At 42.9% G+C, this 144,179-nt stretch overlaps 2 protein-coding genes across 3 annotated transcripts in view; both read left to right on the plus strand.

Annotated features, from left to right (window-relative positions):
- Positions 1–19,945: 19,945 nt before the first annotated feature.
- LOC117514074 (soluble guanylate cyclase 88E-like) lies at positions 19,946–89,243 on the plus strand. Of its 2 annotated transcripts, XM_034174363.1 has the most exons (17): positions 19,946–20,124; positions 20,579–20,742; positions 27,323–27,455; positions 30,756–30,930; positions 34,586–34,677; positions 39,644–39,901; positions 40,020–40,164; positions 42,415–42,540; positions 49,989–50,109; positions 50,539–50,668; positions 54,004–54,150; positions 55,171–55,317; positions 57,802–57,958; positions 69,359–69,468; positions 70,934–71,023; positions 80,214–80,332; positions 88,598–89,243. In XM_034174363.1, the coding sequence occupies exons 2-17, from the start codon at positions 20,615–20,617 to the stop codon at positions 88,959–88,961; spliced, it is 2,442 nt and encodes an 813-aa protein (XP_034030254.1). In that variant the 5' UTR covers positions 19,946–20,124; positions 20,579–20,614; the 3' UTR covers positions 88,962–89,243. The 2 variants fall into 2 exon arrangements, with proteins under 2 accessions (XP_034030254.1, XP_034030255.1); XM_034174364.1 differs by lacking the exon at positions 19,946–20,124 and having other exon boundaries at positions 20,548–20,742.
- A 28,001-nt stretch (positions 89,244–117,244) lies between these two features.
- tnfaip8l2b (tumor necrosis factor, alpha-induced protein 8-like 2b) overlaps positions 117,245–144,179 on the plus strand; it is a 39,818-nt gene continuing 12,883 nt past the window's right edge. The window contains exon 1 of the mRNA XM_034174365.1: positions 117,245–117,547. The gene's annotated coding sequence lies outside the window, so the exon portion shown is untranslated. The remainder of the gene's footprint in view (positions 117,548–144,179) is intronic.

Below are 144,179 nucleotides of genomic sequence, written 5' to 3' on the forward strand. Positions count from 1 at the left end.
ACCAAAAATGTTGTTGCACGACATGAACTGTCTTTTTGATTCCAGGGTGACACGAAAACCGGCTGTTGTGAGCCCACTTGATAACCCCCCCCCCCCCCCCCCCCCAAGGGTGTCAGGTACAAATAACTTGTCCGGAGGACAATTAGAAGGCACGCAAACGTTGCGGAGAGCTTCCTTTACCCGTGATTCCACCTCCCACGTAATGGCCGAGATAAAACATGATGCTGGGAGAATATTGCCGGGATCAGAAGGTGTATCGGCTTTATCGTATTGCCTGGACAAGGCATCAGGCTTCCCGTTTTTTGAACCGGGTCGGTACGAGATAACAAAGTTGAATCGACTGAAAAAGATTGCCCACCGGGCCTGACAAGCATTTAAGCGCTTTGCAGTGCGAAGATAAGCGAGGTTTTTATGATCCGTGTACACTAGAAATGGCAATTGTGTCCCTTCAAGCCAGTGACGCCACTCCTCCAAGGCCACTTTTACCGCCAGCAGTTCGCGGTCGCCGATAGAGTAATTTCGTTCTGCTGCTGACAACTTACGGGACAGATAGGCACATGGATGCAACTTCCAGGGGAACCCTAGAATCACACGGGAGGTGGCAGGAGTCACAAGAAAAACTCGATCTCCTCCCGGTGATTCCCTGACACCACCAGAGTTACTGGTGGTGTCTTATGTGTGATTAGAGGGAGTAGGGAGCCATCTAGTGCCCGCACCTGCACAGGCGAGGTAAGCGCCACCAGAGGGAGCCCTATCTCCCTGGCCCATCTGCTGTCTAACAGATTCCCTTCAGAGCCCGTGTCCACCAGTGCTGGGGCCTTCAGGGTTAAATCCTCATAAAGGATTGTCACTGGGAGTCGTGTGGCAATATGGGTATGTCCCACGTGAATGTTTTGGCCCACCCCTAACCCAGTGTCTAGGGGCGGGCATTGGTGTTTAACCGCTCGGGGCAGTCCCTCACTTGATGCTCTATTGAGCCACAAACAAAGCACGCTCCGCGGGCCAGCCTCCTCTGTCTATCTGGTGCACTAAATGTGGCCCTGCTCATGTCCATAGCTTCGTCAGCAGGGGGAGCTGTCACCACATGGAGCGTAGAGGCCGTGGAGCGTGGGGAGGGCGGAACTCGGTCGAAACCGGAAGGGAGAGGGACGGCGCGTGCCCGGCCACGCCCTTCGTCTCGTTCCCGACGGCGTTCTTCTAACCGATTGTCTAATCGTATAACGAGATCAATAAGCCCGTCTAAATCCCGCGGTTCGTCCTTGGCCACCAGGTGCTCCTTCAGGACCAACGATAGTCCATTTACGAAGGCGGCGCGGAGGGCAGTGCTATTCCAGCCGGACCTCGCAGCCGCGATGCGGAAGTCGACTGCATAAGCAGCTGCGCTCCGGCGCCCCTGTCTCATCGACAGCAGCACGGCTGAAGCGGTCTCTCCTCTATTTGGGTGATCGAACACTGTTCTGAACTCCCTCACAAACCCATCATATGTCAGAAGGAGCCGTGAATTTTGCTCCCAGAGCGCTGTAGCCCAAGCGCGTGCCTCGCCGCGAAGCAGATTAATCACATAAGCTATCTTACTAGCATCAGTCGTGTACATGACGGGACGTTGTGCGAAGACGAGCGAACACTGCATAAGAAAGTCCGCGCATGTCTCCACACAACCCCCGTACGGTTCTGGAGGGCTTATGTATGCTTCAGGGGAAGGTGGGAGGGGTCGTTGAACGACCTGTGGAACGTCACTATTGCGCACAGGATCGACAGGAAGGGGAGCCGCAGCAGCGCCCTGAGGGCGCGCTTCCACCTGCGCGGCGAGAGCCTCCACCCTGCGGTTAAGGAGGACGTTCTGCTCGGTCATCAGATCCAGCCGAGCCGTAAAAGCGGTGAGGATTCGCTGCAACTCACCGATCATTCCTCCTGCAGACGCCTGTGCGCCCTGCTCTTCCACTGGCCGTTCAACGGCCGGTTGACGCCCCTCGGGGTCCATGACGTTGGCTGAGATATCCTGTTGGGAAAGTGTAGGTACACTGACCCACAACAGGGGGCGCAAATGAACGGACAATGGAGGAAGTCAAATAACAACACTTTACTGTTGTGAATGGGCACAACATACACAACAGATTACAACAATAGACAAAAAGCCAAATCACAAAAGGTGTCGTGTGGGCAGGCTCGAAGATAGAAGACGTCTGTCCAAAGCAGAACCGGAACCACGCGATTTCCTCCGCCACCAGACCCCGGGAATACTGGAGCCGCCAAGTCCCGAACTCCCAGGTGGCCACTGCCTCCGCGTGTCGGACCTGGTACTGCTGGCGAGGAACAAAAAACAATTTAAATGTGGGCGCGCTTGCACCCAGCAATCCACACGGCAGGAAAACTACCTCCACCTCTCGTTGGACAAAGAGTCTGCTATACAATGCACAAAAGTCACAAAAGGTTACTGTCGAAAGATCACACAGTCAGCTGAGAACGTTACCTTCCAGGTAGAGCGATATCTCGGCAAAGAGGTGGAGACGTCGTCCTGCTGATGTACCCCTGCTGATCAGGTGATTGGTAACAGCTGTTGCAGGTGATGCGTGACAGCTGTCACCCTGGCTGCTCCTGTGAGGCGGCTGCGCCCTCTGGTGCCTGGAGCCCGCACTCCAGACAGGGCGCCCTCTGGTGGTGGGCCAGCAGTACCTCCTCTTCTGGTGGCCCACACAACAGAATTCGCACTTTTCCGCCTTGACGAAGAGGTTGCTCTGTAATAGGGTCTGCAGGACCGAACGGACATGCTGAGTATGCGTGTGGAGATCGGGAGAAAATATCAGGATGTCATCCAGGTAAACAAAAACAAATTTTGTTTAAGTATTCTTGTAAAACGTCATTTACCAAATTTTGGAAGACCGCTGGGGCATTTGTGAGCCCAAAGGGCATCACCAGGTACTCATAGTGCCCAGTTGGGGTGTTAAAAGCAGTCTTCCATTCATCTCTCTGTTTAATCCTGACCAAATGGTAGGCATTACGAAGATCTAATTTTGTGAACACTTTAGCGCTCTCTAACAGCTCAAAAGCAGATGAAATCAGTGGCAGAGGATAGCGATTTTTAACGGTGATATCATTTAACCCCTGATAGTCAATGCAAGGACGAAGTGACTTATCCTTCTTTTCAATGAAGAAGAACCCGGCTCCAGCAGGGGATGATGATGGACGAATCAATCCAGCATCCAGTGACTCCTGGATGTATGAATTCATCACTGCTCGTTCGGGACTTGAAAGAGAAAACAATTTTCCCCGGGGAGGAGTCGCCCCAGGGAGAAGATCGATGGCACAGTCGTACTCCCGATGCGGAGGTAGAGACTTAGCCTTAGCTTTGCTAAAGACGAGCGCTAAATCATGGTAGCAAACTGGTACGCCCTCTAAATCAGAGTTACAAATATTGGTTGGAACCTCGGGTGCAGACAGGCAAGACTTTTCGCAAGAAGATCCCCATGCTTCAATTTTACCCTGAGTCCAGTCTAGACTAGGTTTATGGCGTTGCATCCAAGGGTGCCCCAGAATCACAGAGTGAGTCATGTTATCAAATACATGAAAACTAATTTGTTCAGAATGATTGCCAGAAATTATCATGCAAACAGGTTGGGTGCGGTACTCAATTTGACCTAATTCATGGCCATCCACCGCATGGACCACCAATGGGCGTGAAAGCTGATAAAATTTCAGTTGGAGGGACCTGGCAACAGAGGATGACATGAGATTAGAGTCAGCCCCAGAATCAATGAATACAGGATATTCTATGGTGGTATGGTCGGATGAGAAAGTGGCAATTAAATCATTCTGAGAGGACGTATGAATTGAACTCTGACTCACCTGCACAACCCTTCTCGGCCGCACGGGGGCACCCTTTACTGGACAGACAGTTGCAACATGACCTGACTGACCACAATAAAAAAATAAAGTCCAAAATAAACAATAAAGTCCTTCCGCTCGACACCGCTCATGCTCCGCCAGGGAGAGGCGTGTCCGTCCTACTCGCATGGGCTTCTCTGCAGAGCTGGGCGGAGCGTTGCTGCCAGAGCGGCCGGCAGAGGATGATCGATCTGACGACGAGAAGACTTGCTGGGCGTAATGAAGGCTGTCTCGGCGGGGAAGGTCAGCCAGACGGCGATCTGTCCGGATAGCCAGTGCTATCAGAGCATCAAGGTCGTTCGGCGGGTTTATCACCACCAGCTGGTCTTGAATGACGTCACTCAAACCCCGGAAGAAGACATCTTGGAGCGCCGCCTGGTTCCATTCCATTCGCTCTTCGAGGCGAGGATGCGAAAATCAATGGCGTAATCTGCCACCCGGCTGTGTGCTGGAAGACCTGCTCTAGAGCATGAGTGAAGGCCGCCAGGGAGGAGCAAGATGACGAACCGCGGCTCCACTCCGACGTGGCCCAAGCTGTAGCCCGGCCGGTCAGGTGAGTAATGACGAATGCTATCTTCGCCCTATCGGACGGAAACATTGACGCCATTAATTCAAAATGAAATTCACATTGTGTAATAAAAGGCTCGACATCCCCGGACTCTCCAGAAAAATGCTCAGGCCGGGAGAGTTGATTACAAACCATGGGTACAGGAGCTGGCGGGGCTAACAACAGTCCCGGAAGTGGTGCATCGGCGAGAGCCGTACTAGTCATAGCCTGACGCTTAATGGTAGAGAGTAGTTGCTCCATCTGAGAGCTCACTGAGGCCATGAAAGAAGCCTGCTGCTTAGCTAACTCACAAATCCCAGAGTTCAGAACGGCTAGCTGGTCCTCTTGCAGAGCGAGCTGCCGACTGTGGTGGCGTACCACCAGCTGGAAGACGTCTGCGTCTGCTGTGTCCATTGTTGGCCAGATTGTACTATCAGGATTGACGGGCTGGACACAAATGCAGGATGCAGGTACACAGCTCAGTGGAGATAAGATGTTTACTCTGTAAACAGGCTGGGGTCGGTACACAGATAGGCAGTCCAAAAAGAGCAACAGTAACAAATACGAGGTCTATTAGAAAAGTATCCGACCTTATTATTTTTTCAAAAACCATATGGATTTGAATCACGTGTGATTACATCAGACATGCTTGAACCCTCGTGGGCATGCAAGAGTTTTTTCACGTCTGTCGGTTACGTCATTCGCCTGTGGGCAGTCTTTGAGTGAGGAGTCGTCCACCCGCTCGTCGATTTTTTTCATTGTTTAGGAATGGCTCAGAGACTGTTGCTTTGTTTGATAAAAATTTTTTTCAAAACTGTAAGGCACAACTGAGTGGACACCATTCAATAAATTCAGCTGGTTTTCGGTAAAAATTTTAACGGCAGATGAGAGATTTTGGTCTGGTAGTGTCGCTTTAAGGACGGTCCACGGCGCCTGACGGCGATCTGCGCTTCAAGGCGGCAGCGTCTCGCCGTTTCAAGTTGAAAACTTCCACATTTCAGGCTCTGTTGACGCAGTAAGTCGTCAGAGAACAGAGAACTTTCAGAAGAAGTCGGCATGAGGAGTTTATTCGAATGGTCATTTTGTAATGAAAGAACGTGCGGGCAGAGTCGCATGTCGGGCTGGACCCCACCGCGGGGGGTCGCGGCAGGAAAAACACCTCCGTTGGAAATCTTAACGGGCAAGTTGGAACATGCCCAAGCTGTTAAACAATTTCTCAGTTACTCACTTGTTGAAAGCCATTAAAAGCCGCCTGAATTCTACAAATGGTTTTCAACACGGAGGTGTTTTTCCTGTCGCGGCGCACACAGATTTGCCGAGTCGTCACGGAAACGACTCGGCGAATTTGCGCGTACGTCTTTCATTAAAAAAATGTCCTTAAACAGTGGAATGTCCGCATAAATTCCTCATGCCGGCCTCTTCTGAATCTTCTCTGTTCTCTCACGATGTCCTGGGTGAATTAAGCCTTAAATTAGGATGTTTTAAGCTCGAAACAGGCCGACGACAGCGCCTGGAAGCGCTGCAGGACGTCCCGCTCCGTGGGAAGTCCTTACACCGACAGAAACACCCCATAATCTCTCATCAGCCGTTAAACTTTTCACAGAAAACCATCTTAATTTCTCGAATAGTGTCCACTCGGATATTCCTCACAGGTCCAGAAAAAATTTTGATAAAGCAACGCGCGCTGTCTCGAGCAGCGTGTGAAACAAAGGAATTCAGCCGAGAGGGCGGGACCACATCTCACTCAAGGCCTGCCCACAGGGAAATGACATCACCGACACGCGTGAAAAAACTCACACATGCGCACGAGGGTTCAAGCATGATTGGTGTAATCGCATGTCATTCAAATCCATATAGTTAAAAAATAAAATAAAAGGGTCGGTTTATTATCTAAGAGACCTCGTACATCAGGCTAGGCGTGGTCGAGGTACACAGGCAGGTAGTCAAAAAACACGATGAGGCAAAATGAAGCAAGGCAAGGAAATACACGAACAGAGCTGGAAAGAGGCACAAGGCGCTACAATCTGGCGAGGGAGTAAGGCACAATGGAGAGCTTAAATACACCCAGGTGATGAGGTGCAGATAGAGAACAGATGTGCGTGGAACACACCAGAAGGAGGGCGTGGCCAGACAGAGGGAAACACCCACCACCAAGAGCCAGCAGAGACAGACAGGAAAGACAGACCCAAACAGAACAAAAACCTCACAACAGAATAAACAAAAGTAACTGAACAACACAGAGCCAAGAATTAAACGCTGGCAAGACCCAAATCCTGACACACAGTAAAAAAACTAACTTTTTTTCTGATTCAAATTTTATGTTTTGGGGTGAATATTGGGTCGCTGTTTTAATACAGTATATCAGAATGAAAGAAAAACTGTAAAGTCATACAGGTGAGGTTGTGCTGAAAAAAATGACAACAAACAAGGCCAGGTAGACAGTTTTTTTTAAGGTAAATTATGAAGGTAAAACCAAAAGTAGTCAAAAACGCCCAAAAATAGCCAAGACTTCAGAGGGTTAATAAGACAAAATACAAGTATACACACGTATGTTAGTCATATGAAAGGGAAAACAGATGAGTCTTTAATCTGGACTTGAATGACTTCACAGAATCTGACTATTTTATCTCAGCAGGCAAATCGTTTCATAAAGCAGACACATGATAAGAGAATGCTCTGTGGCCTACTGACCTCTTTTTAACGTTAGGGACACAAAGTAATCCTGCATCCTGAGAACGCAAAGCTCAGGCTGGTACATAAGGTTTAATTAGGTTGGCTATGTAGGGAGGCGCTAGTCTGTGAATGATTTTATAAGTTAGTAATAAAATCATTCACAGACTGCACAGACACAGGGAGCCAGTGAAGTGAGGCCAAACTCGGGGTAATGTGGTCAAATTTTATACTTCTAGTCAAAATTCTAACAGCGGCATTTTGAACCCATTGGAAACCTCTAATGTCGGACTGCAGTAAGCCAGAGAATAGGACGCTGCAATTGCCAAATCTAGAAGAGACAAAGGCATGAATATATTACAAAGATGGAAGAAAGCAGTGCTAGTGGTTTCTCTAATTTGTAGGTCAAAGGACAGCATGGGATCGAAAATCACTCCAAGGTTCCTCACTGTATCACTGTGATGTATAACACATGAATCAAGTGAAATGTTCCTTTTCATGTGGACTTCTGAAAAATGTTGAAAATGCAGGGGTTTTTTTTTTTTTTTTTTTTACAGGATTTCAAGCAAACTCTGAATATAGATTGCCGTGGCAGGAAACTGGCAGTCCCATTCTCTTGTATATGTCTTCTTGAATTTGCCCACGCACTGGACATCACGTTTCTGATAGCGGTTTGTAGCTTAACTCATAAACAGATGGTCACATGAGGGGTGCAGCAGTCACATCTATGAAATATTACACAGGCAAAACAGAGTTGTTTTTTGGAATATGTCAGGATTTGAGTTTGATTTGCTTTAATTTCTTTTGTTTGTTCTTTTGCTGGGGTTTCCGTTTGGGTCTGTCTGTCCTTTTCTCTCTTGTCTGTCTGCTGGCTCTTGGTGGTGGGTGTTTCCCTCTCTCTCTGGTCATGCCCTCTTTCTGGTGCATTCCACACACACCTGTTCCCAATCAGGACCTCATCACCTGGGTGTATTTAAACTCCTACTTTTTCCTTGTTCTTTTGCCAGATTGATGCGCCTAGTGCATCTCTCCAGCTCTGTTTTGTATTCTCAACCTGCTTGCCTCTTGTGTGTTCCGATTACCTGCCTGTATCCTCGACCACGTCTTTGCCTGATGTTTTTGGTATTGTTACTCTTGTTGGACTGCCTCACAGTGTACCGGACCCCGTTTACTGCTACAGTAAACTGCTTATACCTACAAAGAGTCCTGCATTTGCATCCAGCCTAACCAGTTACCTAGACCTGATAGAATAAAGTAGTGCAGTAAAGTTTACCACAAACTAATTTACTTCATCCTTGTTATGTGCTTTTTAACTTGGTAAATGCCAAGGTGGGAGCATTTATTATGTCCGCCAAGGACGTAATAAAATCATCTGTTTATTTATATGTCTGTCTGTCGGTCTGTTAGCAGGATTACATCAAAACTACTGCACAAATTTTGATGAAATTTTCAACACCAATACATATTAGGCCATGGAAGAATCCATAAAATTTTGGAGGTGATCTGGATCCAGATCTGGATTCTGGATCAAGATTTCACTTTATAGTATACATTTTGAAGGATTACGTCATAACTACTTCACAGACTCTCACCAAATCTTCACTACGGATACATATGAGGCCAGAGAAGACTCCATTACATTTTTGAGGTGATCTGGATCCAAATCCGGATTCTGGATCAAGATTTTACTTTATATATGCTTTGAAGGATTAAAACTACTTCACCTATCCTCACCAAATTTGCACCATAGATAGATATTAGGGCATGGAAGACTCCACTGAATTTTAGAGCTGATCTGTATCTGGATTGGTGGACGTCAGAAATCTCTGATTGCTGGAGGTGATGGTCTAGTGGTTAAAGCATTGGGCTTGAGAACAGAGGATTGACATTTTATTTTGTTGTTTTTGAGTTCTTATCTCCACAAAGTGGCTGGGATGGACTAACTCAACCTTCTCAGCTACATTTATACTGTCTCAGCCCAAAGCTGTTACCAGAGCAGTGGGGGGAAAAAAAAACAAAACATATGCAGTTTTTCTGTGAACATGTCTGACAGCTAAGTTTAAGAAGTCATTGAAAGCCTGGGTCTTATTCTTGAACACTAAGTCCAGCACAGTTTTAAACCCAGACACTCTGACTCCTCACTCAGCTTCTCAAGTGCTGTAATGAGGGCGTATTGATTCCACAAAGATCATCTGCAAAGTCAGTGTCAGTGAACCTTTTCTTACTGACAAAGGCATGCAAGATGTTGGAGGAGAAGCCAGAACACATCCCTAATGTACCAGAACTCACTGGGAGGAAGTCAATGACACTCTGCACAGCACTTGCACCTCTGTGCAGCCCAGAAATGATATCCAGTTGTTTATTAGGGAATCAGGATCCTGTAAATGTTTAGGATGTCCCACAGAACAGCTCACATCAAACACTTTGCAAAACTCAACAAATGCTGCACAGAAGCATTCACAGTACTTACAGAACTAGGATGTGGTAAATCGCTGACTTCTTGAGCATAAAATCAGACTGTCCTGCTCAGTGCAGTAGGGTGGAGTGATTCCTGTTGAATGAATGAATGACCCTTGGAATTACCGTATAGTTAAAGACTGCTTCATTGCTGACAGAATGAATCAAAGATATTTCATGGTTTGTGTGGTTAGCTTCATTTCACTTTTAATATAGATTCATTTCTGCATTTGAGGTCTGCAACACATTCCCCAAAAAATAAATAAGTAAAAATAAAAACAAAAATCCTGGGACACTAAAGCATTCCCCACTTTGTAATGTTGCCATTCCTTTGAATGGTATGGGGTCCCCATTGTTGCAGTTTTCGTTTCAGAATTCTTCTTATATCTCTATGGGGGCAAGTCAAGCACCAGAGGCAGGCCAGTGCAGTCCCCATAACCTCTTCTTCTACAGCCATGTGTTTGTATCTTTTGCAGCATGTGGGCTTTTATTGTTCTGTTGAAAAAAATGGATGGAAAACCAAAAGTCATGTATACAACATATTTTGTGGCAAAATCTCAGTGGACTTTTCTGCATGCTGGTATCACTGCCTCATAAATGAGCTTTGTGAAGGACACTGACGCAACCCCTTACCATGACAGACCCTGGCTTTTGGACTTGTTGAGAACAGTCTGGATGTTACTTTTTGTCTCTGTTCTGGAGCACACTGTGTCCATTTATTCATAAAGAAAAAAAAAATTCCACAATATACATTTCCACTGTGGGATGGTCCAGTAGTGGTGCAGCTTAGCTAAAATGCCCATAACAATTGTGCATTTTGTGATAAAATCATAGAATGTGGTACACATATATCCAAAGATAGTCTAAATAAAACTGGATATTGAGCCATCATGAACTGTCAATATGTTATCCATGGCAGCCATTTGTCGAAATGAAAATTGAAAAATACCACATTGTTTATCTGATCATAAAGATTCTGAAAAGGTATAGTTTGGACTATCAATGACTGAATGTTATGGATTTATGGGGTAAAAACAGCCCGAAGAATGACATAGGTCAATTTCAGTTTGTATAGGGGCCAAACATTAAAGTTTTCTAATTTTGGTTAAAAAGTGATGAAAAATTTTGTTCAAAAGTGTTAAAAATTTTTACCTTTGTGTAATTCTTCATTGACTACATTCAGCTACAGGATGGGTCGACATCTGAAAATGAACATTAAATAAACAATAAACTAACTAACTAATAAACTTTAGTTAATTTAGAATATGTGTGCCAAATTTCAAGATGTTATCACAAAATGCACAATTATTTTACTATGCCGCCCCACTACAACCCAGAGTAATCCACACGCAAAGAAGTCAACACCGTTTCTGGACAAGATTAACATAAAGATTATTTTAGGCGCAATACATTTTTTAAGTAGCATTTGTGAATATGACTCATTATTGTATTGCTTGACAAAGGTTTCTCAACTTAATTCCTTGCCCATGTGGTTACATCAGTTATTGATGAATGACAGTTCTTCATGCAGTACCCAACTGAGGGATTGGAGATCACGGGTGTTCAGCACTGGAATTCCTCCAGATTCCTTGAATCCTTTCATATTCTGAATTGTAGAGGGAGAAGTATGCAAATCCCTTTAAACATTTCAATAATTGTCTCATACATTTGTTGACAAACGAGATGGCTAGACGATGGTTAGAAAGGGAGTCCTTTCCTGGATACTGCTTTTGTATCAAATCATGATTGTGATCAATCGTTGACAACATCTGCTTGAAATATCTTTAATTGTTCTGACCTCATTACTAGCCCTACCCTGTTCCGACTTTTTTGGAATGTGTTGCAGGCCTTCTATGCAGGACTGGATGTACATTAACAAATTAAATGTTGACCAAACAGAAAATTTAATTTATTGGATTCATATTGCCTGCAATGTAAAAATCACTGCATTTTTTTCCCATCTTCTATTTTTCACATCTTTTTCTGATAGGAGGTTTTACTTTTGTCTAATGTACAAGGGGATTGTCAGTCATACCTGTCCCCTTGGAATTGTGTATAGCTTAAAGTTCAGCCTCAGAAGGGAGAACCTCAGCGATTTTGCAGATGTCCTTTTGTGGAAACATTTTCCAGATGTCTGTGTTTGACTTTGCCCGTGGATTGGCAGCTGATACAAAGAAGAGAGTTCCTGAAAACTCTCCACTCTAGCCCCCTGATGGAAGGCTTGCTGAGCCAACAAAGGAAAATGTTGACACGACTGTCTGTCAAAAATTCAAAGTGCATCTTCTGTTGGCTTGTTGAGAGGTGCAAAAGTATGTTGTTTTGTGTGTGTGGTCTGTACTTTTGCTCCATTCAGTTTTTGATGCAGTTCAGTAGTTGTTGGTGCTACGAACCTCCCACTAGTCCTAGGGTCCACTAGTCCTATAAGGATAGCATGTTGAAATTGTTTTTAAATTTCTGGTAGGCTGCATGTTGCACTAAAGTAGGTTAAGTAATATTACAAATGTGACAATTAAAAAAACATTTAATTATGGTGAATTACCATTATTTGTTGATTTTCAATTCAACAGATTTATAGTCAACAGTACAATTAAAGGTGATTAATGGTGTTTGTCAACAGAATCATATGTTTTATTTTTGTAAATTGAACAAAACTGGAACTGGTTTGTTAGTTATTTGAAAGCATTACATTTATTTGTGAACTTTAAAGTCAGTTTGGGGTTGTAATATACACCATCAAATAATATAAAAAGGTTAGGACCCATGGACCCAAAGATTAGTGAACCCTCGCTGTTGGTGCTAGGACAAAAGTTGAGGAACAAAGAAATGCCAGTGCAACACAGATGCCTGTGCAAAAAAAAAAAAAAAAAAAAGTACTAAAGGTGAAAAACAAAGCAGGGACTGATGTTTCGATGTAAAGTTACAGCTTCATCACAGCCCTTGTAAACATGGGTGGTACAGCCCCAAATACTAATCATGAGCAGGTGTGATCCTGCGTAGCCACTTAGAGATCCACCCATTAATCAAGGTGCTGCATTCATTCCTACAAGTACCTCGGGCTGTGGCTGGACAGCAAACTGGATTGACAACCCACACCAACCACCTGTACAGGAAGGGACAGAGCAGGCTGTACTTTCTGAGGAGGTTGTGGTTGTTTAACATCTGCAGGAAACTCCTGTGGTCAGGTCATTGAACACATTCTCACTAACCCAATTACATGAATTACCACATGAATGCATGTATGATCTGATGATATTTTCTTTTGATTCTCCTTCCCTTATATGTACAGTCAATTCAATACATGTATTGGTATCAGTTGCTATGGCAACAATCTTGTGAACATGCCCTGTTCAATAGAACATAGGAATTTTCCTGAACTTATTTTTCCCATACCTAAATCCTCAAGTCTGCCAAGGGAAAAGGCAATTTGAGGCATATCCAAGTAAGTCATGCATGAACTCTTGTACTGTAAATGACGCAGGTCGAGTGACCAATGTCTGACCAATGACCTGATTTTAAAGGGGTATCAAATCATTATAAGAGGAGTCCCCAAAATTCTGCCAACTGTTATATAAAGTAGAGATGTTGGTTTATCCACTCCTGCAAATTTCTTAAAAAAAGGCTGATGGCATGGGCCACCAGGTACTTTACCGCCCCCTAGTAGCCAGTGCCATCAAGACTCTAATGTTTTTTCAGTTGCATTTGATAGAGCAGGGCCTATATTTGTTGATACCATTGAAATCTGGTTGGGGTCTTGATGGTGCAGAGGGTTATGGGCCTTTAAATACAGCCAATTTCACAAAATGACCAGACTTTGAGCGCCCCCACCATTCAGCGCCATCAATCCCCCAACCAAATATGTATATAAGATGAAAGAGTTTGCCTCCCTATGCCATTTGATAGTTAAACTAGCTTGGGGACTTGATGGTGCTGAATGTTACACCACTTGAAAGATGGGAATTTAATGAAATATCAGGATTTTTTGCCTTAAACTTTGATCACCCCTGGCAAGGTCACCATTTGTTTTTCAGTCAAGAAATTTCAGGAAAGTTTGTTTCTTGGTAGGTTCCATCTCTGAGCCAAGTTTCGTTGAAATCCAAGTCAGCTTGAATCACGTCCTAATGTAAACCTGCCTAAACTTTAAAAATATTGGCTTTTAATACGTAGTGTGACCACGATTTTGTTCACCGACAATATGATTCTTCATTCACAAAGTTGCCCCACAGCAACATAACCACAGCTCCTACTGCTTCACTTTTAATTTCTAATTAAAGTGGAACTATGTGACTCACCAGTTTTGTTTGTTTTTTTATGGTTGCATTCTTCTCTACTGAGCTCCCCCTACAGCTTGGGAGCACATACGAGGTCTGTCCAAAAAGTATCGGACCTTTTTATTTTTTGCTAAAACCATATGGATTTGAATCACGTGTGATTGCATCAGCCAAGCTTGGACCTTCGTGCGCATGTGTGAGTTTTTCCACGCCTGTTGGTTGCATCATTCGCCTGTGAGCAGGCTTTGAGTGAGCAGTGGTCCACCCCTCTCGTCGAATTTTTATTGCGAATAAATGTCTGAACAATTTGGAGCTTTGCTGCATCAAATTTTTCCAGAAACTGTGAGAGACCTCCAGCTGGACACCATTCGGAAAATTTAGATGGCTTTCAACGACGATTTTATGGGGATTACACAGATTAAGGAGTGCTCCAGCCGGTTTAAAGACCGCCCACAGCGTCTGAGAGCGCGGCGCGCTCCGAGCGCCGATCGACAGGCTCAAACCCCACTCCCCCACCCCAAACAACCAGATCATTTCCAACGTGAAGGCTTTGTTGATCCGGGACGTCGTCTACCTTTCACAAAAAAGGCAGAAGGCGTGGACATCAGCACTTTTTCGGCACATTCTACTGTTACAGGTGTTTTTTTCATGGAAAAAGAAGTGGAGGATTGCGCCGCCATGCCGCTCATGGCGTGGGACAAAACCACCTCCGTGTTGGTCTCACAGGATGGCTTTCAGATGGCTCAGACAGCTTCCGATTGCTTTTCAGTCATGTGACTATCCGAGAAATTGTGCATGAGCTGGACATGCCCCAACATGTCCTGTGAGGCTTCATCACGGCGTTGCTTTGCATGGAGTTCCTCCACTCCTCTTTCCATGACAAAAACTCCTGTAACAGTGGAATGTGCCATTCATTTCTAAACTGGATGCTGTCTTGATCCGGTATGTCGTCTGACCAGCACAGGAATTGCGGAAGACATCAGCACTTTTTCGGCACGAACAATCAAACTGAATGCGGTGCAGCAGGGTTTAATTGTTGGCTAAAAGTCTAATTTCAGTGCTCTTCAGCGCGCTCCTGCAGGTGTTCCACTTGCTGCATGTGCATGATGTTTGGGAAAATACACGAGACGACAGCCACATGACGCCACACATCTGGCTCTGCCCGTCTCTTCCTCCTCCTCTCTGCGCCACTCCATGGCACAGAGCCCAACTACACATGCAGTCACAAAGTTCTTCTGAAAAACTGGAGCGATCTGAATTCAGTTGGATGAATATGGGTGTGTGTGTGGAGACAATTCACCTCATTCACAACGTGACAGAACTTAACGATGCGCTGTTACGCACAATAGTGCGCAAACTAGCGCAGCAACGCAGAACACTATTCTTGACTGTGCGTAATGGTTCCTGATAATTCTCCAGCAACATGTGCCATTAATCGTAACATGTGGTAACAGGTTGCAGCAGTTCCTGAGGACACCTGACGCCTCTGCCCTGTATCACATTCATGATCAGCGGCCAAGAATGTGTACTTCGTGGCATTCGTGACTTGTCGTCGTTATGTGTAAACGCAGCATTAGACTGCATACTGCACGACAACAGCATGTTATTTGCTTTATTATCACTTTTTACTGAGATACACAACACGTAACGCGTACATAAAAAGTTGGCTCACTTAACTTTTGTCGTGTCGGCTGGCGCGCGCTGCTCTCCAAATTCGGCAGTGCATCCTCATCAAGCTGGCTGCTTTAGCTGCTGGTTATTGTTGTACTATCCATGAGAAAATCATCCAGAATATCCATATTGGGACCAAAACACACTTCTCGCCTTTTCATCTTGTCCTCTGCGGACAGTCCCCCCCCCCCGCGGACATGTTCTTGGGCTGCGCACTATGACGTCATTTGTTTACGCACAGCGAGTGGGTATAGCCAGGTAGCGTCGCCATAAATCTACGATACCAGCCTAGCAACGCCCCGGTAAAGTGATAATAATGTTGTTTAATTCCTCTTTGATTTCATGGCTGCTACCGCCATTTTGTTGTTGGGGGAGGGGGATAATTACCTCCTCCTAGGAGGTTTTCAGTGGGGTTTGTTTGTTTGTTTGTCTGTCTGATTGTCAGCAGGATAACTCAAAACGTTTTGAACGGATTTTGATGAAATTTTGTGGAGTGGTTCAAAATGACAAGAGGAACAAGTGATTAAATTTTAGTGGTGATCCGGCTCATGATCTGGATCCTGATGCTAACGCGTTAGCATGTCTATGGCAACTTCAATGTTAAAAGTTAGCATTAAGCAGTTGCAGCTGTCATCACGTTCGGGTGCATTTGTTTTCAAATTGTAATATTTCTTAAATTTATTTTTGTTTATATATTAATAATCTAATGATTACCTCCGCCAAGGAGGTTATGTTTTCGGTTGCGTTTGTTTGTTTGTCTGTCTCTTTGTCAGCAGGATAACTCGAAAAGTTTTGAACGGATTTTGATGAAATTTTGTGGAGTGGTTGGAAATGACAAGAGGAAAAAGTTATTAAATCTTAGTGGTGATCCGGATCACGATCTCTTTAGGGTCAGTGACCCTATGGCCTTGTGTTTCATAAATGTTAAAAAATTCATATATTTGCAGTTTAGTTGAATAATAAATTGAATTTTGTCTCTTATTTGTTTTTGTCTATAAGCACATGCAATATCAATATCAGTGCTCAGATGACAGTAGCTTCTGGGAAAGGTGCAAGTTGCAATAAACTGTGATGCCAAGCGCTAAGGATACATGCTATCCAGTCACAGCAGATGAAACTTTTTTTTACTACTGAGCAAACATCATTGTTAGACTTTTTTAGGTTCAATGATTCCACGGCGTGTAGATGTTATGGCGTCAGTGACCCCATGGCCTTGGTGGAGGTTTGCACTCTCTGAGTGCTTCTAGTCTTCTATGTAATCATTTCAATATTAATCTAATATAGAGTTCTGCTTTAGAAAATGATGAAAGTGGCAGGTGGCTACATAGGGTTGCCAACCGTCCCTTGAAAAACGGAATCATCCCTTATTTGGAAATAAAAGTGTGCGTTCCGTATTGACCTGAAACGGGACGCAGTTTGTCCCGTATTTCTGTGAGAATCAAAAGTCTGTAAAATGTCAATGGAATTGACTGGCGCTTTATATGGAAACGTACGGTAAATTTGATCCCAGCCTCTCTCCTGCTTTTCACCAATGAGCTGACAGACACGAGTTGACAATACAGAATCTCTATTATCTCATTGGTCGAGGGACATCTGCTCGCAAGAAGATACCGACGTCATGAGCCGACGACGGTCGCTGGACGACAATAACAAATCAGCATGGCTGATATCGATACAGACACCGACACTGGCACTGCAGATATGCCTACGGACAGCAATGTCTGTAACGTCGTTACTCCTCCTCCTAAAAAAAACAAACAAAAAAGAATGCAAAAATACAGGGGAGAATGAGAAAAGGAAAATGGCTGGGTGGAAAAGGTGCGCGACAACAGTATTGTTTACTTTTCAGACTTTATTTTTTGCACTTTTTATTACACTAAATGTGTAAATGTGCACTGTTACATTGTTTTGGATGATGCAAATTTTCTATTGTTTTTTTTGTTAATTTATACAATTTTAAGTTAAGCAATAGCACTACAGAGATTTATTTTTAAAGAAGACAGAATGCTCATATTGAAATTGTGAGTGAAAATATATTTTGCACTAAAAATAAATTGCTAAATAATAATTTGTTTTCCACGTGTTCATATCAGAACAAATGCATGTATGCATCTACCTAAATTCAGGGTCAAGTCAACAGTCAAATGGTTAAAAATCATTTCACACAGACGCTGGGAAGGGTGAAGGCAATGGTCAGTCGGCCAGTCGGCCCTGGCGGTGAGGTGTCCCTTATTTATTTTTCAGAGAGTTGGCAACCCTATGGCTACATAAAGTGGAAAAAAGGATATAGTTTCTGACAGGTGAAAGTGAAACAATACAGAAAGGAGGAAGCAAAAAGAGAGGGCACTGATTTCAAAGAGGAACTACAAATACAGCTACACTGGGGCCTGTGGTTGCTACACGAAGCAGTAAGGTGCCCTGATGTCGTTAGCATTCAGCTAGCATTCCAGTCTAGCCCAGCTCCTGCTGTGTCTCCAGTAAAACCAATAAGCATGAGGTATCACGGGAGCATGCTGAGAAATATGGCACTTTCCAGCAGCCCGTGCAGTGTGGGTGCTTTGTGGGAGAAGACTGGGAGAGATAGTATGGATACATACAGACTTCCATTAAGTATTCAAGCAGAGGGTCACAGCAGTTACAGCGCCTCACAGAGGCAGCATTTCCATTTTGCTCCCTCCCATGATTCATCACAATAGCTTTGGTGCCATCAGGGTTCTGCTACACTGAAGAGATTTACAATTTTATCCGGCGGAGCTGGTGTTATGAAGACTGTGTGACTTTGGTGTCCTGAAACACAGTAATATGGTTCAAACGTGTTAGCATAACCCCACTGTGCGCTACGCTGACATGTTAATAAAAATATATATCACCTGTTTGAATGACAGACTTTTTTTGTGCTGTTTTAAAATAAAACTAGCATAGCATGAAGAAGCACTCACTTTGTACTGCAGCCAAACAGTCTTGAAGATGTACGGTTTAGTTGCGATAGTCCCCAGAGATTGGATCAGGCTGGCTGAGCGTGATAACAAGCCAGGCACAGAAAGGAAACATATATGGAAAAACGACGCCTATAGATGAAAAACAGTACGAAGGGGAAAACACTGATGTGAGTATCTCTATTGTTCACATCTAACAATAGACAGGATGCGCTCTCCCCGGAAGCCTGTTAGCGTTTGAAAAAAAAAATCCTGTGAATGGACACCTTTTGAAACAGTGCGTCTCTTTCTTGCTGAAAAGGAGAGGAGACGGGGTGTAATATTGGTGTCGCGAAAGAAGATGAGTCACGTCGTTTTTAATGAAAGTGCCAGAGTGCGGCGTTGTTGCCGGCGTCATCAGCACCTCGTTATCTGTCTCTCTGTTCACCAGCTAAGAGGTAGCTGGAGACCTCCCGGGGTCGAGGCCATTAAAGAACACAACAGCACCTGGTAAAGACAGGAACAAGGGGGAGAGTGAGGAAATTAAGGGGTGGGGTGGCTGGGGGAGAGCAGTAAAAACCCACACAAGAAACAGAAGAGAGCGCGGCTCGTTATCGCTCTGAGACTGTGTTACAGGCTCGCTTTGATTTGGCAGTGAAGGCGCGAGGAAGGTAGTGACGCTTTGGATGGCAAAAAAAAATCTGCGGTTGCTGAATTAAATCTGTACATGACAGGCTTTCTAATCTCCCGGATTAAAATTCAAAGGTGGAAATGAAGTAAAATATTGGAAAGGTTTAAAAACACCCCCCATCCCCTATATTTTGCCATCTAATGGCTGTAAAAGGCCGCAAATGTTCTGTAATAATAGAATGCCTGCCTGCAAAGTGAGAGTCATGTAGGCTTTAAAAAAATCACTTCCTCAGTGGAAGCTGTTAAACCGGCACTGAATGGGGGTGTTGTAACAGTGCCCCCTACTGTATATTTTGGGTGAGCACGTATGTTGGATTACAGGTGCTGTGTCTGTGACTCAGCCTTTGCTTTATTTCATAAAGCTTCTCGAGACGTCTCTGAGACAAAACATGAATTTTTGTCACTTTTCAGTGATGTGGAGGTTTTTCATTGGTTACATGAGGACAGACGCCACAATAAGAGAGGCCTGAATGGTTACAAATGATTCATTCATCTTTGTTCTCAAAAGAAACCGACAACACAAAACCTTCCAAATGCCAGTCTCAATACAAAACCTGTCATCTTAATGTGCACCTGAGCGTAATTATGCAAATTTACAGTAATTAGCAAAGAACCGTGGTAGTCGTAATGAGTTATTCCTAAAGAGCATGGGCTAATTTCAGATAATGAGTCTCACATCGTGCACTCGGATTTACATGAAGCGTGCAAAAAAAAAAAAAAAATGTTGATTTTTAACGACACACCTACATACGGTTTTATCTCCTGTACAAATAAATAAAACAAGTGATGTCTGTGTGGTTGGATTTTTTTTTTTTTTTTTTTTTTTGGAAGGTGGGGGTATTTCTTTCAGTACCTGCCACAAACATGCCTCAGTGTTGCTATTTTGACTCGGGTCACCTGTTGACCTGACAAGCTCGTGTCAGCGGAGAGCAAACGTGTCAGCTGCAGGTGGAAGCTCTCAGCAGGAGACGATGCCGAGGCGCCGGCAGACGCAGTAGGAACCCGGGATAACACAGCACTGAGGGTAAGCACGCATTTCACCTTCACATCATCTTTTAGCATTATGATGTTTTATTTTGGCTGTTTCACTTATGTTACGGGGGGGGGGGGTGGGGGGGGGATTGGGAACACGAGGGGCTGAGTGATTTCACTTTCATAATTTTAAAAATATATGTCTTATTTGCCAAATGTTGGAAAATCTCAGAAAGATGGTTCAATGCATGTTAGCACTATGAGGTCATGCAAAGATGCATTGTATTCATGGATGTCACTGTTTTCAATTTATCCACAAGAGAAAAGGTTTATTTTTATTATTATTTTTTTTTTATTATTGTAAAGAGTGGCAAAAGTCTCCCTTCTTCAAAATAAATAAATAAATAAATAACCTGATACATACACATATATACACCTGAATCCCTAAAAATGGACACTTGTATCTCAGGTGTGTCATGTCTAACACTTGTGTCTCCTTTTTTTAGCATCTGAGTTTGTGTGAAGATTTTCCGTCTCTAAAGATGTACGGCTTGTACTTGGAAGCGGTGAATGATTACATTAACGAATCCTACGGAGAGGATGTGTGGAGACTGATCGAGAACCGAGCAGAGATACCACACCTCAAATTTGTCAGACATCAGATGTACAAGTATGTCATTACTTGGTTTCACATTCTTTTCACAGTATGTTGGGGTAAACACATTGATTTTTACCCGAGGCCATCAAATATGGCCATCGGGTATTGCAACAGCTTTGCATCCATCCATCTGACTGCTCAGCATACGACTCCAGTGTTATTACTGCCAGGACCTTCAAATTCACAAGGAACATTCTCGGGACACAGAACTTGGACAAGTTCAAAAATGGTTAACTTTGACCAATCGTAACAGGTATTTTAAGAGGTTAAAAGTCACATCCTATTTCATATTTTTATACTATGAATCATGCAAATCTGTTTTTTTTTTTTTGGTTGGGGGGTGACAGCCAATCAGAGTACAGCGGCACCGTGACGGCACTGGCTGGTCTCTCTCTGGCGCTCCAAAGCCACTTTGTTTATGTGTAAATATAACATGTTTCTCATATATTATGTCAAAGCTCGAGGTGGGCGATACCTGGAATTTTGGTATTGATCCGATACCAAGTAAATACAGGCCCAGTATCACTGATATCGATACCAATACCAATACTTTTTCATATTTAAGCTTCATAGATCCAAAAGACCTAGGATAGAATTTCGCCAAACATTGTACGTGACAACAAAATACTTTATCATAGTCAACATTTTTGTTTAAAAGGATATCACTCAACACCACTTAAAACAAAATCTCCTCAGGTAGAGGGCTGACAGACCACAATACATCGGTGCGCTGCTCTGTGTTGTGTGACACAGCACAGCACTGCTCTTACAGACAGAGTAGACTTTGATGAATCTGCATGCGCAGCAGTCAGTGCGTTCGGGACAGAAAAAATGCTTGAGTATTGATCTTTTTACACGAGGATCGTTCAATATCAATATCAATATTTTCATTCTAGGTACATGACTACAAAACACAAAATTAAAAATGGCCACAACTGGCAACCTAATTATAGCTAATGGAGAATAATCAGACACAGCCAGTGACCTTGGTTGTGTCTGGGAATCACAGGGAGGAGATCGTGTTTTTTGTGACACCTTCTACCTCCCGAGTGATTCTGGGATTTCCATGGATGGTGAAGCACAATCCCCGGATTGATTGGCCGTCTGGGGTGGTGACGCAGTGGAGCGAAACCTGCCACCGGGAGTGTCTTGGATCCTCGGTTCCACCCGGAATCACAGCTAAAGAGGAGGTCAAAGTCCCCCCCAATCTGACGGCGGTGCCCAAGGTGTACCACGATCTTGCTGACGTCTTCAGCAAAGATCTGGCACTCACTCTTCCCCCGCACCGACCGTACGATTGTGCCATCGATTTGATTCTGGGCACTGAGTACCCGTCCAGTAGATTGTACAACCTCTCACGTCCAGAACGCGAATCGATGGAGACCTACATCCGGGACTCCTTAGCCGCCGGGTTGATTCGGAACTCCACCTCCCCGATGGGTGCGGGTTTCTTTTTTGTGGGTAAAAAAGACGGCGGACTCCGTCCATGCATTGACTAAAGAGGGCTGAACGAGATTACGGTTCGCAATCGATACCCGTTGCCCCTGTTAGATTCGGTGTTCACGCCCCTGCATGGAGCCAAAATGTTCACCAAACTAGATCTTAGGAATGCGTACCACCTGGTTCGGATCCGGAAGGGAGACGAATGGAAGACGGCATTTAACACCCCGTTAGGTCATTTTGAGTACCTGGTCATGCCGTTCGGCCTCACTAATGCCCCCGCGACGTTCCAAGCATTGGTAAACGACGTCTTGCGGGACTTCCTGCACCGGTTTGTCTTCGTATATCTGGATGATATACTCATCTTTTCTCCGGACCCTGAGACTCATGTCCAGCATGTACGTCAGGTCCTGCAGCGGTTACTAGAAAACCGGTTGTTTGTGAAGGGCGAGAAGTGTGAGTTCCACCGCACTTCTTTGTCCTTCCTGGGGTTCATCATCTCCTCCAACTCCGTCGCCCCGGATCCGGCCAAGGTTGCGGCGGTGAGAGATTGGCCCCAACCAACAAGCCGTAGGAAGCTGCAACAGTTCCTCGGCTTTGCAAATTTCTACCGGAGGTTCATTAAAGGTTACAGTCAGGTTGTTAGCCCCCTGACTGCCCTGACCTCCACTAAAGTCCCCTTCACCTGGTCGGATCGGTGCGAAGCTGCGTTTAGGGAGTTGAAACGCCGGTTTTCGTCTGCACCAGTTCTGGTGCAGCCTGATCCTACTCGCCAGTTCATAGTGGAGGTGGACGCCTCTGACTCAGGGATAGGAGCCGTTCTGTCCCAGAGCGGGGAGTCCAACAAGGTTCTCCATCCATGTGCCTACTTTTCCCGCAGGTTGACCCCCGCTGAACGTAACTATGACGTGGGCAATCGGGAACTCCTCGCGGTGAAGGAGGCTCTTGAAGAGTGGAGACACCTGTTGGAGGGAGCTACGGTGCCTTTCACGGTTTTCACGGACCATCGGAACCTGGAGTACATCCGGACCGCCAAGCGGCTGAACCCCAGGCAAGCCCGCTGGTCCCTGTTCTTCGGACGCTTTGACTTCCGGATCACCTACCGTCCCGGGACTAGGAACCAACGATCCGACGCACTGTCCCGGGTGCACGAAGAGGAAGCCAAGGCCGAGTTGTCAGACCCCATCGAGACCATCGTTCCCTCACATGGGACGTGGAGAAGACCGTCCGGGAGGCCCTGGCAAGGAACCCGGACCCGGGGAACGGTCCTAAGAACAGACTTTACGTCCCACCAGAAGCCAGGGCTGCCGTCTTGGACTTCTGCCACGGATCCAAGCTCTCCTGTCATCCCGGAGTGCGTAGGACCGTGGCAGTGGTCCAGCAGCGCTTCTGGTGGGCGTCACTGGAAGCCGACATCCGGGACTATGTCCAGGCCTGCACCACCTGTGCTAGGGGCAAGGCGGATCACCACAAGATCAGGGGCCTCCTCCAGCCCCTGCCTGTGCCTCATCGCCCCTGGTCTCACATCGGCCTGGACTTCGTCACGGGCCTCCCGCCTTCCCAGGGCAATACAGTCAACCTCACGATAGTGGACCGGTTCTCCAAGGCGGCCCACTTCGTGGCCCTCCCGAAGCTCCCGACGGCCCAGGAGACAGCAGACCTCCTGGTCCACCACATCGTGCGTCTGCATGGGATACCATCGCACATCGTTTCGGATCGTGGTCCCCAGTTCTCCTCGCAGGTCTGGAGGAGTTTCTGTAAGGAACTGGGGGCCACCGTGAGTCTCTCGTCCGGGTATCACCCACAGACGAACGGCCAGGCAGAGCGGGCGAACCAGGAGTTGGAACAGGCCCTCCGCTGCGTAACCTCCGCGCATCCGGCGGCTTGGAGTGACCATCTGGCCTGGATCGAGTACGCCCACAATAGCCAAGTCTCATCTGCTACCGGCCTCTCCCCTTTCGAGGCGTGTTTGGGGTATCAGCCCCCATTGTTTCCACTTGTGGAGGGAGAGGTCGGGGTCCCCTCGGTCCAGGCCCACCTGCGGAGGTGCCGCCCGGTGTGGCGGACCGCCCGTTCTGCCCTGTTGCAGGCCCGGACGAGGGCTAAGGCCCATGCAGATCGCCGGCGTTCCCCGGCCCCTGCATACCAGCCTGGGCAGGAGGTGTGGTTATCAACTAAGGACATCCCACTGCAGGTTGAATCACAAAAACTCAAAGACCGGTTCATCGGACCTTTCCCAATAATCAAGATCCTCAGCCCGGCCGCAGTGAAGCTGAAACTCCCAGCTTCACTGCGGATTCACCCAGTGTTTCATGTCTCCAGGCTAAAACCATACCACGCCTCACCACTCTGCACTCCTGGACCCGTACCACCTCCTGCCCGTATCATCGACAGGGAGCCGGCATGGACTGTTCGTCGGCTCCTGGACGTCCGTCGGAAGGGCCGGGGTTTTCAATATCTGGTGGACTGGGAGGGGTATGGACCCGAAGAACGCTCCTGGGTGAAGAGGAGCTTCATCCTGGACCCGGCCCTCCTGGCCGATTTCTACCGCCGTCACCCGGACAAGCCTGGTCGGGCGCCAGGAGGCGCCCGTTGAGGGGGGGTCCTGTTGTGTGGGCCGCTGAAGAGGAGGTACTGCTGGCCCACCACCACCAGTCGGCGCCCTGCTTGGAGTGCGGGCTTCAAGCATGAGAGGGCGCCGAGACAGAGAGTGACAGCTGTCACTCATTTACACCAGCTGTCACCAATCACCTGCATCTCTATAAAAGCCGGATCATTACTCCACCTCCTCGCCGAGAAATCAACTACCGTGAAGGTAACCTTCTCTGCTGAATTATCGTTGTATCTAACATTGTTCTGTGTGCAGCCGTATTCCTGTGGATTGAGTCTGAAGCTGGATTGGCGGATAGTGGGAGTGCGACGTTCTTCGCCTCTTACTCCATCCAGGAAAGAGACTAACAGGAGCTGCACGGGTGAAATTGTGTCTGGAGGTGGAGGTTTTCCCTCCTTGAAGATCTGTAGAAAAAGGATTACTGGGTGTGTGGATACACACACCATTAACTGTTTTTTCATCTTCTGCCAGCAGTACCAGGGTCTGCAACAGAAGACGGTGACCACCTGGGGACTCAGGACTTGGCGGCTCCGGTGTTCTTCAGGCCGTTGGTGGTGGAAGCTGTGTGGGTCCCGGCTCTCCGATCGCCAGAGGTCTCCTATCTTCGAGCCTGCCCGCACGTCACCTTGTGTTCAATTGGCATTATCTTTGTCTGTATTCAGTTGTGCGTTTCACAACATTAAATTGTTACTCTTTGTCTTATCCATTGTCCGTTCATTTGCGCCCCCTGTTGCGGGTCCGTGTTACGACACCTCCCCAACAATAATTGTGCATTAAGCCTATATTTAAAAAAAAAAATTAACATTATAAGTGGTAATCTTAAACACACAATAAAACCTTTATTTTTCATCTTTAAAACTGATTTTGGATGAATGATCATTTTAATCTATTCAATATTTGTCACAATCCTGTTTCTTGTTCTGAGCTATCTTTGAAATATCACTTATACCGTATACTAAGCACCTGTAACAATGCCTACATGTATTTGTTTCCTGATGCAAGATAAAGTTTTAGAAATTTCAAATTTACATTTTTAATAACATTACAACAAAAACTGAAGTGTTACAACAGGACTGCCAATTTGGGGTCTGTGGGTTATATTTGACCCATGTTTTCTGTGTAATTGACAAGGTTTTGGAAAGTTGAATAAATTATTGTTAAAAAGATTAAAGCATAGTGTCATTTTTAAAGTTTATTTTAATTTTTTATGTTAATTTACATTTAATTGTAACATAATTGTGTCTATGCCCTCAGCGGAAAGAATTTGGGCAGTGTAACTTTCTATATGCCATAGAAATGTCATCTTAATTCTATGAGCTGAGTGATATGAAGAAAAGGGAGTTCTTGGAACACACACTGTTTTAAATGGGTGGACTATGCTTTTATGTCCATGCACATTTCATTTTTATAATAATAAAATTATGTGTAGGATTTGCTACTTTACCCTCTGGGGTCAAGAGTATAATTGGCAAGTTTCGACTACTTTTGGTTTTACCTTCATAATTTACCTTTAAAAACTGTTTACTTTGCCTTGTTTGGTGTCACTTTTTTTCAGCACAATCTCACCTGTGTGAGGTTTACAGTTTTTCTTTCATTCTGACATACTGCATTAACACAATGGACCTAAATTCACACAAAAACATAAAGTCAGAATAGAACTTTTTTATTATTATTATTATTATTATATATATATATATATATATATATATATATATATATATATATATATATATATATATATATATATATATAATTTTACAATTATTGGTTGAGCTAATAGGATTAATAAATGGAATAGTTTTTATTGTGTTGAATGTTTGGTCTCCAATGTAAAGGTCAAACAAGGTCAGTGTCCATTGAATTCTATGACATGTGACATATGTTACCCTGTAACATGATAACTAAGTATGATACATGGTCCAAACTATTCCTTTTTAAAACCCTGTTAACTCAACTAATAATTTGCATCATTTTTTAACAAAATAGGAGCCACTTTAACTTTTGACCCCTGTACAAACTGAAACTGACCTGTCACCATTTTTGCTGTTTTTACCCCATAACTCCTGATCATTCAGTCATAGATACCCCAAACTATACCTTTTTGGAATCTTTGCAATCAGACAAATAATGTGGTGTAGTTTTCAAAATGATTTGAGCATTTTTAATTTTGACCCCTGTGTAATTCTTCAATTGACCCCTATTGAAAATTCAAGTGAACCAGTCGTTTTTTTCAAAAGAGTACGGTAATGTCTAAGGAGTATTTGTGCCAACTTTGGTGCTTGTATTACCATTTGCACAATTTTTCTGTAAATATTCTCTTAGCTGCTGCACTAGTCTTGAACCAGGAAATTCTGCTTTGGAACCAATAAATTTCCTGGATGTTCCTGAAGTTAAAAGGATTCTTTCTTGGCATGTGTAACACTCCTCGACCATGTTTCTTGAAAAGTAGTCCACAGGTTTTTCATTAATCCTAGTGAGACATAAACCAACATAAATGTCGATACAGCGGTAATAAATTATATTACCCCTCCTTTTCTGCAGTGATAACCTGATCCTCCGGTTGGCAAAAGCAGCAGGTGAGGTTCTAGGAAAGACCCACGATGAATTGATGTACGCATTTGGTGTCTACATGGTCAAGAGGATTGGAAACTATGGATATGAGAGAATACTTAAGGTAATCCCATTATCTTTTTTTTTCTTCAGTTATCAATAAAAAAAAAAATGCTTTCCTATTTCAAAATTTTATTCAGCAGATACCAGTTCTGGAGTTTGTGAGAAATTTTGAGGAAAAAAGGTATCTGGCTCTGAGAATGTGACACATCTCAAGAATAAATATACGTTTGTGCAAGCATGAGTATTACCACTGCTTTCCAAAACTCATATGATCATCAAAAAAATAGAAGTGCATCAGTAGTTTGGTTGACAGAAAGTCCGTAGGAGTTTCAGTGTTCCACACAACAAAACAATGAGTAAGTAGGACTAGTGATGACAACATAATAGGTATGTGTTACAACAAGCAGCTTCAGAAGATCTCTTTTTCTTGGCAGAACTATAGGGTGGTATTATTATTTAGTGAAGGGATGACAATTTCATGAATGTAAAAATACAGACATCATAATGTAAATTATAAATGCCTGCAACATATAGTTTTTGGCACAACATTACATAAACTGCATCTGGAAAGTATTCACAGTACTTCACTTTTCCCACATTTTGTTATGTTATAGCCTTATTCCAAAAAAGAGTAAATTAATTTTTTCTCCTCACAATTCTACTTGCAACACCCCAAAATGATAACATGAAAATGTTTCTTTTTTTTTTCAAACTTTTTGCTAACTTATTAAAAATTAATTAAGAGATCACATGTACGTAAGTATTCACATGTTTTGCTCAATACTTTTTGATGCACCTTTGGCAGCAATTACAGCCTCAAGTCTTCTTGAATATGATGCCACAATCTTGGCGCACTTATCTTTGGGCAGTTTTGCCCATTCCTCTTTGCAGCAAATCTGAAGCTGTATCAGGTTGGATGTGGAGTGTCGGTGCACAGCCATTTTCAGAACTCTCCAGAGATGTTCATTCAGAATCAGGTCTGAGCTCTGGCTAAGCCACTCAAGGACATTCAGAGTTGTCCTGAAGCCACTCCTTTGATATCTTGGCTGTGTGCTTAGGGTCATTGTCTCACTGAAAGATGAACCGTCACCCCAGTCTGAGGTCAAGAGCACTCTGGAGCAGGTTTTCATCCTGGATGTCTCTGTACATTGCTGCATTCATCTTTCCCTCAATCCTAACTGGTTTCCCAGTTCCTGCTGCTGAAAAACATCCCCACAGCATGATGCTGCCACCACCATGCTTTACTGTTGGGATGGTGCCTGGTTTCCTCCAAACATGACGCCTGGCATTCACACCAAAGAGTTCAACCTTTGTCTCAGACCAGAGAGTTGTGTTTCTCCTGGTCTGAGAGTCCTTCAGATGCCTTTTGGCAAACTCCAGGTGGGCTGTCATGTGCCTTTTATTCAGGGGTGGCTTCCGTCTGGCCACTCTACCATACAGGCCTGATTGGTGGATTCTTGAAGCAGTGGTTGTCGTTCTGGAAGGTTCTCGTCTCTCCACAGAGGAATGCTGGAGCTCTGACAGAGTGACCTTCAGGTTCTTGGTCACCTCCCTGACTAAGGTCCTTCTCTACCTGATCACTCAGTTTCGACGGGCAGCCAGATCTAGGAAGAATCCTATTGGAATTCTCTTGAAATATCCAGTTCTGTGGAAGTTTCATCCATCTAGTTGTTGGTAAGAGGTTTTACTAAGGAAGTCTGAAAATGTTCTCATTCATTTTTCCAGCTACTTTGCACAAATGCAACAATTTAATAGGCAGTAAAACCACCTCCAGCGCATAATGTTATCACTGCCATATGTCACAGATGGGAACAGTGTTCTTGGGGTCAAATGCCTCAGCATTTCCCCTCCAAACATACTTCTGGTCATTGTGGCCAAACAAATCAAACTTTGGGTCATCTCACCATAAAACATTCCTCTAGACATTTGTTGTTGTTCCTTCTGTTTTTTGTTTTTGTCTTCCTTCATACTTTAGCCAAAACTGATGGTGGTAATTTTGGATGAGGAGCTTTTTTCTTGGGCAGCAGTCTTAGTCCATGGCAATGTAAAACTGTCTTGGCTATAGACAATGATACTGTACTAGCAGCTTCCACTTCATGATAGGCCTGCGCCTTGGTAGTTCTTTGGCTGAACCATCTGAACCATTTTCCTCTTAGTTGAGGGTGACAGTCGGGATGTTCTTCAAAACCTTTACAAAAAGGGCTACACCACCCAATACGACTGTTTAACTGATGATGTTGGAATCTGGACCTGGGTGCCACAGTGCAGTGGATGACCCCTCGGCGCCCAGGTCCAGATGATCGTCTTTGGTACAGATTGGATTCATGTGCTGCAAGCATATGCCTTCACAGTACGTTAAAAAAGTAAACAACCTACATACTATTAGACTAGTAGACAGACAACACGGCATAACTAACACTTAATAGACTGACATCTCAACAGTCTAGTCCATGATAAGTATTTGGCATTAACCCATACTGTACGCACCCGATAAATAAGTAGGCACAAATTATTTTTTTTTTTTTTTAAGTTTACAGTGGGAGACTTTATAACGTCTACCAGAGGGCAAGACTCATATTCTGTGTATAGGACATGTGATGACTCGGTCATTAGCTTCTGAGCCAGCCTCAGGACAGACTGGTTATACATAGATTGAAGGGACTGGTGATCTTTCTCTCCAATCACTTTCATAATGGTGTGAATCAGACGACTGAGCTTAATTTTAAGTTGTGCAGTGAGGTTTCCAAACCAGGCTGACATCCCATGCTTGACATATAAACAGATTGGTTTAATACTAGCAGTTGTTAAAACTCACAACAGTTTGGAAAATGGGTGAAAATTTCAAGCAGAATAATATAAAAAGTACACAGATGATGCACTCAGGGTAGCTGCTGCTCTCCTTTAGGTGGGGCTTTTCCCTCACAGTTTCGGAATGTTGGACTGTCATCCCTTTTCTCATTTTCACTAAGTTCTGTTTCATGCATGGAGTTTGGCAAGGAACTGTATAAAGATTCAGATCAGCGGTGATTTTGTGCATGAAATCTCAATTTTTACTCATGATTTCATTCTTCCACAAAAAGGTATGGGTTACAATTATTTATTTTATATGTAAAAAGGAGTGTAGCCACAAAGTTCAGAAGAAATTAAAGCTCAAAAGGTGATTGATGATAAATCAAGGATCTTTATATATGATCTTGAAATAACAGCAAAGCTAGTTCTAATTAACTACAACAAATGACAACTTTTAAGATCAAATCATAAATGAACACATCACAATGAACTGGAAAGAAACTGAAGATAACGTTGTGTTGTTTTTGTTGACAGCATAACTGTGTTGGTGTCCGTAATGTGTTTTTCCCAGGTGTTGGGCCGCAATGTCCGTGACTTCATCAATGAGCTGGACAACCTGCACGAATACTTCCGTTTCTCCTTCCCAAAGGTGCAGCCGCCTAGTTTCTGTGTGGAGGAGGAGTGTGAGACAAGCCTCACTCTGCATTACCGCAGCACCCGCAAGGGCTTCACCCAGTTTGTCAAAGGTACCGCGAAATAAAAGGGTTTCATAAATTAAATAATTGTCTTTATTAATGCAGTGACCAACTGTATTACACAGTGCATCCAGAAAGTATTCACAGCGCTTCACTTTTTCCATATTTTGTTATGTTTTCATCTTCGTCATTTATTGTTAATTAAAATCTTCAACTATACCAATTCAGTTAGTTAATTTTTACACTGCAGAATGTGAGAATATTCATATTGTAATGTAACAGTTTTGGTTTTTCTTAAAATATTTACAGGCCTATAATTGATTGGTCACTCCCAACATTTTGGAGTGTCACAGAATTGTACATCTATAGTTGATTTTAAGAGCATTGTGGGGTATATAAATGACCCTCATTTACATCCAAGCAAGGCTATCTAATTTACCTTTGCATCACTGATGTTTTTATTTAAATATTTTGTTCTGATTATCCAGTAAAATGCCAGAAATAATAGTCAGTGTTTTCACCTGCTTTGCTGCACAGAATAAAATGTGCCAAATGCAAACCAGACCTGAAATTGATCTAAATAATTGTACTTGGTTTAGAACATTTATCTTATGAAAACAGGTTAAAGGAACTCGGAGTTACTACACTAGAAAAGAGAAGAACCAGTGGGGACCTCATTGAAGCTTATAAAATATTAAACTGCCATGAAAATGTTGATTCCAACCATTTTTTTCAATTTAGAGATTATACTGGTCTGAGAGGCCACTCCACTATGTTAAAGGTTATTAGGTCAAGACCGAACATCAAAGAATTTTTTTAGCAACAGAATTGTCACCTTGTGGAACAGTTTTCCTAACCACGTCATTAACTCGCCCAGTGTCAATGTTTTTAAAGAGAGGTATGATCGGTATTATTATGGATTTTAGGTATTGTTACGGTTTTTAGGCATTTAACCTAGGTGGTTTGTTTTTATGTGCTATTATATCAATTGCATTTTTTAAACTATTTTAAAGTTGGATGTATTTTATGTACTAATTGTGCAGTTAGTATTATTATGGTTTTAATTATTACTCTTGATTTTAACTTTTGATGTTTGCTTTTCCATACTACAACCCCAATTCCAATGAAGTTGGGACGTTGTGTGAAATGTAAATAAAAACAGAATACAATGATTTGAAAAATCCTCTTCAACCTATATTCAATTGAATACACCACCAAGACAAGATATTTAATGTTCAAACTGAAACTTTATTGTTTTTGTGCAAATATTTGCTCATTTTGAAATGGATGCCTGCAATACGTTTCAAAAAAGCTGGGACAGTGGTATGTTTACCACTGTGTTACATCACCTTTCCTTCTAATAACACTCAGTAAGCTTCTGGGAAGTGAGAACACTAATTGTTGAAGCTTTGTAGGTGGAATTCTTTCCCATTCTTGCTTGATGTACGACTTCAGTTGTTCAACAGTCCGGGGTCTCTGTTGTCGTATTTTGCGCTTCATAATGCACCACATTTTCAATGGGTGACAGTTCTGGACTGCAGGCAGGCCAGTCTAGTACCCGCACTCTTTTACTACGGAGCCACGCTGAGCCACGTGCAGAATGTGGCTTGACATTGTCTTGCTGAAATAAGCAGGGACGTCCCTGAAAAAGACATTGCTTAGATGGTACCATCACAGATGTGTAGGTTGCCCATGCCATGGATACTAACACACCCCCACACCATCACAGATGCTGCCTTTTGAACTTTGCGCTGGTAACAATCTGGATGGTCTTTTTCCTCTTTTGCCGGAGGACACAACATCCATGATTTCCAAAAACAATTTGAAATGTGGACTCATCAGACCACAGCACACTTTTCCACTTTGTGTCTGTCCATTTCAAATGAGCTCGGGCCCAGAGAAGGCAATGGCGTTTCTGGATGTTGTTGATGTATGGCTTTCGCTTTGCATGGTTTAGTTTTAACTTGCATTTGTAGATGTAGTGACAAGCTGTGTTAACTGACAATAGTTTTCTGAAGTGTTCCTGAGCCCACGCTGTAAGATCCTTTACACAGTGATATCGGTTTTTAATGCAGTGTTGCCTGAGGGATCGAAGGTCACGGGCATTCATTGTTGGTTTTTGGCCTTGCCACTTACGTGTAGAAAGTTCTCCAGGTTCTCTGAATCTTCTGATTATATTATGGACTGTAGATGATGGAATCCCTAAATTCTGTTGTGAAAGTGTAGTGACACGGACCCACAACAGGGGGCACAAATGAACGGACAATAGGAGAAGTTAAATTTGAACGCTTTACTGTTGTGAATGCCACAACTACACACAGCAGATTATAGAATGAATACAAGGTCAATTAATAAAGGTGTCGTGTGGGCAGGCTCGACGATAGGAGACGTCCGTCTGGAGAAGAACCGGAACCACACGATTTCCTCCGCCACCGAACCAGGAGGATACTGGAGCCGGCAGGTCCCGAGTTCCCCAGGTGGCCACCGTCTCCGCATGTTGGATCTGGTACTGCTGGCGAAGAGCAAACATAGTCAGGTGTGGGTGTGTGTGCACCCCGTAACAAGGATGGTGGTTATTCCACCTCCACCTCTAATCACATGCTCGTGTAGCTCCTGTCTAATTACTTATCTGGCGGAATGCAGAGCGAAGCAGTCGCAGCATACACCGGTCCTTCAGGAAGACAGCTGCAAACAATGTATCCACAAACAACGTTTAGGAATTCTCAGGCTGAGAGTGTTACCTCCTTGGAAGAACGATATCTCGGCGACGTGGTGGAGGTGTCGTCCTGCTTTTATGCGGGGTGAGGCGCAGATGATTGGTGACAGCTGTCATAGCCGATGAGTGACAGCTGTCAACCCGGCCGCTCTTGGAAGGTGGCAGCGCCCTCCAGTGCCTGAAGCCCGCACTTCAGACAGGGCGCCCTCTGGTGGTGGGCCAGCAGTACCTCCTCTTCTGGCGGCACACACAACAAATTCCTTGCAATTGAACGTTGAGAAACAAACTGTTGGACTATTTTTTTCATGCAGTTGTTCACAAAGTGGTGATTCTCACCCCATCTTTGCTTGAGAATGGCTGAGCCTTTTGGGATGCTCCTTTTATACCAATATCATCAATCATGACACTCACCTGTTTCCAATTAGGTGTTTTTTGAGCATTCAACTCACCTGTTTCCAATTAGGTGTTTTTTGAGCATTCATCAACTTTCCCAGTCTTTTGTTGCCCCATCCCAACTTTTTGAAACGTGTTGCAGGCATCCATTTCAAAATGAGCAATTATTTGCACAAAAACAATAAAGTTTATCAGTATGAACATTAAATATCTTGTCCTGTGTTGTCTTTTCAAATCATTGTATTGTGTTTTTATTTACATTTTACACAATATCCCAACTTCATTGGACTTGGGGTTGTATTTGTGCTTTTTTTTATCACACAATAAAATGTTGAGTCTTAATGTTAAATACAAATTGCCCAGTTCAATGAAAAATACAAAAAAAACTAAAGCATATCACATATATATTAAAATCATGCAAATTGAATACGGGAGCAACATTACTGATCCCAAATAAAACCATCTTTCTGGTATTTTTCTGAAAATTGCTTTTATATATTGAGAATCTGAAGTGTGTGTATATCGTACGGGACATCATCACTCACCTTTGTGCATAAACTAAACTCTGTGACCTCTGTGTGTTATTGACCGCTGCAGGACAGCTCTCTCAAGTGGGACGTCAGTTCTACAACACAGACATTGAGGTGGAGATCCTGTCTAAAGAGGAAACTGAGAAAATGACGTATGTGGTATGTACTGTGGATTAGGTGGAGTGTTCGTGAAATGATAAGAGTGTCTGACCTTGACCCTGTCTAGTCAGTATGGGAATGATTTCATTACCCTCAGTGAGACACCAGGAGGAGCGTTTGTTTATTCTCAGACATCAAGTGTTTATTGGATGAAGATAAGTGTTTATTGAAATTGGACTCTGGGTAACCTGTTGTGTGGGCCGCTGAAGAGGAGGTACTGCTGGCCCACCACCACCAGAGGGCGCCCTGCCTGGAGTGCGGGCTCCAGGCACCAGAGGGCGCTGCCGCCTTATGGGAGTAGCCTGGGTGACAGCTGTCACCCATCACCAGACACAGCTGTTCCACTCAGCACAGAGGTATATCAGGAGGACGGCGTCTCCACCTCAGTGCCGAGATATCGCCTTACGTTAGAGGTAACGATTCTCTGCTACATTATATTGTCTCTCTGAGTTTTGCAGAACAGCTGACTACTAAAAGATAAGTACTCACCTTTCTGCAGTATTGACGTGAGGTGGAGTCAGCTTCTTCCCTCTCTGTGTACTGGGTGCAGCCGCATCCACACCTGTGTGTTTGTTCTCTTGCCAGCAGTACCGGATCCGACGAGCGGAGGCAGTGGCCACCTGGGAATTTGGGACTTGGCGGTTCCAGTATTTCCAGGGTTCGGTGGCAGGGGAAATCTGGGTGGTTCCGGCTCGACTTGGACGGACGTCTCCTACCTTCGAGCCTGCCCACACGACACCAGTGGAATTCGGTGTAAACCCAAATTGTCAATTGTTGTATTGGTTGTGCACTTTCACGACAGTAAAACTTGTTATTTACTTTCTCCATTGTCCGTTCATTGCGCCCCCTGTTGTGGGTCCGTGTTCCAACACTTTCACAACATAAACTCTGAATTTACAGCAGGGTGATTAGACATGCAGCGTAACAATAATTACGAATCTTGTCAAATATTTCTGAAGACCAGCATCAACTAAATTTGTTAACTGTGTTAAATGTGTCTCTTTTATATTTTGTGTGCCCGTGTACTTTACAGTTCCAGTTCAGCAGGAGCTACTGATCCTTGAGGACAGATCGCTTGTTTTGCTTGCTGATATTCTTGGGAGTTGTTTTTCCAGATGTTAATCTAAGAGCTAAATTATTCAAGCAAATGCAACTTTAGTTATATTTTTAGTGCAGCGGATAACTGAAAAAAATGGTGACAAAGGTCAGTTACAGTTTGTACAGTGGTCAACAGTTAAAGTTCCTTCAATATTGGTAAAAAGTGATGCAAATTATTGGTTGAGCTAATAGGATTAATAATGAAATAGTTTTGACTGTGTTGAATGCTTGGTCTCCAAAGTAAAGGTCAAACAAGGTCAACGTCTTGTCAACTTGGACATGTGACATATGTGACCCCGTAATGTGATAACTAAGCATGATACATGGTCCAAACTATTCCTTTTTAAAACCCTGTTAACTCACCTAATAATTTGTATAATTTTTACCAAAATAGGAGCAACTTTAACTTTTGACCCCTGTACAAACTGAAACTGGCCTTTGCTGTTTTTACCCCATAACTGTTGGGAAAGTGCAACGACACGGACTCACAACAGGGGGCGTAAATGAACGGACAATAGATGAGCCAAAATACAACACTTTACTGTTGTGAAATGTGCACAACGAGAATACAGACAAACACAGAATTTGGGTTACAATCAAAATGTACAAGGTGACGTGTGGGCAGGCTCGAGGGTAGGACACGTCTGTCCCAAGAAGAACTGGATCCCACACGATTTCCACTGCCACCGAACCCGAAGGATACTGGAGCCGCCAAGTCCTGAGTCCCCAGGTGGTCACCGTCTCCGACTGTCGGATCTGGTACGCTGGCAGGATGCAGAGAAACAGATATGATGAGTGTGTGGAAACACACCCAGTAAACAGTCAGCTGGAACAATAGTTTCTGTTACGGTGGGAAAGACACCTCCACCTCAAGTACACAGTTTATGCAGAGTCTGTATTCCTACTTATTGAAGTTCGGAGTGAGGAGTGAAGTGCGTCACTCCTCCACCATCCGCGAACCCAGCCTCCAGCTGAAAGTAGCGAGCAAGACACCTGCAAACAGTTCAACAAACACGAAAACAAGTAATGTGCGTCAGCACAACAACGGCTGAGAATTTACCTCGTAGGTAGACAATATCTCGGCGATGAGGTGGAGATGTCGTCCGGCTTGTATAGTGTGGTTGATGACCTGGTGATTGGTGACAACTGTCACAGTGATGAGTGACAGCTGTCACCTCCGGCTGTTCTTGAGCGGCGGCAGTGCCCTCTCGTGCCTGAAGCCCGCACTTCAGGCAGGGCACCCTTTGGTAGTGGGCCAGCAGTACCTCCTCTTCAGCGGCCCACACAACAATAACTCCTGAACATTTAGTCATAGATAGTCCAAACTATACCTTTTTGGAATCTTTATGATCAGACAAATAATGTGGTGTAGTTTTCAATTTCATTGGAGCATTTTTAAATTTTGACCACTGTCTAATTCTTCAATTGACCCCTACCTGGCTGCCTACTGAAAACTCAAGTAGCCAGTCATTTTTTCAAAAGAGTAATGTCTAAGACGTACGAGGTCTGTCCAAAAAGTATCGGACCTTTTTATTTTTTGCAAAAACCATATGGATATGAATCACGTGTGATTGCATCAGCCAAGCTTGAACCTTCATGCGCATGCATGCGTTTTTTCACGCCTGTTGGTTGCGTCATTCACCTGTGAGCAGGCTTTGTGTGAGCACTTGTCCACCCCTCTCGTCAGATTTTTATTGCGAATAAATGTCTGAGCGATTTGGAGCTTTGCTGCATCAAATTTTTCCAGAAACTGTGAGAGACCTCCAGCTGGACACCATTCGGAAAATTTTGATGGCTTTCAGTGACGATTTTATGGGGATTACACAGATTAAGGAGTGCTCCAGCCAGTTTAAAGACCGCCCACAGCGTCTGAGAGCGTGGCGCGCTCCGAGCGCCGATCGACAGACTCAAACCCGACACAAACAACCAGATAATTTCCAACGTGAAGGCTTTGTTGATCCGGGACGTCGTCTAACTTTCACAAAAAAGGCAGAAGGCATGGACATCAGCACTTTTTCAGCACATTCTACTGTTACAGGAGTTTTTTTCATGGAAAGAGAAGTGGAGGATTGCGCCACCATGCCGCTCATGGCGCGGGACAAAACCACCTCCAAGTTGGTCTCACAGGACGGCTTTCAGGTGGCTTTCAGACGGCTTCTGGTTGCTTTTCAGTCGTGTGAGTATCCGAGAAATTGTGCATGAGCTGGACATGCCCCAACATGTCCTGTGAGGCTTCATCACGTCTGTCTCAATGTGCCGAAAAAGTGCTGATGTCCACGTCTTCCGCAATTCCTGTGCTAGTCAGACGACATACCGGATCAAGACAGCATCCAGTTTAGAAATGAACGGCACATTCCACTGTTACAGGAGTTTTTGTCATGGAAAGAGGAGTGTTACTAGTTGGCCCGTTTGAATAGCCCCCTGGGTGCTCCAATGAGTACATACTATTCGGCGCCCTGCGCCATAACACACGGCGATCAGTGAAAGCAGACGGAGCAGACAGAGAGCCTCTGATGACAATCTCACATGCTCAAACAAAGAGTGTGTAACTATCAGGATTGCTCCACTAGTTTGCATGTGAATGTTACTAGATAACTCTGTTGCTTTGTTGGCGTAAAGCACTGTTTATCATATCAATGGAGCGAGGGGGAGGGCCGCTCCTCAGACTGAAAGTGGGCCAAAGTTTGTTGAAAGCTGCTTGAGGAGCAGCACAGAACAGTCCAAATCACAATAGTAGAAGATTGTGTTGTGATACTTTGAGATGAAGACAAAAAAAAAAACAAAAAAAAAACGCATAGACCATTTTGTATATATTGTTCAAAATGTGCATTTGTTTATTGTTTGAACATTTTTGTTGCACAGTCTTTCACACAAGACCTCAAATTACCTTTATAAAGTGTCAGAACAGTTGTTTATTATAGTTTGCTGTGTTTTTTGAATAAATGTGTGTGGAAAATTATTTCCCGCTTTACTTTTTTCTTTCTTATTTTTGATTGTAAATAAAACACAACAAAAGCATATATATTATGAAAGCACAGGTTGTCCTGAAAAAAAAAGAGACATAAACCTTGATTGTTGGCTGCAGGGTTAGCTGTTAACAGCAATAATAAAAACATTTATGCCAGGCGAGTGAACTGTCCAAAAAATGCCCTTGGACCCCAGAAGGTTAAAACTGCACTCCAGTCATCATCTACCTCAGCGACAGATATCTGAAGCTTTTGTACAACAATCATTTCCATGTAAATTCAGCATTATTTCATCATAAAAGATGGAGGAAGTGATCAGAGCGCCACGGCTACATAAGCTGCTAGTTGATGCATTCACCGCGCGTCGACCATTTCAAAGCGTCACAGAGTATTGCCTTGTTTCTGCTTAAAACGGCCTAATTTCTGCTTAAAACTGACTTTAGAATGATTTAAGAGGTTTTACCTTGTCATCTGATGGCTAATAATCCCATTAATCCATTTGATCACTTTGGGTGAAGAGATGGGCAGCTGAGCTCTGAAATGATGCATGCACAGTGGAGGCAGGGCGGACCATTCGGTCTGCGACACCAGTTCAAGGCCACTCCAGCCCCTTCTTCATGTAATGTGGAGTTGCTTCAGGAAGGGCACCTGGCATCAACATTGTGCCAGGTCCACCTTGGATCTGCTGTGGCAACCCCAAGTGAAAAAACAAGGCAGAAGCTGAAGGGACTTACTTACCAGTGAAATCACACTAGTGATGTAATCAACAGTACAAAGAAACACACACAACTGGGGGACCTATGGGTGTCCTATGCGGGATGCAGGACACGGAGGTAGATGCCGGACGGTTGGCAGCTCTCCAAGTTTCAAATGTATCAAGGTTACATTTCCTCCATGTCCAGGTGTACAAGATGAACTTTGACAATGCCGCCTTTAAGCACCGCATGCCGCAGCAGAAGACGGCACCAAGCTACGAGAAGCTGCCAATGAAGCGTGGTATCTTCTTTGACATGTTCCCCTTCAGCGTTATTTTCCGCCGTGACATGACCATGTATCGCATCGGTGACGGCCTTAAGGAGGTGTTCTCTGACCTTCAGGGAAAGAAAGTCAACGAGGAATTCTCTCTGGTCAGACCCATGCTAGAGTTCAGCTGGGACAATGTGAGTTTGGAAGCAGAAAATGAACTCGGGTCGACTTAATTGTGAATTTGTTCAATCTCAGACTTATTTCTCTCGATGCGGTCACTGCCACAAACATCACTTTTCTTGCTCCCATCAGATCTACACACATTTAAACAATGTGTTTGAGCTGGTGTCTAAAGCCGTGGTGGAAAGCAAACAGAAGGTCAGCATCCCGAAACAGAACAAAGAAGAGACAAATGAGAAAGAGGAGAGCGAGAAAGTAAAGAAGCAAGATGACAAAGGTAAAAAAGGTACAAAGACTTTTTAATTTCATGGGTTTGAATTTTGTCTGAATGATTTTGGTGATGATGTGTTTACAATGGCAAAGTTTTCCTTGTCTGAAGTGAAGAAAATGATGTTGAAGTTGCGTCAGGAAGGGCATCCAGCATAAAACTTGTGCCAATTCAATGTGCAGAGCCACCTTGGATCTGCTGTGGCGCCCCCGAGTGAAAACAATGGAGAGGCCAAAGGGACTTAACTTTTTAAGAATGGTAATGATGAGCTGACTTTGCTGGGATAGTCTTCTGCTGTCTGTGTTTCAGTCATAAGTCATGAGGCGGGGTAAACCCTGTGTCAGGTTCTGCCCCGGCCCGAGGTTTATGTCTGGGTTTACTTCTTGATTTCCACTGAGGATTTTCGGTTTTATTTTTCATATGTTTATACTTTGTCATTGAAGTCTCAGTTTGGTTCTGTTTATTTATTTTCTTTGTGTAATGCTTTTGGTCACAGGTTTCATTCTTTGGTTTTCATCTATTCTTGTAGTCATTCATTGCATTGTCTGTATTCAGTAGTCTCTAGTTTTCTTTTCTATTCATCATTTATTTTCTGTTTAGCCAATAGTTCGTTTTGCCACTTTTATTATCGTTCATTGTATTCACTTTTATTCTTTAGCCAGTATCAGTTCCATTCTAGCTTTGGTTATAGTTATTAGTTTTCTTGTTTTCCACTTTTTAGACTAGTCACGTTATTTCCTAGTTTTGCCCCTTTTGTTTTGTTCACATTAATTATTGTTTGTCTTGAGCACGTCACATTTTTTCACCATTGGTTTTTCTGTCACTTATTTATCTTACTCCAGTCTGCTTTGCTTTTTGTCTCACGGCACCCTCTTGCACCTGCCCTTGTCTTTCTTGGTCACACCCCTTACAGAACCTTCCTCACACCTACTCCTCATTTAAACCCTCACAGTCTCACAGTCCCTCGCCCGATTGTTGACTTTGTTCACTTTCCAGCCTCACGTTCATGTCCTGTTTGCCTAGTAGGTTTTTGACCTTGCTTGTTTGTGTCATTGTCCACCTAGCCGTCACCCCGAACTCTGCTTGTTTTTGACTCTGCCTCTGTTTCTGCCTTTTGTACACCTTGACGCTGTGTGTTTGACCTCAACTCGTTTTTTGGACCACGTCCCTGCTTGTACCCTGCTTGATACCTCTGCCTTATTGTCTGAATTCCTGTGTACCGAGTCTCCTGCCTGTTTGCCAGATAAAGCCTTTTATTCCTTCCAAACCATTATGTCTGCAAGTCTGCATTTGCCTCCTACTGCTTACTGCGCCAAGCCACCATGAGCCCTGACACCCTGGACAGGATGCCAGTCTATCACAAAGCCACATATAGACAGAAAAACACATGAACACTCACACACCTACTGTTAATTTAGAATCCACAAACCACCTAACCTGCATGTCTTTGGAAGTGGGAGGAAGCCGGAGCAGCCGGAGGGAACCCACGCTGGAAGAACATGCAAATTCCACAGAGAAAGGACCAGGTGGGAAAGGATCCCAGGACCTTCTGGCAGGGGTGGTGACAAAGCAAGCAGGGGTGGTGGTCAAGCAGTTAAGTGTGCTTATTTCCAGTATGGAAGGTTCCTGGCTCAAAGCCAATATGGAGTTATGTCAGGAAGGGCATTCTTTGTACAACTTGTTCCAAATCAACATGCAAATCCACCTCATATCTGCTGTTGCGCCCCTGAGTGAAAACAAGGGAGGTGCCGAAAGGACTTACATATATATTATGTGTTGAAATCATTTTTTGGAAAATGAAAAGGTGATGGAGTCTGCAAATACACACATACACACACAAGCTTCCTATATTGTAAAATGTAGATAGGGGAAAAGTGAAGTTGTTTATCATCAGGAAGTCTTTTGTGTTCCCCCTCAAGTAGGTTAATGCTTGGAATATTAATTTTTAATATGAGCACATTAAAATGTGAAAATTAATGTGTCAGGTTTTCCCAGATGGCCATTAATTTCCAAACATTCATGCATTAATTACTGCAAGAACATGTGAATTAATTAAGGCCAGGAAAATTACAGGGCTTCACACACACACACACACACACACACACACACACACACACACACACACACACACACACACACACACACACATTGGGGTTGGTGTACTGTATAAGGTTGGAATAATTAAAGCGTTAACATTTCTGTTCTTTTATAAATTGAACAATATACCTCACAATAATTTACACCCTGGTTCATTCTCAGAGCAAAATCCAGCAGAGGAGGTGAAGGGGAATGACCAGGAGTACAGCAACACTGTCAACCAGTATAACAGCTCTACCAACGCTGCAGGAGAAGACATTGAATTGTTGGCATTCCAGACTGTCACGGGTCAGAACAGTTTACACTTTAACCTTTGTATCCAAATAAGGCTTTCATTTTTCAACTCAATCCTTTATTTTGTATTATGACATGTTTTTATCACTAATAGCAAATGGTGGGCACAGCTAACCGAAATGTTAGCTTCGATAACCATGAATCCTCTAACTGAAAAGTTAGCTTTTATAATGCTAAACCGATAAACCGCAAAAAAATTAGCGGATGTTACCTCTAACTGCTAACTTTTAGTATTGACCCAGTCGCGGCCGCATCGGATTACACTGTTGAGAAACCAGTTTCAAGTTTAAGCCCCGCAGGGGCTGCTGGGTAAAGTCAGGATCACAAACACAAAATTAACGCACGAAAAATAAATAAAAATAAATAAAGCCCCAAACACTGTCATCATCTTTATCAAAAGCAGGAAACTGCAGTATTAGATGTCACAGTTTATCTCTGTATTATATATATAAAATATTCAGGAATGGCTCACCCGTGTTGTGTTGAATGCGACCTGTAAAATCTACATTTCAATCATCGCATTTAGCTACCCCACTGAAGAAATCCCACATAAGTTTTATCTTACATAAAAATACAGCAATAAGTGTCTTTTCACTTTAAAAAAGTAAAAAATTTGCATGTACATGCTGTCTTTAAAGGAGGCACATAACTGTCGATTTACGTTACAGGAGCTCTTCTAGGCAGAACATCAGCCTGACTTAGGGTTGCCAACTCTCTGAAAAATAAATAAGGGACACCTCACTGGCAGGGCTGACCGGCCCATGGAAATATAGACTGGAATGGACATGCGCGCCTCTATCTATTAGCGTCACTCAGGACAGGAAGGCGCCATTACTAAGGGTGGAAATGTGCAGCTCATCAATAATAAACTGACCGCTTTTTTTGCACTAGCGTCACTATTTCTTAATGGATTTTAATAAATGTAGGCTTGTTTCAAAGCCCTTTGAAAGCTCTTTCCAATGCATGTGTGGGTTAAAAAAAAACTTTTATGTAAAATGCAGAAATTTGGGGAAATTACGACAAACTGTGCTGCTTTTCTCGCTCTATTGTCGCTATTTGTTAACAGATTTTAATAAAAGTAGGCTTGTTTTAAAGCCCTTTCATTGCTCTTTCTAATGAACCCATACATGTCTAGGTAGAAAATGTTTTATGTAAAGTGTAGAAATTTGTAGAAAATATTCCATTCTGTTCATTTACTGTGATTTTTTTCCCTGTCATAATTCTCGATGGATTTTTATAAATGAAGCCTTGTAAGTTGTATTCATGCTAATTAAAAGGTCTAACAAACCCATACATATCTAGATAAAAAAATCCTTATGTATTAAAATATTAATCTGAAGTATGCCTTGCCATTGTGCTCATTTACCTTGCTGCTTTTTCCACTGTAATATTACTGCTAGTCTTTTAATGACAACAACATATATATGATTTTTACTAACATTTTATTACAAGTAGATATAAAGCCATTCAGAATTTATGACTTTTGACCCTCAGTCAGGGTAAAAAGTACCTCCTCCATCCCCTCCAACCACACTGTTAAAATTTAAATGCCTCCTGTGACCACCATGTACATATCATATTAAACAACAGCTGCAAGTATATATATATATATATAGACATAAATATATTTAAACATTTTTGTTTCAGCATGTGAACGCAGCTTAATGAAAAGAACTTATGGCGTTGAGTTATAGTCTCAGTATATTGACATTAAATTGCGGCATAACGACTTTAAAATATACATTTGTTTTACATAATTAATCAATCAATTTTAAATATATAGCGCCAAATCACAACAAACAGTTGCCCCAGAGCAAAAAGAGAAAGAAACACTCAGTGCATCATGGGAATCCCCCAGCAGTCTAAGTCTATAGCAGCATAACTAAGGGATGGTTCAGGGTCACCTGATCCAGCCCTAACTATAAGCTTTAGCAAAAAGGAAAGTTTTAAGCCTAATCTTAAAAGTAGAGAGGGTGTCTGTCTCCCTGATCCGAATTGGGAGCTGGTTCCACAGGAGAGCAGCCTGAAAGCTGAAGGCTCTGCCTCCCATTCTACTCTTACAAACCCTAGGAACTACAAGTAAGCCTGCAGTCTGAGAGCGAAGCGCTCTATTGGGGTGATATGGTACTATGAGGTCCCTAAGATAAGATGGGACCTGATTATTCAAAACCTTATAAGTAAGAAGAAGAATTTTAAATTCTATTCTAGAATTAACAGGAAGCCAATGAAGAGAGGCCAATATGGGTGAGATATGCTCTCTCCTTCTAGTCCCCGCTAGTACTCTAGCTGCAGCATTTTGAATTAACTGAAGGCTTTTCAGGGAACTTTTAGGACAACCTGATAATAATGAATTACAATAGTCCAGCCTAGAGGAAATAAATGCATGAATTAGTTTTTCAGCATCACTCTGAGACAAGACCTTTCTAATTTTAGAGATATTGCGTAAATGCAAAAAAGCAGTCCTACATATTTGTTTAATATGCGCATTGAATGACATATCCTGATCAAAAATGACTCCAAGATTTCTCACAGTATTACTAGAGGTCAGGGTAATGCCATCCAGAGTAAGGATCTGGTTAGACACCATGTTTCTAAGATTTGTGGGGCCAAGTACAATAACTTCAGTTTTATCTGAGTTTAAAAGCAGGAAATTAGAGGTCATCCATGTCTTTATGTCTGTAAGACAATCCTGCAGTTTAGCTAATTGGTGTGTGTCCTCTGGCTTCATGGATAGATAAAGCTGGGTATCATCTGCGTAACAATGAAAATTTAAGCAATGCCTTCTAATAATACTGCCTAAGGGAAGCATGTATAAAGTGAATAAAATTGGTCCTAGCACAGAACCTTGTGGAACTCCATAATTAACCTTAGTCTGTGAAGAAGATTCCCCATTTACATGAACAAATTGTAATCTATTAGATAAATATGATTCAAACCACCGCAGCGCAGTGCCTTTAATACCTATGGCATGCTCTAATCTCTGTAATAAAATTTTATGGTCAACAGTATCAAAAGCAGCACTGAGGTCTAACAGAACAAGCACAGAGATGAGTCCACTGTCTGAGGCCATAAGAAGATCATTTGTAACCTTCACTAATGCTGTTTCTGTACTATGATGAATTCTAAACCCTGACTGAAACTCTTCAAATAGACCATTCCTCTGCAGATGATCAGTTAGCTGTTTTACAACTACCCTTTCAAGAATTTTTTGAGAGAAAAGGAAGGTTGGAGATTGGCCTATAATTAGCTAAGATAGCTGGGTCAAGTGATGGCTTTTTAAGTAATGGTTTAATTACTGCCACCTTAAAAGCCTGTGGTACATAGCCAACTAACAAAGATAGATTGATCATATTTAAGATCAAAGCATTAAATAATGGTAGGGCTTCCTTGAGCAGCCTGGTAGGAATGGGGTCTAATAGACATTTTGATGGTTTGGATGAAGTAACTAATGAAAATAACTCAGACAGAACAATCTGAGAGAAAGAGTCTAACCAAATACCGGCATCACTGAAAGCAGCCAAAGATAACGATACGTCTTTGGGATGGTTATGAGTAATTTTTTCCTGTAATAGTTAAAATTTTATTAGCAAAGAAAGTCATGAAGTTAAAGGAATACTCGGCTCAATAGAGCTCTGACTCTTTGTCAGCCTGGCTACAGTGCTGAAAAGAAACCTGGGGTTGTTCTTATTTTCTTCAATTAGTGATGAGTAGTAAGATGTCCTAGCTTTACGGAGGGCTTTTTTTTATAGAGCAACAGACTCTTTTTCCAGGCTAAGTGAAGATCTTCTAAATTAATGAGACGCCATTTCCTCTCCAACTTACGGGTTATCTGCTTTAAGCTGCGAGTTTGTGAGTTATACCACGGAGTCAGGCACTTCTGATTTAAAGCTCTCTTTTTCAGAGGAGCTACAGCATCCAAAGTTGTCTTCAATGAGGATGTAAAACTATTGACGAGATACTCTATCTCACTTACAGAGTTTAGGTAGCTACTCTGCACTGTGTTGGTATATGGCATTAGAGAACCTAAAGAAGGAATCATATCCTTAAACCTAGTTACAGCGCTTTCTGAAAGACTTCTAGTGTAATGAAACTTATTCCCCACTGCTGGGTAGTCCATCAGAGTAAATGTAAATTTTATTAAGAAATGATTAGACAGAAGGGAGTTTTCAGGGAATACTGTTAAGTCTTCAATTTCCATACCATAAGTCAGAACAAGATCTAAGATATGATTAAAGTGGAGGGTGGACTCATTTACATTTTGAGCAAAGCCAATTGAGTCTAATAATAGATTAAATGCAGTGTTGAGGCTGTCATTCTCAGCATCTGTGTGGATGTTAAAATCGCCCACTATAATTATCTTATCTGAGCTAAGCACTAAGTCAGACAAAAGGTCTGAAAATTCACAGAGAAACTCACAGTAATGACCAGGTGGACGATAGATAATAACAAATAAAACTGGTTTTTGGGACTTCCAATTTGGATGGACAAGACTAAGAGTCAAGCTTTCAAATGAATTAAAGCTCTGTCTGGGTTTTTGATTAATTAATAAGCTGGAATGGAAGATTGCTGCTAATCCTCCGCCTCGGCCCGTGCTACGAGCATTCTGGCAGTTAGTGTGACTCGGGGGAGTTGACTCATTTAAACTAACATATTCATCCTGCTGTAACCAGGTTTCTGTAAGGCAGAATAAATCAATATGTTGATCAATTATTATATCATTTACTAACAGGGACTTAGAAGAGAGAGACCTAATGTTTAATAGACCACATTTAACTGTTTTAGTCTGTGGTGCAGTTGAAGGTGCTATATTATTTTTTCTTTTTGAATTTTTATGCTTAAATAGATTTTTACTGGTTATTGGTGGTCTGGGAGCAGGCACCGTCTCTACGGGGATGGGGTAATGAGGGGATGGCAGGGGGAGAGAAGCTGCAGAGAGGTGTGTAAGACTACAACTCTGCTTCCTGGTCCCAACCCTGGATAGTCACGGTTTGGAGGATTTAAGAAAATTGGCCAGATTTCTAGAAATGAGAGCTGCTCCATCCAAAGTGGGATGGATGCCGTCTCTCCTAACAAGACCAGGTTTTCCCCAGAAGCTTTGCCAATTATCTATGAAGCCCACCTCATTTTTTGGACACCACTCAGACAGCCAGCAATTCAAGGAGAACATGCGGCTAAACATGTCACTCCCGGTCCGATTGGGGAGGGGCCCAGAGAAAACTACAGAGTCCGACATTGTTTTTGCAAAGTTACACACCGATTCAATGTTAATTTTAGTGACCTCAGATTGGCGTAACCGGGTGTCATTACTGCCGACGTGAATTACAATCTTACCAAATTTACGCTTAGCCTTAGCCAGCAGTTTCAAATTTCCTTCAATGTCACCTGCTCTGGCCCCCGGAAGACAATTGACTATGGTTGCTGGTGTCGCTAACTTCACATTTCTCAAAACAGAGTCCCCAATAACCAGAGTTTGATCCTCAGCGGGTGTGTCATCGAGTGGGGAAAAACGGTTAGAAATGTGAACGGGTTGGCGGTGTACACGGGGCTTCTGTTTATAACTACGCTTCCTCCTCACAGTCACCCAGTCAGCCTGCTTTCCCGGCTGCTCGGGATCTGCCAGAGGGAAACTAACGGCGGCTAAGCTACCTTGGTCCGCACCGACTACAGGGGCCTGGCTAGCTGTAGAATTTTCCACGGCACGGAGCCGAGTCCCCAATTTGCCCAGCCTGGCCTCCAAAGCTACGACTAAGCTACACTTATTACAAGTACCATTACTGCTAAAGGAGGCCAAGGAATAACTAAACATTTCACACCCAGAGCAGAAAAGTGCGGGAGAGACAGGAGAAGCTGCCATGCTAAACCGGCTAAGAGCTAGTAGCTGCGCTAAGCTAGCGGATTCCTAAAAACACACAAAGTGAATAATGTGTAAATAATTTAGAGGTGATTCAGCAGAGGGAGTGCTTTAGTTAAGGCACGTGAAGATTACACTGTGAAACAAATCGTTATCTAGTTAACTAGATCAATCTAACTGCGCAGATTAAACAGCTAACAGATGCAGCAAAACACCGCTGTGCTCCGGAACAGGAAGTGATACAATACCGCAGTGAGACCCAACCACCAGTAGAGGCAGGCAAGAGCTGCACAATAGCCTAACTGTACAATAGCCTTAATGTAATTAAGGCTATTGTACAGTTAATTTTAGTATTGGAGAATTTGTTTTTGTGGTTCATGCAGTTGATAATGAAGCACTGGCTGCCTTTTTTCTCCTCATATCGCTTCTGTTTAACAGGATCAAGGTCTCTCTCCACCCTCAGTAATGGCCGCCGTGCAGCACGCCGCTAGTCACGTGACGTCCATTCCAGGTCTCTAGGCCAACTGACCATTGCTTTCACCCTTCCCAGTGTGTGTGTGTGAAATGATTTTTAACCATTTGACTATTGACTTGACCCTGAATTTAAGTAGATGCACACATGCATTTGTTATATGAACATGCGGAAAACAAATTATTATTTAGCAATTTATTTTTAGTGCAAAATAAATTTTCATTTACAATTTCAATATGAGCATCCTGTCCTGCTTCAAAGTATAAAAAAATGTCTTTAAAAATAAATCTTTCTCTGTTGTGTTATTATTATAAAAGTGTATAAATTAGCAAAAAAAATATAATCCAAAACAATGTAACAGTGAAAGTCTGAAAAAGTAAACAATACTTACAATACTTACAGCTGTTGTCGCGCACCTTTTCCCATTTGCCCATGTATTTTTGCTTTCTTTTTTGTTTTGTTTTATGAGATAAGAGTGATTCTGTATCGTCAACTCGTGTCTGTCAGCTCATTGGTGAAGAGCAGGAGAGAGGCTGGGATCAAATTTACCGTAAGTTTCCATATAAAGCGCCAGTCAATTCCATTGACATTTTACAGACTTTTTCTCACAGAAATACGGGACAAACTGCGTCCCGTTTCAGGTCAATACGGAACGCACACTTTTATTTCCAAATAAGGGACGATTCCGTTTTTCAAGGGACGGTTGGCAACCCTAGTCTGACTGTTGCAGACACACAACAGACAGGAACTAACATGTATGATTTTAGGGTTTACAAACATTTTTGACAGTTAAATTTTATCAGCAAAAAAAAAAAAAAAAATGTTCACGGATGGAAAGTTAGCGGAACTAAATTTAGCAGAAACTAACTGGTCCGCTGATGTTTTTCAAAGTTAGCTGAAAAGCTAATCCACTAACAAAAAAGATAGCTTTGCTAATTAGCAGTTAGCGGATTAGCAGAATTGTGCCCGCCACTGCTAATAGCTCCGCACGTGTTGAACTATGCCTCATAGCCACAAATGAAATTTTATAATTTGCTTCTGGAACTCAATTTTCCTTGTGTGTTTTCAGTGTGCATTTAGTGCCGCTATGATGGTACGTAACATCATGGTTGTTTTCAGGGAAGTGCAGTGAGACCATATTTGAGGACATGCGGGAGCCTCCAAAAAAGCCTCTGCACCTGAAGGGCCAGATGAAGTATGTCCCCCAGTGGGACTCACTCATCTTTCTGGGAACACCCATGTAAGACTGCAGCTTATACCATAACTATGCTTATTAGTATTGAAACGTTTATTTCTCACGCATGCAACAACGGCACCGTAGGGTTCACGTGTGTCACTGTGGTGACCTGTCAGTAGGACATAAAAAACCCAACCAGTGATTTAATTTATTTTAAACCAGCTGTTTTAAAGCTGTTTTTGAATTTCGTTGAGCCCCTGAGGAACAATGACAAATAAAGAATTCTGATTCTGATTCTGACTGTGCAAAAAATGATTTTTGGTCATTTCTGCTATGGTTAGCAGCCATTCCATGCTTATTTAACACCACAATGTCTGAATAAATGAATTTTCTCTCAAATTGTAGCTTATTTTGATGAAAGAATTGGTTTAATGAACTAATTCTCTCTTTTACAGATTTGTAAAACTTCATTTCCCAACCTTTTTCTTGCAGCATAGAGACGGTGGAGGACATGATAAAGATGGGCGTCTACGTGAATGATCTGAACCTTCACGACTCCAGCAGAGAGCTGATTTTGGCTGGGACGCAGCAGTCAGCTGAGCTGCAGCTGGCCCTGGATCAGGTCCTCTGCATCTTTACATGTCATCCATCATCATAAATCTTAGTCTTAAACTTTGCGCTCATCATAGAGGAGCTTTTGCTCAACAGCATGTTCTGTTACACTTCTGTGTCATTTTTGGTCCAGTGTGTCTGTCTGTGTGTGAGACGAACAAAATAATAACTTCTGCCCAACTCTATTGGTGGAAGTTACAGTATTATTGTTTGTCTCTGTTTGTGAACAGCCTGTAACCCACAATTTTTCATATATCATCATGACTTTTTTACAGAGGATTCATATCCTGATAGGCAAGAACTGATTCAATTTTCAAGGTCATGGGTCAAAGGTCAAAGTCAGGAGAAATATTGGAAAACTTGAAAAATCCCTATCCTTTAACACTGAGCAAATTTTCAAAAATTCATAACTCATTCATTCAATTCATAACTTTCTTTAATACGTGAGAGCGTTATGTAGGATGTATCCTGACTGACAAAGATCCGGATTGTGGAGTTTGTGCACATTTAAATTTAATATTGAAAAACCCATTGGTGTATATTTTGCATTATGTCTCAATCAAAAGTGTCTCAATCACTCTCATTTGTGACAATGACGTGCAAACTGGCACTCTCAATGTTTTATTCATAACTCTGCCAATAAAGATCAAATTTATTTCATATTTGAAAGCGTTATGTAGGATGTATCCTTTATCGACTGACGGTTAATCCGGATCTGATCTGGAGATTTTGTTACCATTTAAATTTAACATTGAAAACCTCATTTAATGTGTATTTAACATTATATTTTTATCAAACATGCTCCAATCATTCATATTTGAAAGAGAGGTGCAGACTGGCACTCACTATCACCTGACAAAGTTAGGATGTGATTCGGATTGTGGATTTTGTGAACATTGGAATTTAATATTGAAAAGCCCATTTGTTGTACATTTTGCATTATATTTTATTCAAAAGTGCCTCAGTCACTCTCATTTATGACAGTGAGGTGCAAACTGGCACTCTCAATGAATAGATAAGTTTGATCCGCATCTGATCCGTATTGTGGATTTAGCAGATATTTGATATTAACATTGAAAAGCCCTTTTAATCTATATTTTGTGTTATATTTTTGCTTATGAAAAGCCACTTCTAACAGGACTTTGACCTTGAAAATGTTTTTCAAGGTAAAAATTTGTGGAATTGGAAACTAGTGTTGGCGGAGCTTTGCACTCTATGACAGCGATGCTCTAGTTTGCAATGTTTTTATCTGCTTTGAACCAAACATTGTAGAATTCTTGGTGGTCAGCTATTGACAAAGTAATTTAATTTTGCGAAAAATCAAATAAAAGACAAGTCAAGGCAAGTTTGGGAGCATGCACTGGTGCTGCACTTTGCCGCATCCACAACACCACAGATCCGCCTTGAGTTTTGGATGGCAACCAACTAGGCAGACAACCATTCTGACATCTATAACCATCTATCTGCTGCAGCCAGGTGAAACGTAGGTGTCTCCTCAGACTTAACACTCAGGGACCTGGTTGCTGGATTCCGCACACAGAAATGGGCTACAATGCAAGTGATACTCCTTATCTTAGTCTCTCTCAGTAGCCGTTTGTTTGACACAAAGTCATTCCAGAGGTACCCAAGGATCCTGACACCTAGTACCAAAGACATCCAGTTGTCACCTTATGTCACTAGTTAGTGTCCAAGTCTCACAACCATACAGCAAGACAGGCAGCACCAGGACACATAAGACTTGGACCTTTGTTCACCTGCCAAGATATCGGCACACACCTCTGTCTAGTGACCTCATGACTCCATTAGCTCTTCCCAGGCACCTTTCGATCTCAAAGGCCAAAGACCCAGAGACATGTATGTCATTGCCAAAATAAAAGAATGTCTCTGCAATCTCAAAACCAGACGCTCTGATTCACTACTCAGCTTCTCAAATGCTGCCATCAGAGTATCCATTGAGGGATTGATGGATGAAAGACAGACCAAGGTCAAAATATGGGCCCAATGCTTATATATAAGGGATATTGAGAATGTCTGTTCCTCAGAATTGGTTAAAGTTGTGCCTATTGCAACTATGAAACATTAATATGAAGTTATATATCACCTTTCTATTGGACACATGACATTTGGACTTGGGTGATCTTAAAAGGTCAGAGTCCAGGTCTGACACTTATCCAGGTCCAGGTTGTGGTAGCAGCAGACCAAGCAGCTCAGGTCACAATTCCTTATCCTTGGCCAAGTTCTCAAACTCTTCTTGGGGGATCCTGAGGTGTTCCTAAACCAGCTGGGAAAATAATCCATCTAGCATGTTCTGGGTCCTCACCAGGTTCTCCTTCTAGTTGGACATGCCTGAAAGACCTCCCCAGGGAGGCAACCAAAGACATGCTCACCAGATGTACAACCCACCTCAGCTGGCTCCTTCAGACACCCAACAGGTGAACCTCATTTCCACCACTTGTATCTGCGAGCTTCTCTTTCGCTCATTACCCAAATCTCATGACCATAGGTGAGGGTAGAAGCATAAATCAATGGATAAATCAAGAGCCTTGCCTTCTGGCTCAGCTTTTTCTTTGCCATGACTCAGATCCCATCCCACTCACTTCACACACTACCTCAAACCTGTCCAGTGCACATCAGAGGCCAAAGTCTGATGACGCCAACAGACCCACATCCTCCATAAAAAGCAGAGATGCAATTCTACAATCACCAAACTGGACACCTCCCATCTGTGACTACACCTTGAAATGCTGTCCTTGAAAATCACAAACAGGACTGGTGACTAAAAGGCAGTCCTGGTGGATTCCAGCATACACAAGGAACAGGTCTGATGCAATGCAGACACACACCCTAATTTGGTTATATAGAGAGTGCATCACGTATTGCAGAGGTCCCAGTACACCATACACCGGCACTCAAGCAGTTTGAAGCCAATATGGATTAAACATGATGGAAGGTGAGGGTGTTACATTTTTCTGTTTTTACTGTGTACAGTATATTATGGTATCAATTAATCACAAATTTGAGTGACCCCGTGTCAGTCATTAAGATGCAGCCCACAAGCATGACCCAAAACCTTTTCAAAAATACTGAAAGAATTGTGTTTGTTGATCTGCTCCTAAGTAAGTAAGTAAGTAAGTAAGTACATTTTATTTGTATAGCACCTTTCACAGACAAGAGCCACAAGGTGCTTCACAACATAAAAAGCACAAACTCCTGGTTAGGAATTCCATCCCTTAAAAAAAGCTGTGCCTCAATAGCTCCTGAGTAAACTATTAACAAGCTAACAACCAAGCAGAAACAGGTGAGGTTCTAACTGCAGGCTCTTGCATTTCACTTGTGATCTTGTAGGAGCAACAAAAATATGCACAACTGCAGGAAATCATCAAGAAACTGGATGAAGAAAAGAAAAGAGGAGACTCTTTGCTGTATGCCATGATCCCTAAAGCTGTAGCTGACCGCCTCAGAAAGGGCATCACTGCACTGGAGACATGCCAGGTACAACAGTAGGTTTTATTAATAAGCACAGCATGACTCTGAAAACTTTAAATAGCATGAAATTTGAACAGCTGGGTGCAATAAAAGTTAAAGTGTAGGACAACCTGTATCATTTTATTATGGTGTCAAAAGAGTGAGTGTATGCATGTGATAATCAGGTTTCACTAGATATTAGATAGACCAGAACATCTCATTTGAACCCCAGGTCCATTTCTTGTATCACAGCCGTAGTCGACGTTTTCATCATGTGGTTGAAAGTTAAGCTAGAAATGTAATTTATAAAAAGAAATGTCACATTGTGTCACAGTCAAAATCACATTTTATGGCTCACAGAAGATCCATAATTGGCTGTAATTGGAGTCACTTTCTGACACACACACATACACACACACACACAATCTTTTGGACCACATGTTGTTCTTGTTGCACTAATAAAATAAAAGATCTGTGCCAAATTTTATTGTAATTGGACATTGTTTAGGGGCCCCCTACAAAGCAACAATTTTCCCAAACGTAATGTAGTAATCCAGTAATTCCAGTAATGTTGTCCTCTGGGTGAACAATCAACCACCGCTTTTTGTGATTAGAAGCCATCACATGTACCTGTAAAAGAAAAATAATGGCATCAGACTCTTCTCCCGTTAGGGTGACGTTGCCTTGCCAGCGGAGGGAGAGGAAAATGTGTCACTTTGGGGGACCTCTAAATCTTGTCTGATTGAGTTCAAATTTGGTCTGCACCTATAAAACCCCAAGTGGAACAAAAACAACAAGTGGCCTGAAGTCTATCACAACTAAAAATGGTTTTGTTTTATGTTATACCTTCTGAAAATCCTATAATTCTATATCACTGCATGCAGAATTGACCTTGCTATAGTTTGCTGTAAGTAAAATTGATCCCTGAAATGGTTTGTTTTTGACTGACATAGAAGTCCACAGGTGATTTCCTGTTCACTTTGTGAGATGTGGCCATTCAGCCAGTTTGGCCTCTCTTTCATGATTTTGCATGGCTTTGTGTCACAGGTTTTCCCAGATGTCACTATCCTGTTCAGCGATGTGGTCAAGTTTAATGAGATCTGCATCCACATCACACCCATGCAGGTGGTCGACATGCTGAACGAGATTTATATCGTCTTTGATACACTCAGTGAGAAGCATAATGTCTATAAGGTTAGTCTGAGATTGTAACATATTTTGTCCTCTTTATATCTTGTTCAAATATATTATACATTGAAGTGTTTTATTTTAAGTGACTTCTCAAAATTTTGTACACTTGTCCATAGGCTCAAAAATATCCCACTTTCAATACAGGCAGGGGATTCAGAGATTATTCCCCCCATTCTAGAGAATTTTCCCCAGTAAACACTAACATTCCAACCTGGTCTCACGGCAAGTTGTGATTCAGAAGCACAAAATATACATTAATCTATTGGTTTGTGATATTGTGACGAAAAGTGCCTCTTTTCATCACGGCAGCACAAATTCATTCTAATTCATTCCATGATGGCTGCACGAAAATAAAAGTGAAGCGGGGGGTCAGGTGGTTATGATTAGGGTGGGGGGAAAGAGTAAGATTAGCTTATGGTTAAGGTTAGGGTTGGGGATAGGAGTAGGGTTAGTAATAGTGAGTTTAAAAACCTGTCACAAAAATTTGGCTGATACTGTGACAGTCACATGAAAAAAAAAAAAGTGAGACTGGGCTTGACATTCATTATACCCCCGTCACACTAGAGGCTGAATGAGCCTGAATGCCGTACGAATGAAAATTCAACCTCCATTCGGGCAAAGTCAGGAGACAATCGAAAACTCTGGCCACACAACTGTGCAGTTGGGCACAGTTGTGTGGCTAGCCCGAATGTAGAACACATGCTCCCTACTTTCGGGGTGCATTTGAGGTGGAACCATATCGAACAGCAGTTGAGGTGGACTCTAACTGCTTTCTGACTGTGTTCTAATTATTTTCACGGCGTCAAAGCAGCATTTGAACAGTCTGATCTCCCAAGAGAGTGAGAGACATTTGCCATGGTCAAGCTCATCAAACCCACTGGCATGTCCCGAACAGCACCACCAATGCATCCCACTCGGGGTGTGCAAAGGACATATTGTAATTAGCAGGGTCTGTGGCACACATTCATTTACTTAATTAGACGTGAACATTACACAATCAAACCAACAACACCGGGTGTCACTGTGAGTCAATGCGCCTCAGAGCCGCGGAGCAGTGCACACATCTGAATGGGGATCACATCCATAATAACTATAACATTACAGATACATTGTCATTCCCTCTTATGGGTTAGACAAAGTATCGGTGATATATGTAAATATGTTCATCATAGCTGTAACACCACGTGCAGCTGTGCGACGAGTCAATGCATTGTGGTGACTTGGCGCGGCGCATCACAGCGCATCTGACCCTGATGTCACAGCTGTAATAAACATATTATGAAAGGTACACCATCTAACCCATTCGAAGGACTGATGATGCAACTGTTTTACCAGGGCATTATAATGTAAATAAAAAGGCATTATAATGTAAATAAAGTGAATAATCACATTTGGAACTGCTCCAGATGTGCCTCCCACTGCATGGTGCTCAGCAGCCACACTGCAGCCTATGATGTAATTCGTATGAACCTGGGAGCAACGTCAGACGGTGACATCTGCCATGATCCAAGGGCAAATGTGCCATCCACGATGAAATAATTATTCCATATGATACCGTGTCCAGAGGCGCAATTCACAGCATCTTGTTAGCCAGCTTGATGCCCCAGACTTTGGGTGGCATTCAAACCACAGTCATACAGCATTCGATGTGCATTTGTAATATTCTTACTGCAGTCTAAGGGCATTCTAGGTATTCATACTGTGTTCCAACTACATTTGGACTGCATTCAAAAGCTGATGCACACAGAATGTGCATGAATCGGTCGAGGCGGGATCCCCCCACATTATAAAGGTGCACTGACACAAGCATGCCTGAGACTCACGCAATAGCACGAACATCATTGTAATGATCCCACCCGCTGTGTTCACAGCTGGATGCCATTCTTTGTTCTACGGGCTGCTATGCACTCTGTGCTGGATGCTGCGTTTATAAAATAATTATTTTGTGGTGGATTAATCATTTTTTATGCAAATTGGCCATTGAAAATGGCTCTAATCACTTCCTGAATCACAGAGGAGGCTGCAGCCGGAGCCGTTCGCGTGCCTAACAACCTGCAGAAAGCATTTTGAGCTGTCAAAAACGTAATTATATGTCTTGTTTACATTGTCATGGCTTCATAAAACAGTTGCGTATTCTTTCCTTCTTGTGTGCAGCTGATAAAGTATGTTTATAACAGATTTAACTTCTTGTTATAATCCTTCATACGAGCTGTGCTCTGATGCGATCCACTGACGTCACCACTCACTCTGTTCACTTTTCTTTACTCCCCTTGACAAGCTGCACGTAGTAAATAAAAAAAGTGAGACTGGTTCACAGTTGGCTAGAGAGGGTCCAACTGGACACCTATGTTTCTTGAAAATACAAGAATGGTGAGCTTGGTCATTGATTTTTACCAGGATGAATTGGTAGTCAGCTTAATTAAAACAAATTAACAAAGTCTTCTCAGACTGTTATCACAGTACAGTAATTATCACCCTCCTATACAGGTGGAGACAATTCGCGATGCCTACATGGTGGTGGCAGGTGTGCCCAATAAGACCACCTTTCATGCACATCATATCTGTGATATGGCCCTGGACATGCTGAGCTCAATCGACCACCTTAAAGACCCCTCCACTGGGGACAACATCCAGATCAGAGTTGGTGAGCATCACCAAGGGGGAGTTTGAAACAGGAACTCACAATATCTTATTCATAAAGAAATTATCCACTGCTTTAATGTCCCAGCTGTGAAATATATATATATATATATATATATATATATATATATATATATATATATATATATATATATATAATACAAATAATGGATGGTAAGGAGTCCAACATAGAGAAATATTGGATGAAGAAAAGTTATATTGGAGGAGGCGTAGCCGAGTCCAATATAACTTTTCCATCAATTGTTATGTTCTCCACCCCCTCCCAAATTAAGCAAACAACAAAGAGTCAAGTAAATTTGATCAATTTATTTTGTTGTGAACAGCATATGATTGATTCTGATGCGATGAATGCTTCTAAAACATCAGTAGCGTGCTTGTCGACCTTCTTAGTGTTTTTGGCATCCTTGGATGCAATATTTCCTTCAATATTTCCACCAGTTCTTCCTCTGTAAACTCAGCAAACCTCGCTGGCAGATGATTTTCTGTTGTTATTGACATGTTTGTTGCCATTTTTTCAACCAGCGTCTGTCAGCTAGTTCCTGACCTTCGTATGCCGCGCTCTGATTGGCTAGCTTTTGGCAGTAAGCTCTAACGCTATTGGTCAGTGGGAACCGATCCAATATAACTTTTGGTCCTAGCCTTTTTGGATCCTTTTGGATCCAACATAACTTTCTGGCACCAGGCATGCCAAAATACAGGTAAATAATGGACAGAAAGGCTAATCTCTGATTGGCTATTGCAATTTGAGTGGAGAACATATACAACCCCTGGCAATAATTATGGAATCACCGGCCTCGGAGGATGTTCATTCAGTTGTTTAATTTTGTAGAAAAAAAGCAGATCACAGACATAACACAAAACTAAAGTCATTTCAAATGGCAACTTTCTGGCTTTAAGAAACACTATAAGAAATCAGGAAAAATAAGTGTGGCAGTCAGTAACGGTTACTTTTTAGACCAAGCAGAGGGAAAAAAATATGGACTCACTCAATTCTGAGGAATAAATTATGGAATCACCCTATAAATTTTCATCCCCAAAACTAACACCTGCATCAAATCACATCTGCTCCTTAGTCTGCATCTAAAAACGAGTGATCACACCTTGGAGAGCTGTTGCACCAAGTGGACTGACATGAATCATGGCTCCAACACGAGACATGTCAATTGAAACAAAGGAGAGGATTATCAAACTCTTGAAAGAGGGTAAATCATCACGCAGTGTTGCAAAAGATGTTGGTTGTTCACAGTCAGCTGTGTCTAAACTCTGGACTAAATACAAACAACATGGGAAGGTTGTTAAAGGCAAACATACTGGTAGACCAAGGAAGACATCAAAGCGTCAAGACAGAAAACTTAAAGCAATATGTCTCAAAAATCGAAAATGCACAACAAAACAAATGAGGAACGAATGGGAGGAAACTGGAGTCAACGTCTGTGACCGAACTGTAAGAAACCGCCTAAAGGAAATGGGATTTACATACAGAAAAGCTAAACGAAAGCCATCATTAACACCTAAACAGAAAAAAAACAAGGTTACAATGGGCTAAGGAAAAGCAATCGTGGACTGTGGATGACTGGATGAAAGCCATGTTCAGTGATGAATCTCGATTCTGCATTGGGCAAGGTGATGATGCTGGAACTTTTGTTTGGTGCCGTTCCAATGAGATTTATAAAGATGACTGCCTGAAGAGAACATGTAAATTTCCACAGTCATTGATGATATGGGGCTGCATGTCAGGTAAAGGCACTGGGGAGATGGCTGTCATTACATCATCAATAAATGCACAAGTTTACGTTGATATTTTGGACACTTTTCTTATCCCATCAATTGAAAGGATGTTTGGGGATGATGAAATCATTTATCAAGATGATAATGCATCTTGCCATAGAGCAAAAACTGTGAAAACATTCCTTGCAAAAAGACACATAGGGTCAATGTCATGGCCTGCAAATAGTCCAGATCTTAATCCAATTGAAAATCTTGGAAGTTGAAGAAAATGGTCCATGACAAGGCTCCAACCTGCAAAGCTGATCTGGCAACAGCAATCAGAGAAAGTTGGAGCCATATTGATGAAGAGTACTGTTTGTCACTCATTAAGTCCATGCCTCAGAGACTGCAAGCTGTTATAAAAGCCAGAGGTGGTGCAACAAAATACTAGTGATGTGTTGGAGCGTTCTTTTGGTTTTCATGATTCCATAATTTTTTCCTCAGAATTAAGTGATTCCATATTTTTTTCCCTCTGCTTGGTCTAAAAAAGTAACCGTTACTGACTGTCCAAACTAGAAGTCACATCTTTTTCAGTTTTATCAGCTCATCAATTTGTGCATTGTTGTACTGTAATTCTTATTATTGGCATTTATTCTTTTACTGTTGGAGTTTATTTTATTTGGTGCTTTCATTCCTGTGAAAGTCCTATATAAATAGTAACTATAATAATTGTTATTATGAGTAACAAACTCACAATTTCTTCAGTATATACACTAAGTCACACCTGATTATAAGTTGCAGGGCCTCCCAAACTAAAAAAAAAAAAAATAAAAAACTGGGAGATATACTCCAAAAAAATATGGTACTATCTTTAAACCATGTTCTGTTTACATACACATCTGGATCCTGCCCAGCACAATGACAGTCTGATTTGTGCAGAAGAGCCATTCTGAATTCAGGAAATACAATCGCTTTATCAAAGTTGATTTAATTAATTGATTTTAAGAGCTAAATTCATACTATCCTACACTCAACAGTGTTATTTTCAAGGCTTTAGGAAATACTTTAACACTATTTGGATTTAAAATGGGATTTCTTTTTTTTTTTTTAGCACAGATATTAACACAACATACAAAGGGAGTGGGTTTGAACCCATAGCATTCGAGTGATGAGGCAATAGCAGTGGCATTCCACCACTGTCAAAAAGTCTCAAGAATGAGCAAGAAGTGATTAGAATAATTTCTTGCTCAGCTCATGCACAGAGTTAAAATTAGATTTAACTTTATAAGATTCAATTTATTTTCAATTTCAATTTATATTATTTGTATAGCACCAAATCAACACCAATAAAAGATCAACTGTTCTAAGTTCTTGTCTTAAATAAATCTTGAATTCAACAAGAATTTTTAAATAATATGATTATTTTTGTGATCTTCAAACATAAATGCTGATTTACTCCTGAACAAGGCACTGACATCACATTTGCTTGTACGATGGGGTACTTCAGGATAGCTTGACATACTTTAAGGGAACAGAATTGAAAAAAGTGGGAAAACAACTGTATTGTACATACAGTTGTACTTCTACAATGTAACTGAATAGGTAGAAAGCATGAATTCACAGTTCTGACTACCAACTATCTACAAACAAACAACTACAAATCTATCTAAAATTGTTAAAAAAAAAAAAACTGTGAATGGATGTTGATTTGTAACAGAGTTTCATATCCTGGAAAGCTTGTGTATATGAGTTGTATTTGTGTTATACAGTATACAGTGTATATATATATATATATATATATATATATATATATATATATATATATATATATATATATATATATACAGTGAGAAAAATAAGTATTTGAACACCCTGCGATTTTGCAAGTTCTCCCATTTAGAAATCATGGGTCTGAAATTTTCATCTTAGGTGCATGTCCACCGTGAGATACATAATCTAAAAAAAAAATCCGGAAATCACAATGTATGATTTTTAAAATAATTTATTTGTATGTTACTGCTGCATATAAGTATTTGAACACCTGTGAAAATCAATGTTAATATTTGGTACAGTAGCTGTTGGGAAAGTGTAGTGACACGGACCCACAACAGGGGGCGTAAATGAACGGACAATGAAAGAGTCGAATATGAACACTTTACTGTTGTGAATGAGCACAACCACAATACAGAGGAATACAGAATTTTGCAAACAGTCAATCCACAATGGTGACGTGTGGGCAGGCTCGAGGATAGAAGACATCTGTCCTGAGAAGAACCGGAACCACACAATTTCCTCCGCCACCGAACATGGAGAATACTGGAGCCGCCAAGTCCCGAGTCCCCAGGTGGCCACCGTCTCCGAATGTCGGATCTGGTACTGCTGGCGAGGAGCAGAAACAATAAGAAGTGGGTGTGTGTACACCCAGTAACAACAATGGTGGAGATTCCACCTCCACCTCTCACACACACTCGTGCAGCTCCTGTCTCAACACTTATCTGGCTGGGGTGTGAAGCGAAGCTGTCGCTGATTACACCAACCTCACTGATAAGGCATTCCACAGGAAAGCAGCTGCAAAATGAATTCAGACTAAGACACAGTTAGCTTCTGGCTGAGAATATTACCTTCACAGGTCGATGATATCTCGGCAACGAGGTGGAGATGACGTCCGGGTTTTATGGAGTAGTATGATGAAGTGTAGATGGGTGACAGCTGTCATGAGATAATGAGTGACAGCTGTCACCCCCGGCTGTGTCCGTGGCGGCAGCGCCCTCTCGTGCCTGAAGCCCACACTTCAGGCAGGGCGCCCTCTGGTGGTGGGCCAGCAGTACCTCCTCTTCTGGCGGCCCACACAACAGGACCCCCCCCCTCAACGGGCGCCTCCTGGCGCTGACCAGGTTTATCCGGGTGTCGGCGGTAGAAATCGGCCAGGAGGGCCGGGTTCAGGATAAAGCTCCTCTTCACCCAGGAGCGTTCTTCGGGTCCATACCCCTCCCAGTCCACCAAATACTGGAACCCCCGGCCCATTCGATGGACGTCCAGGAGCCGGCGCACTGTCCAAGCCGGCTCCCCGTCAATGATCCGGGCAGGAGGCGGCGCCGGACCGGGAGCACAGAGGGGTGAGGTGTAGTGTGGTTTCAGTCTGGACACATGGAAAACAGGATGGATCCACAGTGAAGCTGGGAGTTGGAGCTTCACTGCGGCAGGGCTGAGGATTTTGAGGATTCTGAATGGTCCGATGAACCTGTCTTCAACTTAGGGGAGTCCACTTGGAGGGGGATGTCCTTCGTTGATAACCACAACTCCTGCCCGGGCTGGTATGCAGGGGCCGGGGACCGCCGGCGGTCTGCATGGGCCTTAGCCCTCGTCCGGGCCTTAACAAGGCAGAACGGGCGGTACGCCACACCCAACGGCACCTCCGCAGGTGGGCCTGGACCGAGGGCACACCGACCTCTCCCTCCACCACGGGAAACAATGGGGGCTGGTACCCTAGACACACCTCAAATGGGGAGAGGCCGGTGGCAGAAGACACCTGCTGGTATGTGCATACTCGATCCAGGCCAGATGGTTACTCCAGGCCGTCGGGTGCGCGGATGTCACACAGCGGAGGGTCTGTTCCAACTCTTGGTTGGCCCGTTCTGCCTGTCCGTTCGTCTGTGGGTGGTACCCAGACGAGAGGCTCACAGTGGCCCCCAGTTCTCTGCAGAAACTCCTCCAGACTTGAGAGGAAAACTGGGGACCATGATCCGAGACTACATCAGTTGGTATCCCATGCAGATGGACGACGTGGTGGACCAGGAGGTCTGCTGTCTCCTGGGCCGTTGGGAGCCTCGGGAGGGCCACGAAGTGGGCCGCCTTGGAGAATCGGTCCACTATCGTGAGGATGGTGATGTTGCCCTGGGACGGCGGGAGGCCCGTGACAAAATCCAGGCCGATATGGGACCGGGGCGATGAGGCACAGGAAGAGGCTGGAGAAGTCCTTGGGACCTTTTGTGGTCTGCCTTGCCCCTGGCACAGGTGGTGCAGGCCTGGATATACTCCCGGACGTCGGCCTCCATAGACGCCCACCAGAAGCGCTGCCGGACAACTGCCACGGTCCTTCGCACCCCTGGATGACAGGAGAGCTTGGAACCGTGACAGAAATCCAAGACTGCAGCTCTGGCCTCTGGTGGGACATAAAGTCGGTTCTTCGGCCCAGTTCCGGGATCCGGGCTCCGTGCCAGGGCCTCCCGGACGGTCTTCTCCACGTCCCAGGTGAGGGTGGCCACGATAGTGGACTCCGGAATGATGGGCTCCGGTGGATCCGACAGCACAGTTTTGACTTCGTCTTCGTGTACCCGGGACAAGGCATCCGATCTCTGGTTCTTGGTCCCGGGGCGATAGGTGATCCGGAAGTCAAAACGTCAGAAGAACAGTGACCAGCGGGCTTGCCTGGGGTTCAGCCGCTTGGCGGTCCTGATATACTCCAGGTTCCGATGGTCAGTGAAAACCGTGAACGGCACAGACACTCCCTCCAACAGGTGTCTCCACTCCTCAAGAGCCTCTTTCACCGCAAGGAGTTCTCGGTTGCCGACGTCATAGTTCCGTTCAGCTGGGGTCAACCTGCGAGAAAAGTAGGCACACGGGTGAAGAACCTTATCGGTCTCTCCGCTCTGGGGTAGCATGGCTCCTATCCCTGAGTCAGAGGCGTCCACTTCAACCACAAACTGGCGGCTAGGGTCGGGCTGCACCAGAACTGGTGCAGTCGAGAACCGTCGTTTCAACTCCTTGAACGCGGCTTTGCATCGATCCGACCAGGTGAAGGGGACTTTTGGAGAGGTCAGGGCTGTCAGGGGGCTAACTACCTGACTGTAGCCCTTAATGAACCTCCTGTAGAAATTAGCAAAGCCGAGGAACTGTTGCAGCTTCCTACGGCGTGTTGGTTGGGGCCAATCTCTCACCGCCGCAACCTTGGCTGGATCAGGGGCGACGGAGTTGGACGAGATGATAAACCCCAGGAAGGACAAAGAAGTGCGGTGGAACTCGCACTTCTCGCCCTTCACAAACAGCCGGTTCTCCAACAACCATTGCAGGACCTGACGTACATGCTGGACATGAGTCTCAGGGTCTGGAGAAAAGATGAGTATATCGTCCAGATATACGAAGAGGAATCGGTGCAGGAAGTCCCGTAAGATGTCATTAACCAAAGCTTGGAACGTCGCGGGGGCGTTAGTGAGGCCGAACGGCATGACCAGGTACTCAAAATGACCTAATGGGGTGTTAAATGCCGTCTTCCACTCGTCTCCCTTCCGGACCCGAACCAGGTGATACGCATTCCTAATATCCAACTTTGTAAAGATTTTGGCTCCATGCAGGGGGGTGAACATGGAATCTAACAAGGGCAACGGGTATCGATTGCGAACCGTAATCTCATTCAGCCCCCTGTAATCAATGCATGGACGGAGTCCGCCATCTTTCTTGCCCACAAAAAAGAAACCTGCACCCATCGGGGAGGTGGAATTCCGGATCAGCCCGGCAGCTAATGAGTCCCGGATGTAGGTCTCCATTGATTCGCGCTCAGGTAGTGAGAGGTTGTACAGCCTGCTGGACGGGAACTCCACGCGTGGAATCAAATCAATGGCACAATCGTACGGACAGTGCGGGGGAAGGGTGAGTGCCAGATCCTTGCTGAAGATATCAGCAAGATTGTGGTACTCAACTGGCACCGCCGTCAGATTGGGAGGGACTTTGACCTCCTCTTTAGCCTGTAAAACAGGAGGAAACGAGGAACCTAAACACATCTGATGGCAGGTTTCGCTCCACTGAACCACCAGCCCAGACGGCCAATCAATCCAGGGATTGTGTTTCAACATCCACGGGAAGCCCAAAATCACTCGGGAGGTAGAAGGAGTCACAAAAAACTCGATCTCCTCCCGATGATTTCCAGACACCACCAGAGTTACAGGTTGTGTCTTGTGCGTGATTAAAGGGAGAAGGGTGCCATCTAGTGCCCGCACTTGCAATGGCGAAGGGAGCGCCACCAGAGGGAGCCCTACCTCCCTAGCCCATCTGCTGTCTAGCAGATTCCCTTCTGACCCCGTGTCCACCAGTGCTGGGGCTTGAAGGGTTAAATCCCCGCTCAGGATTGTAACTGGGAGTCGTGTGGAAATATGTGTGTGTCCCACATGAATGTCTTGGCCCACCCTAAGCCCAGTTTCTAGGGGCGGGCGTTGTTGTTTAAACCGCTTGGGGCAGTCTCTCTGCTGGTGCTCACTCGAGCCGCAGACAAAGCACTCCCCACGGGCCAGCCTCCTCTTAAATGTGGCCCTGCTCGTGTCCATAGCTTCGTCAGCAGGGGAAGCTGTTGCCACACGGAGCGCTGAGGCTGTGGAGCGTGGGGAGGGCGGAACCTTTTCGGACCCGGAAGGGAGAGGGACGGCGCATGCCCGGCCACGTCCTTCGTCTCGCTCCCGACGGCGTTCCTCCAACCGATTGTCTAACCGTATAACGAGATCAATAAGCCCATCTAAATCCCGCGGTTCTTCCTTCGCTACCAGGTGCTCCTTCAGGACTGACGACAGTCCGTTTATGAAGGCGGCGCGGAGCGCAACGTTATTCCAGCCGGACCTCGCAGCCACGATGCGGAAGTTGACTGCATATTCGGCTGCGCTCCGGCACCCCTGTCTCATTGACAGCAGCACTGTTGAAGCAGTCTCTCCTCTGTTAGGGTGATCAAAAACCGTTCTGAACTCCCTCACAAACCCAGTATAAGTGGTAAGGAGCCGTGAATTTTGCTCCCAAAGCGCCGTAGCTCAAGCGCGTGCCTCACCATGAAGCAAGTTAATTACATAAGCCACCTTACTGGCGTCAGACGCGTACATTACGGGACGTTGTGCAAAGACGAGCGAGCACTGCATAAGAAAGTCCGCGCACGTCTCCACACAACCTCCGTACGGCTCTGGGGGACTTATGTATGCTTCAGGGGATGGTGGGGGGGGGTCGTTGAACGACCAGTGGAACGTCTATATTCTGCACTGGGTCGGCAGGAGGAGGAGCTGCAGCAGCGCCCTGAGCGCACGCTTCCACCTGTGCGGTGAGAGCCTCCATCCTGCGATTAAGGATGACGTTTTGCTCGGTCATCAGATCCAACCGAGCGGTAAAGGCGGTGAGGATTTGCTGCAACTCACCAATCACGCCTCCTGCAGACGCCTGTGCACCCTGCTCTTCCATTGGCTGTTCAACAGATGGGTGATGCCCCTCGGGATCCATGACGCTGGCCGAGATATCCTGTTGGGAAAGTGTAGTGACACGGACCCACAACAGGGGGCGTAAATGAACGGACAATGAAAGAGTCAAATATGAACACTTTACTGTTGTGAATGAGCACAACCACAGTACAGAGGAATACAGAATTTTGCAAACAGTCAATCCACAATGGTGCCGTGTGGGCAGGCTCGAGGATAGAAGACGTCTGTCCTGAGAAGAACCAGAACCACACAATTTCCTCTGCCACCGAACCTGGAGAATATTGGAGCTGCCAAGTCCCGAGTCCCCAGGTGGCCACCGTCTCCGAATGTCGGATCTGGTACTGCTGGCGAGGAGCAGAAACAATAAGAAGTGGGTGTGTGTGTACACCCAGTAACAACATTGGTGGAGATTCCACCTCCACCTCTCACACACACTCGTGCAGCTCCTGTCTCAACACTTATCTGGCTGGGGTGTGAAGCGAAGCCGTCGCTGATTACACCAACCTCACTGATAAGGCACTCCACAGGAAAGCAGCTGCAAAATCGATTCAGACTAAGACACAATTAGCTTCTGGCTGAGGATATTACCTTCACAGGTCGATGATATCTCGGCAACGAGGTGGAGATGACGTCCGCGTTTTATGGAATAGTATGATGAAGTGTAGATGGGTGACAGCTGTCATGAGATAATGAGTGACAGCTGTCACCCCCGGCTGTGTCCGTGGCGGCAGCGCCCTCTCGTGCCTGAAGCCTGCACTTCAGGCAGGGCGCCCTCTGGTGGTGGGCCAGTAGTACCTCCTCTTCTGGTGGCACACACAACAGTAGCCTTTGTTTGCCACTCCTCCATACAGATCTTCTCCAAATCTTTCAGGTTTGGAGTTTCAGCTCCCTCCAAAGATTTTCTATTGAGTTCAGGTCTGGAGACTGGCCAGGCCACTCCAGGACCTTGAAATGCTTCTTACGGAGCCCCTCCTTAGTTGCCCTGCCTGTGTTTGGGGTCATTGCCATGCTGGAAGACCCAGCCATGACCCATCTTCAATGCTCTTTCTGAGGGAAGGAGGTTGTTTGCCAAAATCTTGCAATACATGACCCCATTCATCCTCCCTTCAATACGGTGCAGTTGTCCTGTCCCCTTTGCGGAAGAGCACCCCCACAGTATGGTGTTTCCACCCCCATGCTTCACGGTTTGGATGGTTTTCATGGTGTTGTTCTCATCCTCGAAACATGGTAAGTGGAATTGATTCCAAAAAGCTCTGTTCTGGTCTCATCTGACCACATGACCTTCTCCCATGCCTCCTCTGAATCATCCAGATGGTCACTGGTGAACTTCAAACAGGCCTGGACATGTGCTTGCTTGAGCAGGGGGACCTTGCTGCCCTGCAGGATTTTAAACCATGACAACATCATGTGTTACTAATGTAATCTTTGTGACTGTGGTCCCAGCTCTCTTCAGGTCATTGATCAGGTCCTCCTGTGTAGTTCTGAGCTTTCTCAGAATCATCCTTACCCCACAAAGTGAGATCTTGCATGGAATCCCAGACCGAGGGAGATTGACAGTCATCTTGTGTTTCTTCCACTTTCTAATAAATAATCGTAACAGTTGTTGTCTTTTACCAAGCTGGTTGCCTGTTGTCCTGTAGTCCATCCCAGCCTTGTGCAGGTCTACAGTTTTGTCCCTGGTGTCCTTAGACAGCTCTTTGGTCTTGGCTATGGTGGACAGGTTGGAGTGTGATTGATTGAGTGTGTGAACAGGTGTCTTTTATACAGGTAACAAGTTCAAACAGGTGCAATTAATACAGGTAAAGAGTGCAGAATAAGAGGGCTTCTTAAAGAAAAATTAACAGGTCTGTGTGAGCCAGAATTCTTGCTGGTTGGTAGGTGTTCAAATACTTATTTGCAGCAGTAACATACAAATAAATTATATATATATATATATATATATATATATATATATATATATATATATACACACATACATATACAACATATTTTTTAGGACATAAAAGAAATCAGTCATTTTTATTTTAAAGTTTCAAAAAATATTCCCTTTAAACTCATGTAACGATGGTGTGAATAAGTAAGTGCCCCCTTTCCTTTAGTATAGCATATATAAATCATTACTTTTACATTGTCTTCTTCAGACAAGTCAAGGGATGGATAGTTCCAAGACACTGATTATGTCTTGGACTTTATTTACATCAGTTATGACAAAATACAAACAGTATGTTACTCTACGGTAAACCTGGAGCAGATAGTCCTCCAAAACTAAGGGATCACAGAAGAAGGAATCGAGTGAGGAAAGCCACCAAGACACCCAGACAACCTTAAAAATGTTACAGGCTTCTGTGGCTGTGACTGGAGAAATTGTGTATTTTTAGTTAACTTTCCAACATTTCAGACTGTAACTGACTTAGGCCATGTTTAATTGTTTTTTATGGCCTTTTGTCTCTCAGGTATCCACTCTGGAATGGTTGTGGCAGGTGTTGTGGGTCTAAAGATGCCGCGCTACTGTTTGTTTGGTGATACAGTGAACACTGCCTCCAGGATGGAGAGCAATGGAGTGGTAACTACACTAAGGGCCCCTTCACACATAGTGTGAAATTTGGTTGAAGTGCGCACAAAGCAGGAATTGTACGCAAAACGTATAGAATTGTACCTGCCTTGTATGGAATCGTATGCAATATGTGTAAAATCATTGCTGCTCCAAACGCCTCGTACACCTGTTGCTACAACTATTTGGGCACACCAGCGGCTGAAAGACAGACAGAGTGTGCGCTGTGTGAACCCATCGCACCATCTCGTGGCAGGTGTCGGCCAAATTCCAGGTGACATACACGAACAGCTAACACCGCTCACATGGCACTTAGAAAATGTGTGGCCAGTCGCACTCTTGGCACAACAACAGACTGCAGACAATCACTGTCGTACTCGCAGTGAAATTTGTCTAAGTTCCCTATGAGTGTGACTTTGCAAACACATACTGACACGTGGGTGTGTGCGCTCCACTGACAGGAGGCGTGGCTTCCGACAGAAGCAGCTGTGGAGATCTGTCATTCTGGACATCCCAACTGGACAACACCTACTGTGTTTAGACAGACCTGGACTAACAGCTGTCCACTGTGAGACGCGTGTGTCTGATTGCTGTATTTATTTGGACATAAATAAAAACATATATCACCGTGGCGACAAACTACAGTGAGCGAGCATGTGCAGGGAGCGGACATTGACAGCCCACCCGGTTGAACTGGATCATCAGATCAGAACACGCAGCGGGCAATTTCACTGTCACGTTACCCACATGAGCTCTGTTCCACATGACGTGGTGTCTGTGCTGCGGCACACTGTCCACAAGACACAGTAGATATGGACATGATCAGAGCACACTGCTTCTCATTCATGTCATTTCATGACTGTATGTCAGTGACCATGGGTCATCACCAGAGGATTTGTATTGCTTGCTTGATAAATGCAGTGTTTTTATATGGTGTGTGATTTTAATTTTTTTTGTAATACTTCCATGTCCTTCCTGATATGAGGCAGATTCCCACAGCTTTCAAAGCATAGCTCCATAGCTCAGTGATAAAGTTTCTGACTGGCAGTCAGAGCTTTTGGAAGGTGCAGGTTCAAGTCCCGTGCTTGGTATGTTTTTTTTTCTCTTTTTCTAAATTATTTATTCCACATAAGTGCCACGATGTGGTCCCACAGGTACCAGCAGGTCCCACAGGTACTGCAATGTGGTGCACCTCGCACTGTTCCTGCACTGGGATCGTGCACGCCTGCCCATCGGTGCAATGTTTCGTGATGCTCTAATTCGAACAATTTTGTGCTGTTTCGCCGTATTTGACCAAACTTCACATGATGTGGGAAGGGGTCCTGACATACTGCAATAATCACTTCATTTCTTAACCACAACTTTCAGGAAAAACAGCGAATGTCATACTTTGTGTAGGAATGATGCAGAGAAAGCAAAGAAGTGCTTATTGGTGATTTTAAAAGTTTCGGTCATACATGTGTATCTGTGTGAGCAGGGCATGCAGATACACATTAGTCAAACCACCAAAGACCATCTGGAACATGAACCATATATCATTGAAGAGAGGGGAAAAATCTTTGTAAAGGTGAGTGGTACACCTTTAAAAAATAATGCCAGCAAAGGTCTGGAAATGTTTACTTTTCAGTGGAATAGTGTGATTAAAGAAGGGTTTGAAAGTTTTAAAAGTTATCTGTTTTACAGTTAAATATGGTTAGGATTTTGTGCTTCCAGGAATACTCAGAAAAAAATATAAGAAAGTACCTCAGATGTCAAACACACACATAATAAATGTGTTTTTTTGGACAGTACCCAGTGCTAAATGGTAAACACCTCTCTGGCCCTGTTGGACAATTTTGTCATTTCATGAATTATTTGTGACATTATCATTATGCCACTCATACCATTTGATTACAAATGATTTACTGATTGATACAAGCTTAAGATCATTTTTCTATCCGTATTGTTTCAATTTCAATTTATTTTCATTTATATAGCCTCAAAGCGCTTCACACAGGTAAGGTCTAATCTTACCAACCCCCAGAGCAACAGTGGTAAGGAAAAACTCCCTCTAAGGAAGAAACCTCAAGCAGACCAGACTCAAAGGAGTGACCCTCTGCTTGGGCCATGCTACAAACATAAATTACAGAACAATTCACAGAACAATTCACGGACAAATATACAAGAAATGCTATTGGCGCACAGGACAGGAGGATCACCAACACGAATACAACTCCCATCTCTGGATGGAGCTGCACCTTAAACAGAGAGAAAAAACAGAATCAGGCATCAGAAAGACAAAAATTACTTTATAATTTGCCAGCATTAAACAACAAGAAAAACAGAGAAATACTAAGGTGATCGCTGGCCACTAGCCCTAAACTTCACTAAAAGACCCAGAATTTAGGTAAAGTTGAGGCAGCGGCCCGCTCCAATTACTAATAAATGAATTAAAAGAGAAAAAAGCGTAAAACAAAACTGTACCAGTATGCTAGCCATATAAAAGGAAAAATAAGTGCGTCTTAAGTCTGGACTTGAAAGTCTCCACAGAATTGACGCAGGGAGATCATTCCACAGAACAGGGGCATGATAAGAGAAAGCTCTGTGACCCGCAGACTTCTTATTCACCTTAGGGACACAAAGTAGTCCTGCACCCTGAGAACGTAAAGCCCGGGCCGGTATGTAAGGTTTAATTAGGTCAGCTAGGTAGGGAGGTGCCAGTCCATGAATAATTTTATAGGTTAGTAGCAGAACCTTAAAATCTGATCTCACTGGGACAAGAAGCCAGTGAAGGGATGCTAAAATGGGTGTAATGTTAGAACATTGCAGTAGTCCAATCTAGAAGAGATAAATGCATGGATCAGGGTCTCAGCATCAGCCATAGACAGGATGGGACAAATCTTCGCTATATTTCGCAGGTGGAAGAAAGCAGTCCTAGTAATATTTCTAATGTGGAGGCCAAAGGACAATGAAGGATCAAAAATTGCCCCAAGGTTCCTCACTTTGTCAGTGTGATGTATGACACATGAGCCGAGGCTGAGCATTAACTGGTCAAATTGATGCCGATGCCTCACTGGACCAAGAACCATCATTTCAGTCTTATCAGAGTTTAAAAGTAGGAAGTTTCTAGACATCCAACTTCTCACTGCTGCAAGGCAGTCTTCTAAGGATTTTATGTGAACGAGATTACCAGCAGTTATCGGCATATATAACTGAGTATCAACTGCATAGCAGTGAAAGGTAATCCCAAAACGCCGCAATATGTGCCCAAGGGGTGCTATATAAAGGGAGAAAAGCAGGGGGCCTAAGACAGACCCCTGTGGAACCCCAAATTGCATGTCACTCAGGTTACAGGTAGTGTTACTGTACAAAACACAGTGAGAACGACTGGTCAAGTATGACGTCAGCCATGCAAGGGCACTCCCAGTAATCCCAAAGTGATTTTCCAGCCTATCAAGTAGAATATGATGATCCACTCTATCAAATGCAGCACTGAGATCTAACAGCAACAGAACTGTAGTGGTGTCCGAATCCATTGTAAGCAGAAGATCATTCACCAATTTAGTGAGAGCCGTCTCTGTGGAATGATATTTTCTAAAAGCAGACTGTAGTGGCTCAAAGAGATTATTCTCAGTAAGATAGTCTACGAGCTGCCGTGACACCACTTTTTCCAGAATTTTAGAGAAAAATGATAGATTTGATATTGGCCGATAGTTTTTCAATACACTAGGGTCAAGATTAGGTTTCTTAAGTAATGGTTTAATCACTGCAGATTTGAAACATTTAGGAACAGATCCAGAAGTTAAAGAAAGATTAATAATTTCCGGCACAGTCGGCCCAAGAGTGGGCCACAGGTCCTTAAACAATTTTGTTGGTATAGGATCAAATAAACAGGTTGTGCTTTTTGTTGACATTACGAGTTTTGTCAGCATGCCTAGTGAGATACTGTCAAATTCTGTAAATCTAGGTAATACCTCAGTAGTGGCGCCCACATCAATAGCAGGGTGTAGTGGCTGGATTAAGGCATGCCGGGATATGTTTAACCTGATGTCTTCTATTTTCTTCCCAAAGTAATCCAGGAAATCTTGTGCTGTAAAAGGAGAGCGAACTACAGGTGGTTGTCCATGCAAAAGTGTTGCTACAGTGTCAAACAAGAACTTTGAGATATGCTTGTTTGTTTTTGTTGATCAAATCAGAGTAGTAAGTCTGCTTTGTAGCCAATAATGCATGCTTATAGTCTAAGATAGTGTCACGCCACGCAAGGTGAAATACTTCTAATTTTGAACGACGCCATTTCCGTTCTAGACCTCTTGCTTTATGCTTGAGGTCATGCAGATAATCATTGAACCAAGGTGACTGTGATTTGGGGGAGCGCGGTTTTAACACAGGTGGTGCAATCATGTCGAGTGTAGTTTTGAGCACTGAGTTTAAACTATCCACAAGTCTGTCTACTGACTGGGTATTTGTCAAATGTGAAGCTAAGACATTAGGCAGTCTAGCTTCGAGTTCAGTCTTAGTTGAAGAGTTGATGCATCGCCGTAATGATATATAAGGTTGTTGTTCCACTAAACACGGCAGCGAAACTGTAAACTTAGTAAGTGAGTGATCAGACACCACTGATGTAAGAAGCATCATGTCAGTATTCGTGACAGCAATAACACGTGCGAGAACCAGATCCAGGGTATTTCTACTAATGTGCGTCGAATCCCGAATGCATTGCCGAAATCTTAATGCATCCACAATTTCCATAAATGATTTGCAGAGGGGATCAGAAGGCTTATTTATATGAATGTTAAAGTCACCAATGATCAGAATGTTATCTACACTAGTTGACAAGTTAGACATGAATGCACCAAATTCATCTAAGAATTCAGAATATGGGCCAGGAGGCCTATATACAGTGACAAAGTAATACGACTGATTTTTCTGACCTTGGCAATGTGTAATATCCTGAGCAGAGTGGAGAATCAGATGCTCAAACGAGTGATATTTGTAACCCCCAACAGCTAATAAGCTAAACCTCAATTTATAAATAAGAGCAACACCCCGCCTTGTTTCGCATCACGAGAGACGTGACGAAATGTATATGCTGGTGGGTAGGCCTCATTTAAGGGGAGGACAGCTGTAGGTTTAAGCCAGGTTTCACATAGCCCAATCATATCTAAGTGATGATCAATAATTAGATCATTGATCAACAATGATTTTGAGGACAGTGATCTTATGTTAATGAGACCCAGTCTAAGGACCTCAGTGGAGTTGACAGTTGAACTGTTTGGGTTTAGGGGTGGTTCCAGAGTAGCATATATAAGATGCCTAGAAGTAGGTTTAGGTTTAAGACATTCCACGCACTTTGTAGGTAGCAGACACGAAATCTTTGCTATTGCTGGAACAACCACTGGGCCATCCTCAATTTCAGCATCATCCAATATAGTAATGGGTATTAAGTTTAGAAAGCATATCCCTCTATGATTTTTATGGACACGACTACAGAAGCAGGCCACAGTCTCAACTTGTTGAAATTCCCTCCCTGGCAAATAAACTGCACTAACACCATAGTGGATTTTCTGCACTAAATTCCCCACTAAGCTAATGGATTCCACATCCACATTTGTCATAAGCCTTGCAGGGTCTCTAATCATCTGCTCCATGGCCTGCTGTAGATTCCTAATGTTACCCTCCCTGTAGAGCTCTATCTATGTTCGCAGACAAGATGGCGGCGCCTTCCCCATTAGGGTGGAGGCTGTCCGGCATCAGCAAGCCATGGCGGCCCCAGAACGAAGGCCAGTTATCAATAAAGCTAAAGCCTTGCTGTCTACAAAACTGCGCCAGCCACCTATTTAACGATGTCAGCCTGCTAAACGCCTCATCAGTACCCCGGGAGGGGAGGGGACCAGAGACTATTAATCGATGCCAACACATCTTTCTGGCAAGGTCACAAGTCCGCTCTATGTCCATTTTTATGACCTCTGAGTGCTTCATCCTGATATCATTGGTGCCAACGTGAATAACTATGTGACTATATCTCATGTCATGTTCCTTCGTCTGTCTTCCCTTCTGCAGCGTCAGCACCCTAAGATGAGATGCACTGTCGGGAGCTCTGGCACCAGGAATACATTTAACGTCTGTAACCTGACTTTGCGGGTGATAGAATCCCCTATCACTAAAGTCCGGTGTTTCGGCCTGGAGACAGGAGTGGATGTCACTTGTGGAAAGAGTCACTTGTTTGCAGAGACATCCTGGAAAACATAGTTTTTCTGACTATATTTTTAAGAATCTTGACCTTGACCTTTGACTAATATGCACCAAAAGTTATTTATATGGAGACACTAACCTAAGGATTACACTATGTAACACAATTTTCGTTCCTGGCTTCCAAGTGTTATATTTCAACTGATTATGTCTAAAGTCTATGGAAAAATGACTACATTCAGCACAAACTTTGATTTTATTTTTTTAACGTCCTAGAAAGTTCTAAAAGTTTCTTGAAATTTCTAGATAATTCTGGAAACTTCTAGAAAATTCTGGAGAGTTCTAGCAGTTAAAGAATATTCTAGAAGACTACTCAGTAGTAGTGAAGGCGAATCGAGAATATTCTTGAAAACAGACAAATTTCAAAATATCATTGACCTGATCACAGAAGCAAAGTTTCTGTGGAATAACAGCTATTTTCTACTTATTTAGGGCATAACAGGTTAGGAAAACACACTGTGTACCCAGGAACAAAACAAAAATAAAAATTTGTTACATAGTGTTATTCAAATTCAGTTTGATGAAAATCTGCTCACCCATTTTTGAGATATTTTGTCAGTCAGACTAATGGATGATGGACTTGCTATAACTGCTGTGCAGGCCACTTGGACTTGATCACTCCAACCACATATTATGAAACAAAAGAGTTAATAAGGAAACCTTCATTCAGTCTAACAAGGTTTATTATCAGAAGATTATCAATCCAGAATTGTTCTAATTGGAAGAGGTAGTTCTCAATGTCCTTTTTGCATCTAGCTGGAAGAATATATTCAGTTCCAATGCTGGTTTCACATATTGGCAGCAGAAAAACATCACATCACAATACATCCTTATAGCAGAATTTCTGTCGCCTGCAGCAGCAGACTGCAGGTGATAATTTGAGGTGCGCACGTTTTTTCAGTGCTGACCACAATTTATTTAATTACCTCTGCCAACAAAGTTGGACAGAGGGTATGTTTCACCCCTGTTTGCTTGTAAACAGCCTGTAACCCACAATTTTTGATATACCGTTATGAATTTTTTACAGAGGATTCATATCCTGATAGGCAAGAACTGATTCAATTTTCAAGGTCATAGTTCAAAGTCAGGAAAAATCTTGGAAAATTGGAAAAATCCCTATCCTTTAACACTGAACAAATTGAATAACTCTGTCAAAAAAGATCAAGTTTCTTTCATATTTGACAGTGACATGTAGGATGAGAAAGTTTGATCCGGATCTGATTTTGTGGTCATTTAAATTTAACATTGAAAACCCCATTTAATGTATATTTTACATTATATCTTAATCAAATATGCCCCAGTCACTCTCATATTTGAAAGTGAGGTGCAGACTGGCATTCACTATCACATGAGAAAGTTTGATCTCGATCTGATCTGGATTAGAGATTTTGTGGCCATTTAAATGTAGCATTGAAAACCCCATTTAAAGTATATTTTAATTATATATCTTTATCAAATGTGCCCCAGTCACTCTCATATTTAAAAGTGAGGTGCAGACTGGCACTCACTATCACCTGAGAAAGTTTGATCCGGATCTGATTCAGATTGTGGATTTTGTGGACATTTGAATTTAACATTGAATAGCCTATTTGTTGTACAATTTGCATTATATCTCGATCAAAAGTGCCTCAATCACTCTCATTTGTGACAATGAAGTGTAAACTAGCAGTCTCAATGAATAGACTAAGTTTGATCTGCATCTGATCGTATTGTGGTTTTAGCGGATATTTCATTTTAACCTTGAAAAGCCCTTTTGATCTATATTTTGTATTATATTTTAGCCAGTGGTGGCCACAGTTCAGCTAATCCGATAACCGATAATTATAGAAGCTAATGTTTTTGCTAATGTTGCTAATGTTTAGCTTTTCAGATAAGTTTTAAAACCACCATCGGACCAATTATCATCTGATAAATTTAGTTCTGATAACTTTCAGTCCGACAACATTTTTTTGCTGGTAAAGTGAGCAAAGTTTAACAGTCAAAAACGTTTGTATACCCTAAAATCAAACATTTTAGTCCGTCTGTTGTGTGTTTGTGGCAGACTGGCTGCCTGTCGCTTGCTGATGATGTCATCATTTAGCGCAAAACGCGATTGACCGGTCGACGCAGGGAGCATTGTGAGTAGTGTAGTTCAGGTTCACTTTGGACGTTACAGTGAGTGTTATCATCTGCTCGACACAAAAACAAAATGGACTAATTTTAACATTATTTTATTTCTTTGTGGCTGACGGTATAATTTAATCGCTAAGACTCGGTGGGGGAGAGACGCTCTCACGGCACAGATATGTACAGAGGGAGGGACTTTTCTTCACTGTTTAGACACTGTTTTGGATTTTTTTTTTAAAAAGGATGCTTTATGTGGATTATTTATTCAGATGGATCCCACAGAAGCTAACAGGTAAGAATTTCTATTTACTACGTGTCTTTTACTCTGCCAATGAATGCATTAATGGATGTATTTCAGTTGCTTAAGCTGCAGGGTTCAAAGTGTGTGAAAAAAGCAGCAGCTTTTTAGTTCATAAATGATGGTATATAATACAGAGATAAAATGTGACTTCTAACACTGTGTGTTACTGCTTTTGAAAGATGATGACAGTGGTGGGGTTTTATTTTTTTATTCATTCATTTTTTGTATGATCTTATGTGTTTGTGATCCTTGAATTTACCCAACAGCCCCTGCGGCACTTAAAGTGAAGCTGGTTTATCAGAAGCCGACAGCGTAATCTGATGTAGCTGCGTCCGAATCAATACTAAAAGTTATCGGTTATCTGTAATACAGATACATTTTTTAGCAGTTTATTGGTTTAGTGTCATAAAAGATCATTTTTCGGTTATCCGATTAATGGTTATCAAAGCTAATTTTTTGGTTAGTTGCACCACTGATTTTAGCTTCTAACAGGACTTTCACCTTGAAATTTTTTTCCAAGGTAAAAATTTGTGGAATTGGAAACTAGCATTGGTGGAGGTTTGCGCTCTGTGAGCGCGGTATCTCTTGCTGAAAGATACAATGGAGCATTAGCATTTTGCACAGAGCCATACCAAAACAGGAACCCCTGGCTCTGATGGCAGTTTAAAAAGCTAAGTTTTTGTGAAGTTATAGATTAATTCCTTTCTGTAATATCACACAAATTATTCACATTTATCTAATTAAAACCAGGTGACTCTCTGTGCTTAAATAATCCATCGCTTGCTGTCCATTTTTCTTCCCCGTAAAGAACAACATCCACTTTGTTGCTGCAGTAAGTGTCAAAACTTGAACATTTTTAACGTTTAATGGTAAGTGCCATCGTGGTGCACGACTGCCACGCTCCCAGCCAGAGGGGGCAGAATTTTCCATCAACCTCTCATTGAAAACAATTCCTCCTGCCACTTACAGCTGAGGTGAACGCAGCATAAGATACCTCAAGGAGACTTACTAAATGTTGTGCCTCAATACATTTTCTCACTATGGGGCTTCTCACATCACCTTTGTTGATTGTAGACTTTTTAAAGCTCCTGTTAGTGTTCATCATACAAACAATCCACAAGGGCACTTTTAACAAATGTCATTAGTGGTTTCTGGGACCCTTGCTCACATGGAAATGGAACTTTCCCTATATGTTCTTTTTCTTTTTAATTTTCAAAAAGTGTTCTGCAAACACGGCACCATTCCAAGAAATATCTCCATCCATGTGAAACTGCTGAAACGCTGTAGTAAATGTGCCAGGCCTGTATGTGGAGCTGTAATGTAAGAAGACATGGCACATGTGCAGAATCAGTGTAAGGAGGTAATCAATGTAGCAGCAGAAGTTAAACTTTATAAAGCAGAACATAGTGTAATTATAAAGTCTTTTAATCTGACCTGTTCCATCCTTTTAGCTGGATTCATCACAGCTGAAAACCATTATTCAAATAAGGCGCCCTTGTTTTGTAAGACATCTGGAAATACTTTAATTCCTTATTGTGGAAATTGCTTGTGAATAAGTAAAGACGTCCCTCGGTGTTTGTCTGCTCCTGGTGTGTTGCTCAGACAGAGGAAGCTGACGTTTTGTTCCTCCACAGCAAAAAATTAATTAATTAATTAATTAAAAGCTGAAAGTCTTTTCTGCAATTATTTTATTAGTGTCACAATTGTCTCAACATCACCACAGCCATCCTTCATCTCTTCAGCACTACTAATGACAAAAATAAATCACATTCAGGATCCACACGAATATGCAAATCTGGCATTTTCAGATTTATCCACTCTGGGACCTGTTTCGAAAAAAAAAAACTGAAGCTTCAGACTCTGAAAACATCAGTTTCATGTGGATGAAACATCTATGCAATAGAAAACTTTTTTTTTTTTTTTTTTTGGATACACCTAAACCCATCTCCACATGAATGGGGCCTGGTTTGTTTTGTCTACATGCTACAAAGGTAAATAATATGACACCTTTAAATAATGACATTCAAACACCTCAAATAAATGTAAATACTTTCACTCCAAAAGTATTTTCTTTGATTTTCTCTTCAACTGTGTTCTCAGTGTTTTCACAAATGCTTTTCAGGGTAAAGGCTACATGAAGACCTACTGGCTCAAAGGAAAGAAAGACTTATCATTCAAGACTCCAGCAGAAATGCACTACAGCAATGAGCATAAAGACTCAGAGGACAAGCGCTCGAATGGGTGAGTAGATAGAAGTGGATAGAGAAAACGTAGAGGAGGCATTCTCTGTACATGCTGCACAGAGAATGCCTCCTACTCAGTATGTCCAAGCTGTGTTCCTCGACTCCTACACCAGGAACACATCAAGTAAACTGAGAGGAAGCGCAACACGTCAAAATCAAACACAGGACACTGCAATGTAATTAAAATAAAAGCAATTGATTTTCTCACTTAATGATTTTAATTACTAAAGAAATGAACAATTTGATTAATAGCACTTCTGCTGAGACACTTCATTGATTCAGAATGCTTTTGTTCGAAAAGTAGTGTGTTCCTAGGCTCATTTATTCACCTCAGGACAGGACAGGGAAGGCACAGTGCACATGTTGTGGCAGTTTGGCCACCCCTTGGTAGGGAGGAGGAGGAGACACTGTGGCAATTCGCTGGCACTCTGCAAAGGCATGATGGGACCAAACACTTCCTGCAGCTGGAGGCATTGTTGTTTTAAAGGTGGAAAGCCCCGGGTGGCTACCCTGTGTGAGAGCGCGCCAGACAGGTATAATGATGTTCATTCCCAGAATTCCCTTCTCTGTGCCAAGGCAGTCATTATTAACAATAATAATACCTTTACCATTAACCTGTATGCTTCCTACCACACAGTCCACCAGGGCATAGCCAATATAGGGGATTTCAAGATTATTTGCAGCATGCAGGTCCAGCTTGCCAAGGAGGTTCCTAGAAGGCACTTTCTATACAGGCTTTCACTCAGCAATGTGACCTGTGATCCAGTGTCAAGCCCAAAAGGTATCTCACAACCATTCATCTTTACAAGTACATCATGACACTCACCCACAAGGGCAGACCTCTGCTGTGACATGGGCTCCTTCTCCAAGTGGCGCACCCCCACTGCTTGGCCCTCAGCTGCAGGGGAGATAAAAAATCCTCAGGTCTGGATAGACCCTGGGGGCAATGGCGTTGATGTCCAGCTGTGCCAGACCAGCCGGCCTTGTGCATCCCACTGGTAGATAGGTGTTACTGGGCATGCTCTACGGCTCCTTTCAGGGGTCCATGATGTGGCTGTGTGACTGCTGGAAGAGAAAGTGGTAGGAAGTAGAGGAGTTTCTTTAGATGATAAATGTGCTTTCACCTCTCCTATCAGGTCAGCAGAGAGAGCCTTCATCTGCTCCACTATTTCCTTCCTCATTTCCCCCCAACAATTCCTGCTGTAGCTCAACTTGTATCTGTCCTTTGACCGTTCATTGTTGCATTCCTTGGGGCTGGGACAGCAACTCTTTGAGACAGAGTAGCATCTTCTCCCTCTTGACGCTTCTGTTTGAGGGCCCAAGCATCTTTACAAATGTTGTTAAAGGTCATATGTGGGTCCCACCTCATCTGTCTGTTTAGCTCTTGCTTTACTGGTCCTGGATGGAGACCAACCATCAGTTGGTCAAGCAGCAGATCATCACTTTCTTCTGTTCCTCCTTCATCTCGTTCTTGCCATCTGCAGAAAGACACTCTCAATCGCAGTATGAAAGCATTCACATTTTCACTAGATTGCTGTCTACAGTTGAAAAAACTAGCCCACAGCTGAGCTTTAGATGTAGGTTTGACAGAGTCTTTCTAACACATCCAGCACTTTCAGGCCAGTGTTTTTGTCTCTAGGGCTAATAGGCTGGAGTTCACGTTTGGCCTCTCCCTCTAAGGCACCAAGAATGAAGTCAGCCTGCTGTTGTTGATTCAGTTCCTGTGCCCTCAGCATGGCTTCCACCAGAAAATCTAGGTATCCAAACAGCCCCCATGAACCATGGCATAACAAACTGTGCAACAGTAGGAGAGCGAACATCACCCTGCTGAACTGTGTCCATTTTTTTTAACAGTGGAGCTGCTATTCTGTTGACAGTGTCAAAAAAAATTGTTAAGAGGTTTAATTTCCACCAGCATAGAAATCTTTCTTCCACTGTTAAAAAAAACTAAAAGGCTACGTGGTCAGCTAAAAAGGTTTATTTACAGAAAATTTTGGACAATAAAAATGAGCTTTGGCTAAATACTAAAAGCAAGGTCCAGTGTAAGAAGAAAAGTTTCACAGAAGTAGGAGCAAAAGTCGTTGTGGGCGCCACGCCGTCACCCTCTGGGCCACCTTCGTCCCCGTGGCTGCCTCTCTGCCGCTCCTCCGACACCCAGCTGCGCTGTAGAGGAGGGAAATTGTCTCAGCACCATACAGAGCACAAAAAACCCACACACACTTAAAGATGGGGTGGCTTGATTTCTTTCCCTCACGTAGCTGTTGTTGGGCGTTGTATCCAGTCTTCACTGTGTCTCGGCGCACCCCACAGTCCTCAGCACAGTCGCAGCCCGGCTCCAGTATGTCTCTTGTCCTCACCACGCACGACGGTAGTTAGCTCAAGTAGCACGTTGTCACCGTCTTTGCCCTGCAGCGACACGTCCACGTCCGGGTCCTTTCCTCCTCCGTGTTGGCCCCAGTCCGTCTGCTCTCCTGTGCTCCTTCTGCTCCTCTGTGCTCTCTGCCCCTCTGTGTTCTCCCCCCAATCCTGCCTGCCTCCAGACTCTCCTGTGTCCTCTCTTTTATCTGTCACACCTGTTCTTCTTCTCCAATCAGCACAGTGTCCTGATGTCCAAGCAGTGGAGGGTGCACAGTCCAGTCAGTCCCAGCTGGATTAATGACCTGTGTCTTATTAAGAGTCCATACTAAGCCCAATAAGCTAAAAACACACTAATAAAATCACTCAAATAAAACCACACAAAATCATGTAAATAAAACTAGACACATTAAACAATGCTTGACAAAAAAAGACAAATGGCTCTGTGACACACACTGTCCATCCTCAGCTTGTGATATTTCACAGTGATTCTTTCTTTGTGTGGACCCTCGTTTGCATTGGGGCTGTACAAGGCTGCCTCAAGCAAAGTGTAAAGCAGCAGATGGTGTCTGGTTTTAATATCCTTTACTCATGTGAACGCACAACTGCTTTCATTTCATTGCATCTTTGCATCGGGATTTAAGCATTTATTACTTTGAAGAGTCAGCCTGACAATAAATCTGTATTACGCATTGCTATTTAACCTTTACAATTAATTTTCACCTCATATGTGTGCTGAACCATATGGTGGAATGTCTGTACAGATCAGGCATCAACTATGATCTGTTAATGGGCTGTATGTTGACACTGAAATTTATTGTGATGTCCAGATATCACACACAGCGCAGATTACAAAATATGAGGATTCATAGAGTGTTCAAGGGACAATTTAAAGCGAAGTTCAGAAAATGAGGAGCAAACAGTTGGATTCAGATGCAGTGGGGCAGAGTAAAATGGTAAATGAGCTCATTTAAACGTGTAAACTGGAATCAGGGATGAGGCACGGAGGCAAGCACTGGGAGCCAGCAAGGGTGTGGATTGATAGCTGCAAAGTCCAGGTGGGTGTCAGCGGAGTGAGGATAGGAACAAACAGAATTAATCCACAAAACACAGTTCAAAAGGTGCAAAAGTAATCCACAAGGAACATAGGTGAAGGTAGCCAACAGGAGTCTGAATGCTCCAGCAAGGATGGGTTGAAACACCAGGACGGATCAACTAGCAGGATGATTGGTTGCAGGTGTTGAGCCACCACAGGTGTTACCAATTACAGTGCCACCAGGGCTCAAAATAGTACGTACATGTGCTAGTTTGTGCACGTATTATTCGAGCGGTGCACGTAATTTTGTACTCCACTAGCACTGGTGCAAGTAACTTTATCCAAGTTTTATCAACTATAAGCAACAGTAGAATGAACCAATAAAGGAATAAATAAGGAAAAACAATTTCCAGTGTGTTGTCTTTGTCTTCCCTGCGTTTACACGGAGCGAGTTGCTGTGCTCTATTTGTTGTGTTCGCATGCGCAGATGTAAACAAAGAAAAGAAAAAAAAACTGGCTGCGGTTCCTCTCTCTCTCTGCCCTCAAACTCTGTCATCATTGTGTTATAAACCAGTCACCATTTGTTTTATTATACATCTGTGTAGTTAATAAAATTGTCTTCACGGACGATTATTTCGCGCGCACGTGAAAAAAAAAAGCAGAAAACTGGTTGTTGCTGCGGTTTCTTTATGGAACCCAGGAGAGGTCACTTAAAGTGATATTTTTTTTCTGGCCATGATAATTTGTGCGTATATTTTCCTTTAATTGAGCCCACAAACTAATAAAACGTGCTCTCAAATTAATAAAACGTGCGCACGTTTTCCTGGCCGTGATAATTCATCTGCACGTTTTCCTTTAATTGAGCCCTCAAATTACTAAAACATGCACACGTTTTCCTTTCATTCAAAATGAACTCCATAATATGACCAAAATTGTCTTCCTCACGACGGGGAGACGCTTTGCCCTCAGCATCCTTTCTAATGTGCTTAAACTCCAGATGATGTCATGCTGGGCTGCTGGAGTTCTCTGTATGTCCTTGTGTGCCCAATCCATGAGGATACACTCTGACCAGATCCATTTCTAATGGGGAAATGTATTACACCAGGGGTGGGCAATCATGTACCATGAAGGGCCAAAGCACTGCAGGTTTTCCTTGCTACCAGTCACTTCAGTAGGTGATTTCATTAATGATCAGGTGTTTCAGCAGGTAATTTCAAGACGACCAGGTGTTTATGTTCAAGGTAGAAGCTCATCAGCAACCCAGCTGCTGAGGTGATTGGTTGCAAGGAAAACCTGCAGTGTCTCTGCCCTCATTGCCCACCCCTGTATTACACTGTCTGCTGGTTTGTTGACTAATAGCCAACATTTATGTGTCAAGACAATGTTGAGTGCACGTTTCACAAATTGTGGCCATGTTTAAGTAGATCGTGTCCTTGTTTCACTCAAATGATGCTTAAAATGTGCGCACAATATAATAAAACGAGCGCACAATATAATAAAACGTACGCACAATATCATAAAACGTGCACACATTCTCTCCACATGCAAAACATTTTGCGATGACACTTCCAGGGCTCCGTAGTTCCTCGCTGTCTCTCCCCCTCAAAATCTGTCATAATTGTGTTATAAACCAGTCACCATTTGTTTTATTATACATCTGTGTAGTTAATAAATAAAATGATCTTCACGGACGATTTGTTCGCGTGCGCATGTGATAAAAAAAAACTGTCTGTCGCTACTGCTGATCCTGCCGCTGCTGCTGCTCTCCCCTCAAATTCTCCAGAGAGAGGAAGAGTCTGACACATCAGAGGAGGAGTTTTAAGGTTGATATAAAACTGACTTTTGGTTGTGCAAGTAACTTTTATTTTTTGGTGCAAGTAATTTTTTTGTTACTAGCACCAGTGCAAGTAGGTTAAAAAATGCATTTCAATCCCTGGCCACTGATTAGAGGGAGTGCAAAACAGTCAGCAAACATGCAGGAATCACAAGAGTTTTCCTGAATCTGCAGCATAGTGTCACGTTAAAGGAAAAATGAGACTAAGCCAATAATTGATAATAAGCCTATGAGAATACTGATCATCACTTCTGGTGATCATGCTCTATATGTTTCAGTTTTAACCTATACCCCAGAACACTCACTCACACTCATCATCAACCGCTTAGTCCAATTAAGGGTTGCAGGGGGCTGGGAGCCTATCCCAGCAGTCATAGAGCGTGAGGCAGGGTACACCCAGGACAGGACGCCAGTCTGTCACAGGGCCACATACAGACAAACAAACACAGTCACACCCACTCGCACACCTATGGACAATTTGAAGATTCCAATCCACTTAACCCGCATGTCTTTGGATGTGGGAGGAAACCGGAGCACCCGGAGGAAACCCATGCAAACACGGGGAGAACATGCAAACTCCATGCAGAAAGACCACAGGTGGGAAGTGAACCCATGACCTTCTTGCTGTGAGGCAACAGTGCTAACCACAAGCCACCGTGCTGCCCACCCCAGAATATAATATACAAATAATCAATGTTTATGAGTTCAATGGTACAAATATTTCATGAGGTGAAAGATGGAACTTACCCTCTTTCACCGAATTAAATATTAGTTCCATTGAAAGAATGCAAAATCATTCATTATTTATTTTATATAATGGCTAAAATAGATGCTTGTCATTTGATATTATATTAATTTATAAACAACAGCAAAGGGACATACATTTTGGTGTGTTGCTTTGACATCAACAGTCCAACACATACTTTAAATAGGAGTGCAAAATTGTTCTCAGAAACCTTTAAAAAACAGATAGTCCATGATACTTCCAAAAAAAAAAAGAATGTGTACTTCCTCAGTCCAGCGAAAAATGGCATCAGAAATTAGTCCAGCTTTTCATCCCAACAGTTCTTCTGTGTGTGTGTGTGTGTGTGTGTGTGCATGTGTGTATGTGTGTGTGTGTGTGTGTTAGAAGAATTAGCACCGTCAATTAGTTCATTCAAATTGTCATCCATCACCAAAACAAACTCTGCTATGTTTAGCTAAACACTGCCCCATAGTATTTGCATGGGTGAGATTTGCAGCCTGCATTGATACGGGTCCCTTCGCACATACTGCGAATTTGGTCGATTGCACATGAAGTGCGCATGAAGCAGGAATCGTATGCAAACGTGTAAAATCATAGCTGCTTCAAACACCTTGTACACCTGTTGCTACAACTATTTGCGCACACCAATGGCTGAAAGACAGACTGGGTGCTGTGAGAGTCCATCGAACCCTCTCACGGCAGATGTCGGCCAAATTCCAGCTGACACACACGAACATCTAACACCTCTCATTTGGCACTTAGAAAATGTGTGGCCATTTGCACTATTATCACAATAACATTCAGCAGACGATCATTGTCAAGCTGGATGTAAAATTTGTCCCCACAAGTGTGGCTTTGCAAACAGACACATGTTGGTGTGTGCGCTGAAGTGACAGGGGGTGTATCCACCAACACGAGCGGCTGTGGATATCTGTGGTTCTGGACATCACGGCTGGAAAACACGTACTGTATTTAGACGGACATAAACAAACAACTGCTCACTGTGACATGCGTGTAGGGTTGGGTATCGAGAACTGGTTCTTTTCGAGTATCATTAAGAAATGATTCAATCCACCGATATCAATAGTGTTTTTGCTTAACGATTCCCTTATCGGTCCTTCAGAGCAGCCGTTGTTTTTGAGGGTGTTTGTCGGGAAAATGATCATTCCTCTACGTTGATTACAGACCCTGCAGCGGGTCTGTAATCAACTACAGATTTTGTTTATTTCTATTTATGTCCAGAGATCAAGTATCCACCATGTAGGGTTTATTATGTCCAAAGTTTAAGGATCCAGTGACCAATTTCATATTTATTTACTTTAAGACTCAATAAAATGTTGTTCAATTTCAATTCAATTTCAATTTAATCAGCTTATAAAGCACCAAATCACAACAAAAGCTGTCTCAAGGCACCTCACATAGAACAGTTCAACATAAAAAATTAAAATAAATAAATAAAAATTTAAAAAATTCAAATACATAATTAAAAACAGAAGTAAAATAATAAAACAGATTAAAAAAAACTATTCATAAGAAAGAGAATAAAAATAGGCTTTAAGTCTTGACTTAAAAATGTCCACGGACTCCGACTGCCTCACGGTCGCAGGAAGACCATTCCACAGAGCGGGTGCACGATAAGATAAAGCTCTTTGACCCACTGACATAGAAAACCTGTAAAGCCTACTTTTAGTATACAAAAAATTCACAAGAGGTATCGATAAAGGAATCGGATTGATAAGCAGAATCGACAGTGGTATCGATATCGATACAATCTTATCGATACCCATCTCTACACACGTGTGTCTGCTTGCTGTCATCACGTGAACATACATAAAAACATTTATCGCTGTTGCAATGGGCTGCAGCAAGCGTGCACGGTGGGCACATTGACAGGCTACCCCCCAGATGAAACGGACCGACAGATCATAACACGCTGCGGCGATCTGAATGTCATGTCACCTACGTGAGCTCTGCTCCGCATGACACGGTGCCTGTCCTGCGGCACGCTGTCCACAAGACACATGTGTCGGGTAGAACACGAGTGCGGGACCAGCTGGACACGCCGCCAGCAGATGTGGACATGAGCTTAGTCATGTACGTAACCACTGTATCATGAGTTCTGTTGGGGAATTTTGTGTCATTTAGGAGGACTCAGTGTTGACTTAAAAATGTTTTGGAGAATATGCTCCCCAATTCTTTACTGCCATACCAAATGAAAAAATGGTTAAGTCAGGGTGCTTTCTGAAATATTTGTCATGTCTTAAAAACTCTATTAACTGTGTACTTGTGCCAGTTCCACAAGCCCTCCCGCCAAGCATATGGCCTCCAACCTCCACGCCACCAGTAGTGAGGAGCAAACAGAGGGGAAGCCCAGCCCCAGTGACCTCCCCCCGGATACCATACCACCACCAGAGGCTGCTAATGAGACCTCCACTATTTCAACTGATCCTCAGCAGAAGCACAAAACCAGAAAGACTAAACACAACAAGGGGGACAAATTAGATCTATCGCTGGGAAATGCAACAGCAGAGACAGCACCGCTGGAAGATAAGCAGGAGAACCCTTCCCTGAACAACAAGAGGAACAGCTTCAGGCTGCAGTACATCAAGCTTCCCTCTAACCTGCCGCTACGCAGCACCACCTGCTCTATTCTGTGACATTAGATCGTTCCAATGTAAGGTGAAGCCGATAGTCACAATCAGTGTGACACTATTTGGAAAAACCTTTTAAATAATATACCGTGTGAAGGATTGTGAACATTATGGGCATAAGTTTATAGATAGCTTGGCTAACAGCGTTCAAGCTCAATTTGCCCAGAGTGGCATGTCACATCCCTCCAACGCCGTCATCAGACCCTCAGCCGTAATTCTACTTCATGAGTGTTAATTTGGCCCATTTCCTCAATGATTTAAAGTCTGTACGGTCCCAAGTATATATTTGTATATGTATACTGTACAGTAGGGATGTCCCGATCTGATCACGTGATCAGAAATCGGGCCCGATCACGTGGTTTCAGACTTGATCGAGATCGGACGTTGCATCCCGATCAGGAATCTGATATAGGTTTTATCCTCATTATTTGATCAGCACTATTTCAAGCTCATTATTGCAGATTAATGGGGCCTTTCACGCGTCGGAAGCGTCAGAGGCATCAAGAATCGGTCTAAAAAGCATTATTTTCAATGAGATGGGTTGCTTTTTAGATGCGTCAGAAGCTCCGCTTTAGCTCAGCTTTTGACGCGACGCTTCTGACGCGAGAGCACGCGTTGCCGCTTGTCAGCAGGATGATGCGGTCAAAGTTCAATCCAGTCTTTTTTTTTATTATTGAACAAAAGAAAAAACAAAACAAGTTCAACCCAATCCAACTTTCGATGCTCTGAGCTGTGATGTAGCTTCACGCTGTCCAATAGGAACGACGCGTCGGGTCAAAACACGAAAGACTAGTGGCAGAAACCACTGTGTACTCTGTACAAAATGGATCGGTGCAGAAACCACTGATTTGTACAAAACAGATCAGTGCAGAAACCACTGATCTGTACAAACAGAACCGTGTCATCAGACTGCTCATTTATAGAGCAGTTTTCTGAAGAAAAATCCTTGGAAATGTTTTTTGTTGTTTTTTGTTACCTCAAAATTTCTGATTACTGTTTAAAAAAAGTACAGTAAAAAAAAATAGCTAAATCAATAAATGGTTCTTTAGAAACCTTTCATCTGTAAATTAAAGGCACCTGTTATTTCAGATTAGATAATTTCTTGTTTAACAAAAGGAACCTTGGACATTTATTTTTAGACAAATAAAATAACATAGAAATATGTATATTTTTTAAGTCTGGTAGATTATTACTTGATTGTTCAAGCTACCTCAAGGAGAAGTGCACTGTTTAATTGATAAATAATAAAATAAGGTGATTCAAATTAAAATAATATATATTTAGCATTTGTTCATTGTTTATTCAGTTTTTTAAAGTATCGGCTCAGGACTCGGTATTGGCAGATACTCAAAATCAGATGACTCGGAATCGGATCGGGGCCAAAAAAAACCTGATCGGGACATCCCTACTGTACAGTGGGATGGGGATTTGTAGCTGGGCTCTTCCCTCTTCATTCACCACTACCGAGGGAACTTTAGTTTTTCTTTTCCTCCACTTAGTAATAACCTTATGTTCAGCGGGTCATCTCATGTGATCTGAGGTTGCAGTCGAAAGGCTGCTGTGTCCCCACCAGTGGAGACCACCCCTCACCTGCCATGACCCTGACGTGGGTGGGCAACACACAGAGGAAGGACAGATGCATGGAGAGACTAGAGGTCCACTGGCAGCCATTTGTGTACCCGAGGGATGCTCCCTCTCTGTGCAGGGAAAAGATGAAAGATCACAAGATCACAGAGGGCCAGCCCTCCATACAACCAGTTTGCATTCATGATTAAACTGAACCAGTGGACTTTTTGTCCTGTCGACCTGTCAATTAACACAGCCACAGTCATTTTGAACATGTAAAAACTGTCAAAATGTTTTGATTGTTTTTCACACAGATTTTATCTTTGAAGGACCAGGTCCAGGTTCAACTTTTACTTTAAAAAAGCTTATTATTAAAGGGGTCATATATGATAGATTACCATAACAATCCAAAACGTGAAAAACACAGTGACAATAATGTTAGTTAATTTGCCCACCCTGGGCTTGTGGTATCATAAATCTGTTTAAGATGGTCTCTGAGGACAAACCTAACTTGTGAAGATCCAAAAATGTGTTCTGGTAGCCTTGGCTTAATACCCCCGTCACACATAGCCAGAATCATGCAGAATGGCATCAGAACGATGAATCGGCACACATCCGAAAAGTGTCGGATTTCAGTTCCAAAATGTTCTGACAGCCATCTGCGGAAGTCCACACAGTTGGTCAAAATCGGCCAGCGGCCCCAAGTGTGATGCACATGTTCAAAACCCAGGGCCCCGTCGAGATGGGACACCTATCTGACAGCAGTCCATGTGCAATCTCAGGACCATCTGACCGCACTTTACATATTCCGATGGCGGAAAACCAGGAGCTGAAACGATTTGAGCACATATGAGGGAACGTCGGGGTGGATCTGACACAGCAAAGCCTGCTGGTATGACCTGCACGTGCCACGTATAAATAATGCCCCCCCTCTGAGCACAAAGGAACTGCTGACATGTACGTGGCATGCTTCATCATGATAATAATTATGAATTATTATCATGTGCAGTGAATGCGAACAGCGGCTATCAAACTGAAAGCACAGTGCGCTACTGTGCGCGTGCTGCCACAAATCTGAACAGGCTGTTATATCCACAATAGACCTTACAGTACAGATATTTGTCAATTCCTTCCCATGGGCGACGTAAATAATGTGAACTATTGTCTCCATCATAACTGTATACAACACGGGCAGCTGCGCCTCTCCATGGTGCACAGTAATGCATCATTGCACGCATCAGGCTTGGAGCTGAACACATCGCACTGCTGAGATATATGATCAACTTCTAACTCTGTAGGAGATATGACATGGAACTGTTGTGCCAGGCCGTGACAGCATTAATAAACATGAATCTCACCTCCAACAGCGGTCCAGGAGTGTTTCACAGTGCGGACGTGGAGCCAGACCGCAGCCTGTGGTTAAAATCCTCTCTCCCAAAATAAAAAATAAATCCTATGTGATAATCCAACCAAACTCCACACAGAAAGGCCACGGGAATTGAACCCATGACCTTCTTGCTGTGAGGCAACAGTGCTAACCACTAATCCACCGTGCTGCCCCAATCTTGTAACTATTATTTTGAAATAACCTGGCATAAATTTGACATAATGACTGAGTTAACACAGAGATCATTTGATAAAATGAACTGAATATTTTTAGCCAAGGTGTATGTAAACGTGTGTCCACAATGGCATATATTTACTTTAAAATACAGAATAAAGAACTCCTTAAGGTGACTTAAATACGTATGTTTTTATTTTATTAATTTCACACACACACACACACACAAAACTGAAGATCTGCCATTCAGGCACTCAGGCATAAATTCCATAATGCAAAATGGGTACTGCTTTCACTGAGTCACTTTTAAGTGTGATCAAATGTGTTATGATATTGCTGACCCATTTATTATTATTATTATTATTATTATTATTATTATTATTTATTTGTACTCTGTCAGACCCCACCTCATAAGATTTTCCCAACAATGAATGTGATTCAAACAGACATAAGGGAAAACATGGCCTCACTGGCCAAGATAATTAAGACTCCTCTCTGTGTTATTACTGTCCAGCTTTTCAGGTTATTCACTGGATGAAATTATTGTTATTACTACAAAAGGATTTATGCTCAAACACACTACAGGATGTTTTGTAAAAGTAAAGTGAGTCCTTCTGCAGCTTACATGGCTTTCAATTCAAGCAGGAGCTGATGCACACACACACACACACACACACACACACACACACACACACACACACACACACACACACACACACACACTTATCGACAGATGTTTTGTTTGATGTAAGTCAATCAGAATGGGTTACTTTTTAAAACTCTGTGTAAACAATGCTTTTGGGCAAGAATTCACAACATTGTCTTGAGCTGTGATTCTCCTATCTGTGTGACTATATTTGTTTCTGTGTATTATAACACTTTTTTTTATAAAACTGTGTGTACGCCCTGTGCCCTGGTATCAACAGCACATTAATCTAAAACATGTCTGCAGAGAATTTATGAGCAAAAAAATCAGCACCTAGGCTGTGACTGCTTGTGAAACAGAGCGAGATGCGCACTGTTTAAGGAGATGACACTGGGTTTAATTAATCAGATACAAATTAATAATCATTTTTAAAAAGCCTTGATCTGGTATTTCTACTAAAGGTTTGTTTCTGCTGCCACAGACTGCTGCATGGCTTCCTGTTGTCCAAATAAATAAATAGGTAAAATAAAAACTAGTGGCATTAAGAGAAATTTGCATTATTTGTGTCGACTATTATTAACTTTGACAGCACTCATATATATATATATATATATATATATATAGGAAAAACACCTCCGTGTTGATAACCATTTGTAAAATCCAGGCGGCTTTTGATGGCTTTCAGTGGAGTGAGTATATGAGAAATTGTTTAACAGCTGGACATGTTCCAACTTGTCCTTAAGGCTTCCAACGGAGGTGTTTTTCCTGTGGCGGAGTGTCGCGGCGGCTGCGAGCCGATGCTGCAATCCGCCCGCACGTCTTTCATTAAAAAAATCTCCTTTAACAGTGGAATATCCGGATAAAATGCTGAAACCGACTTCTTCTGAAACTTCTCTGTTCTCTCACGACGTCCTGGATCAATAGAGCCTGAAATGTGGAGGTTTTCAGCTTGAAACAGGCTGACGACGGTGCCTGAGAGCGCTGCACGACGTCTCGCTCCGTGGGAAGTCCTTAAAGCGACAGTATCGCCTCAAAATCTCTCATCAGCCGTTAAAATTTTCACCGAAAACCAGCTTAATTTTTCGAACCGTGTCCACTTCGATGTGTCTCACAGGTTTAGAAAAAATTTTGATCAAACAAAGCGCCAGTCTCTCAGCAACTTCTCAGACAAAGGAATTCCGACGAGGGGCTGGACGACTCCTCCCACAAGGAGTGCTCACAGGCGAATGACGTCGCCGACAGGCGTGGAAAAACTCACGCATGCGCACGAGGGTTCAAGCATGTCTGACGTAAAAACATATGAATGAAATCCATATAATTTTTGAAAAAAATAAAAAGGACCTATACTTTATGGACAGACCTCGTACATATACAATTCTCATGTGTCAGTCAAGGCTGTAATTAAAGGATGAATGAGCCAGAGAAGTTTGTTCAGGTTTCAAAGTGATTTCAAAATTTGGGAATGGCTGCCATAAATCATAAAGTAAAACTAGGGTGGGGAAGGGGGTGGGGGTGGGCGGTAGCTTCAGGAGCAGTTTGGTATATTCAACTTTGACAGCAGAGGTGCAAATTAGTGAAAGTAATTTTCATGTGACAGCATAAGTAAGTGTCCCGGAAAAAATGGAGTAAAAAGTGATTATGCAAACTGCTGAGGGGCCTGTGTGAGGTAATAAGCTGGTGTAGAGCTTTATGCAGCACATACGTAACAGGTCTCAATGAACTGATTAAAATATTGATCAAAATACTGCATTGGAGTTATGAATGAGAATTTGAAGGGAATAAATCAAAATTCATTTTGCGTCAAGAAGCACACATACGATAGTTAACATGACTTTATTTTTACTTTAACAGGGCCGTATCCAGGGGGGTTACAAGGTGTCTGTAGCCCCCCCCCCCCGACCTATGACAAAAAATATATTCAGAATGTTTAAAACACTTTTACTCCTGACATTCACCGCTCTGGTCAGATTAAACCAAAAGCCACAGTGTGTGAGATCCAGTGGCACTCGTGACATTGCCCAGTTGTCTCTCTTCACTGCAGCAAAGTGCAAAGACTGCAATGCTGGCGTCACTTAGCTCTGTGAGGTCATCATACTCAGTCACTGCTGGTGCCATCATCCAAGATGGTGAAAGTCAGCCGCCAGTGTGGTGTCCAGCAAAGGCTGCGATGATGATGTTGATATCTCAGTGAATCAGCATCACCTCAGGACTTACACAGGATCCACCCCGTCTCTGCAGCCACCAGCTTAGTCACTATTGCTTGCTCAGTCACAATGATCCCAGTGTGAGCGAAGCTCAGACATGAACTAGATGTGTGTACTAAAATGCAGAAACAAAGCACCATTTCAAGTCTTGGTTTTCCAAATTTTCCAGATGATGGACCCCAAGTGCAACACCTTCCTCCTCCCTTCTCCCCAGTTGACAACTCTGGATGCAGCCCTGCTGTAATCAGGAAAAATATGTCAGTTGTTTGGGCTGACATGATTTTTTAAAGACGGATATAGTACAAATTAAAGGTGCAGTGTGGAGTTTTGAGTGACACATAAAGGAGCCTTGACACTTGTCGACACTTCAAAGAAGTACTTGAGTTATCCTACTTTGTTTTTGTCTGCACATAAAGAAGTACCTGAGTTATCCTACTTTGTTTTTGTCTGCACATAAAGAAGTACCTGAGTTATTCTGCTCTGACCAGTTTTCACTGATACCGAAAGAGTAGATCAGCGTTTTCTGTTTGCGGTTTAAGTCTGCACCAACACTGAGGCGATATCTGAGTTTGTCTGCACAGATGCCAAGGGAGAAGCCTGCGGTGTGATCTGCACTTTCACAACTGAGTTTGGACTGCACTATTAGTAAAGAAGCCCTAAGTCCCTCTGCACCCATGACCAAGAAGAGGAGCCTTGGTGTTGTCTGTTCTGTCTTCTTACCATGGTGTCAAACTGTTCTTTTCTCCATCCTGTGTTCCTGGCTGCTCTGTATTGTAGGGTTATTTGACTCTGTTCCTGGCTCCACCACCGAACCGTGACAACGTCAAAACTACTTCACGGATTGTCACCAGATCTGCACTACATGTAGATATTAGGGCATGGAAAACTCCATGGAATTTTCGAGGTAATCTGGACCTGGATTGGTAGGCGTCAGAAATCTGTATTTTCATTTATATTGCACCAAATCACAACAAAGTTACCTCAAGGTGCTTTACACAAGTAAGGTGCAACCTTACCGACTTATTTTATTTATATTGGAATGGATTGGTAAAATAGTTGCATTTTCATTCCGTATGAATATGTGTAAGGCTCTCGATTTACCGATCGATCTATGTTCCGATCCTCACCTATGGTCATGAGATTTGGCTCATGACCGAAAGAAGGAGATCGCGAGTACAAGCGGCCGAGATGAGTTTCCTCCGCAGGGTGGCTGGGCGCTCCCTTAGAGATAGGGTGAGGAGCTCGGTCACTCGGGAGGAGCTCAGAGTCGAGCAGCTGCTCCTCCACGTCGAAAGGAGTCAGTTGAGGTGGCTCTGGCATCTTTGCCGGATGCCCCCTGGACGCCTCGCTGGAGAGGTGTTCCGGGCACGTCCCACTAGGAGGAGGCCCCGGGGAAGACCCAGGACACGCTGGAGGGACTACATCTCTCGGCTGGCTTGGGAACGCCTTGGGGTTCCCCCAGAGGAGCTGGGGGAGGTGTGTGTAGATCGGGAGGTCTGGGCGGCTTTGCTTGAGCTGCTGCCCCCACGACCCGACTCCGGATAAAGCGGAAGAAAATGGATGGATGGATGGATGAATATGTGTAAAATTATGTTTATAATCAATCAGACGAGCTGCACTGTGATGCGTTGCGCTGATGCAGTGAATCATACTGACACTTTGTTTTTGAAATTCTCACATAATGCGTGCCGCAGATTTTGAACATTTCAAAATTTTCTTTGCACACTTGCACGAAGTCACGTACAGTTTACAACAAGCTAACTCTCTGGCACAGCAGATTGCGTACCAGTGCATGGCTCAAATTTGTGCAAATGTCAAGGCACCTCAACAGTGATGTTTCAAATTACAACTATTCAAGCATTCTTGCATCTCTGAAACAGGTGCAACATAATGAAGATAGCTGAGCTGTATGAAATATCATAGAAAAACTATCACAATAGAAAGAGAAAAGCTCAAATGTTGCGGGTGGTTTTATCACTGTACAAAGTGTTAGCTTGTTTTAAATTCTAATTTTATGAAAAGATTTAAAAAAAAAATCCCAGCACCATGCCAGTGTTTTCCTGCTATCAGGTGCCATCAAGTGAAAATCTGATGGCAGATTCGGGTTCAGCATGATAGTTCTAAATATTCTCTTTTGTTATACAGTGGGGGAAATAAGTATTTGATCCACTGCCAATTTTTCAGGTTTTCCCACCTACAAAGAATGGAGAGGTCTGTCACTTTTATCATAGGTACACTTCAAAAATCCAGAAAATTACATTGTATGATTTTGAAATAATTAATTTGCATTTTATTGCATGAAATAAGTATCTGATCACCTTCCAACCACAAAGAATTCTGGCTCTCACAGAAGCCCTCCTATTCTGCACTCTTTACCTGTATTAACTGCACCTGTTTGAACTCATTACCTGTATAAAAGACACCTGTCCTCACACTCCAACCTGTTCACCATGGCCAAGAACAAAGAGCTGTCTAAGGACAACAGGGACAAAACTGTAGACCTGCACAAGGCTGGGATGGACTACAGGACAACAGGCAAGCAGCTTGGTAGAAGACAACAATTGTTATGATTATTTATTAGAAAGTGGAAGAAACACAAGATGACTGTCAAATCTCCCTCAGTCTGGGATTCCATGCAAGATCTCACTTTGTGGGGTAAGGATGTTTCTGAGAAAGCTCAGAACTACACAGGAGGACCTGGTCAATGACCTGAAGAAAGCTGGGACCACAGTCACAAAGATTATATTCGTAACACATGATGCTGTCATGGTTTAAAATCCTGCAGGGCAGCAAGGTCCCCCTGCTCACGCCAGCACATGTCCAGGCCCATTTGAAGTTTACCAGTGACCATCTGGATGATCCAGAGGAGGCACGGGAGAAGGTCATGTGGTCAGATGAGACCAAAATAGAGCTTTTTGGAATCAACTACACTCGCTGTATTTGGAGGATGAGAACAACCCCAAGAACACTGTCCCAACCATGAAGCATGGGGGTAGAAACATCATACTCTGGGGGTGCTCTTCTGCAAAGGGGACAGGACGACTGCACCGTATTGAAGGGAGGATGGATGGGGTCATGTATTGAGAGATTTTGGCAAACAACCTCCTTCCCTCAGTAAGAGCATTGATGATGGGCAGTGGTGGGCACAGTTCCGATAATCCGATAACAGATAATTATCAAAGATAATGTTTTCATTTATTGGATTATCTTTTTAGATAACTTAAACCATTATCGGACTAATTATCTACCGATACATTTTTGTCCGATAACCTTTAGACCGATAACATAGTAAACAAAGGTGAACAGTAACAAACACTTTTAAAATTTAAGATACGTTGAGCACCTACCTGTTAAAAAGTTTCCTAACAGATGCATAGTTCTACTCTCTACCGACAGAAGAGAGCTGTTTTCAGAAGAAACCACTCTATCGTATGCAAAGCAAAAGAGAACTGGTCTCATATAAAAACAAAAAAAATCATTTCATTTAACACCATACTAATACGCTGGCAATATCACCCAAGTCAGCCAGAGGCATACATTTTTAACTTATGGTTCAAATTTTAACCAAACTAATTTTGGACAAGTTATTTCAAATTACTGTCATGTCTGACATTTTATAAAGTGAAAATATCAGATATATGTTTTAGTTTTAAAGTATTGTGCTAATTTTAAGGTTTTAGTGAGCACATGCTGTGCCCAGCAGTGCATTATGGGTAGGATAGTCTAATCTCAGTACGTTCACGACAGGACAAATGAGACTCTGAGACAAGACCTTTCTAATTTTAGAGTTATTGCGTAAATGCAAAAAAGCAGTCCTACATATTTGTTTAATATGCGCTTTGAATGACATATCCTGATCAAAAATGACTCCAAGATTTCTCACAGTATTACTAGAGGTCAGGGTAATGCCATCCAGAGTAAGGATCTGGTTAGACACCATGTTTCTAAGATTTGTGGGGCTAAGTACAATAACTTCAGTTTTATCTGAGTTTAAAAGCAGGAAATTAGAGGTCATCCATGTCTTTATGTCTGTAAGACAATCCTGCAGTTTAGCTAATTGGTGTGTGTCCTCTGGCTTCATGGATAGATAAAGCTGGGTATCATCTGCGTAACAATGAAAATTTAAGCAATACCGTCTAATAATACTGCCTAAGGGAAGCATGTATAAAGTGAATAAAATTGGTCCTAGCACAGAACCTTGTGAAACTCCATAATTAACCTTAGTCTGTGAAGAAGATTCCCCATTTACATGAACAAATTGTAATCTATTAGATAAATATGATTCAAACCACCGCAGCGCAGTGCCTTTAATACCTATGGCATGCTCTAATCTCTGTAATAAAATTTTATGGTCAACAGTATCAAAAGCAGCACTGAGGTCTAACAGAACAAGCACAGAGATGAGTCCACTGTCCGAGGCCATAAGAAGATCATTTGTAACCTTCACTAATGCTGTTTCTGTACTATGATGAATTCTAAAACCTGACTGAAACTCTTCAAATAGACCATTCCTCTGCAGATGATCAGTTAGCTGTTTTACAACTACCCTTTCAAGAATTTTTGAGAGAAAAGGAAGGTTGGAGATTGGCCTATAATTAGCTAAGATAGCTGGGTCAAGTGATGGCTTTTTAAGTAATGGTTTAATTACTGCCACCTTAAAAGCCTGTGGTACATAGCCAACTAACAAAGATAGATTGATCATATATTACCATGAAACAGTTTTAATTGCAATGTCTGGTTATAAGTTTATGTATTTTTATTGTATTTTATTGCTTTTGTGATGTTTTTATTATTTATTTAATGGTGATCAGTTAATAAAAAGGTGAGTTTTTTAACCTTTTAAAATGACATTACAGAAACTTACCAATCGTAGTTACCAGTAGAGGGCAACAGGGCACCATGCACCCTGATAAGTCTTTTGAATAGTATTTTAGTGTGTTAAAACATTCAGTACCATGAAAAACACAGGCAGACATACTGAGCTCCAGAAACATACAAACAATACACATTTTTGGAAATGAGGAAAATTAAATACACTATGCTGGTACGAAATACCAAATAAAATGTCAGATACTATTCTTCCCCTTTATTTTATTGCATATAATTCAACTTTAAGTGACACATGAGGCAGAACTATATTTGCACAATGGGCCTTATGTAAGAACCACTCATAAAAGATTTGTTTGTAAATGGCGTGTGTGTGATTTAAGAGAACTTCCCGTATTCATTAATTTTCTAATATTTTGAGCTTTTTGTGTGTATGAACAAAATTTGCAGTCCAGACTTGTAGTATGAGTCATGTATTTAGTCTGCTTTCATCCAAACCAATATTGTAGCAATTTATTATATAGTTTAATACATTAAAGCAGTTATGTTTGAAAATTCCACATAAATTATAAATCATAATTCATATGACTGCATCCTGTTTAATTAAACAATTGCAACTGCAACATAGTAAGTGGTTCTGTTTTACTGGCTTCATCAAGCGGTGACCTCCAATGTGCACAGAGTAGGTTTGATGCCAAGCGTGAAGCGACTGGGATGAAAATCAGGACCTCCAAATCTAAGACCATGGTCGTCTGTCGGAAAACGGTGGATTGTCCACTCTGGTTCAGGGGAGAGTTACTGCCCAAATGGAGGAATTTAAGTACCTCTGGGTCTTGCTCATGAGTGGGGGTAAGTTGGAGCGTGAGATCGATAGACAGATTGGGGCGCCGTCTGAAATGTTACCGATGCTGTACCAGACCATCGTGGTGAAGAAGGAGCTGAGTCAGAATGCGAGACTCTCGATTTACGCGCCTGTCCTCACCTATGGTCATGAGCTTTCAGTAAAACCCTGGTCCCACCGAATAATGAAGGATGAATAATGAGCCACGTAGCATGTTTTTTTTTTTGGTACGAGTTCAGTTATTCAACAATCATGGGAGAATGGTGGCTCTTAGAGACAAAAATATCAAGAAGTTCAAAATTTTGCAAAAACAGCGTGGGGCAGTATGTGTACGGGGTACTACAAGGACAAATGAGGATGTTAGAGGCACGTTTGTGGTGAGAACGACGCTGTTAGAAGCCCATTTTCTGAGTACCTGGCAGATGAGGACAGGACGGGCTATTTTGGACAGGCTATTATGGCTCTGCCCTCTTGGGCACTTCGTCGTGACAATCCCACCTGCTTTGTGCACTGAATGCTGTATGTAAAATAATTCTTTCGTAGCGGATTAATCATTTTCTCTCCAAGTTTGGCTGTTGAAAACACCTCAAATCGCTTCTGGAATCGCAGAGGACCTGTTCAGCTGCTGCTTTTTTTCTCTCCCTTTCCTGCGCTGCATGAGGTGGAGAACATATTTAGAGCAGTCTAAAAGTTAATTATTTGTAATGTTTATATTGTAATCGCTTGGTAAAACAGTTGCATGTTCATTCCATCTTCTGAGCAGCTTTAAAAGTATGTTTACAATAGATTTAACATCTCGTTATAATTGATCAACTGAGCTGCACTGTGCGCTGTGTGTGCTGATGCAATCACTCGCAGTGTTTTTAATTGTTTGCGCAATGTTCATATATGTAGCTCTTTATTTGAATTATCATTGAAATTTCTGACAAATCCATAAGTGGTTCATTATTCATCGTTTTATTATTCGGTGGAACCAAGGCTTAATGACTGAAAGAATAAGATCGTGGACAGAATTGGCAGAAATGAGATTCCTCTATTGGGTATCTGGGCTTACACTCCTGAACAGGGTAAGAAACTCGACTATCTAGAAGGGACTTGGAGTAGAGCCACTGATCTTTCGCATCAGAAGGAGCCAGCTGAGGTGGTTTGGGCACATGTTGAAGATGCCCCCGGTCGTCTCCCTAGGGAGGTCTTCCAGGCATGTCCAACTGGGAGGAGGCCCTGGGGAAGACCTAGGACAGGCTGAAGAGATTATATTTCCCAGCTGGCTTGGAACCCCTTGGGATCTTTTGGGAAGAGTTAAAGGACTTGGCCGAGGATAGGGAAGTGTGCGCAGAGCTGCTTGTTCTGTTGCCACCGCGACCCAGACCCGGATACGCAGCTAAAATTGAATTAATGAATGGATGAACATAGAAAGTAAGTCCTGTAAGGGTTCTGAGGCCCATTGGTGCCTCACGCCTGGATACCATAGTGTGAAGCAAATGAGAATGTACGACTCCCCATGGACGAGATGCTAGTCCATCACGTTCCTTCCCCAGCTAAGGCTGGTACCCATATACAGCTGGGTGGACTGTGACAATCATTACAAATGAAATGTCTTGTCTAAGGACACAGACAGATAGTGTGACTGGGAATTGAACCCAACTCCTTATCCCACTGAAATACCTGCTCTGCGTAATTGTAATATACGAGGTCTGTCCATAAAGTATCGTACCTTTTTATTTTTTTCAAAAACTATATGGATTTCATTCATATGTTTTTACGTCAGACATGCTTGAACCCTCGTGCGCATGCGTGAGTTTTTCCACGCCTGTCGGTGACGTCATTCGCCTGTGAGCACGCCTTGTGGAAGGAGTGGTCCCGCCCCCTCGTTGGATTTTCATTGTCTGGAAATGGCGGAATGAAAAGGACTTTTTTTCCATCAGAATTTTTTCAGAAGCTGTTAGAGACTGGCACCTGGAAACCATTCGAAAAATTTATCTGGCTTTCAGTGAAAATTTTACGGGCTTCACAGAGAATAAGGACTTTAACTACAGGTTTAAGGACCCCTTTAAAGGACGGTCGGTGCGCCGCGCTGCGAGCTGCGATGATGCGGCACAAACCACTGGATCATTTCTAAGCTGATGGCTCTGTGGATACGAGACTGTCGTGTGCTCTTTCTCTGGTTATCACAAGACCTGGACATCAGCCATTTTCCGGCAGATTTCACTTTTAACAAGAGATTTTGTCATGGAAAGCCGCGCGGAGGCTTCGCGCGTCACGACCGATTCCCTGATGAAGCGAGACAAAGGAACACCTCCGTTTCGGAGTGTTAGAGGACAAGTTGGGACATGTCTATCTCGGCTTTCAGTGCTTACCAGTCGAGTGAGTATAAAAGAACTTGTGGAGAGCTGGACATGTCCCAACTTGTCCTCTAACACTCCGAAACGGAGGTGTTCCTTTGTCTCGCTTCATCAGCGACGCGCGAAGCCTCCGCGCGGCTTTCCATGACAAAATCTCTTGTTAAAAGTGAAATCTGCCGGAAAATGGCTGATGTCCAGGTCTTGTGATAACCAGAGAAAGAGCACACGACAGTCTCGTATCCACAGAGCCATCAGCTTAGAAATGATCCAGTGGTTTGTGCCGCATCGTCACAGCTCGCAGCGCGGCGCACCGACCGTCCTTTAAAGGGGTCCTTAAACCTGTAGTTAAAGTCCTTATTCTCTGTGAAGCCTGTAAAATTTTCACTGAAAGCCAGATACATTTTTCGAATGGTTTCCAGGTGCCAGTCTCTAACAGCTTCTGAAAAAATTCTGATGGAAAAAAAGTCCTTTTCATTCCGCCATTTCCAGACAATGAAAATCCGACGGGGGGGCGGGACCACTCCTTCCACAAGGCGTGCTCACAGGCGAATGACGTCACTGACAGGCGTGGAAAAACTCACGCATGCGCACGAGGGTTCAAGCATGTCTGACGTAAAAACATATGAATGAAATCCATATAGTTTTTGAAAAAAATAAAAAGGTACGATACTTTATGGACAGACCTCGTAATTCTAAAGTAATCCATATAGCCTAATATCATTAATTCAGGATATCATCAACAGCTTTGCAAATAGCTTGTTTGCTCGGTCACACATGTGCTACTACCTATTAGACTTTGGAACCATTTTTAAACAGTTTGAGAAACACAAAGTTACAATATGATATTAATTTGAAATATGATATTTTACCAACATACTCACGGACTACGAGGGGTTGTTCATGGACCAACATTTTTTAAGAAAGACTGCTCTAAACAGTTAAACTATTATGACCTTGAGTTTGACCTTTCAAGGTCAAAAACTCATGACCAATATAAAAGTGATACACACTGGACAAATCTGTTGGTATCCTGATATTTTATGTACACGTCTTAATATATGATCACAAATAAATGCAAACAAAGCAATTTTGATTAGTCAAACTCTTTTTAAAAATGTCCAAAGTTAATTGGCAACAACAACAAAATGCTTTCATGAAGTGAAACAAGAAATCCTAACTTAGGACATTTTAAAAAAAAATATTTTGATTAAACAAAATCACTTTGTTTGCATTTATTTCTGATCATATATTTAAATGTGTTCATAAAATATAGGGAAACCACCAATTTTGTCCATGTGTGTATGTGACTTCATATTGGTGTTTAATAGTAACCGTAGGTGTATCTTTAATCAGTTCCTCAACATATCCATTCTGAATATGCCCTACAGTACATAAGCATTGGGGAAATATTTTGACTTTTGACTGAAACCTTTAGTTTTGATCAATCCCCTCAAAATCACGTCACTTTCAGGGTTTTCCCCAGAGATTTTTAGTATAGCAGTGTTGTTGGCAATTATCACCTGAAGCAGCGTGCAACGCATCCACTCGGGGTCCCATCCGACCTTGCGTCCTGAAGTTCTAAGACAAAAATGAAAAGCTTTTCGGACTGTTTCTGGTCTGACTCTGTGCTGAATTGTTGATTAGTGAATCATCGGGCTTTGTGTAACACTTTTTTTGTCATGGTTTGTGTTGTCTGGATGTCCATCTATCCATCCATCCATTTTCTTCCGTTTATCCGAGGTCGGGTCGCGGGGGCAGCAGCTCAAGCAAAGCTGCCCAGACCTCCCGATCCACACACACCTCCCCCAGCTCCTCGGGGGAACCCCGAGGCGTTCCCAAGCCAGCTGAGAGACGTAGTCCCTCCAGCGTGTCCTGGGTCTTCCCCGGGGCCTCCTCCTGATGGGACGTGCCCGGAACACCTCTCCAGCGAGGCGTCCACGGGGCATCCGGAAAAGATGCCTGAGCCACCTCTGCTGGCAACTTTCGATGTGGAGGAGCAGCAGCTCGACTCCGAGCTCCTCACCCTATCTCTTAGGCAGCACCCAGCCACCCTGTCTGGATGTAAACTCCATAAAATAAAGAGTTGAATTTGTTTATGTGAAATTTCCCCACGAAAATGGGTTTGCATGCAGCCAGATTCTCACCATGTCTCACGCTTAAACGTTGTGAGAGGACGCCACTCAGTATAGCGGCGCGGTGCCTTTATTCCATTTTGTGGGGAGCAGCCTGACTTTGTTCTTGGCTGACTTTCAAGCATTCCACTAACTTTGGTCCAAATTGGATGAAAAGTCTTAATGTTATTTTGTTCATACATGGACAGACAGACCGCTGGCTGGACACAGGACTGAAAGCAGTATGTGCTACCACTGCACCTCCTGTGCGGCCCAAACCAGCACTTCTTGCTCCTCTAGATATGTGTTCACCATCTATTTCATCACTGTGCAAACAGGAAGGCCACACATGCGCAGAAAGTCCCAAACCATCTCTGTGCAATTCAGGTCCCAAATCCTCAGGTGCCGTCCTCTGACCTCAGTGGTTTTGACTTTGGTTATTCCTGTCTGACTCACCGCATGGTGACACAGCGCCGTTATTTTGCCACGTGTCCGTGTCAAGTCACTCATGATCTTTTAATGAGACATAAGTGGCATAATTGATGCTCCTCTTATCTCATAACCAATATCGGTTTGTGCATCAGTTGTGTACGATGAAGAGGTGAACGTGTACGGGCTGATTTCAGGGTGAGCGCACTCCTTGCAAGGCCTCCTGCGTTCACACACACCTCAACATGCACACACTGTGTATTTGCTTTAGGACTTCCTGCTGATGCTTCCTTATGAGATATCATTGCACGATAAAGAGGAAGCCATCAGGAAACCGCTTAAGCACTACTTCCTGTCTGTTGCCATGGCAACCGACCTCACTGCAATTGCAAAGTTTGTATCTTACTTGAGTTAATTTCTTGCATAAAGCGCAAGTGGGAGGTAAAACAAAGAAGCAGGTGAATTCCCAGTCTGGTCCTCATTCATGAAATAACCTTTAATCCCAACATCTGATAATAATTAACGTCCCAGAGTATTCACTGGGTGGTGACTTTTGAATGACTCAAACTGCAGTCCAACGCCCTCAACACAGCTGGTTTCCGTTCAGATAAAGCTACAACTAAACACTGTGCTTTTCTGTCAATGAGACACTTCCTGATACATACATACTTATGGTTTCCAACTGGAGGATCGAGGGCTAAAAGAGGCCACAGCGTGGCTGATCAGGTATTATTAAACATGTATAAACGTGTGTGTGTGTGTGTGTCTGGACATTACAGCCAGTCACTATGTATTCAGTCAAATCACAAAGAAAACATGACATTAAGTTAAAGATTTACGATTAAAGATTTAATTTAAGAACATTGTCCTTCATGCAGCCAATCAAACAGCAGAGAGAGTTGTTGATTCAAAGAAAGAAAGATTACTGAACAATACAAATGAAAAAGTGAAAATACATGAATAAAACCAACTAGCATGTTGCCCGTGGGGATCCATGGGCTCTAGATTGGGTAGTGTTTATAACATAGGTAGCTGACATTTTCAAGGTAATAAGTTATGCAAAGTTTCTATAATGATTTTAAATGAAAGTGCAGGAAATTAAAACGAGAAGGTTTTGTGAAAAACTGTGTTTATTATTTGGCACATTTACTTGTCATGTTTTACAACTGGCAGGGCTGAGGTATCTCCTTTGTTTGGAGCTTGTCTGGTTACCAGGGACTGATTAATGGTGATATCAACATCCGTTTTTCCACTGTTGTTCCCTAATATCCCTAATTTCTCCAAAAATATTAGTCCTGTCAGCTTTCTGTTTTCACTGTGTTCATCCTTGATCCAAAATACGTAAGCATACCAAACAGAAAATGTCAGCTCTCCCCGGTTTATCTGTAATCAAAGTTACACACACATACACAGAGGTCACTTCGCATTTAATATAAAGATGTAACAAAAAACAACAAAAAAATACTTTCTAACTTTAAAAGTCTTATCCAGACCATTTCAAAATGCCTTAGAAGTATTCGGTATGAAAAGCAGAAGACGATTAAGCTGTAGTGATGATCCAAAACTTGATTTTTACTTTTAATGAAGGACAATCCATGGAATTCAAAAATATAGTGAATTGTTGAACTAAATCTAAAAATCATATGTTCAAATGCCATGTTCACACCATCACAACCCTGCTGAAAGGATTTCATATGACTTTAGCTGCAAAGAATGGAGGGTGAGGGAGGCGGTCGAGAGACGTAAGTGAACGGGATCAGTGACAGAGACTATTTCCGCAAAGAAATATACTAAGTCAGAGAAATAAACATGTCTAACAGCATGTCTGTTTTAAAAATCAAATAACACAAAGTGTAATTCCACACAACCTAGCAGAAAGAATCTCAAACTAATCGGTGCAAAGAAAACAAGAGCATGGGAGGTGGTGGAATGAGGTAAACACCATTTACATTCTAAAACTCAAACGACATGGAAAGTCCAAAGGACACTGCAGGAAGTGTTTTGTATAAATCATTTTACTGTTCTCCATACTGCACATAGGAAAATTCAATGCTTAGTCAACATCATAGACTGTATAGACACTGGACACAGCTTGCATGACGTCACCCATTGGTTCTCTATAGAGACCCTGAATAGCCAAAATGATGCCCATGTCTGGGCGTCGCCATGTTGAGGGCACCTCCCTTACTGATTCACGATGGCCTCATTAACACATAAAGGGGTGGAGTGGGTGTGGGTGACTCGGTGTGTGAGACAAAAGAAGCCTGAACATGGCGCTCTGTTTGAGTCTGAACAACTAGCTAACCGACTAGCGTGAAGGAAATGTTGAAATGTATGTGGCACGTGTCATCACAATAATAATTATGAATTATTATCATGTACAGTCAATGTGAACAGCGGTTATCAAACCGAAAGCTCCGTGCGATACTGTGCGCACGCCGCCGCAAATCTGAACAGGTTGTTATATCCACAATAGACCTTACAGTACAGATATTTCTCAATTCCTTCCCATGTGTGACGTAAATAATGTGAACTATTGTCTCCATCATAACACGGGCAGCTGCATCTCTCTGTGGTGTGCAGTAACGCATCATTGCACACGTCAGGATCGGAGCTGAACAGATCTCACTGCTGAAATATATGATCAACTTCTAACTCTGTAGGAGACATGACATGGAACTTGTGCCAGGCCGTGACAGCATTAATAAATATGAATCTCACCTCAAACAGCGGTCCAGGAGTGTTTCACAGCGTGGACGTGGGCATGAATCTGGGACAGCAGCATGTGGTTAGAATTCTCTCACCCAAAAATAATAATAATAATAATAATAATAATAATAATAATAATTCCATGTGATAATCCAACCATTGTGGTGTCCAGACTTGTGGTGTGCTCCTGAAGTGGGCAAACAAGAAAAAAGAAACTTCCCTGGAAAGGCGCTCCATCTATGGGACTGCATGGCCCAATGCCAGCAAACTCTGAGCGAAGCTGTCCAGTGGCAGGCGCGCTTACTGGCCCATGCAGCGTTATCCATACACACACATGGCTGAGTGACAATTGCAGCTCCATGCATGTGCGCGGAGCGCATGCACACACACGCGCGCTACGCACTCATGCGCATGTGCGCGTAAGGAACACAGCACTTTGTTTGCCATCCAGACATTTGGAGATCGGGCAGTCTGCAGTGCCTTTTATGGCCGTCTGACAGCAGTCTGTGTCATCTACATACGCTCTGGATGCGATCTGACAGGTGTGGACGACGCAGTCTGTCTGCGCTCCGACACTGCTGACCACGCCTCCTTTCCTCCCGACTGCATCACATTATGGCAATATTTGCCATGTCAGACATGCTTCCGGCAAATTATTGGTATGTGTGACGGGGGCATTAGGATGTTTCATCACACTGTATTATTCACCACACCATACTATTACAGGTTTTTGAAATAAAATACTTCAGAAGGACTGCAATGAGCAGACTGGGATACGGCTGGACGACGACAGGAGGAGTGGCTGTCATTCAAAGTGACCACGCCCACAGTTATACAGAATTTTATGGCTTAAAACATCTTAAACTAAGTTAGAAAAAAAATCATCCCCTGTACAGCTGTCATGTAGGCAGAAACTGTGGAGCCCAAAACTTTTTTTTTTTTTGTACTAGGCTGTAAGCATGTTTATGTCTGATCTAAAGCTGGACATTTTAACAAGGGGCTCTATGGGAATGTGCCAGCCTCAACTGGCCAGTCAAGGAACTGCAATATTTTTGACTTTCAGGAAGGTGTCAAAATACCCCATCAAAATTGACCGTTTCTCCTACTTTGCATCCATTGCTAACATTAGAAATTTTATTTCCTCAAACAACAGTAGGCCCTCTTGTTTCAGTTTTCAGACTATTTATATTAAAATTTTGACAGAGCCATTTGAAAGTGGACTTTTTACCATGCAGATTTGTGTTTAACAGGAAACTAATTTGCTGTTGTGCAACTCTGGAAATTCCAACATTATCATGTTATCTGCTTTATTGTGATGAAAATTACCACACTAGTCCACACTCACTCAGTTTTTGTTTGATTTCCCCCCAAGAAATTAGTGTCATAGATAAATGCATTTCGAGAGACTTTGAATATAAGATGTAATTTAAGGCTTCCCCAAGCACCCCTTAAAAAACTAAATGGCTAGTCCACCCATGCACTGGGATTCATCTCTAAACTTGGCAAGTACTCTTAATGCTGGAACATCAATGTGCACTGTGATAGAGTTCACATCTGTGTGTCATAAATCAAAGACAGAAAGTAAACAGAAATAAAGGATACTGTGAGAAATCAAATGCTAAATGTACTGGTCAAACCCTACGTGATGCCACACATAGGTTTTCTATAGCGATCCAAAAGAGTTGATATGAAGCCCATAACTGGATTCACCGTGATGGCAGCATTAGCAACTCTTTTTCTGCCTACGTCATAACAAACCCAGAAATGGATAAATAGGTGGAGCGTGGGTGACCCAGTTGTGTGACAAAAGAAGCCTGAACACTCTTCTATCTTTGAGTCTGCATCAGTATAGCAAACAGGCTATCCTCAGTTCGGGTGTTTATTAAATCATATTTTAGGGACCGCATGATGCTCATAAATTGTTTTGGTGTGAGCATTAAACGTTATGAGCTCTTTATTTTTTCAGTACTCATGCATTAAATAGACCTAACAGACCAAGCCACCAAGTTGCCAAAAGTGCTAAAGCTGTTAGCATACAACATCAAATAAAATGAGTTTCAGTCATTGTGAATGTTGCAGTAGGGACAGCTTAGATAATCCATAAAGACGTTTCACCGCACAATAAGCCATATTATTCCGGGTATCTGTAATAAAATGCTCAAAACAACAGACACAGACCTCCACAACAGCTCGCTGACACATCAAGCATCCTCTGAGCTACAGATGCTTGGAGTCAAGAGTCGCAGCTTTGCTAAGTGAGCTGTCAAAGTGATCAATCCTCTAATTATGCATAACTTCATAGCTTAAAATAACAAACATGTTTCTTTCTGCTCTAAAGTTGGACATTTTAACATGGACTTGAAAGGCTGGCTCTTGGAACCAGCCTCAAGTGGCCAGCCAAGGAACTGCAACCTTGTCTTCTTCCGAGTGGGCTTCATCTGAGGCCATTGAAGCTTAATGCAAAGTAATTTCTTTCAAAGAAAGATGAGCACAACTAAAACAGTTTTAGAACGGTTTTAACAGATATTGGCAGAACATTTAAGGCAGTCTTGTAGAAATCTAGCTTAGATCATAGTAGCATTATGCAGCATGAATGTCTCACAAACATAAATAAACAATAAGCATCATAGCTCCATCATATGAAACACCCTCACTTTGAGAAACAGCAACCCTATATGCAACTGTGAACTTATGATTCTATTTATCACATTTATAGATAGGATTTGCGCTTAAAGAAAATCCAGTTTTGAAAATAAAGGTGTGGTGATTAAACGCACCAAAATTCTATATATTTTCCACAATATATTGCCTGGCAAGTATTGGAAATTTGTAAAGTTGAGTCTGTCTTTTATTATTAAGTATTTTAAATATTTTCTCAATGTAGGATTTAGATTTTGTTTTTTTACTATGTCTTTTCCCTTGAAAATAATGAATTTTAAATAAAGTAGAACTACAGTGTCCCACAGTAGAAAGTGACATTCGAATGTGGTAAGGTTTCAAACTATGCAGATTTAACTACATATCAGATTATTAACTGGTTAAATGTAAATGGGCTGCATTTATATAGCGCGTTTCCATCTGCATCAGATGCTCAAAGTGCTTTACAATAATGCCTCACATTCGCCCCGATGTGTTATAAATATTTCACTGTGTGACTGCTGTAATGACCATGACATTCATGAGTGCAGTTGATGGCAAAAAAAAAAAAAAAAAAAAAATTCAAAAGATGCATAAAAGACATGAGGTAAGAGAGGAAGGGGAGCCTGGAGAGACATCTTGCTGGATGAAAAGGCCCTGCCTATGGCACATTTCTGCATGATCCAGCATGCAGGTACATTTGTGCTGAGAACCCCAGCAACGAGAACAATCCTGTCATGATGAATATCAACAGCACAGCACACTTACCCATTGTAGAAGCTAAAATAAAAAAAGTATGGAAAAAATAGTTGGGACACAGCAAACTGGTGGTCAAATATCTGTTTCTGTATTTGGCCACGGACTGGAGTAGCTGGTCATGACAGTGTGTTTAGGGCCACCCCCTCAAAATACTGAGAAAAGAAAATCTACGACAACATAATAGAGTATGCAAGTGCCTGTCAGTGTCAGTATGCATTTAAATGTGTTGTAACACTTCATTTCAGGGTTTTCATTTCCGTTCATGTGAAAGCCTGTGGAAGGTCTTAAACTTTTCAATCATGTGACCTGAGTTTTAATGTGAGCATTGAACGTTCCCCCAGGGATGTAGCTCTGTGCATTCCAGATCAATTTGCATTGTTTTCATGTTTGTTTGATTGTTTTTTATCTAACTTGAATGTACAATGGACATGCCCAGAAAAGGAGTTTTACTCAAACGCCACTCTGTCCATAATATCCAGAAAAATTATTGTGCGCTGATGACCGCCATGTTTTTGTTTTTTTTTGTTCCAAGTCCAACTGCAAGCTACTTTTGTCTTATGGGTCTGTCACACCTAATGATTTAGCCAGTATATGCTGACTTGTGAAGAATTTGGCGAATACGCTGGCTATGTCCAATACGTTATGCAGCTGTCACGCCCTGATGATTTAGCTAGCATATGCCGACGCATCAAAAATTCTGCCAATAAGTCATTATACGGTAGCTGACAATTTTCAGTAAATTCTGTGGTCGCCTGGAACATGTCAAATATGTCTACATTTGTCACTATGCATTGGAGATATGTTTGATATAAGGTACACACAGGTTCAAAGTAAGTTACTCTTAGGTTAGAAATATAGGTTAGAAATACGTTTTGGGTATGCTAGACATTATCCAGATGTATTTCGACTTATGAGTAACTTGCAAGTAACGTGACAACAATCCCATAACTTACCTACAACTTATGGCCCGTGCATGCAGCACATACAGTTGTATGTAAAAGTTTGGGCACCCCTGATGATTTCCATGATTTTCCTTTATAAATCATTGGTTGTTTGGATCAGCAATTTCAGTTAAATACGAGGTCTGTGAGAAAAGTAATGGACCTTTTTATTTTTTTCAAAAACTATATGGATTTGATTCATATGTTTTTACGTCAGCCAAGCTTGACCCTTCGTGCGCATGCGTGAGTTTTTCCACGCCTGTCGGTGACGTCATTCGCCTGTGAGCACGCCTTGTGGGAGGAGTGGTCCAGCCCCCTCGTCGGATTTTCATTGTCAGGAAATGGCGGAATGATTTGGGCTTTTTTTCCATCAGAATTTTTTCAGAAACTGGGACATGCCTATCTCGGCTTTCAATGCTTACCAGCCCAGTGAGTATAAGAGAAATTGTGGAGAGCTGGGCATGTCCCAACTTGTCCCCTGGCACTCCGAAACGGAGGTGTTCCTTTGTCTCGCTCGATCAGCGAATCGGTCATGACGCGCGAAGCCTCCGCACGGCTTTCCATGACAAAATCTCTTGTTAAAAGTGAAATCTGCCGGAAAATGGCTGATGTCCAGCTCTTGTGATATCCAGAGAAATTGCTCACGACGGTCCCGGCTCCACACAGCCATCTGTTTAGAAATGATGTGGTGTTTTCTGCCTCTCGATGGCGGCGCGGAGTGCGGCGCGCCGTGCGCCATTGTGGGGCGTCCTTAAAGCTGTAGTAACAGTCCTTATTCTCTGTGAAGCCCGTAAAATTTTCACCGAAAGCCAGATAAATTTTTCGAATGGTTTCCAGCTCCTTGTCTCTAACAGTTTCTGAAAAAATTCTGATGGAAAAAAAGCCCAAATCATTCCGCCATTTCCTGACAATGAAAATCCGACGAGGGGGCTGGACCACTCCTCCCACAAGGCGTGCTCACAGGCGAATGACGCAACCGACAGGCGTGGAAAAACGCACGCATGCGCAGGAAGGTTCAAGCTTGGCTGACGTAAAAACATCTGAATCAAATCCATATAGTTTTTAAAAAAATAAAAAGGTACGATACTTTTCTCACAGACCTCGTATATCATATAGCAGACGAACACAGTGATATTTGAGAAATGAAATTAAGTTTATAGGATTTACAGAAAGTGTACAAAAATTCTTTAAAAAAAATTAGGCAGGTGCAGAAATTTGGGCACCCCAAGAGAAAAAAATACATCAATATTTAGTAGATCCTCCTTTTGCAGAAATAACAGCCTCTAAACGCTTCCTATAGCTTCCAATGAGAGTCTGGATTCTGGTTGAAGGTATTTTGGACCATTCTTCTTTACAAAACATCTCAGGTTTGTTGGTTTCCGAGCACGGACAGCCCGGTTAGAATCACACAACAGATTTTCAATAATATTCAGGTCTGGGGACTCAGATGGCCATTCCAGAACATTGTACTTGTTCCTCTGCATGAATGCCTTAATAGATTTTGAGCAGTGTTTAGGGTTGTTGTCTTGTTGAAAGATCCAGCCCCGGCACAACTTCAACTTTGTCACTGATTCATGAATATTGTTCTCAAGAATCTGCTGATATTGACTGGAATCCATGTGACCGTTAACTTTAACAAGATTCCCAGTACCTGCACTGGCCACACAGCCACACGGCATGATGGAACCACCTCCAAATTTTACTGTAGGTAGCAAGTGTTTTTCTTGGAATGCTGTGTTCGTTTTCTGCCATGCATACCACCCCATGTTATGTCCAAATAACTCAATTTTCGTTTCATCAGTCCACAGCACTTTATTCCAAAATGAAGCTGGCTTGTCCAAATGTGCTTTAGCATACCTCAGGTGACTCTGTTTGTGGTGTGTCTGCAGAAAAGGCTTATACAGCATCTCCTTGTGCAAGGTGCGCAGGTGAACAATGCACAGACACTATCTGCAGCAAGATCATGTTGTAGGTCTTTGGAGCAGGTCTGTGGGTTGACTATGACTGTTCTCACCATCCTTCACTTCAGCTTATCTGAGATTTTTCTTGGTCTGCCACTTCAGGCCTTAACTAGTACTGTGCCTGTGGGCTTCCATTTCCTCACTATGTTCCTCACAGTGGAAACTGACAGCTGAAATCTCTGAGAAAGCTTTTTGTATTCTTCCCCTAAACCATGATGTTGAACAATCTTTGTTTTCAGGTCACTTGAGAGTTGTTTAGAAGAGAAGCAAAGAGGAGAAACATTTGTAAATGGCCACCTTAAAAAGCCTTTCTCATGACTGGATTCACCTGTGTAAGGAGGTCAAGGGACAATGAGCTTACCAAACCAATTCTGTGTTAGTGCTAAATGTATTCAAATCAATAAAATGACAAGGGTGCCCAAATTTATGCACCTGCCTAATATTGTTTACATAATTATTGCACACTTTCTGTAAATATAAGAGACTTCATTTCACTTCTCAAACATCAGTGTGTTCACCTGCTATATGATATATTTAACTGAAATTTCTGATCCAGACAACCAATGATTTATAATGGAAAATCATGAAAATTATCAGGGGTGCCCAAACTTTTGCATACAACTGTAGCAGCTATACAGTGGCATATGTTGAAAATAGAGTGCATGCACAAAGTTTTTTGACAATCTTGCTGTACTACAGCATTACCAGCGTGCTACAACATGCTTTTAACTTAAACAAAACTTACCCATAACTTATTCGTCATACACCAGTATATTCACCAAATTTTTAATATGTCGGCATACGCAGGCTAATTTGTCTGGTGCTATTGCAATTGTTGCATGACATCACATAATTCAAAGAAAAGGCTGTACTATGACGCAATCATTGTAATCTTCAAAGCGTGCCTCGATGCTTTGAATCGAACCTTTTCATAGGCGGAATTCAAAACAAGAAGCTGCCCATGGACTAACTAAGCTATGATACCTCCATAGTTATTGATTGATAACATTAGATAATAAAGGTAAAGTCATACAACAGGGGTGATGGCCAAGCAGATAAGTGTGAAAGGTTGTAGGTTCAAGACCATGCTTGCCCATACTCCATGTAATATGGAGTTGCATCAGGAAGGGCATCTTGTGTAAAACTTGTGTCGAATCAACATGTAGATCCACCTTGGATCTCCTGTGGCAACCCCGAGTGAAAACAAGGTAGAAGCCGGAAGGTCTTAATATCAAGGTAAAGTCACAAGACATCACCTAATTTGAAGCAAAGACTGCAGCCACACCAGTCTAGAATATTTGAAGTTTTGAATCAAAGCTAGTCTCACAGGCTGATTTTAAACCAAGAAGCCAGTGGTTAGCAGCATGCAGCTGAACAACTTCATCAAATGGTTTTAAAGTATTTCCATGGTTCAGATACATTAAACATGCTCTGAAGGACTACTTATACACAGTGATCTGTAAATACACTGTTTGATCAGTGTCATCTGATAACAGGTGAGTGTGTGTGTGTGTGGGGGGGGGGGGGGGGATGTAGCTACAAATTTGGCAAAAATTTGGCAATAAATAAATATACACTCAACTGCCAGTTTATTAGGTACACAAAGTGAAAAGTAATGTAGCCCTTAAGCAAATCTCCCTTCATGAAAAAGTGAAGGTGCAGTCATATATTATACGTTGTGGCGGACATTCAACATGTAACGGACATAATTCACCATACCGAGCGTGTTCCCTGTTTGGGATGTGGTAACACACCCAGATGCATGAAGTGCATACCAAAGTGGGGCCACTTGTGGTTAGTGTGTGTCCCCTGTTCTGCATATGTTTACATGCAGAGGTGTGCATATTGATGTTTCCTATCTCGGCCCCTGTGTGTAATTGGCAATGTTTATTCCTGCTGTGCATATGACAAGCTGTCTCAGCTCCTGTGGTGCTTTTCCTGTCAGGACTCCTGTGAGGTTAATGGGTGGGGCCAAGCTGTTATAAAAAGTCTGCAAATTGTGTGAAAAGAGAGAAATAAAGTGACATGCTGTTGTGCTGTCAAAATGGGAAATTGTTGCTCCTTTTTTCATCTGTCGCAATTTCCACAACATATCGTTTACTCAACAAAAAAGAATATCATCCATGTCTTTTTTTTTTATTGTTTGGGGCTATAGCTCCCTAATGCATTCACTGTCACTCGTGAATCCTCTCTCTCGCACAGGCACACACACACACTGATTCCCCACCACACACTGCAACAAACTCTGCCTCCCACCCAATGATCGCTGGGACAGGCTCCAGCTTCAAATCCCCCTCCACAACTGGAATAAGAGGGTTTGAAAAAAATGGATGGACTTTGAAATTCAAGGTTCACTTCCAAGACATCCGACAGGTAGTTTTCTTTTAGACGCAAACATATTTATTGATGTGTTTTCCTAAAATCTTAGCACAGACAGCTTGGTTTCAATCCCAGCACGCGTGTGTTTGAAATGAACCTCGCCGCAATCCTGGTGATTCATTGTTTAGATTCAATGTTTGATAAAGAAACACAGGGAGTGACTGTGGCGATCCGAGCAGACAGCAGCCGCATTCCAGTGAAGGTGAACACACACACACACGCATTAAGCTGCTCTGGGGTTTTCACTTGTCAGGACAGGCAGAGGCACAGGGGGAGAGAGGGCAGTAAAAGGCAGAGAGACAGGGGTTTACAGTTTGAATTTGAATTGGAGAGGAAACAGATGAGAGAGAGAGAGAGAGAGAGAGAGAGAGAGAGAGAGAGAGAGAGAGAGAGACACTTAGGGGTGTGTCGAAGCAATTTAGTTCCTCAAGGAAGTACAACTGAACATTATGTTAAGACGGGGTGGTGAGCGCTGACAGCAGCGCCACAGGAGGGCTGTTTTTGGTTTCTGATTCTCCTCATAGCCAACATGAAGGGATCTCATTAATCCGACTGTCCTGTGCTGTAAATCTGAGACAGTGGACACACACAGAGAGAGAGAGAGACATAGAGTGAGAGACAGAGAGAGAGAGAGAGACGTCTGACAGCTGGAAGGAGGACGAAGAATCCTCACTCACAGGTAAGACTATTGTGCTGCGTTCATGTGTCAGGAGAATAAAACTTTCTGGGTCCAGACGGGGACAGTTCTGTCAAAAATGAAAAGTAATGGTCGATGCCCTGCAGGGACAGAGAGTGTCTGAAGGATGACAGAAACAAACAGTGGATGTCATTTCCTTCCACTTCTCCATCTTGAGCGTGGTGTCAGAAGACGTGCACATACGCTCAACGCATGCTGGAACAAGCACAGCGACATGCACAGCTGCACTGCGCGCGGTGTTTCAACAGGCTGGGAGTTGGTCAACTTCTCCTGAGCAAACTTTCTTTTCATCACTGGCCTGCTTTGATATGAAACGCCTTCATCACGGGCATAGACGGGGAAAGCGGCGCTGTTGGCCACCGCGCAGCGCAGATATGAGGGTCAAACTTCAGGTGGAGGCCTCAACTGAGCCAACCGCCTGTTTTCGCTTCCCTTTTGAGATGTGGCAGATTGGTTGTACACTTTTGCAACAGTCATTCTCAAGAGTTGCGCAATGTGGTGTGAGAAGCTTCAGTATGTGCTTTTTGAAAGTTTCCACATGCTTTCTTGTCTGATCCAAACAACCGATGGATGTTGTATCAGAGTATGCATTTGGTCAAATGAAGGAGCTGCTTGAATAATTAAATATGAAACTAATTAAAACTTTCTGATAGCGCTTCATTTGAAATCTACATGACATTGAAGTGGATGCTTCATCTCAGTGTGCAACAGTGTTGCTCTTCGAGGTTCAAACACATTGCAAACGTGACGTTTCATCTTGAAACAAAACACATTTTGCACGAACAGCTGCACTCTGAGGAAATAGTTATTGTTGTTGTAATTAGTTGCATCCACCCTGCCAACTCAACAAAAGCCTCTTTGTTTTCATGTCATTGCCTGCTTTTGCTCTTCTGTAACACTGTGGAATCTTACCAAATGCTGCAAGATGCCAAATGGTCCATGAGCCCACTGCCACCTCTCAAAGGTAACCATCTATCTGCCACAGCCAGGTGAAGCCAATCTGCCATGCAGAAGAGTAAACGTGTTGTAAACTCATTGTAAACTAGTTGTAAACCCGTTGCAAACTGTTGCAAACCATTGAAAACCGTTGTAAACTGTGCACAGCTTCATGCAAGTGTGCAAAGAAAATTTTGAAATGTTCAAAATCTGTCACGTAATAATTATGTGAACTTCATGTGAACATTGCGCAAACAAAAAACACTGTGTGCGAGTGCGAGTGATTGCGCCAGCGCACCGCACCACGGCACAACTCATATGAACAATTATAATGAGATGTTAAATCTATCATAAACACACTTTTACAGCTACTTGTAAGAAGGAATGAACATGCAACTGTTTTACCAAGCTATTACAATATAAATATTACAAATAATGACCTTTTAGACTATTCCAAATGCGTTCTCCACCTCATGAAGAGCAGGAGGGGGGGGGGGGGAGGAGGCGGCAGCTGGAACAGTCCTCTGTGATTCCGGAAGCAATTAGAGGTGTTTTCATCAGCCAAACTCAGAGAAAATGATTAATCCGCGACAAAATATTTATTTTATATACGCAGTATCCAGCAGCACAAAGTGTGGCATCCAACTGGGAACACAGTGGGTGGCATTGTCATGACTAAGTGCAGAGCCAAATTGCATGTAAGTGTCAGGACACATAAAGGCATTCCAGTGGTACCCAAGGATCCTCTGAAGACACCTAGTACAAGACATCTATCCCTCAAGAAGGCCTGTGTTGGCACTGAGGCCGGTTGGTTCCAGTGCTTGTCTCCAGATTCAATAGCATGAATTGGGGGAGTCTATGGCTCCCTCTGGACAGGTCACCAGTCTGATCCACATTATTTCCCCAGCCAAGACTGAGTCCCAGTAACAGCTGGGATGGAATGAGACAGTGCTGATTCTGTGTTCTCATTCACACCTTAGGTCACTGACTACACCACAGGAAAGGACCAAGGGTCCTGTCTTTGAAGGGTGGTGACTGGTGCAGTACTGAGGGAGTCGTCTACCGCAGGTCCAAACCTGAGGTAGTTCATGCGGGTGGACACGCGTTACATTCTTTCTCTTAGCAAGTTGAGAGTGCATCCAGCAAGTATTCACAGGGCTACACTTTTTCCACATTTTGTTATTTTACAGTCTCATTCCAAAATGGATTTAATTAATTTTTCCCTCAAAATTCTACACACAACACAATATAATGACAACATGAAAAAAGGATTGTTTGTTTTATCCAAATTTAAAAAGCTAAGAAATCATATCCCCTCGACACCCTTAACTGGACTAAGCGGTTGAAGATGAGTGTGTGTGTGAGAGAGAGAGAGAGAGAGAAATCACATTTACATAAGTTGTCACACCCTTTGCTCAATACTTTATTGATGCACCTTTGGCAGCAATTACAACCTCAAGTCTTCTTGAATATGATGCCATGAGCTTGGCGCACCTATCTTTGGGCAGTTTTGCCCATTCCTCTTTGCAGCACCTCTCAAGCCCCATCAGGTTGGATGGGGAATGTTGGTGCACAGTCATTTTCAGATCTCTCCAGACATGTTCAATCAGATTCAGGTCTGGGCTCTGGCTGGGCCACTCAAGGACATTCACAGAGTTGTCCTGAAACCACTCCTTTGATATCTTGGCTGTGTGTTTAGGGTCGCTGCATTCATCTTTCCCTCAATCATGACTAGTCTCCCAGTTCATGCTGCTGAAAAATCCCCACAGCATGATGCTGCCACCACCATGCTTCACTGTAGGGATGGTGCCTGGTTTCCTCCAAACATGATGCCTTGCATTCAGGCCAAAGAGTTCAATCTTTGTCTCATAAGACCAGAGAATTTGGTTTCTCATGGTCTGAAAATCCTTCAGGTGCCTTTTGGCAAACTCCAGGCAGGCTGCCATCTGTCTTTTACTAAGGAGTGGCTTCCGTCTGGCCACTCTACCATACAGGCCTGATTGGTCGATTGCTACAGAGATGTTTGTCTTTGTGGAAGGTTCCCCTCTCTCCACAGAGGAATGCTGGAGCTCTGACAGAGTGACCATCTGGTTCTTGGTCACCTCCCTGACTGGCCCTTCTCCCACGATTGCTGAGTTTAGACTAGCATCCAGCTCTAGGAAGAGCCCTGGTCGATCCAAACGTCTTTATGGATGATGGAGGCCACTGTGCTTATTGGGACATTCAAAACAGCAGAAATATTTTTGTGCCTTGAAACAATCCTGTCTCGGAGGTCTACAGACAATTCCTTTCACTTCATACTTGGTTTGTGCTCTGACATGCACTGTCAACTGTGGGACCTTATATGTAGACAGGTGTGTGTCTTTCCAAATCATATCCAATCAGCTGAATTTACCCCAGGTGGACTACAATTAAGCTGCAGAAACATCTCAAGGATGATCAGTGGAAACAAGATGCACCTGAGCTCAATTTTGAGCTTCATGGCAAAGGCTGTGAATACTTACGTACATGTGTTTTCTTAGTTCATTTTTTTTTTTAACAAATTTGCAAAAATCTCATAAAATAACTTTGTTCACAGTGTCATTATGGGGTATTGTGTGCGTAGAATTTTGAGGGAAAATATGATTTTACTTTAAGGCTGTAACATAAAACATGTGGACAAAGTGAAGCGCTGTGAATACTTTCTGGGTGGACGGTATGCAGGGGTGAAAAAAATAAAACTTGATCCAATTTTGGTAAAAGATGTTGCAAATTATTGGATGAGCTAATAAAAAAAAAACAGTTTTGAATGCTTGATCTCCAAAATAACAGTTAAACAATGTCAACATCCGTTGGATTCTATGACATGTATCTATGTAACTTAGTAACTAAGCATAATAGATAAACTATTTATAAAAACAAAAAATAAACAAAACTAAACCAATCATTTGATTCACTTTTCACAAAAATGGAAGCAGCTTATTTTTTTACTCCTGTACAACGTGAAATCGGCCTTTGCGACATTTTTGCTGTTTTTATGCCTTCATAACTTTCAGCCACATATAGTCCACACTATATCATTGCAGAATCTTTACGATCAGATGAATAATGCGGTATATCTTGCAACATGATTGAAGCATTTCGAAATTCTTGAGTATTTCAGGGATCAACATTGACACCAGTGGGCTTCAGGGCCTATATAGGACTTCCTTCCATATCACTACTTCTTTCTTTTGACCCAGACCCGGCTGAAGCCACCACCCTACACTGAAAAAAGAAAACATCACTTTGGTCTCCAAAGTAAAGGTCAAACAATGTCGACGTCCATTGGATTCTATGACGTGACGTATGTTACCCCGTAACATACGTCAGGTCAGAGTCAGAGCTGCGTCAGTCACAGTCAGTCAGAGCTGCGTGTCGTCAGAGCGAGCTGCAAAAAGTTTGTACCTGAGTTTTCAGAGGTGGTGTTTGTAGTTGCCATCTGCCACGCCGGTGTTTGCCAACCCGGACAGTGGGAATACCACCTCAACCGGCAACTTAGCCCCGCGACTGGACAGCAACAACGTCCGAGGCCCAACGTGGTGAATTCACTGAGGCCGCGCGCTGCGTCATTAGAGCCGCGCGTCACGAGTGCCGCTTCCCCGAGGCCTCGTGCAGCCACCGCGGATCCATCAGCGCGGAAACACCGAGGCCGCGCGGCACCAGCGCAGTGCAGATCCATCCCGGTGACAAACAACGCAGGCTGTTAACATCGGCGATCGACAAGCTGCTCATAAGCCGACCATGGGGCCTAAGAAGGTTCTGACAGCGGAGGAAGGTGACGATATTAAAAAATCTCTGGACTTTCTATCAGAGGAGATTTCTGTTGTGAAGCAGCAACAGAAATCAATCATGGATCTGGTGGAGGTGGTGAAGGCATTACGGCTCCAGAACGCCGAGAAAGACCGGCATCTGGTGCAGCTGGAAAATAGAGTGGCTGAATTGGAGCAGTACACCAGAATTAACGACGTCATCATCACAGGTCTTCACATCAAACCACGGTCCTACGCACGGGCGGTAACAGATGAGAGCGGAGGGGAGCCCAGTGAACAGGAGGTCAGCTCTGTGGAAAAACAGGTTGCTGATTTCCTCCTATCTAAAGGTATAGAAATGGATTTAAATAACATTGAAGCGTGCCACCCTCTGCCCCGGAGAAATGACGGTGATAAACGAACCGTCATCATGAGATTCATCAACAGAAAACACAAAACAGCACTGTTAAAACAAGGAAGAAAACTGAAAGGGACAAACGTATTCATCAATGAACATCTCACCAAACGGAATGCCGACATCGCCAGGAAAGCACGCTTCTTAAAGAAACAGGGAAAAATCCAGCACACATGGACTTCAAACTGTAAAATATTCATCAAACTGAACGGATCACCAGAACAAGCAAAAGTCATGGCAATAAGGAACATCGAGGAGCTGGACAAATATGAACAATAGTGTTTCTTAAAGCGAGGATCTGGACAAATATGAACAATAGTGTTTCTTAAAGCGAGGATCTGGACAAATATGACCAATAAGGTATGAGGACACAAACACATCACAACACCATGACACAGATCAGAGGAACCTATTCATCTACTACCTATTCATCTACATCTGGAGACAAGAAGGATATAACTCAAAGGATTGCTGATCATGGAAAAGTAGAACTGAGAACATTTAAATACACAGACCACAATGTACTGGACTTGGAGCTCGATATAGACCCGGACAATAATTTCTTCTCAAATATCAATGACAGTTGTTGCTATTATACAGATGAACAGTTTAATCGGATCATTAAAACGGATAACAAATTATCAATAATCCATTTCAACAGCAGAAGTCTATATGCAAACTTTAACAACATTAAAGAATATTTAAGTCAGTTTAAAAAAATATTTAACATAATTGCTATATCAGAAACATGGATCAATGAAGATAAAGGAATGGATTTTGAACTGGATGGATATGAATTTAATTGTGTAAACAGAAAAAATAAGAGTGGAGGAGGAGTGGCTGTGTATGTGGATAAGAACATGGATTATAAAATAGTAGACAATATGACAACTGTGATTGATAACTTATTAGAATGTATAACTATTGAAATATGTGAAGAAAAAAGCAAAAATGTATTAGTCAGCTGTATATATAGAGCACCAGGATCTAGTATTGAAACATTCACTGACTGTATGGGAAAAATGTTCTCAAAAACTAATCAAAAAACTGTGTTCATTTGTGGTGACTTAAATATTGATCTGCTCAATCCAAATAAGCATAAAATAACAGATGAATTTATCAGTATAATGTACAGTATGAGTTTATATCCAAAAATCACCAGGCCAAGCAGAATTACATCCCATAGTGCTACCTTAATTGATAATATATTCAGCAATGATATTGAGAATAACACTGTGAGTGGATTATTAATCAATGACATTAGTAATCATCTACCAGTTTTCATCGTTTATAATAGAAACCATCGGCGGAATCAGCCAGAGGAGAAAATAAAATACAGGCGAGTGCGGACAGAGGAAAACATGAACACACTAAAGAAGGATTTACAGGAGCAAAACTGGGAAAAGGTATACAGTGAAAGTGATGTTGATAGTGCATATGAAACTTTTTTACAAATATTTACATCATTATATGATAAAAATTGTCCAATTAAACAAGACTACAGAAAACAAAAAATCCAAGCTCGACCATGGATGACGAAAGGGTTACGAAATGCATGTAATAAGAAAAATACACTGTATAGAGAATTCATAAAACTAAAGACTAAAGAGGCAGAAAATAGATATAAGAAATACAAAAATAGATTAACTAATATTATACGGGTATGTAGGAAGGAATATTATAGTAACATATTATATAATAACAAAAACAATATTAAAGGAATATGGGATATATTAAATAGCATTATCAAAAATGGTAATAAAAAACAGAGTTACCCTCAGTATTTCATTGATAATAATGTCAAGAAGGAAAATAAGGATGAGGTAGTCAACGGTTTTAATAATTTTTTTGTAAATATTGGACCAAGCTTGGCAGAAAAAATTCCCGATTCCCAACCTGAGGATTGGGATAATAATCTCATAGAAAGAAATCCCTGTTCAATGTTCCTCACAGCAGTGGATGGAAATGAAATTATAGACATTGTGAATAATTGTAAATATAAAACATCTACCGATTTAAATGAAATTGATATGGTGGTGGTAAAACAGGTCATTGAATGGATTGTAGAACCATTAACATACATCTGTAACTTATCATTTCAAACCGGTAAATTTCCCAATCAAATGAAAATAGCTAAGGTTGTGCCGCTGTATAAGACTGGGGATAGACACCACTTCACAAATTATAGACCTGTTTCTTTGCTTCCACAATTTTCCAAATTATTAGAAAAGTTATTCAATAATAGATTAGACAAATTCATAAATAAACATAAATTACTTACTGATAGTCAATATGGATTCAGAGCACATAGTTCAACATCACTTGCATTAATAGAATCAGTTGAGATTACAAACACCATAGACCACAAATTACATTCAGTTGGAATATTTATAGACCTTAAAAAGGCTTTTGATACAATTAATCATGACATATTAATCAATAAACTTGAACAGTATGGGATTAGGGGGTTGGTGTTGCACTGGGTGAGAAGCTACTTAAGTAACAGAAAACAGTTTGTGAAGTTGGGGGAATATACATCATCATGCTTGGACAATGCTTGTGGCGTCCCACAGGGGTCAGTATTGGGTCCAAAACTGTTTCTAATTTATATAAATGATATTGGCAATGTTTCCAAAATATTAAAATTAGTATTATTTGCAGATGACACAAGCATTTTTTGTTCAGGGGGGGATTTGCAGGAGTTACTGAGGAGGATCAGTATAGAAATGGGAAAATTGAAAATATGGTTTGACAGAAACAAATTATCATTAAACTTAAGTAAAACAAAATACATGTTATTTGGCTATTGTAATACAGACATACAGGTTCAGTTACAAGTCGAGGGGGTAGATATTGAAAGGGTACATGAAAATAAGTTTCTGGGGGTGATAATAGATGATAAGATAAACTGGAAGACTCATATAAAACATATACAAAGTAAACTGTCAAGAAGCATTTCAGTTCTAAACAAAGTGAAACATATTCTGGACCACAACTCACTCCGCATTCTTTACTGCTCACTGGTTTTACCATATTTACAGTACTGTGCAGAGGTATGGGGTAATACTTATAAAGGTACAACACAATCACTATCAGTAATGCAGAAAAGAGCTATAAGAATTATTCATAATACTGGCTATAGAGATCATACAAATCCACTATTTTTACAATCCAAATTCTTAAAATTCACAGACTTGGTTCATTTTCAAACAGTACAAATTGTGTATAAAGCAATAAACAATTTACTTCCAGCAAATATTAAAAATCTGTTTTTTAACAGATCAGGGGATTACAGTCTGAGGGGGAAATTTAATTTAAAGCATCAGTGTGCACGAACAACATTAAAAGGTTTCTGTACTTCTGTCTGTGGGGTGAGGATGTGGAACAGATTGGGAGTGGGGCTCAAGCAATGTCCAAGCATGAACCAGTTCAAACAGCGGTACAAAAATATGGTTTTTTTTAATTCACGATTCCTAACCCTACTCCCACCCCCAACCTTAATCTTAACGATAACCTAATCTTACTCCTTCCCCCCACCCTAACCATAACCACCCCGACACCCCCCCCCCCCCCCCCGGCTTCACTTTTAATTTCGTGCAGCCATCACGGAATGAATGAGAATGAATTTGTGCTGCCGAGACGAAAATGAGGCGTTTTTCGTCACAATATCAAGAATCAATAGATTAATGTATATTTTCTTGCTGCTGAAGCATGACTTGCCGTGAGACCAGGTTGGTTTTTTTGTAGTTCCATTGGTTTTGTCAGTTTAGTTAAGTGTTATGTTGCTCTTACCATAAAGGAGTTAAGTCTCATGTTGGTACGATAAGTGAAAACTGTAGTGGTATTAATGTCTTCAGCCAGACTTTCTTTTTTTTGGTCAAATTAAAAGTACCTGCTTACAACAGCAGTGCGTGCATGTGTGCATTTAAATTAACATTAAAAAAATACATAATTAACAGGAAATAAAAGGGTTGAGTTCCTTGTCTAAAAATTGTTGAAGTCGAAGGTTTGAAAAGCATTCTGGACTCACACACCATTTCAACTCATTATACAAGCTTTGCTTAATTTATTACCACCCTTAAAAATGTCAGCTACCTATTTTATAAACACTACCCATTCTAGAGCCTGTGGATCCCCACGGGCAACGTGCTACTTATTTATATTTGTGAAACTGCTGCAGTTGTGGGGTAACATTTGTTGTTGTTTTTTTTCATAGGGAGGAGTCTGATCAATAAGTTGATGCAAAAGAAGGTGTGGTTAGTGTTGCTAATGGTACACAACAGTTCAAACTGGGTGCCATCCAGCTCTGAATACCTGCAATTCTTCGTATTTTATTAGGCCCAGTCCGCTTTCACAATGGCAAATTTATCTCACAAAAAACTTTTTGCTGTGGTGACCAAAAGAGGAAAAAGCAAGGCAGCAAATGAAAAAAGGAAAAAAAAACTCTTACAAAAACACCTGTATCAATTCAACAGGTAGTTCCATGAGAAATATCGTGCAAATTGAGAAAACAGTGGCAAACAGACAGATCACAAATAATAATTATTATTATTATTAGTAGTATTATTATTATAATTGCAGATGTCGTGACCATTTTATATTTGTCAGAGAATGAATTGTTTGAAAAAGAATGTGTAAATATTGACCATGGGTGCCCTCTTTTTTTTGTGGGAAGACATTATCTTTAAGAAAAACACTGTTGTTCAGTACTTTGCTGAAGCAAGTTGAAGAAATGAAAACATTTTAAAGCAAAATATGTGCAAGATCAAAGCCAGTGATATAATATAATTATGTATTTATTGTTTTTCAAAAATCATCATCATCATGTTTAACTAAAGCCCAGTTCTAAGACATTAGGGGAGTGACCACTTTGACTGACAGCAAATATCCTAAAGCTGTGGTTGGCCCAAGGCGGTACTGTGAAGGCCTGTCTTCTTTTTAGCATTTTATTACAAATATCTGTAATAATATGGCTTGTTGTGTAGTTAATTCTCCAAACGAATAATCTGAAGTGTGCTCATGCCGGTATTTGCGTCAAGTGAAATTACCTTGCAATGTAATTTTGGATGCTAATGGTGTGAGTATTTGTAGCAGCTATTGGTAGATTCATGACTTTAGATCCAGTTAGTCTATGATTAATAATAATTAATAATTTTTAATGCCCATGCCAAAGCAAAACTGATATGAGAGCCACCGCTCAGCCCCCCAAAATACAGTTGCAACCACACTCCACCTCTTTACTTATATATGGGCTGTGGACACACACATGGACATAGGGTACATTGCACATGCTCTAGGTTAGGCTTGTATGTGTTTTCAATGTTTTCGTATTAGCTGTTGTAGAATTGATGCAGGTGTTTGTCGTATGAGTGTTTTCTGCATGTGCTGGTGTTGTCTGATGTATGTTTCACTTGAAATTATACAACACAAAGGCCAGTGTTAAAATATCTGAATTATGCTTCCAGGCTTGTCAGTTATCTTAACCTTATGTAAAGAGTGACACTGTCAACATTGTGAGTTCACGTTACCACTTCACTAACTATCATTAGCAACAGCAAAAGTAAAATATGCCAAACTGTCGATCAGATAAACTTGACAAACTAACAATGTTACTGCAACATGAGAGGAAATGAATTACTACTACCTATAAGAAATTACTACGGTTTAACTAGTCTCCTAAAAAGGCATCCAAGGCTGTCCGGGTGAACAACATCTGCGAAAACATGTCTGAAAATTTATGGTAATTTTAGAGATCAATTCCTGTTCCACAACTGTGAGATTGTTTATTTCTATTCAAGCCTTGACACAAATACAGCTGTCATTTTGTCTGCAGTCGCTCCATGATGAAAAAAATGGGATGGAGCTGTCGGCACTTTATAGTCTTCTTTGTTCACATTTCAAAGTTTTTACTTCCAGTAGTGTAATTGCCAACACCATAGAACGTACTTCAATATTCATGCAATTTATATAGGTGTCATTTTAACAGGTTATCCACAATCAAAGTTTGGGTTTGAACCTACACCCTTCTGGGTTTGAACCTATAACCTCCTGGTGCTACTGTCATACGAGCACCACTGTACCACCACCATTAAGTCACAAGAGTTCCTGTTTTAATTTCTTACTCAAGTCACAGAGTTAAAATTAAAACCTTCAGGGAGTTAAATTACACATGTAGAAAACTGAATCAACACTTGGCAAGTTACAATTTGCCTTCAAACTGCGCAATTGGAAGAACTGGGAAAAACCCTCAAATAACGCTAAAACAGTTGTTGCACTCACATGAGGTGGGGTTTCAGGTGATATGAAAAAGCCATATTATGCAAATAGCGCAACAGAAACACTTTTTTCCACTATTACAGGTCACGACATACTGAAAGAGTCACATGACTCTAAAATACATTGCATGGTATATGTGTGGTGGATGGAGGTATAGATGGAGATCTTCTTAAACTGTATAAGGCATAACATTATGGCAATACTGAATTTAAAAACAAACAAAACCAAAAAACTGAAATGGCAATATTTAGGGGGACTTACTCTTTCGTTGCCATAAGCACTGGAATTACAGTTCTTGCGAGAGCCTCACTGGAATGATAGTTCCCGTGAGAGGACAAAACTCAGCAGTCGCATTCCATCACTCAATGGAAACACTGTCATTTCAATATAGTGTTTTCTCAACATTCTGTTTATTTATATAGTGCCAAATCACAAAGCAAAATGCTCCAAGGTGTTTCGCGAGGGTAAAGTCTAACCTCAAGCCACCATCCTGTGCTAGCACTTTGTTAACAGTGTTAAGGAAAAAACTAGCTCAGGTGTTTTTTTTTCAGGAAGAAACCTCAAGCAGACTAGTCTCAAAGGGGTGACCATCTGCTTTGGCCATACTAACAAAAACAAAGATGAAATAAAGTGACAACATTGTCCAAGGTTGAACACAAAAAGCCCGATTTACTAAGATCCCAGATAACGAGTGCTACATTGTGTGGGCAATCCAAAATGTGGAGACAATTTTGTGGATGATTTACTAACTGCGCAATTGATAGCAGGTGATGATGCAGTTTGTACATGAAATTCAGTCAACTGCTTGCAGGTATGTGCCTCGTGCTTCCTTATGTACAAACTACATCAGATAGTGTTTCACAGGCTTGTGGGAAAAAAAAATCTATTTGAGATATTTAACTATATGTTCATCCACGGTACTTAAGCAAAATTTTGACTATGTTGTGCTCAGACAGACAGCTGTGCACACAGAAAGTCAACTGTGCACAAGCATATAGTAAAATATTAGCTCTTTAAATATGCCTGAGGTTAACACTGAATGCTTTTTTAAAATATCATCAAGCCTCTGTGCTGGAACAGCATTCTGAAACAACATTCTGTCAATCTCAACAAACTAACAAAAGGTTTCAAATGTGCAAAATGCAGATGCTATGTCCACCTGCTAAATTTCCTTTTGACCTTGATAAGTCAACCTCACCTGTGTGTACGTTCCCTCCCAGATCTTTGTGCACTCAAGTGGACACACTCCAAACTGCACATTCATGAAGGCAAACGTGCTAAATGGACAATACACAAAAATGTGTACATTTGAAAGACACAGCCCTCAGTGTGCACTGTTAGTAAATCAGCATGCACTTTTTTTTTACGAGTGCTATGATGTTTTTACATGCAAACCTTGAGCAAATGAGGTCCATTGTGTTAAAATAACAATAAGAGTCAAAAGCAAAAATTTTACTCTTGAGATTTTAACACCAGTTTTTGTTGTGTTACATCATGGGCCTATTTTTCAGTGTGTTAATTTGGTAATAAAATCAAATCTAAAATAAAATCTGTTCCTGAAGGTAACCCAAATCTCCACTGCAACATCAGTGGAACTTCAAAGCTCCATTAGTGCCTGGTTGTTACATTTGTAATTCACACCTTACTCATGTGAAGCATCTTGAGTGAGTATAAATAAATTAAATTGAACTTATTATGTGACCAGAACAATTGACAATATAATGTAGCCACTCATGGCTGAATGTCAACCACAAAGTGATGCTTAAAGCACTTGTGAATCCATCTGCAACACTAAATTGATGAAAACGAGTCCTCGGTATGGCTGAACTACGTCCATTTCGAGAAAATGTTCTCATGGCAACGTCCTGCTGAAACATTAATACGTTTCATTCACTCCTCAGTTTAACCCCAAAATCGACCCGCATAAAATAATCAACGTAGACATGATCCAAGCACATTTCACAATATGGAATTCCGGCTGATGAATGCATACCATGTGCATCCTTCAAATCCCTCTTTTTAGTAAATAGATGTGATTGAAGCATGAATCAGAAGCAGCTCTCACGCTGCTCCACTTCCATTATCACTGTTAAGGGAAATTAATCTAATGAATGTTCTTTAATTCCCACCAGGGAACGCAAAGCTTTTGTAACAAAGCAAGTTATTAGAAACATGACACTTGTTCAGAATGAATGGCTGTGCGTGTGAGATGGAAACTGGCCGTTATGGATGTGGGGTGTACAGTCGGCTGGGGGTGCACGCCAACAATGGAGAGTCACAGCGAGCGCGGCCTATTTGCATGATATGACTGTTAATGTGATTGGATCACGTTTTCTGTCATTAGTGAGCCATGGAGTCGTTTGCTCACAGTGCTGACGGTGCGCCGCTGCAGTCGCACAACAAGACCATTGTCGTTTGAATATCACTTCTTAATAGCTGCAAAAGCCAGGCGGGAAAAGTCATTAACGCTGTCGCCAGGCAATCATTCCACTGACAGTTAACAGATAATGTATGAACTGCTGATGTTACGACAAAGGAACTTTAAATATTAGATGCTGTTTGACCTAACGGCAGATTTTTGGATCCATGTGCCGGATGCAGGATGGACTCTCCTGTAGGAACAGATCCAACGAGTGGCTCGATGACACCCCCCCTGATGGTGGACTGGACGCCTGCATGGACTCTCGTCAATTGTTGTTGTGTTGCATTCTGTATGTTGTGTTGTGGCCTAAACAATGGGTCACCCCTTTGAGTCTGGTCTGCTTGAGGTTTCTTCCTCAAATCATCAGAGGGAGTTTTTCTTTACCACTTTTGCCTGTGTGCTTGCTCTAGGGGTTGGTAAGGTTTGACCTTACTTGTGTGAAGCGCCTTGAGGCAGCTTCCTTGAGATTTGGCACGATATAAACTCAATAAATTGAATTGAAATTATTTAAGGTAGACATGGGGTAAGGGTGTTCGTTCTGTGCGCTGGGTCGAGCACTGATGCAATCTGGGAAGAGCAGGCAGAGACCTGCCTCAGTTATGCAGCCTCTCTGCAACACTCAAATGCTTGTTCACACAGGCCAGGAGCAGAAAGACTTCTGCAAGATGCTCAATAGATATTAAAATTACAGGTTTGTTTGCTCCAGGTGCATGCATGTATGAATCAGACTCAGAGAAGCAGGAAATGATCTTGCCATCTCAGTGTCATAATGCACACTGAACCGGTCTGCTTCTAATACTTGGATTCATAACTAGGAATCATCCATTATGCATAACTACTCCACAAGAAAGCATTTTATACTTTCATGGCAAGAGTTTGGCCACAACTATCCTTTGATAACAGCAGCAGTGGCCTTGGTGGCCACCAGGCCGAGACTTGGGACATGAAAGAAACTCACAAGCTCATTTTAAGCTGAGTGTTAATTCAAAACCACACATCTGATGAGATAAACAAAAAGAGAAGTCTCTGCTTCGGCTTCATGCATTACAAAAAAAGAAAAAGAAAATCAGGGTTCTGTGGAATTGTCAAGTTTTAGAACGTAGCTGCTGGGAAAGGATCAGGGTGTAAGTGTTTACTTCTCTGATTTAGTATATTTCTGTGCAGAAACAGTGTTTCTCTCACTGATAACCACACCTGCTCCTAATCCATCATCCATCCCACATCCACTAACTTTCCTGTTGGAAAACAGAAAAAAGAAGTTCATTCATTCATTTTCTAAACCCGCTTATTCCAATTAAGGTTCATGGCGAGGGGCTGGATTCTATCCCAGCAGAGGTGGAGTACACCCAGTGTCACAGACCGAACAGTCCCCCCTAAAAATTGGTCCGCCCTGCCTTCACTGCACATGCATTTCAGACCACAACAGTACGTCTGAGACTGACGTTCTACACCCAAAGCAATCAAAGAGATTAATGTGATTATTAACCATCAGATGACAAAGTAAAACCTCTTAAATCATTCTAAAGTCAGTTTTAAGCAGAAAGAAGTAAGTCTGTTTTAAGCAGAAATGAGGCGATAATCTCCTCATTTCACTACTGACACACCGAAATGTGTTCTGGTCAGTCCTCCATCTTTTATTATGAAATAATGCTGAATTTATGTGGAAATGATTGTTGTACATAAGCTTCAGATATTTGTCGCTGAGATAGATGATGACTGGAGTGCAGTTTTAAGCAGAAACGAGGTGGTAATCAGTGGATTTCAGCTGGTGCTTAAAAATGACAATGCTGACGCTCCGAAATGATGCATGCACAGTGAAGGCAGGGCAGACCGATTTTTAGGAGCGAGCGTTTGGTCAGCGACACCGGGACAGCCCACCAGTCTATTGCAGGGCCAACACAGTCAAACACACTCACACCTACAGTCAAACTAAGTTTCCAATTCACATAACCTGTACGTCTTGGAAAGTTGGAGGAAACCAGAGCACCTGGACGGAACCCACAGAAACCGGGGAGAACATGCAAACTCTACAGAGAAAGGGCCGGGTTAAGCGAATATGGTACCTTCTCACTGAGAGGCAAAACAATTTTATTATGCATTTTATTATGTCCTTTTAATTTTGTTGATGTAAACCAGGGACCTAAAGTGGCACCTACGTATATGTCTTTGGACTATGTCTCTTCCAAGGTACAACCACTGATGCTGGATTATAAAGCTAACACCGAAGTGCCAAAAAATGCAGTTCAGTGACTGGCCTCATGAGGCTGACTGCATAAGTGAGTCACTCCCCTTTGAAGCCCATGTGAAAATGTGTAACTTTACAGCAGAAATAAACAGTTTTACAATCTGGTAAACAAAAATATAGTTTTGGTCTCCATTGCTAATTTCCCCATTCTTGACAACTGTGCTGGTTTTTTTAAATAACGCCTCAGTTTAAGATATTTTATTCCATAATATCATGAATAATTAAGGTAGTGGTCACTTTGAGGGATAGCTGTGCACTGATGACAGGTGTCCAGACTGCAGAGGCCCACTAGCACTGGCTGTTAGCTGCTGTCCAGTCGACCAATATGTTTTGCTGTGTGGTTAACTGTACTAATGGATCTTCTAAGACAGTGGTTCTCAATCTTTATATAATCACTACCACCTTAGAAAATATTTGGCTTTCCAAGTGCCACCTTTACAACCGGAATTAAAATAATAAAAGTCAACTCAATTTATTTATATAGCGCCAAATCACAAGATAGTTGCCCAAAGGCACTTTACAAGGCTAAAATCTAACCTTACCCACCCCTGAACAAGCACATTGACTTCAGACTTCAGACAACTTTATTGATCCCAAAAAAGGGCAATTACGTTTACACTCCAAGTACCTCAGACAAGATACAGCAATTAATCCACAATTATTACTTGTTTACCGTAATAATGGCACACATCAAAATTAATGACAACATATATACATTTGACATTGTTTATGTGCAGCAGTGGTGAGGAGAAACTCCCTGGAACAATTACGAAGTCGAAGAAACTAGGCTAGCACAGAGCAATTTGCATATGTTGACTTGCTTGCTGCATTGTGGGATCTTGGTTACAACACAACAGCTCAAAATAGCAGAAAGTATATGAATTATGATGATTTAAATTAGTTTAAATTGAAGTTGATTGCTTAAAACGTCTTTGCATTTATCGTAGACCACCTGTGACATCTAGGACTGTGTCCGGCAGTAAAGAACTGATTTCTCTCACATACATGGCATTGGTCCAGAATCTGTAGCACGTTTTCACAGAGGAAGAAGACAGAGAACTTGTCCAAATGGATGCATGTCCTTGAAAATTAGAGCGTGGATACCCAATCCAGGCCTGACGAGTTGGGTTGGATTCGGACAAATATTTCAAAATGATACTCAGGTTGAGTCGGGTTCAGTCACGTCAGCACAAAGACAACGTATGGAATAATATACCTTTTTCTTTGTCTTGGTGGATCATGAATAGGATTTATTTCCTCGTGAGCAGAATGTTGACGTGTGGCAGTTGGCATTACGTTTGCATCATGTGAATTACGTTTGCATCACATTGTTGTCCACATAAGAAGCCCTTGTATCGAAACACGACTGGAAATATTTTAAACCCTCCTTGTGGAAATTTAATAAACAAAGAAGCACGTGTTAAAAGCTTGACAGTAATTAATTGACATACACCTACATGTATTGACAATGACGGACCTTGTACACATAATAAGCCTACATGCATGTGGGAGAATTTCAGCAATTTCTAATTACTATCTGTCACATTTGTCTGTTACAGCAGAAATGGATTTGCAGCTTGTTGAAGCATGGTATTATTGTATTTTTGAAGCATTGTTTCTTTTTGCTTCGATTACAGAGCCGAGCCCATAACTCTATGGCAGAACCATAGAGTCCAACCTAAAGTTGGTTGGAAAGGTGGTTAGACTTTAGCACATAACTTGAGCCATAGAGTTAAGGGCTTAAGTCTAACCACCTTTCCAACCAACTCTCGGTTGGACTGCACGGAACTGTGTTGCAGGACAGGAAATAAAATCCATTTCTGTCTGGACTCCTAAAACCTGCAGTCCAAGCAGACGTGGTTTGAAGACCCACCTGGTACAGTGAAAGACAGCTTTTTGCTGTTTATAAGAGTTATACCTATATATTATAGATATAACTCTTTTATAATATATTTCTGTAGCTCTATGAGCCAAGCCCAACTCTTATGAAATATTGCGTCATTTCAATTTGATTCAGTTGAGAGCAGTGTCAGATCTGTTTCGTTTAAGTGTCGAAGCTGTAAAGTCATTAAATCCTTCATTATGAATAGTCTGCTCCATTTGTTTGTATTGATTCAATGAAAAGTTGTTAAGTTAGCCTTAACCTTATTTGAAATAAAGTGCCTGACTTAATTACACCATAAAAAATTAGTTTGTTGGGTTGACTCAGTGATGGAACCCACATACCAGCAGAGTTTGCTAACTATGGTTCTAAGACATTGGTGCCTCAGCATTTCTGTTGAGTATAATTTTAGTATTATTAATTTGTATGTTAGCATCTCTAGCACTGTTCACACTAATTAGCAGGTAGCAACTGATGGTGCAACTGAAACTGAGGCAATATGCCCATCCTCTTTTAATATCCAAGACAAGCATGATGAAAACCACTGCCCATTCCACAAATATACATGTTAATCAAACACCCGAACCCCAGTTAGTCTGTTAGCCTGAACTTGTATGGGACATCCAAGAAGTGGAGCATGCTTGGGCTTCATTGGTCCCAAACAGCTCACACCGTTACTGGCCATACACCACCTGTTTACACATACATGAGTTGGCCTTGACGTACATGGAGTTACACACTGCCAAGGTGATGACAATTTGGAGACACCTCATTTGAACTTCAATTCTGTTCTTCTGAAAACCTATGGGTGATGTCACAGAGGATCTGTCCATACAGTCTATGGTCCGTTTGGATCCTTGGTACCACCAGAATGATGTGACAAATAAATATAATAAGTATAATAAATAAAGGGTAAGGTGAGAAGTATCACATGCAGTGTGAGGGAACATCAGCTGTGACATATTTTCCATGAGGTGTGTTTCTGTGGGCATGATCCAACATGCAGGAACCTCAGTGTTGAAGACTTCTGCAGCTGGAAGAGGCCAAAGTGAAGTTCACATTTTTTAGCTGTGCCACATGATTACTTTCGAGGGGTGGTGTGGACCAGTAGTGGGCCCCGGGGTAGTTTCATAGTGTTGTTGATGGGGTGAACCGTGGCACCCAGACCTAACCTGACTTTGGTGTGTTACAAGACGACAGCATTCATTGATCTCAGTTACCATTGCTAACAAAATAAAGGCAGTGGACCAATTTATCTGTTCACTTTGCATTTTATAGAGCACATTTACAAAAGCCTAGATAATCTTCAAATACACCTCGCAATGCAGTGGTATTAAAATGTGTTTTACACGCTAAGCCTTCCTAAAACAAAGCAAAGCAATGATCTAAATGGGGGATAAGTAAGTACAGGTTATCACTGGAATTATTCCACTATAAAGACGCCTAAATTCTTGTTAGCTAATAAAGAAAAAAGGAGAAAGGCACTTAGAGTGTATGTATGTGTTACAAAGGAGAATGGCACAGTATATTTGTTTTTGAGTTGTATACTATAGAGAAGCAGTATTCTAGCTAGGACCATTTTAGTGCTGGGTAAATTATGCGATCGCGGCTCAAGCTTCGGGAAGCTGTGAGCCCCTGGGGGATCTGCGGCCCCCCGAAGCTATGGTTTTATACCAATAAAACATTCTTGGCAAGCCTTATTTTAAACAATTTTGGGTGGTTTTAGACACATTGAAGGCAAGAATAATAAACAAAAAATTATATTTATGTTGTAATATTGTAAGATCAAAGTTCGTTTTTGCATGTTTCTGTCAGTTAAGTTAATACATTAAATAACACTGAAAATGTTTAAAAAACACATTAATATTTAATGGACATAGCATTTGCTGTCTTCAAAAATGACACAGTAGTTTTTAATCCAATGAAGCAGGTAGTTTTTCTGTCATCCTGACAAGTTTAGATTTTAATTTGAGTGGGATTGCATTACTTTTTCTTTTTAAACAATATAATACCTATTTGTTAAACCTGCTGTTATAAATGAAAAATTTTATGAATCAGTTTTTCACTTTTTTCTTTCACTGTCGCTGTGTCACACCTCCTCTCCACCCCTCCTCCTCCTATGCTTGCTCTCTCTCTCTCTCTCTCTCTCTCTCTGCATCTCTCTCCCTCCCCTCGCTCTTTCTCACGCGTCTGCTGTTTGCAAACTCTGTGTTGTGTGGGCCGCTGAAGAGGAGGTACTGCTGGCCCACAACCACCAGAGGGCACCCTGCCTGGAGTGCGGGCTCCAGGCACAAGAGGGCGGCGCCGCCTCACAGGAGCAGCCGGGGTGACAGCTGTCACTTATTACCTGTGACAGCTGTCACCAATCATCTGATCTTCAATCGTATATCAGCAGGACGACATCTCCACTTCTTTGCCGAGATATCGCTATGCTTAGGAGGTAACGAGCTCAGCCAATCAAGTTGTCTTTTCGACAGAAGAATATTGTTGCTTTGTGTTTTTTGACAGCAGACTTTTCGACGAGAGGTGGAGGTGGATTTTCCCACCATACGTGTTGCTGGGTATAAACACACCTACATCTAACTGTTTTTGTTCCTCGCCAGCAGTACCAGATCCGACAAACGGAGGCAGTGGCCACCTGGGAGTTCGGGACTTGGCGGCTCCAGTATTCCCGGGGTTCGGTGGCGGAGGAAATCGTGTGGTTCCGGTTCTGCTTTGGACAGACGTCTTTTATCTTCGAGCCTGCCCACATGACACGTTCTGTAAATTGACTTCATTGCATACTATTGTGACCTGCCGTGTTTGTTGTGCTCATTCACAACAGTAAAGTGTTGTTATTTGACTTCCTCCATTGTCCGTTCATTTGCGCCCCCTGTTGTGGGTCCGTGTTCCTACACTTTCACAACAGGATATCTCGGCCAACGTCATGGACCCCGAGGGGCGTCAACCGGCTGTTGAACGGCCAATGGAAGAGCAGGGCGCACAGGCATCTGCAGGAGGCATGATCGGTGAGTTGCAGCGAATCCTCACCGCTTTTATGGCTCGGTTGGATCTAATGACCGAGCAGAACATTCTCCTTAACCGCAGGGTGGAGGCTCTCGCCGTGCAGGTGGAAGCGCGCCCTCAGGGCGCTGCTGCGGCTCCCCCTCCTGCCGATCCTGTGCGCAACAGTGACGTTCCACAGGTCGTTCAACGACCCCTCCCACCTTCCCCTGAAGCATACATAAGCCCTCCAGAGCCGTACGGGGGTTGTGTGGAGACGTGCGCGGACTTTCTTATGCAGTGTTCGCTCGTCTTCGCACAACGTCCCGTCATGTATGCGACTGATGCCAGTAAGATAGCTTATGTGATTGCTCTGCTTCGGGGTAAAGCACGCGCCTGGGCTACGGCGCTCTGGGAACAGAACTCACGGTTGTTATCAGCATACACTGGGTTTGTGGGGGAGTTCAGAACAGTGTTTGATCACCCTAACAGAGGAGAGACCGCTTCAACAGTGCTGCTGTCAATGAGACAGGGACGCGAGAGTGCAGCCGCTTATGCAGTCAACTTCCGCATCGCGGCTGCGAGGTCCGGCTGGAATAACGTTGCGCTCCGCGCCGCCTTCATAAACGGACTGTCGTTGGTTCTGAAGGAGCAGCTGGTAGCTAAGGAGGAACCGCGGGATTTAGATGGGCTTATCGATCTCGTTATACAGTTAGACAATCGGTTGGAGGAACGCCGTCGGGAGCGAGGCGAAGGACGTGACCGGATACGCGCCGCCCCTCTCCCTTCCGGGTTCGAAAAGGGGCCGCCCTCCCCACGCTCCACAGCCGCAGTGCTTTGTGGGGCAACAGCTCCCCCTGCTGCCGTTGTTAGGGAAATGCACAGGGCCAAAATGGGGAGGCTGATCCGTGGAGAGTGTTTTCTCTGCAGCTCAACTGAGCACACACAGAGAAACTGCCCCAAACGGCCAAAACGACAACACTCGCCCTTAGAAACTGGGCTAAGGGGGGGTCAAAACATTCAAGTAAGACACACACAAATTGCCACATGACTCCCAGTCACAATCCTGAGCGGGGATTTAACCCTTCAAGCCCGAGCACTGGTGGACACGGGGTCAGAAGGGAATCTGCTAGACAGCAGATGGGCAAGGGAGGTAGGGGTCCCTCTGGTGGCGCTTCCTTCGCCATTGCAGGTGCGGGCACTAGATGGCACCCTCCTCCCTTTACTCACACACAAGACACAACCAGTAACTCTGGTGGTGTCTGGAAACCATCGGGAGGAGATTGAGTTTTTTGTAACTCCTTCTACCTCCCGCGTGATTTTGGGCATCCCATGGATGTTGAAGCACAATCCCCGGATTGATTGGCCGTCTGGGGTGGTGGTTCAGTGGAGCGAAACCTGCCATCGGGGGTGTTTAGGATCCTCGGTTCCTCCCGGTTCACAGGCTAAGGAGGAGGTCAAAGTCCCTCCCAATCTGACGGCAGTGCCGGTTGAGTACCACAATCTTGCTGACGTCTTCAGTAAGGATCTGGCACTCACCCTTCCCCCGCACCGTCCGTACGATTGTGCCATTGATTTGGTTCCAGGTGCTGAGTTCCCATCCAGCAGGCTGTACAACCTCTCACGACCTGAGCGCAAATCAATGGAGACCTACATCCGGGACTCATTAGCTGCCGGGCTGATCCGGAACTCCACCTCCCCGATGGGGGCAGGTTTCTTTTTTGTGGGCAAGAAAGATGGCGGACTCCGTCCATGCATTGATTACAGGGGGCTGAATGAGATTACGGTTTGCAACCGATACCCGTTGCCATTGTTAGATTCCGTGTTCACCCCCCTGCATGGAGCCAAAATCTTTACTAAGCTGGATCTTAGAAATGCGTATCACCTGGTTCGGATCCGGAAGGGAGACGAATGGAAGACAGCATTTAACACCCCGTTAGGTCACTTTGAGTACCTGGTCTTGCCGTTCGGCCTCACCAACGCCCCCGCGACGTTCCAAGCCTTGGTTAACGACGTCTTGCGGGACTTCCTGCACCGATTCGTCTTCGTATATCTGGACGATATTCTTATCTTTTCTCCGGATCCTGAGACCCATGTCCAGCATGTACGTCAGGTCCTGCAGCGGTTGTTAGAGAACCGACTGTTTGTGAAGGGCGAGAAGTGCGAGTTTCACCGCACGTCTTTGTCCTTCCTGGGGTTTATAATCTCCTCCAACTCCGTCGCCCCTGATCCGGCCAAGGTTGCGGCGGTGAGAGATTGGCCCCAACCAACAAGCCGTAGGAAGCTGCAACAGTTCCTCGGCTTCGCTAATTTCTATAGGAGGTTCATTAAGGGCTACAGTCAGGTAGTTAGCCCCCTGACAGCCCTGACCTCTCCAAAAGTCCCCTTCACCTGGTCGGATCGGTGCGAAGCCGCGTTCAAGGAGTTGAAACGACGGTTCTCTACTGCGCCAGTTTTGGTGCAGCCCGACCCTAGCCGCCAGTTCATGGTTGAAGTGGACGCCTCTGACTCAGGGATAGGAGCCGTGCTGTCCCAGAGCGGAGAGACCGATAAGGTCCTTCACCCGTGTGCCTATTTTTCCCGCAGGTTGACCCCGGCTGAACGGAACTATGACGTCGGCAATCGAGAACTCCTTGCGGTGAAAGAGGCTCTTGAAGAGTGGAGACATCTGTTGGAGGGAACGTCCGTGCCATTCACGGTTTTCACTGACCACCGGAACCTGGAGTATATCAGGACCGCCAAGCGGCTGAACCCCAGGCAAGCATGCTGGTCACTGTTCTTCGGCCGTTTTGACTTCCGGATCACCTACCGCCCCGGGACCAAGAACCAGAGATCGGATGCCTTGTCCCGGGTGCATGAAGACGAAGTCAAAACTGAGTTGTCGGATCCACTGGAACCTATCATCCCGGAGTCCGCTATCGTGGCCATCCTCACCTGGGACGTGGAGAAGACCGTCCGGGAGGCCCTGGCACAGAGCCCGGACCCCGGAACCGGGCCGAAGAACAAACTTTACGTCCCACCAGAGGCCAGGGCTGCAGTCTTGGACTTCTGTCACGGCTCCAAGTTCTCCTGTCATCCGGGGGTGCGAAGAACTGTGGCAGTTGTCCGGCAGCGCTTCTGGTGGGCATCCCTGGAGGCCGACGTCCGGGATTATATCCAGGCCTGCACCACCTGCGCCAGGGGCAAGGCTGACCACCGCAGGGCACCGGGACTGCTCCAGCCGCTGCCTGTGCCTCATCGCCCCTGGTCCCACAACGGCCTGGATTTTGTCACGGGCCTCCCGCCGTCCCAGGGCAACACCACCATCCTCACGATAGTGGACCGATTCTCCAAGGCGGCCCACTTCGTGGCCCTCCCGAAGCTCCCGACTGCCCAGGAGACAGCAGACCTCCTGGTCCACCACGTCGTCCGGCTGCATGGGATTCCAACAGACATCGTCTCCGATCGCGGTCCCCAGTTCTCCTCGCAAGTCTGGAGGAGCTTCTGCCGGGAACTGGGGGCCACGGTGAGTCTCTCGTCCGGGTATCATCCTCAGACCAACGGGCAGGCAGAACGGGCCAATCAGGAGGTGGAACAGGCCCTGCGCTGCGTGACGGCCGCGCACCCGGCGGCCTGGAGTACCCATTTGGCCTGGATCGAGTATGCCCATAACAGCAGGTGTCTTCTGCCACCGGCCTCTCCCCTTTTGAGGTGTGTCTTGGGTACCAGCCCCCCGTTGTTTCCGGTGGTCGAGGGAGAGGTCGGTGTGCCCTCGGTCCAGGCCCACCTGCGGAAGTGCCGTCGGGTGTGGCGCGCCGCCCGTTCTGCTTTGCTGAAGGCCCGGACGAGGGCAAAAGCCCATGCAGACCGCCGGCGGACCCCGGCCCCTGCATATCGGCCAGGGCAGGAGGTGTGGTTGTCGACAAAAGACATTCCCCTCAAAGTTGACTCCCCAAAACTGCAGGACCGTTACATCGGTCCCTTCAAGATACTCAAGGTCATCAGTCCAGCCGCAGTGCGGCTTCAGCTTCCGGCCTCACTGCGGATCCATCCTGTTTTCCATGTGTCCCGGATAAAACCGCATCACACCTCACCCCTCTGTGCTCCGGGTCCGGCACCGCCTCCTGCCCGGGTCATCGATGGTGGGCCGGCTTGGTCTGTGCGCCGGCTCTTGGATGTCCGTAGGATGGGCCGGGGCTTCCAGTATTTGGTGGACTGGGAGGGGTACGGACCCGAAGAACGCTCCTGGGTGAAGAGAAGCTTCATCCTAGACCCGGCCCTCCTGGCCGATTTCTACCGCCGCCACCCGGACAAGCCTGGTCGGGCGCCTCCTGGGGGGGGGGTCCTGTTGTGTGGGCCGCTGAAGAGGAGGTACTGCTGGCCCACAACCACCAGAGGGCACCATGCCTGGAGTGCGGGCTCCAGGCACAAGAGGGCGCCGCCGCCTCACAGGAGCAGCCGGGGTGACAGCTGTCACTTATTACCTGTGACAGCTGTCACCAATCATCTGATCTTCAATCGTATATCAGCAGGACGACATCTCCACTTCTTTGCCGAGATATCGCTATGCTTAGGAGGTAACGAGCTCAGCCAATCAAGTTGTCTTTTCGACAGAAGAATATTGTTGCTTTGTGTTTTTTGACAGCAGACTTTTCGACGAGAGGTGGAGGTGGATTTCCCACCATACGTGTTGCTGGGTATAAACACACCTACATCTAACTGTTTTTGTTCCTCGCCAGCAGTACCAGATCTGACAAGCGGAGGCAGTGGCCACCTGGGAGTTTGGGACTTGGCGGCTCCAGTATTCCCGGGGTTCGGTGGCGGAGGAAATCGTGTGGTTCCGGTTCTGCTTTGGACAGACGTCTTTTATCTTCGAGAATGCCCACATGACACGTTCTGTAAATTGACTTCATTGCATACTGTTGTGACCTGCCGTGTTTGTTGTGCTCATTCACAACAGTAAAGTGTTGTTATTTGACTTCCTCCATTATCCGTTCATTTGCGCCCCCTGTTGTGGGTCCGTGTTCCTACACTTTCACAACACTGAGCTTTTTGGAAACAAGAAGCCTTTCAACTGTAAAATAAACTACATTTCTGAATGTGTCTTCAGATACAGATACAGAAAGACCTCCGGAAGACTTTCATGGTGAGGTTAATTGTTTTTCAGCTTAGAGTGGAGCAGAGACGTTTCCAGCTGCTGCCGTTCACAGCTCTGTGGCCACAGAATACGCAGACTCTCTGATCTCTGGTGTTTGTGATTTGATATGAAGAAAATGAGAAATATATTTTTTATTACTTTAATTATTGGTTTAAAATTGCAAAAGTATGATGCTATAAGTATAAAGTATATCTCATAAGTTTGAAATACAATCAAATAGGTACATTTTCTGCAACATTTCAGTTCATCTTTCAGAAATTCTGTGCTTGGCGGCATAGGCAATTTTAACCTGAGAGCCGTGTGGAAATTTGCAGTACGGGGCAGGGCCGCCCGGCGCAGCCCACCACGGCTAGAACCCTGTACACAAGCAATATATGAATATATGTGCCAGTACACATAGAGACCCCATTTAACATTCTTAACCCTCTGGGGTCTGAGGACATTTTTTTGGACAGTTCACTCGCCTGGCATAAATGTTTAATTTTTGCTGTTAACAGCTCTCCCTGCATCCCACAATCAGGTTTTATGTCTCTTTTTTTCAGGACAACC

This window comes from Thalassophryne amazonica, chromosome 7, assembly GCF_902500255.1.
Source record: "Thalassophryne amazonica chromosome 7, fThaAma1.1, whole genome shotgun sequence".
Taxonomy (NCBI): Eukaryota; Metazoa; Chordata; class Actinopteri; order Batrachoidiformes; family Batrachoididae; genus Thalassophryne; species Thalassophryne amazonica.

What these genes read in the sequence shown, in the direction of transcription:
- LOC117514074 (XM_034174363.1), top strand. Translation starts at nt 20,615, where the DNA reads ATGTACGGCTTGTACTTGGAAGCGGTGAATGATTACATTAACGAATCC. An exon ending in GGGGAAAAATCTTTGTAAAG is followed by an intron (nt 71,024 to 80,213) that starts GTGAGTGGTACA and finishes AATGCTTTTCAG; the next exon opens with GGTAAAGGCTACATGAAGAC. An exon ending in GAGGACAAGCGCTCGAATGG is followed by an intron (nt 80,333 to 88,597) that starts GTGAGTAGATAG and finishes TACTTGTGCCAG; the next exon opens with TTCCACAAGCCCTCCCGCCA.